The sequence below is a fragment of the Mustela nigripes genome, chromosome 3 (genome assembly GCF_022355385.1).
Source record: "Mustela nigripes isolate SB6536 chromosome 3, MUSNIG.SB6536, whole genome shotgun sequence".
Taxonomy (NCBI): domain Eukaryota; kingdom Metazoa; phylum Chordata; class Mammalia; order Carnivora; family Mustelidae; genus Mustela; species Mustela nigripes.
This window is the reverse complement of record NC_081559.1, coordinates 7,422,834-7,567,012: the sequence shown is the minus strand read 5'-3', so window position 1 is coordinate 7,567,012 and position 144,179 is coordinate 7,422,834.

Genomic DNA, 144,179 nt, shown 5'->3' with positions numbered 1-144,179 from the left:
CTGCTTAGGATGAAATGTTCTCACTTTATCTGTGAAGTCCATCTGGTCCAGTGTGTCATTTAAAGCCATTGTTTCCTTGCTGATCTTCTACCTAGATGATCTGTTCATTGCTGTGGGTGGGGTGATAAAGCCCCCAACTATTACTGTAGTATTATCAATGAATTTCCTTATGCTTGTTATTAACTTATTTGTATATTCGACTTCTCCCAATTTGGGGGCATAAATATTTACATTTTTTCAATCTTCTTGTTGGATATACTCCTTTATTATAATATAGTGCCCTTCTTCATCTTTTATTACAGTCTTTACTTAAAAATCTAGTTTATTTGACATAAGTATGGCTACTCTAGCTTTCTTTTGACTTCCATTAGCATGGTAAATGTTCTCCATTTCCTCACTTTCAGTCAATAGGTGTCTTTAGGTCTACAGTGAGTCTCTTGTAGGCAGCATATAGATGGGTCTTGCTTATTTATCCATTCTGACACCCTGTGTATTTTGATTGAAGTATTTAATCATTTATATTTAGAATGATTATTGAGAGATATCAGTTTAATGCCATTTTATCACCTATAAAGTCATTGTTTCTGGAGATTTTCTCTGTTCCTTTCTAGTCTTTGTTGCTTTTGGTCTTTCTTTTCCACTCAAAGAGTTCCCTTTAATATTTCTTGCAGGGCTGGTTTAGTGGGCATGGAGTCCCTTAGTTTTTTTGGGAAAATCATCTCTCTTATTCTGAATGATAGCCTTACTGGATAAAGTATTCTTGGATGCATATTTTTTTCTCATTCAGCACATTTTGTATATCATGCCACTCCCTCTGGCCTGCCAAGTTTCTGTGGTATATCCCATTTCCTTAAAGAGATTCTGGCTTCTTGTGTATGTATTCTAATAAAAAGTTTACTATCTACTAGTTTTTATTCTGTATTGCAGCCAGGTGTCCTAGAGGTGTGACTAAACATCTGCTCCATTGTCTGTCCATTTTGGCTACCATTTGTGAAAGGCAAAAAGTTACCATTACTAAGGGTCATGGGGTCAGCTCTCAGCTCCACCACTGACTAGGGTTGACCTTGAGCCTACTGTCTAACTTCTCCATGTCTCAGCGTTCTACCCTGTAAACCATCAAAAAATTCCTAAGAAATTAAATGAGTTAATACTTAGAAAAATGCCTAGCAGATAACAAACACTCAATAATTGCTGATTTTAATATTCTTCTTATTATTGAGTATGTACAGCAACTGGCTTTTAATCCATATAATAACTCTTTTGGAAGTAGGTTTATAATAATTAAATAGAATTGGAAATTCTAGTTTAGCAACATTGAAACACAGATGCAGTGACATAGCTAGTAAATAAATGGTGGAGCCAGAACTCAAATGCTAGTCTGTTTCTGAAATCTGCTCTTTTCAACCACTCTGTTCTAGTCTAGCATCTGTTTAAAAAAATTTCTTCACTATGTACTATATGCTAGTCCTTTTTAAACATTAGTTAGTGCCATTTATGACAGTCTCCCCAACGAAGATGTAAGTCTGTATCTCCTGTCTTTCACTAAATGCCTGCAGTAGTGCTGAGCTTAAGATCAGTGTTTACTAATTCCCGTTGATGTACCAAATCTATTAATTCTAGAGGAGTCACTTCACAATGTCATAACATCCTTTATGGAATCCATCTCTGTGCTCTCTGGAGATTATGATTAATGAGTCAACGGGGAGAAGAACTGGCTTAGCAGTAAGGCTGGGCTTCCCTTGACCCTGCTCTCATTGTGTTCCTCTGCCAGATGTTAACAGGAGCAACTTGGAGGAGCTTCATTTATTTCTCTGTCCAGCTTATAATAACAGGTAGAAAAAGTAGACCAGAGTATGAAACTGTTTATACTTAGGATTTAGTTGAATAATTAAATATATAATCTGCTTAGAGATTAGTATTTCCAAATTTTGAACTTCAGAATGAACGTACAAGGACTGGGGGTAAAACTACTGCTGTGCTTAGTGCCAAAGACCTAGTATTCATGCAAGCATCTTTGCATACCTTTCAAGCTGTGGCAGAGGTTTCAGTGTGTGCCCGTGAACTCCTGAGTGGTTCAGTGGTCTTGATTGCTGATGTAGCTTTGGAACTATTACCATATTTAACCTAGTGTTGGCCCACAGCACAGTGAAACAGTTTGGAAGGACAGTGAGGCAGTCACTTTAATGATTTAGTTTTTGTTTTCCCTCACTGTGAAAATTTGTGTTTTTAACATATGGATGGTTTCCTTGGTATCTTTTGAATGATTCCCTGTTAGGACCCCAAATTTTAAACTCTAGTGAGTTAAAAATTATCTAAAGATATATTCTAAATACCAAAGAAAGGAAAAAAATTAGAAAAATTATTTCATAAAAATTGTGATAAATGTTTTGGTCAGAGAAAATATTTGGACTTTAAATACATGGTAAAAATTTAAAAACCTTATATTTCCTTTACCCAAATTGTAAGAAAATTTTATATTAAATATTCATTTTTAAATGCATAGCAAATAGGAGTCTGAATTAAAACAAAAAAATAAAAAGGTAGGAAAAGATAGATTTCAGTTAAAAGATAAATTCCTGGGACATCACCCTTTTGATTCAGCAATTCTTGTGTGATGAATACCCAAGATGATTCTGATACAGGTTATCTGGTTCTTAATCTTTGAGAAAATTAGATTAAGTGCATATTGTATACTTTAAAGTTACTTAGTGAATATTTACCTCATTTTATATGAATTACAGTGTTAACAGAGTGCGATTTCAATTTAACAATGATGATGGTAGATGATAGTAATGAGTCCTTCAACAAATATTTATTCACCACCGACTCTTTTCTAGGCACTGTGGTAGATGATGGGGATACAGCAGTGAAGAAAATGACAAGTCCTTGACCTGAAAGGGTTTACATTCTGGATGGGAATGATGAAAAATAAAGAAACAAATCAATAAATGTCAGAGGCTGACAAGTGTTATGAAGCAAAATAAAGCAAAGTAAAGTGAATAGAAGTGGGGCATTGCTCTATGATGATGATGGGGAGTCAGAAGGGAAATGATTTTTGTTGAGTACACTTTATCAAGTGTTTTGTTTATTTTTTCTTGTTAATCCTCAGAACACAGGGAATTAGCATGCATTATTTTTATTTTGTAGTTGTCAATTCTAAGACCTGTGAAGAGTAAATGATTTACCCAAGGTCTAAGAAGCAAATGTTCAAGTCAGAGTCAAACCCAGGTCTTTTTTTTTTTTTTTTTTAAAGATTTTATTTATTTATTCGACAGAGAGGGAGAGAGCACAAGTAGGCAGAGAGGCAGACAGAGAGAGAGAGGGAAGCAGGCTCCCCGCTGAGCAGAGAGCCTGATGCAGGGCTTGATCGTAGGACCCTGAAATCATGACCTGAGCTGAAGGCAGTTGCTTAACCAACTGAGCACCCAGGTACCCCCAAACCCAGGTCTTGTTGACTCTGCTCTACTACCCTGTTCTCCTTGTCCTCTCTCTTACCCAAGTACCAAGTATCTAATGAGTGAATGAGTTCATTAGCACTTTTCAGTATACAAAGTATATTTCCATACACACTATATACTATATACATATTCATACTATTCATAATAATCCCAATGATATAGTGGTATTACCTGAATGATTTTTAAAACATTTTTAATTTTTTAAAAATTAAAAGAAGGATTTTGAGAGAGAAAGAGAGAGAGAGAGAGAGAAACAGTGTGGAGGGGCAGAGGAGAGGAAGAAATAGGATCCCCCTTGAGCAGGGAGCCCTATAAGGCGCTCAATCCCAGAACTTCAGGGTTACAACCTGAGCCAAAACAGAGGCTTAACCAACTGAGCCATGTAGGAGCCCTATCACACTGATTTTAAAGAGGAAAAAAACTGAGACTCACAGAGATGAAATGATTTCCCTAAATTAGAAAGTGGCATGTCCACAGGTTCTTGACTCTAAAGCCTTTGCCCATTCTATAAGCCAAAGGCCAAATTAGAAGTGATATTTTTGGTGTTTTGGAGTGTGATCTCTTGAGCTGAAAGATTGGCCTTTGAACCCTAGTTTCAGCTTGTGGTAGTATTTGACCTTGGGATTTAAGCCTCAGTTTTCTTCTGTGTAAAATGGGGGTAATAACAGTATTTAGCTTGTTATAAGGATTAAATAACCCAACACTTCTAAAGCACTCAAAACAATGCCTGTCTCACGGTGCTATATAAAAGTTAGCTGTTAATATAATGTTGGGGAGACAAAATTAACCTATAATTAAAAGTCATATATGCTATCCTGTTATTGTTAAATGATGTGGTTCTGACAATAATTACAGCAGAAGTTCAAAAATAGGTTTAGCCTACACCTGTACTTGACCTCCTAGATCTCTAGGAGTATGTCGGAGTTTTCAAAGGCCCTCCTTACCCTGCCTTTCAAGTTTTTGGTTAATCTTTCATTCACCCGAACTCTCATCCACCACCTCTCGTAATTGTGGTATTAATCAATTTCCTCTGATTATTTTTGACTAATTATCTTTGGGGAAAATGTTGTTTGTACAGGGCAACCTCTGAGTTAGTTCAGTGAAGCCAGTGAGTGAGGTGATCCGGGGAACTACTGGGTACATCAAATAATGTCCATTCTCTGGGAATGGGGCTTTGAAGAGCTCCAGCACATTCTGCCCCATCCATTGGTTTCTAGGCTACCGTGATTTTTTTTTTAACTGTGATTGTGTGCTTTTTTTTTTTTTTAAAGATGTGTTTGCTTATTTGACAGAGCGAGAGAAAGAGAGGGCACAATCAGGGGGAGCACCAGAGGGAGAGGCAGGCTCCCAGCTGAGCAGGGAACCCAATGCAGGACTCAATCTGAGGACCCTGGGCTCATGACCTGAGCTAAAGGCAGACACTTAACTGACTGAGCCACCCATATGATGCTGTTTTTTTTTTTTTAATTTTTTTTTCAGTGTTCCAAAATTCATTGCTTATGTACCACACCCAGTACTCTATGCAATACATGCCCTCCATAATACCCACCACCATGCGCACCACCCCAAAACCCTAGTTTGTTTCTCAGAGTCCACGGTCTTTCATGGTTTGTCTCCCCCTCCCATTTCCCCCAACTCACTTCTCTTCTCCATCTCCCAGTGTCTACTGTGTTACTCTTTATGCTCCACAAGTAAGTGAAACCATATGGTGATTGACTCTCTCTGCTTGACTTATTTCACTCAGCATAATCTCTTCCAGTCCTGTCCATATTGATACAAAAGTTGGGTATTCATCCTTTCTGATAGAGGCATAATACTCCATTGTATATATGGACCACATCTTCTTTATCCATTCTACCGTTGAAGGGCATCTTGGTTTTCTCCACAGTTTGGCGACTGTGGCCATTGCTGCTATGAACATTGAGGTACAGTTGGCTGTTCTTTTCACTACATCTGTATTTTTGGGGTTAATTCCCAGTAGTGCAATTGCAGGGTCATAGGGTAGCTCTATTTTTAACTTCTTAAGGAATCTCCACACTGTTTTCCAAAGTGGCTGCATCAACTTGCCTTCCTACCAACAGTGTAAGAGGTTTCCTCTTTCTCTACATCCTCTCCAACACTTGTTGTTTAATGTCTTGTTGATTTTGGCCATTCTAACTGGTGTAAGGTGGCATCTCAACATGGTTTTGATTTGAATCTCCCTGATGGCTAATGATGATGAACATTTTTTCATGTGTCTGTTAGCCATTTGTATGTCTTCTTTGAAGAAGTGTCTGTTCATGTCTTCTGTCCATTTTTTGATGTGATTACTTGTTTTGTATGTGTTGAGTTTGAGGAGTTCTTTATAGATCTTGGATATCAGCCCTTTGTCTGTAGTGTCATTTGCGAATATACTCTCCCATTCCATGGGTTGCCTCTTTGTTTTGTTGACTGTTTCCTTTGCTGTGCAGAAGCTTTTGATCTTGATGCAGTCCCAAAAGTTCATTTTTGCTTTTATTTCCTTTGCCTTTTGAGACATATCTTGAAAGAATTTGCTGTGGCTGATGTTGTAGAGGTTACTTCCTATGTTCTCCTTTGGAATTTTGATAGATTCCACATTGACCTCATGTTGAGGTCTTTCATCCATTTCGAGTTTATCTTTGTGTATAGTTTAAGAGAATGGTCGGGTTTCATTCTTTTGCACATAGCTGTCCAATTTTCCCAGCACCATTTATTGAAGAGACTGTCTTTTTTCCACTGGATATTTTTTCCTGGTTTGTCAAAGATTAGTTGACCATAGAGTTGAGGGTCCCTATCTGGGCTCTCTACTCTGTTCCACTGGTCTATGTGTCTGTTTTTGTGCCACTACCACACTGTCTTGGTGACCACACTTTATAGTAAAGCTTGAAATCAGGCAACATGATGCCCCCAGTTTTGTTTTTCTTTTTCAACATTTCCTTAGCAATTCAGGGTCTCTTCTCTTTCCACACAAATTTTAGGACTAATGTTCCAGCTATTTGAAAAATGCCGGTGGAATTTTGACTGGGATGATGTTGAAAGTATAGATTACTCTAGGCAGTATAGACATTTTAACAATGTTTATTCTTCCAATCCATGAGCATGGAATGCTCTTCCATCTTTTTGTGCATTCTTCAATTTCTTTCATGACTGTTCTGTAGTTCTTTGAGTACAGATCCTTTACCTCTTTGGTTAGGTTTATTCCAAGATATCTATGGTTCTTGGTGCTATAGTAAATGGAATGATTCTCTAATTTCCCATTCTCTATTTTCATTGTTAGTGTATAAGAAAGCAACTGATTTCTGTACATTGATTTTGTATCCTGCCACATTACTAAATTGCTCTATGAGTTCTAATAGTTTGGGGGTGGAGTCTTTTGCATTTTCCATATAAAGTATCATGTCTTTTGCAAAGAGAGTTTGACTTCTATTTTGCTAATTTGAATACCTTTTATTTCTTTTTGTTGTCTGATTGCTGTTGTTAGGACTTCTAATACTCTGTTGAACAACAGTGGCAAGAGTGGACATTCTTGTCGCATTCCTGGTCTCAAAGGGAAGGCTCTCAGTCTTCTCCATTGAGTATGATATTCACTGTGGGTTTTTCATAGATAGATTTTTATGAAGTTGAGGAATGTTCCCTCTATCCCTATACTTTGAAGCATTTTAATCAGGAACGGATGCTGTATCTTGTCAAATGCTTTTTCTGCATCAATTGGGAGAACCATGTGGTTCTTCTTCTTATTGATTTGTTCCATCGTATTGATTGATTTGTGAAATTTGAACCACCCTTGCATCCCATGGATAAATCACATCTTATCATGGTGGATAATTTTTTTTAATGTACTGTTGGATCCTATTAGCTAGGATCTTGTTGAGAATCTTGGCATCCATATTCGTCAGGGATATTGGTCTGAAATTATCCTTTTTGGTGGGGTCTTTTCCTTGTTTGGGGATCAGGGTAATGCTGGCTACATAAAAAGAGTCTGGAAGTTTTCCTTCCGTTTCTATCTTTTGAAACAGCTTCAGGAGAATAGGTATTATTTCTTCTTTGAATGTTTGGTAGAATTCTCCAAGGATTCCATCAGGTCATGGGTTCTTTTTTTTTGGGAGATTTTTGATCACTGCTTCAGTCTCATTAGTAGATATTGGTCTATTCAGGTTGTCAATTTCTTCTTGATTCAGTTTTGTAAGTTTACAGGTTTCCAGGAATGCATCCATTTCTTCTAGATTGCTTAACTTATTGGCATATAACTGTTGATAGTAATTTCTGATGATTGTTTCTATTTTCTTGGTGTTAGTTGTGATCTCTACCTTTTCACTCATAATTTTATTAATTTGGGTCCTCTCTCTTTTCTTTCTTTCTTTTTTTATTTTTTTTTAAAAGATTTTTATTTATTTGACAGAGATCACAAGTAGGCAGAAAGGCAGGCAGAGAGAGAGAGGAAGGGAAGCAGTCTCCCTGCCAAACAGAGATCCCGATGTGGGGCTTGATCCTAGAACCCTGGGATCATGAACTGAGCCAAAGGCAGAGAATTTGACCCACAGAGACACCCAGGCACCCCTAACCCCTAGTCCTCTCTCTTTTTCTTTTGATTAGTTTGGCCAGTGGTTTATTGATCTTATTGATTCTTTAAAAAAAATACAGCTTCTAGTTTTGTTGATGTGTTCTACTGTATCCCTAGTTTCTATCTCCTTGATCTCTGCTCTCATCTTGATTACTTCCCTTCTTGTGTGTGGGGTTGGCTTAATTTGTGTTGATTCTCCAGTTCTTTAAAGTGTAAAGAGAGTATTTTGGATTTTTAAATTTATTTGTTTATTTTTTCGAGGGAGGCTTTGGTGGCTATATATTTCCCCCTTAAGACATTTGCTGTATTCTATAGGTTTGGACTGAAGTGTCTTCATTCTCATTGGTTTTCATGAATTATTTAAGTTCTTTGATTTCATGGTTAATCCAAACATTCTTAAGCAGGGTGGTTTTTAGTGTCTAAGTGTTTGAATTCCTTCCAAACTTTTTCTTGTGGTTGAGTTCCAGTTTCAAAGCATTGTGATCTGAGAATATGCAGGGAATAATTTCAGTCCTTTGGTATTGGTGGAGCCCTGATTTGTGACCCAGTGTGTGGTCTGTTCTGGTGAAAGTACCATGTGTGCTCGAGAAGAATGAGTATTCTGTTGTTTTAGGGTAGAATGTTCTGTATATATCTATGAGGTCCATCTGGTCCAAGGTGTCTTTGAGTATTCTTGTTTCTCTATTGATTTTCTGCTTGCATGATCTATTACTGAGAGTGGCATGTTAAGATCCCCTACTATTAATGTATTTATATCAATATGACTCTTTATCTTGATTAACAGTTGTCTTATGTAGTTGGCTGCTCCTATATTGGGAGCATAAATATTTGTTAGATCTTCTTGGTGGATAGACCCTTTAAGAATGATGTAGTGTCCTTCTTTATCTCTGACTACAGTCTTTAGTTTAAAATCTAATTTATCTGATATGAGAATCGCTACCCCAGCTTTCCTTTGAGGCTCATTGACAAGAAAGATTTTTCTCCATCCCTTCACTTTCAGTCTGGATGTATCCTTAGGTTCCAAATGGGTCTCTTGTAGATAACACATGGATGGGTCCTGTCATTTTATCCAGTCTGCAACCCTGTGCCATTTTTTTTTAAATTTACTTTTTTTATTTTCAGCATAACAATATTCATTATTTTTGTATATGTTTATAAAAAATAAAATATTAATAAAAAATAAATAAAAAAATAAAAAATAAAATAAAAAAAAAAAAGCACAGCCCAAGGAAATCTCTTAGCTGCCTCAAGTAGCATTGTTGTGTGACACTTGGACAGCTACTGTTTGTCCCACTGCATTGTGAGGGCTCCTGGTACCCTGGTTCTTCTCTTTCATCTAGCTTTCCACTTTTCCCTTTCACCACTGGCTCCCACTTTCCACCTAGACAGTCCTCAGGGACCATAATTCAGTAAAACCCTGTGCCATTTTATGTGAGCATTTAGGCCGTCCATGTTTAGAGTGATTATTGAAAGACATGTTTTTATTGACATCATGTTGCCTGTGAAGTCTTTGTTTCTATAGATTGTCTCTGTAAATTTCTTTTCTATGACACTCTTGGGTTCTTTCTTCTTTTATAGAATCCCCCTTAATATTTCTTGTAGTGCTGTGTTGGTGGTCACATACTCTTATAAACCTTGCTGGTCTTGGAAGCTCTTTATCTCTCCATCCATTTTGAATGTCAACCTTGCTGGATAAAGTAGTTTTGGCTGTATGTTCTTCTCAGTTAGTGCCCTGAATATGCCTTGCCAGCCTTTTCTGGATTTCCAGGTTTCTGTGGACAGGTCTGACATTATTCTGATGGATTTTCCTCTGTACTTAAGGAATCTCTTCTTCCTAGCTGCTCTCAAAAGCTCTTGTCTGAAATTTTGATTCATCAGTCTTGCGATCAAGTGCCTTAAGGTCTTTCTAGATTCATTCATCTTGGGGGGTGATCTTTCTACCTCTAGGACACGAACGCTGGTTCTACTCCCCAGATTGGGAAAGTTTTCATGGAGAATTTGTTCAACTGTATCTTCTAGTTTTCTTTCTTTCTCCTCCCCCTCAGGGATCCCAATAATTCTGACATTGGAACGTTTCATGGTGTCATTTATTTCCCTAATTCTGTTTTCATGGCTTCTAAGCTGTTTGTTCCAGGCCTCCTCCTGATCCTTTTTCTCTATCAGTTTGTCCTTTAGATCACTAATTCTATCTTCTGCCTCCATTACCCTAGCTGTTAGAGTATTTAGATTAGATTGGATCTCATTGGTAGCATTTTTAACTCTTTCCCTGGCAGCTTTTGCTTCTGCCTTTAGAGATTCCATGTTGTCACTAATGGTTTTCTCCAACCTAGCCATTACCTATTCAATTGTTACCGTGAATTCCCTTTCTGACATACTGTTTATGTCCATATCCAATAGCTCTGATGGAGAAGGCACAGTCTCTGAATTTTTCCTCTGTTGGGTGTTCCTCCTCCTAGTCATTTTGGTGAGAGATGGTTGAGGGGATGTGTAGCTGAATACATCAACTTTGATCCAGGCAAGGTGCACCCTGGAACACTTCTGAGCAACTAGAAGTCACCACCAAAAAGAAAGAAAAAAGAAAAAAAGGGATAAAGAGAGAAACAGAAAAAAACAGAAGACCTGGCTGGAATGGGCCCCAAAGGTAAGATTTATAAGGTATACAAACAAATATGGACAAACAAAAAGACCGTCAAAAGTAAATGACATAAAAAAAAAAAAGTACCCAGCCAAAATGAACCCTAAGGATGAGATTCATATAATTCCAGAACAAAAACAAATACACAGAAACTCTGACAGAAGAAAAAGATGGGAACTTGGTATAAATCCTCGATGTGGGCGAGAAATATTGTTGTGATTCTTCCTGAGTGTGTCTTGATATCTTTGTTAAAGGACTCAACTTTCCAGAGATAAATGGAGATTAAAACTGGTTTATATAGAGGGGTAGTATTGATTAGGGAAAGAGGATTACCTTGAAGCTTATATCTATATGTATATTAAAAAAATAGAAAAGGAAAAGAAAAATACAGGTATATGTATGAAAAATGTTCAAGTTAAACGGTTATGAAATATGTTGTATTAAACCTTGAGTTGTAATGGTAAATAGGTTAAAAAAATTAAAAAGCTCAAGAATAGTGAGAATGAATTGAAACTAAATGTATCTATGAAATGTACAGGTTTTAGGGCAATACCAGGCGCTTAATATGTTGTTTTCCCCTGATATTGGGGTTTGACAGTTTTATAGGGACCCTGAGGTGGTTGTCCTCTCCTTCTTTTGGCTGGCTTTCTGGGGGAGGGGCTGCCACATTGTTTTTCAGTCAGTCTTGCTTGGGGTGAGTCCTCTTGCTCCCTATCAAGGGGCTGGACTCTGTGGAAACTGGTTTTTCAGGCTTTTGTTTTCTGGAGGTTTTGTTCTTTGGTGGCTTTTTCGGCTTTTTGGAGGTTTACTGGAAAACAAACTGTACCCAGACCTTTGTCTCAGAGAGAAGCCTCAGTCTGCTCCCCTCTGCGTGGTCCAGGACACACAGACTCCCCCTTTGCAAACTCTCAACCTCCCACAGGCTGTGCATGTCTCCAGCCGCTGCCTCAGGGGTCGCACAAGGTGCTTGCTTGTCTCTGCACCCCCGTGCCACTAAAACCTTGAGTGATACTAGTCCAGGAAGCCTGCTTCTGATGGCTGCCTTTGCAGGGACTGCTGTCTGGGGTAGTTCCTTCAAGCCAGGGCTGGGAGTGTCCAGACTCTTGGTGAGTCCTAGAGACCACTGGCTAGTGGCTGCACAGAGCTCTCAGGTGCTGGTGGGGAGCGCGGTTTAGACACCTGCCCTCGTAGAGAGCGCAGAATACTAGCGCCCACCAGACTCCCTTATGCGGGGCAGGGTGGGGGGTGCGAGTGCGCCCTGGCTGAGCCCTAGCGATGGTGCAAACCACACCCGTGGGGGATCCGGGACCAGAAACTGCAGGTTCTGCCACTGCACTCTCTCTGGCAGGGGTGTTCGCTGGCCATGGCTGACCTGGTTCCCCGGGCTTAGGGCTGTGCCCATGACCGCCCGATTCTGCCAGTTGCCCTTTAAGATATTTTTGAGTGCTATTAGCTAGACTCCAAGTCAATACTTGTCCCCAATCACAGGGCACTTTTGTATTGGGTTATTACCTTCCAATGGGTTGCTTCTGGTGGCTCCCTCCCCTTCGTGTTTATCCTCCAATATCAGTCCAATTGTTCCCAGTAGCTTTACCTCTCCACTGGTGTCTTCTGTCCCATAGAGATCCGAAAGTGCATAATCCTACATCTCAGGGTGGTTTCATGGGTGTTCAGAGTGTTCTGGTAGATAATTGGCTCACTTTAGGGGACCAGTTGAAACAGGGTCTCCTAATTCTCTGCCATCTTGCCCCTCTCCTCATATTGTTGGTTTTTAAGCCTATTGCAGAGCTGGCCATGGGGAGAGGAGTATATGGCATCTTAAAAACGTGCCACAAAACTTGCCCTTATCAGGAAAAGAAACCCCAAAAGCTTGGATTCCTGTTAACAGTTAATTTTCAGAGTTCTGAAAAAGTTGATTTTGACAAAAATTTTCAGTGTTCTTATTGCCTTGACAGAGAAAAGGGTCTTAAATGTTCTCGTTCCACTAGTTTCATTGACATCACTGATAACATTTAATTAAATAACATGATTACAATAATTATTTGGGCTCAAGAAGAAGTATTTGGATAAATCTGGGATACAGTTGATGGGATTTGATGTGCCCACGTTTATGGACTTGAGAGAGCGAGAGAGAGAACTGTGGTGTGGACTGGAGCACTCAGCACACTGGCGGACCAGTGTGTTTTTGAGAGGGACTGAATTGTTTTTTGTTTTGTTTTGTTTCTTGTGTGTGTGTGTGTGTGTGTGTGTGTGTGAAAATGTCAAGAAATCTTCTATTATATACACTTAGAAAAACGAAAATGTCTTACTGTGGATCCACTTTCTAGGCAGAAATATCTTCTGACTTTCTTGAATTATTCTTAAATTTGAGATCAGTCCAGCATACTCTGATAGCTTTTCAAGGAGTCATAATATTTTGGAACCTGTGTGTTTCAAGCAAAGATGCTATTGAATGCCAGGCCTGCATTCAATCTGTCGCAGAGACTGAGTCTGGAAAGGTCACGAGCACTTTGAAAACACCTGGGGATGCTTTTGTTCTCAAGTCAGTCTTGTGTAACATTCATTGTTGAGTCTCCTTCTCTCTTACTGCACAGCCTTGAATTTTTCTGGGTGAGCCGCAGAGTAAATTCAGTTTTCTATGTGTTACTCAGTGCTTCCATTGTTACTATTACTTTAATGGAGTAGAAATCACATATTGCATCTCTTATGTAGTTATAATAGTGATCAGGTCATGGCCAGATGCTTTACTCAGTTCTAAGGAGATTGTCTGCATTTCTGCAATATATCATGGAGCACATTGGAAAATACATTATTGCATGTTATCAGCTGAGATCTCACCTGCCTGCTTGTCATTTAAATATAGATATCCCAGGCCTCAACTTGACCGATGTCTGTTTTCCATGTCATAGAATTTACCTACTTCAAGAAGTGTGTAATTCAGTGATATTGAGTAATTTTACTGCGTGGTCCAACTATCACCATAATGGACTTCTATTTTTTACTTATTTTTAAAATTTTATTGATTTGAGAGTGAGAGAGTGAGAGAGAGAACACAAGCAGGGAGGGGCAGAGGGAGAAGCAGACTCCCTGCTGAGTGGGGCTTCCCTATGTGCGGCTCAATCCTGGGATCTGGGATCATGACCTGAGCCAAAGGCAGATGCTTACCCGGCCAAGGCACTCCGGCGCCCCCATAAATGAATTTTAGAATTTTATCTCCCCTATAAGAACCTTCATGGCCATGTACATGTCCCCTTGCCCCAACACCTGCCTCAAGTAATCACTGATCTGCTTCCTGTTTTTATAAATTTACCCTTTCTGGGAACTTCATATCAACGTAATAATACCATCTATGTCCTTTTACGTTTGACTTCTTTTACTTTGTGTGTGTTTCACTTTGTGTAGTGTTTCCGAAGTTTTTCTGTGATGTAGTCAGTTACCTTGATGGAATCTTTATCTATATGAGTCATGTGAGTTAAAAACTTACCATAGGCTTTTATAAAATTAGGAGTTAAGGATTTTGTCATTGGTGTCATTGGTGAGAACTGCAGTTTTACAAGATTAACATTATACATTAGCATTGGTGGCTTTGTGACAGATGTCTTTGTTTTAAAGCATAAACATTATTGTTTGTTTTAACTTGATAGATGGTAATTGTTCAAGCCAGAGTATAAACCTCTTCTAGGTTATAAACTTAGAAGTAATATCGAGGATAACAGGCAGGATCCTTGTTGGTAAAACAGATTACACCAGAACATGAAATGGGGACAGCTCATTCTTCTGGTTTCAGCAGGGAGGCAGCCTCTGGAGGTTCCAGCCAACTGTGCTGTGGTCCATGCCATGGACTATGAAATTCATGAAGTCATCACCAGTCGCTAGGGCCAGAGGGAAATGGGGATTTTAGGTTAGGTGGCTATGAAAAAAATGCATGGAAGCTAGAGACGAAGTGCCTTGCTCTTGAGGGCATCTGGAGAGATCTGTCTGCCCTCCTTCCAGTGGTGTTGCCATTTATGGTAAGTTATGAAGTGAAATCTGTTTATCCGTTTTGGAATTTGGTAACACTTTAACATTTTTAATAGCTCTCAAAAATGCATTAAAATGACAACTACATAGTAAATTTCTGATTCTCAAAGATAACTCACATAGAATGTTCATGAACTTTTACCAACTAAAAAGGTGTGAGGGTGGGGGTGGGGAACCCACATGCAGAATATCCCAAGACCCTGGGATCGTGACCTGAGCCAAAGGCAGATGCTTAAAGACTGAGTCACCCAGGCACCCCAGAATGTGCCTTTCATTTAAGTAGGGCAGGAATTGAGGGAGAGGTGAGAGAATTTTAAGCAGGCTTCGCTTGAAGCATGAAGCCTGACATGGGACTCGATCTCACACCCCTGAGATCATGACCTCAACCCAAATCAAGAGGCCGATGCTTCATCCACTGAGCCATCCAGGCACCTCCAGAATATGCCTTTTATATCACGCTGGGAAGTATGACATTTTATTTGTGTCAAATGACTAGTCTTTTAAATTAATTTTGCTCCTTTTCGATTCAGTTTTATTGTATTCCCATGAAACAATACTGTTTAATGTGTCAGCTTCTCTAGCAGAACTTTTAATCAGTTAAATAATACCAGTTTTATATCCTGCCATCAGATACTTGAAAAAAATTATTTATTCCTCTAATGGTTTGCTATTTTCATCTAATTCATAGAAGTCACTAACTTCCATCAAAACTGAAACAAATGACATTATTGTGAATACTATCATATATTCAGTAAAAAAAATTAAGTTTGTTAAAATTAAAAATTTGTAAAATTGCTTGTTTTCATAGTATATGCATATGTACTTTGGTGGAACACAAGGTCATGGTAAAAATAATGTTCTCATTAAATTAAAACTTAACTCTAAGTTTGCTTCTGGTGCAATATTATGTACAATAGAAGCTGCAATTCTACAAATTGGTATGATTTGTAACTATACAAATTTACAAATATTTTAATATATGAACAAGGAACTATACACTTGTGACATTGTTAAATTTGAATTTTAAAAATGTACTGTAACATGATGATACGTATATTTTTATTCTTGTCCATATCAAATGGAGTTTAAGAATATTTAAACCTTTGGAGAATTTCTTTGTAAATCAACTTAAGTTTAACTTACTGTAATGATATAGAAATTTAATCTAAGCAAGTTCTAAATTTAATCTAAGCAAGTTCTAAATTTTGACTGCATTTTTGTCAAAATAAATTGAAAATTTTAATCAATGTGGTTAATGAACATAGTTCCCAAAATGTTAGCATTTGAAACTTTTAGGAGATTACAATTACTGCAAAACCTTAAGACATAGAACTTTTTCCAGTGACAGAACTGAACAAATTAACTTATGATCTCAGATGGAGTATAAGATTTAAATTTGAAATTTTATAATTGCATATTGAAATATCTTGACTTATGAAGAGAATCTTTTGATAGAGCTTCTATTTTTAATTAGATAAACTTATATTTTATGCAAGAATGGAATGAAACAGAACTATGATATTGTAGCATCCAATTCTAGCAGAGCATTAAAAAATATAAAAAGATGACTTATTCAGTGAGATTTATTTGGCAAAAATATTTGTTAAAGAAAAGCAATTTGAATGGAGGCAAAAAAAGCATTACCTATGAAAGTATTGGGGTTGAAATGTTGATATATTTTAGTGTAAAATTATTAATAATATCTCCTATTTAGCAGGAATTACTCTGAGTTTTTCAAGCATACCAGCACTTATATAGAGCTTTTATTTTAAAATATTATAGTCTCCAAGAAGTATCAGTTGAGGATATCAATAATTCAAAAGTGTTGAAGAAAAGTCTAGGCAGTTTTATAAAAAAAATGAAAAAAGAATAAGACTATATAGGAAAATATATTTTTCAGAAAAATTCCAGGACATAGTATTAGAGAAAAATGTTATTTAAAATACTGATTAAAATAAGAATAATTTAAGCCTGAAAGTTTTGTTATTTGTTAATATTCAGATACTCAATATGAGTTTCTAAAATTTTGTTTAATATATATGGATGTGTTATTTTTATTTTCAAAAACAGTATTTGGACTATTTACTATATGTTGGATAACTGAATGTAATAAAAATGTGTTAAGTAGTCTAGTAATACACTGCAAGTAATTTATTAGTCAATAACATTTTTAAAAAATCATGCAATTTTATTTATTTTTAGTGTCCTATTTCTCTGAAAGGAGTTCCAGCAGGGATAATTCGTTCTGTGGCCACTCTGTATAGGGATATGATAGCAAAAGAACTACATCTTTTTTTTTTTTTTTTAAAGATTTTATTTATTTATTTGAAGAGAGACAACGAGAGAGGGAACACAAGCAGGGGGGTGGGAGATGGATAAGCAGGTTCCCCACTGAGCAGGGAGCCTGATGTGGGGCTCGATCCCAGGATTCTGGGATCATGACCTGAGCTGAAGGTAGCTGCCCAACCAACTGAGCCACCCAGGTGCCCCAAAAGAACTGCATCTTGAAATTCACTCTGAACAATGAGCACCCAGCATCCAGGTGACTTCTACCAGTTCCATGCCCAACTTGGTGCATGTTGCTTGCTTCCCATTCTTTCCTTTCCTACCTCCATCCTTAACTTTTGAGTCTTAGTAGTTCTGATTTTTGCTGTCTCTCTTGACTCAATGGCTAGGTAGGAATAGTTATATGATTTCTTTGTTTGATCTTAGAAAATGTTCTCGACAGTTTCTTTCTTGGAAGTCCCATTGGCTTGGCGTGGTGTATTAGAATTCTTTCTACTGGGGTGATTGGGTGGCTCAGTCAGTTAGCATCTGACTCTTGATTTCCGCCTAGGTCGTGATCTCAGGATCATGAGGAGCAGCCCCAAATCCAGCTTCCCACTCAGTAGGGAGTCTGCTTGATATTTTCTCTCTCCTTCTGCTCCTTCCCCCACTTGCATGTGCTCTCTTTCTCTCTAAAGTAAACAAATCTTTAAAGATTTTTCTTTTTCTTTTTAAATTTGGGAGAGAAAATGTGCAAGAGAACATGAGTCAGGGGGGAGGGGCAGAGGGAGAGGGAGAAGCAGACTCCCTGATAGCAGGGAGCCCAATGTGGGACTGGATATCAGGACCCTGGGATTGTGACCTGAGCTGAAGGTAGACACCTAATGGATTGAGCCACCCAGGCACCCCATAAAATAAATAAATACATCTTAAAAAAAAAAAAAAAAGAATTCTTTCTGCTTCTGTTAAGTTCTGTGTTGGGCAGTGATATTGATCACCAATCTTTTATTTTCATCATTATCATTCCCATTTATTATCTTTGTATGTAATTATATTTTGTTTTATTTAAGTATAGTTGACACAAAATGTTACATTAGTTTCAGGTGTACAACATAGTGACTCCACAAGTCTATATTTTACATCATTATCAGTTTTTAAATTTGTTTTATTTTTCCCTCCAAGAGAATGTATTCAGTATTTCAAAGACTCCTCACTAACTGGCAGAGTTTAATTCACTTATATTTTATGCTCCCAACTATCTAAAACAGATAACATAATATTCAGATCAATACCTACTAGGACTACTACTTAATAATAATATTAACTGTTTTTCATCATGAAACTTCTCTTATTTTTTTGACCATCCTAATTCTAGGACAAACTCTTTATATAGGCAACTATTTGTTAGATTCAGCAAAGCTGTAATTGTGTCAGGAAATTTAATTAACTTGAGTTTGTCATCCTCCTGGAATACAAGGGAGGTTTATATTAGAGTATTCTACTAAAAATGTTGCTACCTGCAATTATGATAAGATTCACCCATGGAAATTAACTTATGATTATCCCACAATTAATAACCTTATCAGTAAAAAAATATGCCTTCCAGGTTGATAATATTCAGCCACTAGTTTTGTAAAAAAAGCAAAATTGTTTATAATAGTTAAAAAAAATTAAGGTATGTTCTTAGTGTTTTTTTTAATCCTTACGATTAGGACATGAATAGCTCGTAAAAGGAGAACAGATTTTCTATAATCCATATAATGTGAAGTATTGCTGACAGCACCACATCACCAGAAATAACTTATAACAGTTTTTCACTCAACACATTGATTAAGGAAAACATTTTTTGCACTGCTTGGGTTATGTGTACTTTTATATACTTTCATATTCAAGTTATACTTGGGTTAATACCCTTAGCATACTCTAGGTTATAAAGTTCTAACCAAAGATAGCTAATAATTATACTGACATAACTTATTGAAATTTCAGGTTCTGTCAATATGACTTCAGGTTCTGATACTATGGCAGTATCAACTGTGGGCTTTGCCCTCAGGGAAGCAGTTATATGCCAATTTGGGCTCTGGTATTTTTTTTTTTTAAGATTTTATTTATTTATTTGACAGAGAGAGAGCAGGAGAGAGCGAGCACACAAGTAGGCAGAAAGGCAGGCAGAGAGAGAGAGAGAGGGAAGCAGGCTCCCCGCTGAGCGGAGAGCCCAATTCGGGGCTTGATCCCCAGGACCCTGGGATCATGACCTGAGCCGAAGGCAGGGGCTTAACCCACTGAGCTACTCAGGGACCCCGGGTTGTGGAATTTTTATTTTATTTTATTTTATTTTATTTTTTTTACCAGCAGTGTCTATGGTGAATTATTCATCTCTCTTCCTAGCTGTCTATTGACATCAAATCGGCCAGGACAGGTTGAAATTAATTGTTTTCATTGCTTTTCTTTTTTTAAGATTTATTTATTTGAGAGAGAGAGAGACAGAGAGACAGAGGGTCAGAAGGGGAGGGAGACAAGCAGATTCCCTGCTGAGCAGGAGCTGATGTGGGGCTCCATCCCAGGACCCTGAGATCATGACCTGAACCAAAATCAAGATTGGACACTTGAGTAACGGAGCCAGCCAGATGCCCCTGATTTTCATTGCTTTGAGCACAGGTTTTTCCTTTGGCTTGAGGTCTTTAAATGCTACATTTGAAACTATCCTTACAATTACAGTTTTACCGAATAGCATAATGTACTTATGTGCTATACCAACTGAACAAATAAGTTTTAAATTTGTTTGTCTAAAAGTGCTAGCCAATAAAATAATTTTAGGTATTTTACTCACTAAATAAATCAATATTTTTGTGCTAATAACTCTTTATTGCATTTGGATCCTTAGTGATGTCCAGTTGGATGTCCAAGAAGGGGAAAACCAATTCATTAGATATTGCACTTGTTTTGGGCTTTTCCAAAAAGAAACGTCTTTTTTTAAATTAATTTTTAAATTTTTAAATAAACATATAATGTATTTTTATCCCCAGGGGTACAGGTCTGTGAATCACCAGGTTTATACATTTCACAGTACTCACCATAGCACATACCCTCACCAATGTCCATAACCTCACCCCCTCTCACGACCCCCCTCCCCCCAGCAACCCTTAGCCTGTTTTGTGAGATTGAGTCTTTTATGGTTTGTCTCCTTCCTGATCCCATCTTGTTTCACTTATTCCTTTCCTACCCCTCAAACCCCCCATGTTGCATCTCCACTTCCTTATATCAGGGAGATTATATGAGAGTTGTCTTTCTCCCATTGACTTATTTTGCTAAGCAGAATACCCTCTAGTTCCATCCATGTCATTGCAAATGGCAAGATCACATTTCTTTTGATGGCTGCATAGTATTCCATTGTATATATATATATATATATACCACATCTTCTTTATCCATTCATCTGTTGATGGACATCTAGGTTCTTTCCGTGGTTTGGCTATTGTGGACATTGCTGCTATGAATATTCGGGTGCACGTGCCCATTCGGAGCACCATGTTTGTATCTTTAGGGTATATGCCCAGTAGTGCGATTGCTGGGTCATAGGGTAGCTCTATTTACAACTTTTTGAGGAAACTCTATACTGTTTTCCAGAGTGGCTGCACCAGCTTGCCTTCCCACCAAAAGTGTAGGAGGGTTCCCCTTTCTATGCATCCTCACCAACATCTGTTTTTTCCTGACTTACTAATTTTAGCCATTCTGACTGGTCTGAGGTGGTATCTCACTGTGGTTTTGATTGTTATTTCCCTGATGCCGAGTGATGTGGAACACTTTTTCATGTGTCTGTTGGCCATCTGATGTCTTCTTTGCAGAAATGTGTGCTCATGTCCTCTGCCCATTTCTTGATTGGATTATTTGTTCTTTGGGTGTTGAGTTTGATAAGTTCTTTATAAATTTTGGATACTAGCCCTTTATCTGATGTGTCATTTGCGAATATCTTCTCCCATTCTGTCAGTTGTCTTTTGGTTTTGTTGACTGTTTCCTTTGCTGAGAAAAAGCTTTTGATCTTGATGCAGTCCCAGTAGTTCATTTTTGCCCTTGCTTCCCTTGCCTTTGGTGATGTTTGTAGAAAGAAGTTGCTGTGGCTGAGATCGAAGAAGCCTCTGTCTGTGTTCTTCTCAAGGATTTGGATGGAGGTCCTTCATCCATTTGGAGTCAATTTTTGTTTATGTTGAAAGGAAGTGGTCCAGTTTCATTTTTCTGCATGTGGCTGTCCAATTTTACCAACACCATTTGTTGAAGAGGCTGTCTTTTTTCCATTGGACATTCTTTCCTGCTTTGTCAAAGATTATTTAACCATAGAGTTGAGGGTCTATTTCTGGGCTCTCTATTCTGTTCCATTGATCTATGTGTCTGTTTTTGTGCCAGTACCATGCTGTCTTGATTACGACAGCTTTGTAATAGAGCTTGAAGTCCGGAATTGTGATGCCACCAACGTTGGCTTTCTTTTTCAATATCCCTTTGGCTATTCGAGGTCTTTTCTGGTTCCATATAAATTTTAGAATTATTTGTTCCATTTCTTTGAAAAAGATGGATGGTACTTTGATAGGAATTGCATTAAATGTGTAGATTGCTTTAGGTAGCATAGACATTTTCATAATATTTATTCTTCCAATCCAGGAGCATGGAACATTTTTCCATTTCTTTGTGTCGTCCTCAATTTCTTTCGTGAGTACTTTATAATTTTTTGAGTATAGATTCTTTGCCTCTTTGGTTAGGTTTATTCCTAGGTATCTTATGGCTTTGGGTGCAATTGTACATGTGATTGACTCCTTAATTTCTCTTTCTTCTGTCTTGTTGTTGGTGTAGAGAAATGCAACTGATTTCTGTGCATTGATTTTATATCCTGAGACTTTACTGAATTCCTGTACAAGTTCTAGCAGTTTTGGAGTGGAGTCCTTTGGGTTTTCCACATATAGTATCATATCATCTGCAAAGAGTGATAGTTTGACTTCTTCTTTGCCAATTTGGATGCCTTTAATTTCCTTTTGTTGTCTGATTGCTGAGGCTAGGACTTCTAGTACTATGTTGAATAGCAGTGGTGATAATGGACATTCCTGCCATGTTCCTGACCTTAGTGGAAAAGCTTTCAGTTTTTCTCCATTGAGAATGATATTTGTGGTGGGGTTTTCATAAATGGCTTTGATAATATTGAGGTATGTGCCCTCTATCCCTACACTTTGAAGAGTTTTGATGAGGAAGGGATGCTGTACTTTGTCAAATGCTTTTTCAGCATATATTGAGAGTATTATATGGTTCTTGCTCTTTCTTTTATTGATGTATTGTATCACATTGATTGATTTGCGGATGTTGAAGCACCTTGCAGCCCTGGAATAAATCCCACTTGGTCATGGTGAATAATCCTTTTAATGTACTGTTGAATCCTATTGGCTAGTAGTTTGGTGAGAATTTTTGCTTCTGTTTTCATCAAGGATATTGGTCTATAGCTCTCTTTTTTGATGGGATCCTTGTCTGGTTTTGGGATCAAGGTGATGCTGGCCTCATAAAATGAGTTTGGAGGTTTTCCTTCCATTTCTATTTTTTGGAACAGTTTCAGGGGAATAGGAATTAGTTCTTCTTTAAATGTTTGGTAGAATTTCCCCAGGAAGCCATCTGGCCCTGGGCTTTTGTTTGTTTGGAGATTTTTGATGACTGTTTCAATCTCCTTACTTGTTATGGGTCTGTTCAGGCTTTCTATTTCTTCCTGGTTCAGTTTTGGTAGTTTATATGTCTCTAGGAATGCATCCATTTCTTCCAGATTGTCAAATTTGTTGGCCTAGAGTTGCTCATAGTATGTTCTTATACTTGTTTGTATTTCTTTGGTGTTAGTTGTGATCTCTCCTCTTTAATTCATGATTTTATTTATTTCGGTCCTTTCTCTTTTCTTTTTGATAAGTCTGGCCAGGGGTTTATCAATCTTATTAATTCTTTCAAAGAATCAGCTCCTAGTTTTGTTGATTTGTTCTATTGTTTTTTTTCGTTTCTATTTCTGCTCTGATCTTTATGATTTCTCTTCTCCTGCTGGGTTTAGGGTTTCTTTCTTGTTCTCTCTCCAGCTCCTTTAGGTGTAGGGTTAGGTTGTGTACTTGAGACCTTTCTTGTTTCTTGAGAAAGGCTTGTACCACTATATATTTTCCTTTCAGTACTGCCTTTGTTGTGTCCCACAGATTTTGAACCGTTGTGTTTTCTTTATCATTTGTTTCCATGAATTTTTAAAATTCTTCTTTAATTTCCCAGTTGACCCATTCATTCTTTAGAAGGATGCTGTTTAGTCTCCATGTATTTGGGTTCTTTCCAAACTTCTTGTGGTTGAGTTCTAGCTTCAGAGCATTGTGTTCTGAAAATATTCAGGGAATGATCCCAATCTTTTGATACCAGTTGAGACCTGATTTAGGACCAAGGATGTGATCTATTCTGGAGAACGTTCCATGTGCACTAGAGAAGAATGTATATTCTGTTGCTTTGGGATGAAATGTTCTGAATATATCTGTGATGTCCATATGGTCCAGTGTGTCATTTAAGGCCTTTATTTCCTTGTTGATCTTTTGCCTGGATGATCTGTCCATTTCAGTGAGAGGAGTGTTATAGTCCCCTACTATTATTGTATTATTGTTGATGTGTTTCTTTGATTTTGTTATTAATTGGTTTATATAGTTGGCTGCTCCCACTTTGGGGGCATAGATATTTAAAATTGTTAGATCTTCTTGTTGGACAGACGCTTTGAGTATGATATAGTGTCCTTCCTCATCTCTTATTATAGTCTTTGCCTTAAAATCGAATTAATCTGATATAAGGATTGCCACTTCTGCTTTCTTCTGATGTCCATTAGCATGGTAAATTCTTTTCCACCCCCTCACTTTAAAATTGGAGATGTCTTCGGTTTTAAAATGAGTTTCTTGTAGGCAACATATAGTTGGGTTTTGTTTTTTTATCCATTCTGATACCCTGTGTCTTTTGATTGGGGCTTTTAGCCCATTAACATTCAAGGTAACTATTGAGAGATATGAATGTAGTGCCATTATATTGCATGTAAGGTGACTATTACTGTATATTGTCTCTGTTCCTTTCTGATATACCACTTGTAGGCTCTCTCTTTGCTTAGAGGACCCCTTTCAATATTTCCTGTAGAGTTGGTTTGGGGTTTGCAAATTCTTTCAGTTTTTGTTTGTCCTGGAAGCTTTTAATCTCTCCTTCTATTTTCAATGATAGCCTAGCTGGATATAGTATTCTTGGCTGCATGTTTTTCTTGTTTAGTGCTCTGAATATATCATGCCAGCTCTTTCTGGCCTGCCAGGTCTCTGTGGATAAGTCTGCTGCCAATCTAATATTTTTACCATTGTATGTTACAGACTTATTTTCCTGGGCTGCTTTCAGGATTTTCTCTTTCTCACTAAGACTTGTAAATTTTACTATTAGGTGGACCTATTCTTACTGATTTTGAGGGGGCTTCTCTGTACCTCCTGGATTTTAATGCTTGTTCCCTTTGCCATATTGGGGAAATTCTCTCCAATAATTCTCTCCAGTATACCTTCTGCTCCCCTCTCTCTTTCTTCTTCTTCTGGACTCCCAATTATTCTAATGTTGTTTTGTCTTATGGTGTCACTTATCTCTCGAATTCTCCCCTCGTGGTCCAGTAGCTGTTTGTCCCTCTTTTGCTCAGTTCTTTATTCTCTGTCATTTGGTCTTCTATATCACTAATTCTTTCTTCTGCCTCATTTATCCTAGCAGTGAAAGCCTCTATTTTTGATTGCACGTCATTAATAGCTTTTTTTGATTTCAACTTGGTTAGATTTTAGTTCTTTTATTTCTCCAGAAAGGGCTTTTATATCTCCTGAGAGGGTTTCTTTAATATCTTCTATGCCTTTTTAGAGCCCGGCTAGAACCTTAAGACTCATCATTCTGAACTCTAGATCTGACATATTACCAATGTCTGTATTGATTAGGTCCCTAGCTTTCGGTACTGCCTCTTGTTCTTTTTTTTGTGGTGAGTTTTTCTGTCTTGTCATTTTGTCAAGATAAGAGTATATGAAGGAGCAAGTAAAATACTAAAAGGGTGGCAACAACCCCAGGAAAATATGCTTTAACCAAATCAGAAGAGATTCCAAATCGTGAGGGGCGAGAAAGGGGATAAAGAGAGGTTCAAAAAGAAAGAAAGAAAAGAAAGAAAGAAAGAAAGAAATTAAAAAAAAGAAAACGAATAAAGAAAAGTATAAAAAAGAAAAAATATATATATTTTAGATAAACTAGTTAAAAAACATTAAAAAAGAAAAGGGTAAAAGTTAAAAAAAATTTTAGCAGAAGAAGAGGAAATAAAAATGAAAAAGAAAAAATTAAATTAACTACAAGACTAAAAAATCACAGGGAGAAAGCCATGAGTTCCGTGCTTTGTTTTCTCCTCCTCTGGAATTCTGCTGCTCTCTTTGGTATTGAAACCACACTCCTTGGTAGGTGAACTTGGTCTTGGCTGGATTTCTTGTTGATCTTCTGGGGGAGGGGCCTGGTGTAGTGATTCTCAAGTGTCTTTGCCCCAGGCGGAATTGCACCGCCCTTACCAGGGGCCGGGGTGAGTAATCCGCTCGGGTTTGCTTTCAGGAGCTTTTGTTCCCTGAGCGCTTTCCGTAGAGTTCCGGAGGACGGGAATACAAATGGCGGCCTCCTGGTCTCCGGCCCGGAGGAGCCGATAGCCCGGGGCCCCACTCCTCAGTGCGCCCTCAGAGAACAGCGCCCAGTCACTCCCGTCTGCCTGACCTCCGGCCCCGCTCCGAGCTCACCGAGTCTGCGACCGGTTCAAGGTAACCCCGAGCTGCGAGCTTACTGTCGGCTCTGTCTCTGTAGCCGGCTTTCCCGTTCCAATACCCGCAAGCTCTGCGACACTGAGACACCCCCGATCCTTCTGTGACCCTGCGGGACCTGAGGCCACACTGACCCTACGTGGGCTTCATCCCGGGTTTAGCCTCCGGAGAGATGTCCCTCAGTGGAACAGACTTTTAAAAGTCCTGATTTTGTGCGCCGTTGCTCCGCCGCTTGCCGGGATCCGGCCCCTCCCCCCGCGGTCTATCTTCCCGTCGCTTTAGATTCATTTCTCCGCCAGTCCTACCTTTCAGAAAGTGGTTGATTTTCTGTTTCTAGAATTGCTGTTCTTCTCTTCCATCTGCCGATGGATTTCCAGGTGTTTGCAGTCTCTAGATAAGCTATTTAGCTGATCTCCTGCCAGCTGAAATAGTCTCAGCCAGCTACTTCTCCGCCATCTTGATTCCTCCTGTCATTTAAGGCCTTTATTTCCATTTTGATCCTTTGCTTGGATGATCTGTCCATTTCAGTTAGTAGGGTGTTAAAGTCCCCTATTATTATTGTATTATTGTCCATGTGTTTCTTTGATTTTGTTATTAATTGTTTTATATAGTTGGCTGTTCCCATGTTAGGGGCATAGATATTTAAAATTGTTAGATCTTGTTGGATAGACCCTTTAAATATGGTTTAGTGTCCTTCCTCATCTCTTATTATAGTCTTTGGCTGAATATATAATTTATCTGTTATAAGGATTGTCACCCCAGCTTTCTTTTGATGTCCATTAGCATTGTAAATGGTTTTCCACCCCCTCACTTTCAATCTCTAGGTATCTTTGGGTCTCAAATGAGTTTCTTGTAGACAGCATATGTGATGGGTTTTGGTTTTTTATCCATTCTGATACCCTGTGTCTTGATTGGCGTGTTTAGCCACTATTGAATGATATGAATTTAGTGCCATTGTATTGCCTATAAGGTGACTGTTACTGTATATTGCCTCTGTTCCTTTCTGGTCTGTTACTTTTAGGATCTCTCTTTGCTTGGAAGACCCTTTCAATATTTCCTGTAGGACTGGTTTGGTGGTTACAAATTCTTTTAGTTTTTGTTTGTCCTGGAAGTTTTTATCTCTATTTTCAATCATATACTAGCTGGATATAGTATTCTTGGCTGCATGTTTTTCTTGTTTAGTGCTCTGAATATATCACACCAGTCCTTTCTGGCCTGTCAGGTCTCTGTGGATAAGTCTGCTGCCAATCTAATATATTTACCATTGTATGTTACAGACTTCTTGTCCTGGGCTGCTTTCCGGATTTTCTCTTTGTCACTAAGAGTTGTAAGTTTCACTATTAGATGATGGGATGTGGGCCTGTTTTTATTGATTTTGAGGGGGGATTCTCTGGGTCTCCTGGATTTTGATGCTTGTTCCCTTTGCCATATTAGGGAAATTCTCTATAATAATCCCCTCCAATATACTTTCTGCCCCCTCTCTCTTTCTTCTTCTTCTGGCATCCCAATTATTCTAACAATGTTTCATCTTATGGTATCCTTTATCTCTTGAATTCTTCCCTCATGGTCCAGTAGTTGTTAGTCTCTCTTTTGCTCAGCTTCTTTATTCTCCATCACTTGGTCTTCTTTGTCACTAATTCTTTCTTCTGCCTCATTTATCCTAGCAGTGAGAGCCTCCATTTTTTATTGCACCTCATTAATAGCTATTTTGATTTAAGCTTGATTAGATTTTAGTTCTTCTCTTTCTCCAGAAAGGGCTTTTATTTCCCCAGACAGGGCTTCTCTAATATCTTTCATGCCTTTTTTGAGCCCAGCTAGCACCTTGAGAATCGTCATTGTGAACTCTAGATCTGACGTATTACCAATGTCCATATTGATTATTTCCCTAGCCTCCAGTATTGCCTCTTGTTCTTTTTTTTCCCAGTGAGTTTTTCTGCCTTGTCATTTTATCCAGATAAGAATATATGAACGAGAGAATAAAATACTAAAAGGCTGGCAAAGACCCCAGAAAAATGTACGCTAATGAAGTCAGAAGAGTTCCCAAATCTTGGGGAGAAGAAATGGGGTAAAAAGAAGTTTAAAAAATTTAAAAAATATTAAAACAATGTATATATATATATTAGACTGGTGAATAGAACAGAGCCACCCTTTTGATTTGGGGTGTATTTTGGTCTCTTAGAAAAGCTATCTTCCAAAATTTTAAAGAAAGAAATACTCATTTATATACACAAAAATATGGGTCAACACGATCAAGAGATGGAATATGATCTTAAGTTGATAATTTAAAAAATTTCTAAAAATGGAATTGATAAAATGGAATTGGTTAGAAATAGAATGAAAAAGAAAGTGGAGATAATTTGCTCAGCCTGGGTACTAGTACAAAGCCCTGTGCTAGATTTAGTGCATATTTTGATCTTTTAGATGAAATTGTATCCCAAAAATTTTTGAGAAGAAAAACCCTATATGTATACAAAAAAGAATGTTAAATACAGTGAAGGATAAAATATGACTATAATTATTAAGGTTTAAAAAGATTTTTTTGAAAGGTATTATTTTAAGATAATCTAGTTAAAAAAATTAAAAGAGAGAGGAAAAGTTAAAATAATTAGAGTAAGAAAAAAATAAAAAAGATTAACTTTGCAAGACTAAAGAATCATGGGGAAAATGCTATGAATTTTATGCATTGCTTTCCCCTCCTCTGGAGTTCTCCTGTTCTCCTTGATCAGTGAGCTTAGTCTTAGCTGGAGGTTCTTGCTGACCTTCTGCGGGAGGGGCCTGTTGTAGTGATTCTCAAATGTCTTTGCCTGAGTTGGAATTGCTCCTCCCTTGACAGGGGACAGTCTAAGTAATCTGGTCATGTTCGCTCTTGGGAGGCTTTGTTCCCTGAATGCTTTCCTTAGAGCTTTAGAGGACCAGAATGAAAATGGCAGCCTCCCAATATCTGGCCTAGAGGATCTGAGAGCTCAGGGCCCCACTCCTCAGTGCACCCTCAGAAAAAAGTGCTCAATCACTCTCATCTCCCTGGTCTTTGACTGCACTCTGAGCTCACCTGGCCTGTGACCATTTCTGTCTTTGGCCCACATCCCCAGTTGGGAGTCTCCAAACCCAGCAGATTCCTGCCTCCAGAGAAGGAAGGTCGGTTTCCTTGGATCTGCCACTTGTGGGGTCCCTGATCAAAGAGCTGTGGCTTTACTGTGCCACGGATCACAGCTTAAGGTAACCCTGAGCAGAGAGCTCACCCCTCTGCTCTGTCTCTGCAGCCAGCTTCCCCGCTCTGCCATTCGTGAGCTCTGCTACACTCAAGACAGTCCCGATCCTTCTTTGACCCCATGGGACCTGAGACCACATGGTCCCTATGAGAGCTCCAGCACTGCTTGGCCTCTGGAGCGATGCCCCTCAGTGGAGCAGACTTTTTTAAAAGTTCGAATTTTGTGATCCATTGCTCTTCTGCTTGCCGGAAGCTGGCCCCTCCCCCCCACCGTGGTCTGTCTTCCTGTCACTTTCGATTCACTTCTCCACACTTCCTACCTTTCAGAAAGTGGTTGATTTTCTGTTTCTAGAATTGCTGCTCTTCTTCTCTTCTATCTCCTGTTGGGTTTGTAGGTGTTCAGAATGGTTTGATAACTATCTAGCTGAACTCCTGTGACCTGATGTCATCTCAGTCTGTTACTTCTCTGCCATCTTGGCCAGCAAATTTAGATTTAATAATAATAAAAATCTAGTGGTCTTTATTTATTTTTTTTTTTTTAAAGATTTTATTTATTTATTTGACAGAGAGAAATCACAAGTAGGCAGAGAGCCAGGCAGAGAGAGAGAGAGAGGAGGAAGCAGGCTCCCTGCCGAGCAGAGAGCCCGATGCGGGACTCGATCCCAGGACCCTGAGATCATGACCTGAGCCGAAGGCAGCGGCTTAACCACTGAGCCACCCAGGTGCCCCTTTTTTTTTTTTTTTTTTTTTAAAGATTTTATTTATTTATTTGACAGAGAGAAATCACAAGTAGGTAGAGAGGCAGGCAGAGAGAGAGAGGAGGAAGCAGAAAAAATCTAGTGGTCTTTAAAAATTTTTTGATTGTAGCGGCAACTGGGTGGCTCAATGGGTTAAAGCCTCGCCTTTGGCTCAGGTTATGATCCCAGGGTCCTGGAATCGAGCCCCGCATCGGGCTCTCTGCTCAGCAGGGAGCCTGCTTCTTCCTCTCTCTCTCCCTGCCTCTCTGCCTACTTGTGATCTCTGTCTGTCAGATAAATAAATAAAATCTTAAAAAAAAAATTTTTTTTTGATTGTATAAATCCTATCTGATCTCTTGCAACCAGGATGCCCTAGGGATGTTAATTGACCTTATAGGGAATCTCACTTTACCTTACTATGAAATAAGGACGTATCTTAGAATCTTTTTGAAAATTAAATAAGGTAATGGGTATAAAGTGCTTAGTTAGAGCCTGCTACATATTGGAAGTTCAATAGATAACTCTTTCTGCTCTAGCAATATTAGTTTTGACTGCTTTAATGTACTTTAATTGTATAATTTGTTATTGCAAGTTAATGAATGCATAGGGATCAAATTTTAGAAAAATAATCTGACAGAAAAATAAGATTTTCAATATTGGAAAATTTTCTCATTTCTTATATTCTCTGCTAGATATTGTGGTCTGTGACTAGCTGTTTAGGAAGTAGGAAAATTGGATGGTCAATCTTATTATGGACAATTGCATAATTTACTTCCTTAGTAAACTCAATTAGAGCTATAGCCATGGATGGGAAGAGGCCAAAAAAAGAGATTAGAGTTTGTGAATACATTAGTAGTCCAATAATTGTATAATGAAGAGCAAGTGAGTGCTTCCGCAATCATGGAAGAAATGTGAGGGGCTTAAGTTAGTTATTTGTGTATTAATCAAACGCTCTTTTTCTGATGGCCAACTTTTAGTTGTGATTTTATTTATCCAGAAGATCTGGATTCTCTTAGGTGTTTCTAATATAAATGTAAAGACATTAGGGAACGTATTATTTGTCTTTGAAAATTATTATTTTTTGATGTATCCAAGCATATCACTTAACTTTGAAAGGTAATGAAAAGAGGGGTAAACTTTAGAAAAATAGGTAGTCCATGCAAAAGAAAAAGCCCCTAGTAGACCAGCTTCAGGAGTCCCGATTCAAAGGGCCATTTGAGAGAAAAAGAGGGAGACAGAGATGGAAATTTGTGTATGGATACGTGTGTGGGAAGAGTATGAAGGAAGGAAGAGGGAGAGGGAGGAAGGGAGAGGGAAGGGGGCAGAGAGGGAGAGAGAGAGCCTTAATCATTGTTTGGCTACATCAGTGGTTTGCTGACATTGGGCTCACCTGGGGAAGGATATGTCAGTGGCTTGCTGACATTGGGCTCACCTAGGGAAGGATATGTCAGTGGCTTGCTGATGTTGGGCTCACCTAGCGAAGGATCTTTACGTGATACTGGATATTGATACTTGGATTCCACTCCTACTCATTTTGACTTAATTGGTAAGGTGTTTGATCTGGACATTGGGAATTTAAAATCTACCTCAGGTGATACTGAGGTGTGATACAACTTGAGAACAACTGGATTAGATAAAAAGGGCAAAAAAAAAAAAATGTCTTCTTAAAGGTCACTTTTGACTGACAGCTAAGTGGTAAGGAAACAGTGTCCCCTAACAAGATTTTAAATTAAAACTTATCCGAAATTTGCTTAAGTACTCTGCCAGAAGTGTTAATTTCTTCCCCAAAGGAAGAAAACTTTGGCTTTCATATCTTATTGGAGATATCAGGAATCAAGAAACTTGAGTTTTTTAAAAAGATTTTATTTATTTATTTGATAGGGAGAGAGGTGGGTAGCACAAGAGGGAGAGCAGCAGGCAGAGGGAGAAGGAGAAGCAGGCTCTCTGCCAAGCAAGGAACCAGATAGGGCTCTATCCCAGGGCCCTGGGATCATGGTCTGAGCCAAAGGCTGACACTTAACAGATGGAGCCACCCAGGCACCCCAAAGAACTTGATTTCTTGACCTGTTTCTGGCTCTTACTGCCTCATTGACTAGCTGTGTTTTGGGGAGTTTTTCATTAGCCTTTGATTTACTTATCAGTAAGTGATGGTATGAAGGTCGTTAAATTTTATAATATTTCCTAGCTCTAAATTTCTGTAATTTTATAAAGTAACAGAAATAATGAGCACTATTAAATGAATAAGATAAAAAGTAGAAAAGGTGTAAACTAGTAAATGTTATTAAACGTAAACCTCTAGTATATGTAACCTGAAAAAGCTGAGCCACCATGGTGTTGGCAGCAACACAGACTTATGTTTAAGCACACACATACATACACTCACAAATATACACACCCACTCACATACACACACAAGCACATGAGAGAACTCAATTGCTCTCACATGAGAGAGAACTCCCAAGTCCAAAACTCTTTCTTTTGATTGTAATTGACACATAACATTACTTTAGTTTCAGGTGTACAACTTAGTGATTTGACAAGTTTGTACATTATGCTTTGTTACTGCAAGTGTAGCTACCATTTGTCCTGCTACATCACAATTCAAGGTCATTGACTGTATTCCTAGTGCTGTGCCTTTTGTTCCTATGACTTATTCACTCCATAGTGGAAGCCTGTATCTCCTATTCCCTTTTGCCCATTTTACCCACCTCCTAGGCAACCATAATTTGTCTGTATTTATGGGTCTGCTTATTTTGTTCATTTATTCATTTTTTTAGATTTCACTTATGAGTGGAATCATATGGTATTTGTCTTTTTTAGCCTGATTTATTTCACTTAGCACAATACCCTTTAGGTCCATCCATGCTGTCTCAAATGGCATGATCTCACTCTTTTTTATGACGATGTAATATTCCAGCGTGTGTGTGTGTGTGTGTGTGTGTGTGTGTGTTTGTGTGTGTGTGTACATGCAAACTACCTTTTCCTTATTCATTCATCTATTTATGGACATTTAGGTTGCTTCCATATCTTGGCTAATGTAATAAACATAGAGGTACATTCATCATTTTGAATCAGTGTTTTTATTTTCTTTGGGTAAATACCCAACAATGGAATTCTTTGATCACATAGTATTTCTATTTTTTAAAAAACTATTTATTCTTTATTTTATTTTTAAAGATTTTTTTTATTTATTTGAGAAAGGAAGTATGTGTGTCAGTGTGGGGAAGAGCATGGGGGGAGGGAGAGAGAGGAGAGAATCTCCAGCAGACTCCACGCTGGGTGTAATCTCCAGCAGGCTCCACGCTGAGTGTGGAGACCAGTGTGGGTCTTGATCTCATGACCCTAAGATCATGACCTGAGCCAAAATGAAGAGTTGTCACTTAACCGACTAAGCCACCCAGGTACCCATCCAGGTACTACTTTTAATTTTTTTTCTTTTTTTAAAGATTTTATTTATTTATTTGACAGACAGAGATCACAAATAGGCAGAGAGGCAGGCAGAGAGGGACGGAGGAAGCAGGCTCCCTGCTGAGCAGAGAGCCCGATGTGGGGCTCGATCCTAGGACCCTGGGATCATGACCTGAGCTGAAAGCAGAGGCTTTAACCCACTGAGCCACCCAGGCGCCCCCTATTTTTAATTTTTTTAAGTAAACTGTATCCCAACACGGGGCCTGAACTCAGGACCCTGAGTTTAAGAGTCACATGCTCTACCAATTTTGCCACTCTATTTTTATTTCTTATTTTTTCAGGAACCTCCATACTATTTTCCACAGTTGCTGCACAGATTTGCATTCCCACCAAGAGTACACAAAGTTTCCTTTTTCTTTACATCCTCGCCAACACTTTATTTCTTGTCATTTTGATTTTAACTATTCTGACTGGTGTAAGATGCCAACTCCAGAACTCTTGAAGACTGAGAGAAGGCTAATGGTATAATTGTCTTCCTCAGTATACATGTAAATGTTCTGAAAATAATCATTTCTTAAATTTCTTAGGTCAATGAATAATTTCTTCTATATCATAAAATAGATGTTTCCACTAATGGAAACTAACTATTCCCATTTTCTTTTCTAGGTCTTTACCCCAAACACCCATGTGCTCTTTAGAATTCTTCTTCAACCATCATCTTTCTTCTGTAATTAGCTCAGTAGGGCTTTACCTGTCAAATATTTTTGTATTAAATCTGTGTTCTAGGTAATTGGAACTGTTTATAGAGGATCCCAGAAGTCAACAAGAATTTCATTCCCTCCTCATCCAGGAGGGGTGTTTATTACAGAAAAAGAATCTGTGAGTGTTCATTGAATGGTGGTGGCAGTGGGACATGAGTTGGGTCTCCTTGCCACAGTCAAAACTAATGCACCTACTTCTACCCTTCCAAAATTCTGGACCATCCTGTGCTGTATTCCCCAGTGTGAAACATCCCAAAGAAGTTGGGAAATTACTGCCTAGTTGGTAGGTTAACCCTAAAGTACATTTTGCCACACTAGAAGCAGATTAAGAGAAACACTCAGGTTCTACTAGGACCTAAGTCCTGGGCTGGCTTTAAGAGGGTCCCATAAATGCTTCCAAAGGAGGCACTTCTTTCCTGTCATCAGAATTTTGATTGTTGAGAATCTACTCTCAAGAGACTGAATAACAGCTGCATTACTTTGGTTCCCTCAGTTCACCCTGGCACCTTTTATGATATCACAATTTGATTGGGCTTCCTGAAGGCTGCCATGGGGTTGTGTGTCTTTCTCCTCTTTCAGGTCTATGGCAAAGCATGCCTGTATATTCCTTTGGTTAATTCAGCTGCTTCTGGTTCTCCAAGCTGTGCTTCCCCACAACTGTGCTTGTTGCTTCATTCTCTGATCTCCTTACTACGAAGTAGCCCCATTTGTTTGTCTCTGAGATTAGGATTGATACAGCATATAAGCAAAAGAACATTAATTTTTATCATCTCTAATTGGATTTTTAAATTCACATTAAAACTGTAGTTCCACAGAGTTATGCTTTGTAGAAAGAGAATGAGTTTTATAAATTCTTTAAGCATCTATTAATATGTTAAGAGGTAGGTCTGGTGGGTTTGAACATCAGGGTTTCTATAAGCCAGGAATAAAGGCAATTTTCTGTTTTGCAGGAACGGAGGATAGTCTCCTTATAAACTTGATAGAATGAAAAATGGGAAGATGAGTGAGACTAAGTTAGACTTGTGAGGTGGTGGAGTGTGGCTATCAAGCAGGTAGAAGAAGCTCCCTGTGCACTTGGAGGTATGTGCAACAGTGTGGGAGAACTAGCGAAGCATTAGTGGATGGAGCTAAGTAGGTAGCGGAACCTAAGTCAGGGCTCCTGTCTCCCATGGCCCACGGTGGTGGGCTGGGGTCCGGCATCTCTGGATTCTGGTGGACGATGAAGGAGGGAGAGCAATGTGAATGTGCGGAAAGAGGCCGTGGGGCTGGGGAGGTGAAGGAGAGGGAGATGGCTGGGTCCATGAATCTCAGTCTGGAACAGACAGGCCAGCCACACCTCAGAATAGAGCAGACCTTGGCCAGAAACTCTGCAGTAGAAGTTGATGGCGGACCAGAGAATGGATTAGACCTGCTTAGAGCATAGCGAAGATCTCTCCTGCGCCGCCATGAAGTCAAGTAAGCTATACCACAGAGCTAAATGCCGTGTTGGCAGAAGCAGGGAAAGCGAGAGACTCTCTGAAAGTACTTACCTAAAAGGTAAATTATCCCAAAGAATTTAAAATACATGATCATGAAATCTTGTATATTGACATGACGTTCTCCCCAACCCGTACCCTGCCAGCTTCTCCAGTATTCAGTGGGAGCTTGTCAAAATGTGAAATCAGTTCTGGGAAGCCACAGAGTTATATTTTCTTTGCATGTTTAAGTTACATGTACATTTTAATCCCTCTTACATATGAATTCTAATAATTCTCCACCTTAGCATATGCTCTTTCAAGGCAGCTAGACAGTTTTGCAAAAACTTATGTCTGTGGGTCCACATATATCTCCTAATTTTAGATCTTAAGACTTGCAGTTAGACTTGGAATTTTTCAGTGATAAGAGTCTGTCATCTTTGTAGTGTTTTGGTGGCGCGGGTCAATTGTTCATCCACATTGACTTGCTAAGTACATATTTATTTACTAAGCTTCCTCCACTCAGATGAGAGAGAAAAGTAAAGATACTTCCAGGGCCCAAGAGTGGGATGTATGTCAGACCCGTGTCTCAAACCCTGACATAGTGGTGACTGGAAGCAAGCAGGTTTTCCCCAGAGTTATAGATATTCTCTGGCCACAGCTTAGCTTCCAGGGACCCATTCTTTGCCAGAGAAACAGAGCAAGGGCTCTGAGCAATTCCACTCTTCTCTGTCACTACCTTCCTCTTTTCTCTCAGGAAGGATTAAATAAGAAATTGGATGTCTGTGCAGACTGACTTCCCAGCCTGGCATTTCACATGGAGATTTCTTTGACTTCCTGAAATTTAGTGAACTCACATGGTGCCTTGTAACCACATAAATCAGCAGTTCTGAAGCCCTGCTCACCAGCATGGCAAAGGCCCCGGCCCGGGGATCTGCTCAAACAGCAAATAATTCTTCCTGCTCAGAAGGCAAGAAGGGCAAAGGCAGGCCCGTGACGAGTTATTTTAATATTTTACACCTGCCACATATTAATGCGTTTACTCTTAAAATTTCAGAATGGATCTTTTTCAGTTTCAGTTTAGTGCACCACTTTCTTCTGTCAAGAAAAACAGCATCATACTCCTCGTATATGTATATATCTGTGTGTTTAATATGCATGTGTGTGAGACCCATATACATACGTGTGAGGATATAGTCAGTTAATTTCCTCGAGAGATTTGGGATGAGGTCGGGTTATGAATCAGTAAGAAAGCAAAATTAAAAGCTCAATAATTTTAAGTAGGCAAGAGATGTCCTCATTCTGATGAAAGTAAATCTACCCAATGCAAAGACTGGCTATAGTTTTGCCTGTAATGGTATCGTTTTTCTTTAAAGCCTCTTTTTTCCCCACGTGGACACTTCACCATGTGTGCTCCCACAATGCTCTAATGCTATACATAGTGAGATCGCTTTAAAGGGGAACGTGTATAATTTTGGCTGTAAATTAGACCCTGTACTTTAAAATATTTATTAGAAAACTTTACCTAAATAATATATATAGAGATATTTTGTCAGAGTTGAAGTCACTATAATTTGACATGACCTTAGGCATCATTTTTGAAGACTGATCATCTAAATTAGTAACTAGAAAACTTGGATTTTAGTTATAAAATACTTCGAGAATAAAGAATAGCAGGGAAAATAATGAGGATTAGCCACTTATCTATTACTCAGCCTGTGAAACATTAACCACCGTATTTACAATGGAATTACAAAGAAAAAAACACTGCAGATACACATGAATATTTGTGTTCCTCCTCGACTTCATTCCCCTTCTTTTGAGTTCTCAAAGTTATGTACCATCTCAAAGTTATATTTATTATTTCTGTGCATGTTTTCTCACTTTTATTATATATGCATGTAGATATAAACAACACAAATATTGTCTTACAAACTAAAAATTTATATAAATGTTATAGGAATCTTTTGCAAGCTGCTCTTTTAAAGAAATATATCCATATTGATAAATGTAGTGCTTTTTCATTTATTATAAGTGCTATATAATATTCCAATGAATAGATAGATAGCACAATTGATTAATTTATTGTCCTGTTGATGAATTTAAAATGTATCCTTTTTTGCATTTAAGAGCAATGATACAAAGAACATTCTTGTACATGTCTCTGTTATGTATATTTCTTCATCTGTTCTCAAGCGGAGGTCATTGTTTCACTCAAGATGACTTTATGTAATTCTCTCCTAGATCCCTGCATCTCCTCTCTTCCCTCACCTTCTCTTGATATGCGTTATAATAGCTCCATTGTTACTAGCCTCAGGCAACTCTTTATCCCTTTGGGTTCACATGGTTATTACATCCATAACTCTCTAAATAGTCCCTTTGCACAAAGGATAGCGACAGATCCAAGGTATTCATTCCTGGAAGGCTTGATTTTGTTCGTGCCAGGCATCCAGTTTATACCATTTCAGTGTTAATCTCTCTCTCTCCCTATTTTTAAAAGATTTCATTTGAGAGAGCAAGAGAGAAAGAGAGCATGAGCTGGGGGAAGGGCAGAGGGAGAGGGATAAACAGACTCCCTGCTGAGTGGGGAGGCTGTGGGGCTCCTTGGACCCTGAGATGGTGACCTGAGCCAAAGTCACTTAACTGACTGAGCCACCCAGGCACACTTCAGTGTTATTTATTTATTTTCTTTCTTCCTTCCTTCCTTTCTTTCTTTCTTTCAAGATTTTATTTATTTATTTGACAGAGATCACAAGTAGGCAGAGAGGCAGGCAGAAAGAGAGGGAGAATGAAGCAGGCTCCCCGCAGAGCAGAGAGCCTGATGCGGGGCTCTATCCCAGGATCATGACCTGAGCCGAAGGCAGAGGCTTTAACCCGCAGAGCCACCCAGGTGCCTCCAGTGTTATTTTCTTAAAACAAGGATTCTTGGTTTACTTAGGGTATGTTTGAATTCTAATCTATACAGCACAGATCTGGTGTCACAAATTCTCAGGGGAGATAATTTTCTACCCGGAGCCCATATAAAACAAACTATGCATATTTCCTAGTGTCAGTAGATAGACCTATTTTTTTCAACCCTTTTACTAAAGGTGTAAGCTTCTAGAGTACAAGCACCGTATGTGTCTGTGTGCGGAAATATATGTGTGTGTATATGTATTCTGTGTATGTGCCTAAGTGTATGTGTGTGCTTGTGGGTGTTTGTGGTGTCTAACTGGGTGAGGTTTTGGAGCATCTCAGTTCTGACTCCAGCTTCCCTCAAGCTGAAGACCTCTTGTTCTGTTCCTTTGTGGTCTTGAAGATCTACGTCCCTGCATTTGTAGGCCTTGAAAGAACTCCCCAGATGCCACACTGACGACTCACACGACATGATTCTAGTTTTCAGTTCCCTTGTCTTTTGGCCTCTAGAGATTTACCTTACTGTCTTGTGGCTGTATCTATGCTTCTCAAAGTATATTTGCTATTGCCTTGCTATTTCTAGTTGTTTTGAGGGCCATATTTCTGGTTGTCGTGTTTGTATCTCAATTGCCAAAATTATTCTAATCTATACAGCACAGATCTGGTGTCACAAATTCTCAGGGGAGATAATTTTCTACCCGGAGCCCATATAAAACAAACTATGCATATTTCCTAGTGTCAGTAGATAGACCTATTTCATTTGCCAAAATTATTCTCCAAATAGTAGTACCAGTTAGCACCGCCACTAGCTGTACCTGTTGCTTCATGTCCTCACCAACACCTGGTAATAAAAGAGTGCATTAAAAAAGACTCAGTATGTCCCACATCGGGCTCCCTGCTCAGCAGGGAGCCTGCTTCCCCCCCCCCCCCGCCTGCCTCTGTGCCTACTTGTGATCTTTGTCAAATAAATAATAAAATCTTAAAAAAAAAAGACTCAGTATTAAAGTATTGTTAAATATAAATCTTCTAGTAAATTAGTTAGTATAAAGTGGTATCTCACTGTTTTTTAATGTCCCTATCCCGGATTATACGTATTTGGCCATCTTTTATAAATACATGTTAGATATTTTTAAAAAATTATTTTTATTAACATATAATGTATTATTTGCCCCAGGGGTACAGGTCTGTGAATCATCAGGCTTACAGACTTCACAGCACTCACCATAGCACATACCCTGCATAACCCCACCACCTTCTCCCGACCCCCGTCCCCCCAGCAACCCTCAGTTTGTTTTGTGAGATTAAGAGTCTCTTATGGTTTGTCTCCTTCCTGATCCCATCTTGCTTCATTTTTTCCTTCCCCACCCCTCATAACCCCCCACCCTGCTTTTCAGATTCATCATATCAGAGAGATCATACAATAATTATCTTTCTCTGATTGGCTTATTTTGCTCAGCATAATACCCTTTAGTTCCGTCCACGCCGTTGCAAATGGCAAGATTTCATTTCTTTGGATGGCTGAGTAGTGTTCCAGTTTTTATATATATATACCACATCTTCTTTATCCATTCATCTGTTGATGGACATCTAGGTTCTTTCCATAGTTTGGCTATTGTGGACATTGCTGCTATAAACATTCGAGTACACGTGCCCCTTTGGATCACTACGTTTGTATCTTTAGGGTAATTACCAGTAGTGCTGTTGCTGGGTTGTAGGGTAGCTCTGTTTTCCATGTTAGACATTTTTGTTTCCTCATTAGTGGGTTGTTTTTTCGTATTATCTGTTTATTTCTGCTTTCTCCTTATTGAATTTTTGTCTATTTTTAACTTATTTGTAGATTTATATGTATTCTCATGCTATTCCTTTGTGGTTTCTTTTTCTCATAAGTATTTTTTTCCCAACATTTGACTTATCTTTCCACTTTGCTTAGTGTTAAGTAGGCTTCATTTTAATACTTTATTTGTGGAGTTTATTTCATTTTTTTCCCCTTAAGATCTTCATGTTTAAATACTCAGGAAGTACTTCTGAACTTTGTTTAAAAATGTTTACTCTCATCTTAATCATTAAAATGTGCTGTATTAAGGGGCATCTGGCTGGCTCAGTTAGTTAAGCCTCTGCCTTTGGCACAGGTCATGATCCTGGGGTCCTGGGATCCAGCCCCACATCAGGCTCCCTGCCTGCTTTCCCCGTTTGTGCTCTTCTGCTCTCTCTGTGTCAAACAAATAAATAAAGTCTTAAACAATGTGCTATTCACTTCAGACTGTACAACTTGTACTCTTGCCCCCCACAAAGTGATATTCTTTCTGTTCATCTTTTAAAATTGTAAGTTTCTATGAATTAAACCATTTGTTGAACATCTAAAGTCCATAGCTCAGTGACTTTAAGTGTTCAACAAATGTTTTAATATTGACCCTCACACGTAGTGACTATGATGAATTTTAATCTAAAATTTAGTCTTTGTACTTTCAATAATGGCTATGCTATACACATGCATCCCTTAACAGAAAAATAACCAAGTTAAGCAAGATGATCATGTTGCACTGAGGTTTATTATGATTATTGCTAATAGGTAAGAATAATTAAAATTATTTGTGATATTTAATTTTCCTATTAATAATTAGGACAGTCCCATTTTACTTCTGCTGTCCTGTTGTCCCAGTAATTTTTAACAAATAATCACCCATATATTCTCAAAAGTCCTCAGTTTAGAAGATAAAGGACATGGTTACCCAGTTATATCACTAGATGTAATAAATTTCTGAATTGAATTTAGGTAGAAAATATTATGTATATTAATGCCTGCCCCTTGTTTTCTGTATGAGTAAGAATGCTTTCTTTTGCTGTAAAATGAGCAAACAATACCCACAAATTTCCCATTTTACCTCAGGTAGGAGAAATGTTAAATTCATAGTGCAAGTGCTATCAGGCAGGTGCCAGAGAGAATCTGCTTCTACTAGATGGGCTCTTCCTTTGTATCTTTAAATGTTTTATCTTGAAATTATTTTTTAAACGACCTCAGATCCCTTCTAAAATAAGTGTATTACATCATAATATGAATAGATAATTTACAACATACGATTGAGTAAAAGGATCAGAATATAAAATTGTATATATAGTCTCATCCCATCTATGTGGGTGGGAATGTGGTGTATAGACAAGAAAGCTAAGAGGCAAAACACCAAAACTTTAATAATAACTGTGATCAGGGGATGAGGTGATGGGTAATGTATTTCTGTTTATCTCTATATTCTAAATTTGCTTTCATTTCCACTAATTATTCTTTATTCACCTGATAGCGGATGGAAGAGCCCACTCTCATTTCTAGAAAGCGGTTCGAGAGAAGATTCTTATTTGTCAGATGCAGATAAGCTCAAGACTGTAGAAACATGTTGTCCTGAAGCTTTACAGCCACGACTTTTCCTTAGAGAGATTTAACTCCACCTTAACAGATTCAGGATGAGCTGAAACAGCAGAAACATAACACTCAAATCCTGTAATAAAAATAGAGTTGTAGTGGGTGTTGACCAGAATAGCTCAGATCAGTAAGAAAGACGTGAGATCATCTCTGTATTTGTTTTCTCTGATAACTTGCCTTTTGGACTCTCAGTGTTATTATTATATTGAGCTGTATTAACCCAGTATCTGCTTTGAATGATGAAAGAATCATGGTATAGGGAAAAGACTCTATGTTCTCAGTTTCCTGGAGAAGTGGGCCATGTTATAAATAATTCAGTCATCGTTGCTTTTTTGGAGATAACATATGTTAACCGCAGGTAAAATATTTGAGCAAATACGCAATTCTTTAAGGACTGCATTTAAAACTCAGTTCTTTAAAATGGAAGAAGTGGGCCAGCGAGAGTACCCGGGACTCAGTGCATGTCTGGACAGTTTCCAATTGCTTATTCTTCACCTTTGTCGCTGTCCTGACAGGTATGCTGAGACAAGCAGACAGGTCATTTGTTTAGGATACAGAGCGATGGGTTGTATTCAAAACCCTGAAGGCCTAAAGAGGACCTTTACCCTGGCAAGATTTGAAATTCATCACACAGCAATCCGCAGTTTATGCATTTCCTCAGACTTCTGGCTTGTAGAAGGAATTCATACAACTATGTATTGGAATTACTTGGAGACCTTTTTAAAAATAAGCAATACCTGGGCCTTATCCAGACCTATTCTAAGTGAATTTTTCTAAGATGAGGACTCAAAGTGGGTATTTTTTAAAAGTTGCTCAAATTCTAATCTGCAGCTGGGATGGGTAATTAACCTGTGATTGCTTCTCACATCTCTACCACGTACGATCAGCAGAAAAAGAAGGCTATTGAATGAATAAGCCAGGACTTGAAGCTGCACTGCTAGAGCTCTTGGCCTGATGGCTTGCTATGCTAACTTGCCTTGGTAAAGTTATCCTGACCAGAGCTCCCTCTGTTTCCTCAGATGACTTTTTCCGTAACAGTTGTGGATGATGCTACCTGTGCCTCATGTCTGTGACCCAGCAAAGCTGCTCTGCAGAAAGCTCCCGAGGACACATCGCCTCCATAATGTAAAGGTAAAGGGGTCTTTATAGCAGGAAAGATCACGTTACTACTGTGCATACAAACTCTTCAGTAATTCCTTGTTGCCTTCGTGTGCTCTAAGTCTGTGTGTCGCCCTGCGCTTCCCACCCAGCCAGATTTAATATCCCGCCCTGCCTCCTCTGCCCACTCCTTCCTTCCCTCATACAAGGTCGAATTGGGAAAAACCGTTGCTCACCATCTAGGCTTATGAGAATCAAATGAAAATCTTGAAATACATTTAGTATGGTGACGAAAGTGCAGTAAGAACTTGCCACAAGACTAAATACATACGCTGCCCCCCCGAAATAAACTACATCACAACAATAGTCACTCTACTGTTGTTATCATGACACACTTGTCTGCTTCTCCCTTCATTTTCCGGTAGCGTGAAGTGCATATCCCTATGAAAAGGTTTATCACATTGTCTTGCAGTTGACTATTTGCCAGTGTATGTAATAGCATAGGACCCGATGAACAATAGGTACGTAATTTACGTTTTATGAAATCAAGGCCCATTGATTTAAGATTTTCAAGGAGTGATAGTTTTGTTTCATTTGTTGGTTTGGGTTTTTTGTCCAGCCATCTATTTTCATTAACACGTTCAGACCCTCAGATATTCATTCAATGAGTGACTGAATGGTCCCTTTAGAACCAAGAACTAATAAGAACTATGACTGCAGTTCACAAAGTTCTGCTAACTGGCTCGTAAATGGCTCAGAACTTTGAACCTTAGCTTTCTAAGGTTCTCCATAAAATTAATCTCTAACTGTATCCAAAATTACCACAGAAGAGTTTAAACTAGATTGGAAAATCACTGTAATGAGTCTCCCTTAGCACTGCAGTTGAAATTCAGTTGCTAAATCTATTTCATTGAAAAGAAATAGATTATCAAGGCACATCTGTTTTAATTTTTCTCTTTTAAGAGGGCCAATTGTGTAAGTAGGTCAGTACTGAATGTGGTTGCCAGAGTTTGATATTGTAGGTTTTTATCCTGTAGCTGTTAGTTTTTCTTCTATGAAAATAGACATGTTAGAGGTTGGTTAGTCATTCACATTGAATTTTCACAGTCCATCTTAGGAAATCAGGATAAATTAGTGTCTTCAGCTGAGGCGGCAGTGAGCAAATTGTGAGCATGCATCTATCCCTCTCCTCTCAGAACCTGGTGCTTGGCTAGTGTTCTAGAACAAATTCCCAAATCCCTCAGGTTATGTCCTTGGGACCCAGTCTGGTGAAAGGCTGGAGCTAAAGAGTTCTTGTTATAACTTTTATTCAGTAAGTATTTATTGAATTTCTGTCACATGCTGGATAATTTGATTGGTTGAGCAAAAGGATTAATTTGGGAATTCCTGGCACCATGGCTAGGGGGAGGTGAGCTCAATGGGACTGAGAGCTTTATGCGGCACTTCTTACATTTCAGACACGGTCACAGCCCACATGACTCACTGATAGCACCTCAAGCCCTGTTGCTTCTTAACATTTTTACACTGTTTACTTGTCTTAACTTCCTTCCTTCCTTCCTTTGTCGTTACTCTGTCTGTCTTCCATGTTAGATGGTCAGCTGTATGAGGGCAGAAACCATGTGTGTATTGCTTTCTGTTTTACCCACGCTAGGCAGATGGTGCATGCTAGTGTTACTCAGAATAGGGATGCGCTCTGGTTCTAGATTTGCAGGTTCAGTTCCCTCCACGGGTGGCTTCTTTACCTTCAGATGTACACTTACAGTATGAAAATAAAATAGAAGAAGGGGGATAAGCCCAGGTCAAAAAGGGAGTTGGTTGATGGTTACAGCTGACACTCCAGTCAATGTTTGGTACATGCTGAAGAAGGACTGGCCAAATGAGAATGTTCTGAGAACCTGTGTGGATCCTTAGAAATACTGGTCTGAACTTGTTTGGTTAGGGGGAAAATAACCAGGTGAGTATGTGTTTTTTCGGAGATGTGGCTGGATGTAATCTTGACTCGCTAGGAGTGACTGGGCATTTAGGTGCCAGGCTCTCTGGGTGACCACAGTGAAGGATGTGGTCTGTATCTTAACCTTCAAATTGCTTTAGAGTCCAGGATGCTTTAGTAAAAGGAAACCATCATTTTTTAAAAAATATCAGGTTTAAAACTAAGCATACACTTGGATTTCAAATACAGCATTGACATCTGAATGTATCCTGCTGTACATAATCAAGTTGCAGCAGCCTCTTTTACATCTCTGTAGATACAAGATACATCTAGAGCTAGCAGCCACTCGATGAGAGAGCCTGTGACTGAAGAATTTCCTATTTTAAGAGATTATTTGGTTTGATTATTATTTAAGAGATTATTTTAAGAGATTACCTGGTTCCTAGAGTCCCAGAAGGTGGGTATTCCAAGGACCCTCTTATCAAGAAAAAATTTAAGTGATTGTTGAAGTTCCAAAAGGCGACTGGAATGCTACAAGGGGATTATTAGTAACTTTCATATCAAGACTGGCTGTAGAGAGGCTCAACTGATTGTTCCCACTGTGAAGTGGGCGGGGGCCTCCAGAACTGTGGACCAGCTCAGGCTGGAGCCGTTTGCTGATAGAAGGCCTCCAGTCTGCCTCCTGAGACAGCCAGGAGAAGAATGACAAGAAAAGGTGCTTGACTTCACATTCTCAGGCCCGAGGGCAGAGTTCACACTCGGATACTTCTTCATGAGCGATTTAGTATGATGGCCGCAGGGGCCAGAGTAGATCAGTGCTGATGGGCAGCAGTCAGATCAACGGAACGCTGTTTGTGTAGGCCGCCATTTAGGGGCCCAGGAATGACTTCGTTATTCAGAATTCTTTCCTGTGGTAATTTTGATTTATTAAAATTTATCTACATTTTCAATATCCCAATATCTTATGTTGTGTTATATAAGACAACGAAATAAAATTATACTTTGATTACAAAATAGTCCACATGTTATGAAGAAATTACACACCCCACTAAACTCCCACTGAACACTCACAGTTTTATGTAGTGCTTACTCATTTCTCAAGCATTAGTCATCCACATTCAGAGGGTTAGCTTCTGTAAAGAGCAGTTCATTTTGCTTGCCTTTCTTTCTTTCTTTCTTTTCCTTCCTTATCTCCTTCTTTCTTTCCTTCCTTCCTTTCTTAGAATGCTCAAGGTTTTCTCCAGCAATTAAAAATAAAGCATAAAAATGATCTTGGCTTGGGACACCTGGGTGGCTCAGTGGGTTAAAGCCTCTGCCTTTGGCTCAGGTCATGATTCCAGGGTCCTGGGATCGAGCCCCACATCGGGCTCTCTGCTCCGCAGGGAGTCTGCTTCTTCCTATCTCTCTGCCTGCCTCTCTGCCTACTTGTGATCTCTGTCTGTCAAATAAATAAATAAAAATATTTAAAAAAATGATCTTGGCCTAAAGTTGTGCTAAGGTTCAAGTATATATCCAAAGGATATTAGCAGCAAATAGTCTTCTGAAGTATGCATAAAAACACATACAGCACCATTCATTAAGTCACATGGCATTGACAATAACTTTTAACTTATGTTTACTCCAAAGTTTAAAAGAGAATCAGAAAAATATTTAATCTATCCAGTTCCTTTTGTCTTGTGCCAAAATATATCTTGGAATTTCAGTGAGTCAGACTAGTCGAATAAAGAGAAAAGATCAAAGACAACATTTAGAATGTGGGTAAGAAACACATAGAGGAAATTTAAATAATATCCAAAATAAACAAGTGGGAATTTTTATATAGGACACGACAGCATAGGCAGTAACTGCCAAACACTGCCAGAACTGTGTGTCATCAAGTATTTAAGTATAAATGAGATCAGAAGGATTCTCATGGGTATGTGGTACATCTCCAAGCACCAACACCACTTGGTTCTTCTGTTCCAATAGCGCTGTCAGTGATGAACTTTTGTGGTAACATATTGGGATCTTTCTGGCACCATACCGCCGCCAGCAGAGAGATCTAGCATGGGTATTGTGGGGGCTGTCGTTCATTGTTAAGACAGGTCCAGTCCAGGGACACTGTTCTTTTATGGTGCCCACCAACAGGTGCTTCTGTCTTCTTTTGGGATAGCCGACTAACCAAAGTAAACTAGTAACTGTGTTATTATATGTAATTATTTGTCAGCATCAAATGATTTCCTAGGAAAATAAAGCAGTTGTTTATTTATCTGAATTCCCAAATAATATTGTTAAAGAGTTTGTATTTTTCTTATAGCATTCATTTTATTGTGTTCTGTTTTGTATTATATTTACTTGCTTACACATATGTTTCTTCAGCTAGATGCTAACTGAATTGGAAGTGAACATCTGAGTAATTCCCACTTGTGTTCTGCATGGTTGGGGCACCGTTCTTCCAGCTTTATCAGTCGCCAGAAATGGTGGCTTCACAGGCTCGTGCTCAGGTAGGGCTGCAGAGTTTGGGCTGTATGGTACCAGCAGTGACAGCAGACTGTTGTCTGGAGAAGTGGAAGGAGATACAGCCTGAGGAAAAATGGGAATCATATGCAAGGAAATGACCCGTAAACCTGTCCTATGCATCATCAGATTTAAAGGCATTAAGTGTGAGTCTCTAGTCAAGAAGCTGAAGCAGGAAGTCTGGGCTAAGGATAAGGTCATGAAACAGGATGTGAAATGGGTCAACACTGGTGATTGAGACTGGGAACAGAGCAAAGATGTCAAGGTTCAGAATTATTACGTGTTGAAACAAAGGAGCTGACTGACTGGCTTGAAGGTAAAGGGTTAGGCCAGCCAGGGATATTTGCTTCTTATTGTAGGTACATAAGGAATTTCTCTGGATGAATCAAAGTAGTTAATTGTGTATTCCACAAAGAGTGATAATAAGGTGGCCTAACTCCAACCCTAATAACCTCTTGAAGGAGTGAAGCAAGATAGTTTGATGAGTGTGCTTCTCATCAGAAGGAGTTTTTTTGGGGGGGGGGGGGGGGGGGGAGTAATATTCAGCCTGGAAGCTTCTCATACTGTACCCAAAATCAAATTCATAAAAAGCCCCCCTGCTGCAGAAAAAGTATTTGGCAAGGGAAGCTTTTGCAGGAGTATTTTATGAAACATATATTGTAGGAGAGCCACATCTTCTGAAATTACCCATATTTGAACAGTTTTACAGTAGATAGTATTTTCCAGAGATGGTCTTCGCAGTATATCCCCTCTCACATGCAGTTTCTACACGGTGAGGCTGATGAGTCTTCCGGCAGTTAGTAGGATTCGTATTTCCTCCCTTGGAACTGGGAAAACCTTTGTAACTGCCTTAACCGATACAGTGCAATTGAGTGACGGTGTGTGACTTCAGGGGTGGGGGTGTGTGTGTCATAAAAATGTCACATGTGTTCCCATTGTCCTCTTAAGACATTCACTCTCAGGGGCGCCTGGGTGGTTCAGTCATTAGGCATCTGCCTTCAGTTCAGGTCATGATCCCGGGGTCCTGAGATCAAGCCCCACGTCCGGCTCCCTGCTCAGCGGGAAGCCTGCTTCTTCTCTCCCACTCCTCCTGCATGTGCTCCCTCTCTCTCTGTCAAATAAATACATACAATCTTAAAAAAAAAAAAAAAAAGACAAAAAGAAAAGACATTCCCTCTCAGATGGCAGCCATTATGCTGTGAGGAGGCCCAAGGACCGCATGCAGGACTGGGCGCGGGCGTCCAGCGCTCGGCCACGGCTACGGCCCGGTCCTCCGCGCAGCTGTCCTTGCGCTGGACGAGCGAGCCGCGAGCGCTCCGATGCTTCTCCGCCCCGGCGCGTCCTCGGCTTCCTGTCCTTCCCCAGCCCATGGCCCGTTGTCAGTGACTCTGCTCACATTTCATACTTACGAGCAGAACAAATGATGTTTATTTTTTTAAATCCTAAATTTAGAGTGGTTTGTTATTTAGCAATAAATAACTGGAACAACTTACAAATAGAAACAATTGTAGATTGTGTTGTAGAAATACCACTTTGATGAGGACAATTCAAGGCTATTCTCATGAACTTGGTTTCATTTTTTCCTATGCTCTTACCAAGGGAGCATATATGTATTTTATATATATATATATATATATATATATATATATATATATAATACATGCTATATAATATAATAATATATTAGTATATGATAATATATTCATATTATTATATGAATATAATAATTTTTCATACTTGATTAATGGTTATTTTAAATTTAGAAAAAATATAGCAACAAATTATGCTTACAATGTAAAATTTATTTCTAAAAATGAGTACTGCATGTTAAAAAATACTGTTTTTGCTCTCTGAAAATCATTGAACAAATTGGGTTGATGATAATACAAACACAATCTTGGGCAGAATTTTTTCTTAATATTTTACATGGATAGTGACAAAATGATGTCCCTAGACACTAGTTTTTTTTTTTTTTTCCCCCAGAAATACAGTTTGCTAATGTAGAGATGTCAGAACAAATGACTATTGGAAATGACAGCTTATAATTGAATGCAGCACTAATTTGAATATTTTAAAAACTTAATCATTCATATCTCCAGGTTCCTGTGAATGTCTTCGATATTAAGAACAGTGAACATGGGGCGCCTGGGTGGCTCAGTGGGTTGGGCCGCTGCCTTCGGCTCAGGTCGTGATCTCAGGGTCCTGGGATCGAGCCCCGCATCGGGCTCTCTGCTCGGCAGGGAGCCTGCTTTCTCCTCTCTCTCTCTCTCTGCCTGCCTCTCTGCCTATTTGTGATCTGTGTCTGTCAAATAAATAAATTAAAAAAAAAAAAAAAAAAAAAAGAAAAGTGAAAATTTCCATTACAGCATCTTGGGTTAAAAAAAAAAAAAAAGGAAGCACCTAACGTTTATGTTTTAATTGAGTTAAATGCCTAAGCCTTCAGTGATGTTGCATATAATATGCCAGGGAAAATAAAAATATCCTCAGATGAAAGAAGTGCTAATAAGGCCTGTCTAAAATCTTCCTGAAATAACTAGGTATTGTACATTTGAGCAATTATTCTTCAAAAATCTAAAAGATTACCCATTTCAATTTGACTAACATGACAACTGAAAATGACTGCAAGCTTCCAAAAAGAGGCACAATATAATCAACATGGCACTTGAGAAAGATGATGAATAGTGTTGTATGTGTAAAACAGAGCTGTGGTTCTCAAGAAAGTGAGGTTGGAGGGAATGCAGGGCAGGACATGGACAAACTTGTTTCCTGGAGAATCAGAAACATTTCTCTCCTCTCCTCCCTTAACTTCCCAACCTCCACTAAAACGGTCGAGTAGTGGGAAATGCTGGCAACTTGAAAAGGTTTGGGTCAGGTTGTAGGAAGAGAAATGGAAGGACAGAACAAAGGAATACGGATTACAAAAAAAGACTTGGCAGGGTGGAATTTTTATTTGGATATAGTAACTACACTGAGGGAGATTGAAATACAGAGAAAGTGGGATATAGGAATGAGAGAGGAAGAAAAATTATATTGGGCTACTTATTTAAAAAAAAAACCTTTTATATCTGAGCAATGAATTGTTTAGACTTCAAGAATTGGTTTTGTGGGGAAGTTGATATTTTTATATTTCAATGTAACCTGGTTCATCTTCATATACTGGGAAGCTCAATATAATTTCCATACAGATTTTTTACTTTGACTTATGCTATTTAATGTGACAAAATGAGTCATTTTCCATTGAAGTATGAACATGTTGGTTTAGAGCATAAGAAATAATATTTTAAGGGTTGCTAATTTATTCTTGGTAATGTTCTTTTTACATTAGTAAGTACATCGGTTTTTTTTTTTTAATAGAAATGCTGTATTAACTTCCAAAAAAATCCCATGAACTACTTTTTTTTTTTTTTTTAAAGATTTTATTTATTTATTTGTCAGAGAGAGAGCGAGCGAGAGCGAGCACAGGCAGACAGAGTGGAAGGAAGAGTCAGAGGGAGAAGCAGGCTCCCTGCGGAGCAAGGAGCCCGATGCGGGACTCAATCCCAGGACGCTGGGATCATGACCTGAGCCGAAGGCAGCTGCTTAACCAACTGAGCCACCCAGATGTCCCCATGAACTACTTTTGATAGACATATGTTTCTTAAGAATGTAGCTGTGGCGTCCATTATGATTTGCTATCAGACCTTGTTTGTTGCCCTTGCTGCTTTGACCTTCTCAGTTTTTCTAGGTTTATGTCCTCCCCACCTACCTGTGGTCTGGCTCATCCCTTCATCTTCTGTTCACCTCCTTAATGAGTCCCTATGTACCCCAGAATCCCTGACAGCTGACCTGTACCCCCACTGTGGTTACTACGGGAAAATACTGTAGGTAGTGTTGCAAAGACCTGTTTCCTGTGTATTTTTGTCTCGTGTGAAGAGCATAGTCTCAACCATTGCTCCATTAACTGCAATTTTTGGCAATGTATCTAATTCAGATCAAGATGACGTTCATATATATCCTTTGCAGACTGGATGGGGAGGCATGATTGATGGCTCTGCAATTACTAATATAGAAAGCTTTACATAGCCTAGATCTCTGTTCTACAGCCAGGGGTATTTTAAAAGCCAACATTCAGAGAGGGTGCTGTGTGGTTGGGCTCTGTTTAACTTTGCTACCAATCAGTGTCTCAGAGTTAAGGAAGTCTATCCCCCAAAGAAGTGCTTAGTCTCTAAATGTCAAAACATTCCCCTTTTTGAAAGAACCGTTTCTTTTATGTGCAAAAGGTCTTCCTCTGACTCACTCAGTGTGTTCTCCTTAGCATTAAAAAATAAACAGAAGCGACATATCCTTAAAATAGCTATCTGAACTTGAGTCACCTGTGCATCCCTGAAGCTCTCTAAATGAATGAACTGTCAAACATCACACAGCGGTGGGAATTAAAACTGCTGAACTTAAGGTATTAGAGACAATACAGGGCTTCTTCAGGGCAGCGTGTCTGCCAGAGTTCACACAGCTGCTGTGTCTCCACATTTCTCCCAGTGTATTAAAACATTCCCTTTGAATAACACAGGCTCTGTGCTACATTACTTAACCTCCGGGTGATGTGAAGCCTTCAAACCATCATCCAATTAGAGCTGACACTCTTCTAGTTAGCTACTGTATCTGGAAGAAGAACAAAGGGGGAATGTAAGAAAAAGACGTGTTGCTTCGATTGGAGAAATGTACAAAGATTAATCATGCCTTTGTAGAACTGTGAGCGTCTATTAACGGAGCATTTCAGTTCGGTGCAGTGCTTATTTATTTTTGCTAAAAAGCTGTAATGTTGGTTTTGAAACTGCCTGTCTGACTTCCTGTAACAGAGATGCTTTTGCTCCTCTGCCCCGGTTCCCTAACCTCAAACCTTGGTAGCAATTAAAAGTTTGCTCTTCCTGCCTCCTCCTTGCAAATTGCCCTTTCACTGACTCTGTGGTTCGAGCCAGTAGTGACCAGACATGCCAAAGAGCCTCTTCTCTGCTGGAGCCCCAAATAAAGGCGGTGGAATGACCATCTCCCACCTTACCTTGGCCATCCAGCTTCTTCTGCAGATTAATATTGTAGGCGAAGCTTTTATATGCAGAGTTAGGAAATTCTCACAAGGAAATGACGATACATTTGGATACATTACTTTCACACTAGTTCTTCAAGTGACTCTGCACGGATCTTTCTCTTGGGACCCCTCCTGCCTTTCCACAAGAGTAGATGTGATTCTGGATTTCTTTCCAAGCTCAATTTTAAGCTGGCCCTGGTCTTGCTCATTCTGCATATCCTTGCTCAGCACAAATTGTCTTTGCTACCCTTTTGGCATTCGTTTTGTATTATTCTACTTGGTCTGCCACAAAAAATACCACAGACTGCATGGCTTAAAAAACAGAAATTTATTTTCTCATGGTTCTGGAGTCTTGAAATCCCAGATGAAGGTTTGGCGGGATTTGGTTCCCAGTGAGAACCCTCTTCCTGTCTTGCAGATGTCTGCCTTCTCTCTGCGTCCTCATGCTGGCTTTCCTCTGTGCACACACAGAGCGACAGAGAGTTCTCTGCTATCTCATAAAAACACTAGTGCTGTCTAATCCAGGCCCCACCCTTGGGACCTCATTTAAACTTAATTACTTTCTCAAAGGTCCCATCTCCAAATATAGGCACCCAGGGGGTGAGGGCCTTAACATAGGAATTTTGGGGAGGCACAAATATTCACTCTATAACACATTCATTTTGCCTTATTTTTATAGTTAGCATATAAATATGTGTGTGTATATCTATGTGTTTTGTCAATGCATTGTAAGCTCTTGTAAATGTGTCTTACACATTTTTATACTTTGCCTTTTGTTGGTACTGAATTCATGTTTTCTGATTGACAAAATATATTTAGATATGAGCCATTCACATGCTAATTTTCACTCACTTTCTAGTATACAATATTTAGTTTTAAAAAATCCCCACTTCCAAGGCTGCTTTAAAATTCTAGATGATTCTTTAGGAAAAAAAGAAAAAAAACAACAAGCTTGAAAAATCCCTGCCTTCTCTCAACTTGAAGGTTTGGAAATGTCAAGAATTTTCTTTTTCAAAGATCTATTTTTATTCACATCCATTATATGAGATAAAGAATTTCTTACATCAGTTCTCTTAACTTTCTCATTTTTTCCTTATAATTTTGAGTTTCAGTGACTTTGGCTGAAAAATACTTCTCTGTATAATATTTTTGTTGTTATATGCTAGATCACATGCTTATCTTTGATTTTCCAGTATGGCTTCTAATCTTTGAATACAGTAATACTATATGTGTATTCTAAATTGGAAGACTGAAAAGTATTGAATGAAATACATCACAGAGTTTTTCTGTTGGCACTAAGACACATAGCACATTAATTCATGCTTTTTGTCATTGTGAAAAGAAGACTCTTCAGAACTATTTTGTAAATGCTGCCTCTTTCTTTTCCAGTAAACACACATTTTAATATTCATGTAGCATCTAACTTGTCGGGAAGCAGTTTATCTTAACGTCACATGAGTTTTTCTTTATTTAATTAAGTATATTTCATATAAAGATTTTATTTTGAAAAAAACTAATCGTTAAAGTCACACTGGGTGTTTCATATAAAGGCAGTGTCTGCGAATACTGAGTATAATGTTGTAAGCAAAAGAAAAAAAAATAAAAACAATGTGAATAATGGCCAGTTAAATTCTTAATTTCAGAATTTTTAAATCTCAGAAAGGGAAATATTTTGGGTAATATTTTAGGTCAAACATAAATTGATGGAATTACTCAGCTGACTGAATTGTTAGCTGGAGCAAACCTCCCCTGACTTCATTTTCTTTACTTCTTTTAAGAATTTGTGTTGTATTTTTGTGGGAGAATGTTCATGGATTGTTTAAAACAATTCCAGAATTTTATTTAAGACCGTATTTGTTATTGTCATTAAATTTTGGTCTCTAACTTTTAAAAGGAACAGAATCTTGGGAAGAACCTGCTGGCAGGTTTAACATTCACACTATTTAGTGAATTCATACATATTTCAAGAGAGATGACATTGTTTAGTCATTGTTTCTACCTGTCCAGAATCACTAACTTTTAATTTATAACTCACTACATGAAAAAGTTGGTAGTCAGAAGTATATATGGTATAAATGTCCAGAAAGAAGAATCAAAATTTTCCATTAATGGATATATCTGTAATATATTTCATACTGCAGTTTTATGCAAAATATTGCTATTGATTTCTTTCAAATAGAGAGGTAAGATCACAAACTATTCAGTATTTAAAGATTGGTAGTAAAAAAGACAGATATGTATGTCACTATGATGATGAGATATTAAGTGTGGAATTCTAATTACTGGACCTGATGGGGAAAGAAATCTGATAGAGTAAAAAAGCAATTATTATAAAACTGTTGATAGTGTAAGTAAATGACTTGTTCCTAAAATTAAAAAGTCAAACTTAGTTAATTATATCTTAGCTAATAAAAATTGCAGTGATAAGGTTTATAGATTGGTGAAAAACTAATGAATGCTTTAATGAATTTTCTAGTAAATTATATAAGTCAGAAGTAACTTAATAAGGAGTCTGAAAATGTTTAGAAGAGATTAGATTTATTGAGATATAAAATAATGCTAGAAATAGGGAAACTCCATTTCTATATAGGAAGAATTTAAATTTAATCTGCCTTGTTAAGTTGTATTTCATTGTCTGCAGCAATCTAGCACAAAGTAGTATTTAATCAATTAATTATTGCATTAATTATGCAACTAATTATTACATGCATTAATATTAGAATTAGGCACTATATGAAAATAAAGGGAGGGGGTATGTGCATGTAACTGAAGGCTATAGGCAACAATTTAAAAATTGTGAATTAAAAAATTATGAGAACATGGGGCACCTGGGTGGCTCAGTGGGTTAAGCCGCTGCCTTCGGCTCAGGTCATGATCTCAGGGTCCTGGGATCGAGTCCCGCATCTGCCTCTCTGCTCAGCAGGGAGCCTGCTTCTCTCTCTCTCTCTCTGCCTGCCTCTCCATCTACTTGTGATCTCTGTCTGTCAAATAAATAAAATCTTTAAAAAAAATTATGAGAACATTTAACATGAGATCTACCCTTTTAACAGATGTTTAAGTGTACAGTACAGTGTTATTGACTACGGTCATAATGTTGTATAGCAGGTCTCTCAAACTTACTTATCTCATGTACCTGTTACTGTATACCCGTTGAATAACAACTCCCAATTTCCTCTTCCCCTCAGCTCCTAGAAGTTAACCATTCTAATCTCTGCTTCTATGAAATTGGCTATTTTAGGTACTTCAAGTAAGTGGAATCATACAATTACTTGTCCATTTATGACTGTCTTATTTTACTTAGCATAATGTCTTCTAGCTTCATCCATGTTGTCACATGTTGCAGGATTTCATTTTTTATAAAGGCTAAATAATAGTCCATTGTATGTATATGTCACATTAAAATAAACATTCATCCATGGGGTGCCTGTGTGGCTCAGTGGGTTAATAAGCCTCTGCCTTTGGCTTAGGTCATGGTCTCAGGGTCCTGGGATGGAGCCCCACATCGGGCTCTCTGCTCAGCAGGAAGACTGCTTCGCTCTCTCTCTCTGCCTGCCTTTCTGTCTACCTGTGATCTCTGTCTGTCAAATAAATAAATAAAATCTTTTAAAAAACCCCAAATATTCTTCCATTAATGACCTCTAGATTGTTCCTGCATCTTGACTATTGTGAATAATGGAGCCGTGAACATGAGAGTGCATGTATCTCTGAGATTCTGATTTTAATTTATTTTGAATAAATACCTAGAAGTGGGGTTTCTGGGTCCTATGGTAATTCTAATTTTAATTTTTTGAGGAACCTCCGTATTATTTTCCATAGCAGCTGCACCGTTTTACATTCCCGCCAACAATGTACAAGGGTTTCAGTATTTCAGCATCCTTGATAGCACTTGTTATCTTTTGTTTTCTGAAAATGGTCATCCTAACAGGTGAGAGTGAATATCTCACCCTGGTGATTACCATCTTTTTATGTACCTGTTGGCTATTTGTATGTCTTCTTTGGAAAAATGTCTTTTAAGTCATTTAAGTCTTTTTAAATCAGGTTATTGTCATCATTATTCTTTATAATTCAGTTGTAAGAGTTCTTTGTACATTTTGGATATAACCCCCTTATCAGATACATGATGGACAAATGTTTTCACCCATTCTTTAAGTTTCACTCTGTTAGCTGTTTGCTGTGCAGAAGCTTTTTAGTTTTGTGTAGTCACATTTGTTTACTTTTGGCTTTTGTTGCCTGTGCTTTTGGTGTTATATCCAAAAAGTCATTGCCAAGAGCAGTGTCATTAAGCATTTCTGCTATGTTTGTTTTTTTCCCTAGGAGTTCTACAGTTTTAGGTCTTACATTTAAATCTTTAATCCATTTGAATTGATTTTTGTGTATGATGTAAGGTCAGTCTCCAATAATGGCTTCTTTTGCATGTGGATATCCAGTTTTCCCAACATGATTTGTTGAATACATATCCTTTACCCATTGGGTGTTTTGGGACTCTTACCAAGGATCAGATGACTGTATGTATGAGTTTACTTGTGGGCTTTCTATTCTGTTCTGTTGGTTTCGATGTCTGTCATTATCCCAGTACCATACGGTTTTGATTACTATAGTTTTATAGTTAAGTTTTAAGATCAAGAAGTGTGAGCCCTTCAGCTTTGTTCTTTTTCAAGGTAATTTTGACTACGTAGAGCTCTTTATGGTTCTGAATTTAGGATTCCCTTTCCTATTTGTGTAAAAAATGCCATTGGAATTTTGATAGAGACTGCAGTGAATCTGTAGATCACTTTGGGTAGTATGGACATTCTAACAGTATTAAGTCTTTCAGTCATGAACATGATTTGTCTTTCTGTTTGTCTTCTTTGTTTCAGTTTTCAATGTACAACCATTTAGCCTTATTCAGTAAATTTATTCTTAGGTATTTTATCCTTTTTGGTGCAGACATAAATGGTATTGTTTTCTTTATTTCCTTTTTAGATAATCTGCTGTTCGTGTGTAGAAATGCAACTAATTTTTGTATTCAATTTTATTCTTTGCATCTTTACTGAATTTATTGAATAGTTCTGTGTATGTGAACTCTTTAGGATTTTCTTCATGTAAGATTATGTTGTCTGCAAACAGAGATAATTTTACTTCCTTGCTTCTGACTTATATGCCTTTTATTTCTTGCCTAACTGCTCTAGCTGGGACTTCCAGTACTGTGTTATATAGGAGTGGTTAGAGTGGGTACCCTTGTCTTGTTCCTTATCTTAGAAGCTTTCAGTTTTTCTTTTTTCTTTAAAATTTTTTTTTATATTTTATTTATTTATTTGATAGAGAGAAAGAGAGAGATCACAAGTAGGCAGAGAGGCAGGCAGAGAGAGAGGGGGGAAGCAGGCTCCCTGCTGAGCAGAGAGCCCCATGTGGCGCTCGATCCTAGGACCCTGAGATCATGACCCGAGCCGAAGGCAGAGGCTTAACCCACTGACCCACCCAGGCACCCCGAAGCTTTCAGTTTTTTATCGTTAAGTATAATTCTAGCTGTAAGCTTTTCATATTTAATATGTTGTTTTCATCTTATTATTTTGAAGTTATTTTCTTCTTTCCTAGTATATTGAGTTTTTATCATGAAAGGGTATTGTATTTTGTCAAATTTGTTTTCTGCATCTATTGAGCAATTCTTATTATCTTTATCCTTCATTCTGTCAATGTGGTATCACATTAGTTGATTTTTTCTGTGCTGAACCATCCTTGTATCCCAAGGATAAATCCCACTTTGTCATGTTATATGAATGTATTGTTTATTTGAATGTATTGTTGAATTTGGTTTGCTAGTATTTTGTTGATGATTTTTACATACATGTTCATCATGGATATTGGTCTATAATTTTCTTTTCTTGTAGTGTCCTTATCTGACTTTGGCATGATAATAATACTAACCTCCAAAAGTGAGTTTGAAAGGTTTTCTCCTTTTCAATTTTTTGGAAGAGTTTGAGAAGGATTGGCATTAATGCTTCTTTATGTTTAGTAGAACTCATCCATACAGCCCTCTGATTCTGGGCTTTTCTTTTTTGGGAGGTTGTTTTCATTACTGATTAATCTCTTTATTAGTTATTGATTTGTTCAGACTTTCTCTTTCTTCATGTTTTAATCTCGTTTGGTTGTATGGTTAGGAATTTACCCACTTATTCTAGGTTATCCAGTTTGGTGATAGATAGATTTTCATAGTAGTCTCTACTGTCTTTTTGTTAACATTCCCACTCTAATCTTTGTTATTTCCTTCCTTCTGCTGATTTTGGGCTTCATTCTTTTTTTCTAGTTGTAAGGTTGGATTGCTTATTGAGGTATTTCTTCTTAACGTAGGTATTTATTGTCATCAGCTTCCTTTTTGGTACTTCTTTTCCTGTATCTCATAGGTTTGGATATGCTGTGTTTACATTTTTGTTTGTCTGAAGGTATTTTCTACTTTTTCGTTTGATTTCTTCTTTGACATGTTGTTCAGAGTGTGCTTTTTCATTTCTGCGTATTGTGAAATTTCAAGTTTTCCTTCTGATGTTAATTTCTAGCTTCTTTCAGTTGCGCTTAGAAAAGATATTTCATGATTTCAGTCTTTTAAAATTTGTTAAGACTTGTTTTGTGACCTAATGTGTGACCTATACTGAAGAAATTTCTGTGTTCACTTTAGAAAAGTATAAATTCTCTTGCTGTTGGGTGAAATGTTCTATACATGTCTGTTAGGTCCATTTTGTCTTTAAGGTGATCAAATTTTATTTTCTGTGCTTTGGACATCTCTTACTATTTCTTTCTCCCTTTCTCTAATCAGAATATTTATGATGACTTTTAGCTGTTCAAAACATAAATCCTCCACACACACATACTTAAGGATCTCTAAAAGTTTGTTTTTGTTTTTCCCCTTCTAAAATGTCTCATATTTCCAGCTTAAATTTCTGTTCCCTTTTTCTACTCTAGTTAAAATACTCATCAGTATAGCTGAATTCCAGGGCTAGAAAATGTTATGACTATTATATATAATAAGAACTGGTTTAAGTCTCCCAGTCTGTTTGCATATTTTGGGACTGAAAATGGGGGAAGATGCTTACCTAGTTTTACTCAGATTTGGAACCAAAAGTTTTCTCAGAAATAGGTAAGGTTCTCAGGGCTCAGGGATTTTTTTTTTTTTTTTAATCCTTTTCAGTGTAACAGTATTCATTGTTTTTGCACCACACCCAGTGCTCCATGCAATCCGTGCTCTCTATAATACCCACCACCTGGTTTCCCCAACCTCCCACCCTCCGCCCCTTCAAAACATTCAGAGAGTTTTTCAGAGTCCATAGTCTCTCATGGTTCACCTCCAATTTCCCCCAACTCCCTTTTCCTCTCCATCTCCCCTTGTCCTCCATGCTATTTGTTATGCTCCACAAATAAGTGAAACCATATGATAATTGACTTTCTCTGCTTGACTTATTTCACTCAGCATAATCTCTTCCAGTCCCGTCCATGTTGCTACAAAAGTTGGGTATTCATCCTTTCTGATGGAGGCATAATACTCCATAGCGTATATGGACCATATCTTCCTTATCCATTCGTCCGTAAGGGCATCTTGGTTCTTTCCACAGTTTGGCGACCGTGGCCATTGCTGCTATAAACATCGGGGTACAGATGGCCCTTCTTTTCATACATCTGTATCTTTGGGGTAAATTCCCAGTAGTGCAATTGCAGGTTCATAGGGAAGCTCTATTTTTAATTTCTTGAGGAATCTCCACATTGTTTTCCAAAGTGGCTGCACCAACTTGCATTCCCACCAACAGTGTCAGAGGGTTCCCCTTTCTCCACATCCTCTCCAACACACGTTGTTTCCTGTCTTGTTAATTTTGGCCATTCTAACTGGTGTAAGGTAGTATCTCAATGTAGTTTTAATTTGAATCTCCCTGATGGCTAGTGATAATGAACATTTTTTCATGTGTCTGATAGCCATTTGTATGTCTTCATTGGAGAAGTATCTGTTCATATCTTCTGCCCATTTTTTTATATGATTGTCTGTTTTGTGTGTGTTGAGTTTGTGCATACTCACATACACATGTATGGGGCTGTTCACTGTCCTGGTCTTCACTGTCCAATCTCCTTTACTGATGTTATCAGAGAAATATAACTGTTCATAACATGAATATATTTACCCTTTTCTACCAAATGTACTGAGTTTTGTTATTGTGTATATAGATGATTATAGAAAGTATAGACATCTAATTTTTATAAATAAAATTGTAATGAATTTTAAGGTATAATTGTAAATTTTGTAAGCAGCTTCACTCTGTGGAAAGTGATGTTGGAGAACTGCTATAATCACATGCAAAGCCACTGATATTGAGGGTGTGGTGGAGTTATGTTAAAAATTGAAATATAAAATAACAAACACAATGACTGAATAAGTTCTTCAAAATAGAATGATTTAAATTTCAAAGGATTGAGAAAAATCCTTTTGGAAAATGGATAATGGATGGATCTTTGAATAATACTGCAAAAAAAACCCCTCTTGTATGACCTCACTGATGAAAACATAGGCAATTTTGTGTGAATAATGAAACATTTTTTAAAAACCCAGTTATGATGCATTAATTTCTTGGTAAATTTTGGGAATTGGTGTATGGTTGTAACCATATCCTCTATTTCATTAAATAGAGATAAAATTTTTTTAAAAATTTGTAAAAATTTCATATTTCAATATAAAGTCTTACTCATATATATTTTATATTCCCTATATAAAATTTTGTTCTGGTTTTAAGGTGGCTTACTTAAGTGTCTTTTCACTTGACACTATGAAAATTTAATAACTCTGTGTGAGCCAGTGTGTATGTGTAGTTATGTAGGTTAAAACGTTTTCTCAAAAAAGAGTGATTTCTTGATCTGTCTGTACAGTGAGTAATCTGTCACTGCTTGGACACTTTCTGTATATCTATAATTAAATAATCTATTTTATAACAGAAGGTGGGTATGTCTGTTCGATCACTTTCATATGATAAGAAACTTACATAACTCAATAGCAAAAAAACCCTAATAATCTGATTTTAAAATGGGTAAAGGACCTGAATAGACATTTTTCCAAAGAAGACTTGCAAATGACCAACAGGTTCATGAAAAGGTGCTTAACAGCACAAATCATGGGTAAGTGCAAACTGAAAGCACTAAGAGATATTACTTCACATCTTTTAGGATAATTATCAGAAAGACAACAGATAATGATTATTGGTGAGTATGTGGGGAGAAGGGAAACTTTGTGTACTATTACTGGGAATGTAAATTAGTACAGCCACTCTGCAAAACAGTAGGAAGGTTTCTCAAAAAATTAAAAATAGAACTACCCTATAGCCCAGGAATTCCACTTCTGGGCATTTATCTAAAATAATTGAAATTTATATCTCAAAGAGATATCTACACTCTGATGTTTATTGCACATTATTCACAATAGCCCAGGTATGGAAAAAGCTAAGTGTCTGTCCACAGATGAATGGATAAAGAAAATGTGATGTGCAAAATCCTAGAGGAGAACACAGGCAGCAACCTCTGTGATCTTGGCTGCAGCAGCTTCTTGCTAGACATGTCTCTAAAGACAAGGGAAACAAAAGCAAAAATGAACTATTGGGACTTCATCAGGATAAAACGATTTTGTGCAGCAAAGGTAACAGTCAACAGAATGAAAAGGCAACCTACAGAATGGAAGAAGATATTTACAGATGACTTACCAGAAAGCTAGTATTCAAAATCTATAAGAACTTACCAAACTCAACACCGAAAAAACAATAATTCACTTAAGAAAGGGGCAGAAGTCATTTCTCCGGAGAAGATGTAGAAATGGCCAATAGACACATGAAAAGATGCTCAACATCATTCAGCATCAGGGAAATACAAATCAAAACCACAAGATACCACCTCACACTGGTCAGAATGGTTAAAATGAACAATTCAGGATACAACGGATATTGACAAGGATGCAGACAAAGGGAACCCTTCTTTTTCTATTGGTGGGAATACGCTATAGTGACTGTGGAAAAGAGTATGTAATTTCCTCAAAAAGTTAAAAATAGGACTATCCTATGACCCAGTAATTGCACTACTAGGTATTTGTCCAAAGGATACAAGTATAGTGATTCGAAGGTAACATGCTCTTCAATATTTATAACAGCAATGTCCACAACAGCCAAACTGTAGAAGGAGCCCATATGTCCATCGACAGATGAATGGACAAAGAAGATGTGGTGTGTCCACACACACACACAGATATTACTCAGCCATCAAAAAGAATAAAATCTTGCCATTTGCAATGAAATGGGTAGAACTAGAGGGTATTATATTAAGTGGAATAAGTCAGTCAGAGAAAGACAAATATCATTTCATTTTACTTCTATGTGGGATTTAAGAAACAAAACAGATGAACATAGGGGAAGGGAAGGAAAAATAAAAGAAGATGAAAGCAGAGTTGGAGGCAAACCGTAAGAGACTCTTAACTCTAGGAAACAAACTGAGGGTTGCTTTAGGGAGAGGTGAGTGGGGGATGGCATAATTGGGTGATGGTCACTAAGGAGGACTTGATGTAGACACTGGGTGTTACCTGCAACTGTTGGCCTCAGAAGAAAAGTACCATATGTAGCCATGTTCCAGTAGACCACCTTGTAAAAGTTGTAGAGTCAGTGTGACCACGAAAATGGAGATAGGTGTCTTATTCCCCAGTTGGGTGCTTATGCATGGACTGAATGGCTTGCTGTGTGCCTTTTTGGAGTTGAGGTAATGAAGATAATTCAAGGATAGTTGCGCGAGAGAGATAGAGAAGTAAAGCTGTCTTTCACGCTCAGTTTTTTTTCTCTTTTTTCTTTTTTCTTTCTTTCTTTCTTTTTTTTTTTTAATTGGACTGAAGATGTGCTCTATTTTAGTGGGTCAGGGAGCATCAAGGAAAGCATGTGAGCTTCAGCAGTCTGGTCCCTGTCCCACCTGGAGAACTGGACCTTGGAAAGGGAACACCATTGGAAGGGTTGCAGGTGAATGCTAGAGCTGGAAGTGGAAGGGAGTGGAATGACAAGCAGGGAAACTGGAGTGAATCGCCCATGTCGGCAGGCTGTTCGGTGAGGGGGCCTGCTGAGAACTTGTAGCAGAACCCTTGGGAGCACTCATAACTGAGGGGCTGCAGCAGCGCAGTAAATAGTATGCCTTTGGTCTATTTCGGTCGTCTCTCTTCCCATCCGTTTCTGGAAGTGCTAAAAGAAAAGGAGAGGGCAGGAGGGAAGGACAGCTGATTGGTCTCTATTCCCAGCTCCCTCCTGCTGGGGGAAAGGCCAGGATGAGCATGGAACTGAATGCAAGATGGAGAGTTTAAAATCAATTAGACTGAACTGAAATACTTAATATTTGAAAGCAACTGGGAAACTGTAAGATCTGTTCAAGATGTTATTAAAGGATTGGGAACGGAAATTCAACAGAACATGTTTGAAGACGGTGAATAGAGAAAAGTAAAACCACACCATCTTTGTATCCCGCTGAGTTCAAGGGCAGCTCAGGAGGCCAGTTTTATGTGCAGATGGGAAGCTGAGGTTCCACTGTTGATTTCATGGTTGGCTTTGCCTTTCAAAATTGAACTGTGGTGTCAAAAATATTTTCCTATATTACTAAAACATCTCTCTCTGTGTCTTTCTATTATTTATGTGTGTTTATGTTTTGTGGTGGTTAGGAAATAAAACCTAAACTTCCAGAAGAGAAGGGGAATCTTGCTTATCTTGCTGCTAGTACTCAACAGGAAATGATCCTTGTTCCAATCCTAAATTTAGCTTTTTAGGAAGAAGGTGGGAGAGAGAAAGAAGGAGAGAGAGACAGACACCTCTCCTCCTTGTCCTAGTACCTTTCATGTTAGCACACTAAGAATTTTTGCATAGCATAAAGGGAATTAAACATACTAATACCATACAGCGTGGTCTAGCTTAGAGACCATATTCTCTTTTATTCTCTATTCCCCCAATTTTACTGTTTAAGGTAAAGCTGTGCACGAACATCTTCGTGTAGAAACTTTTTCTTTATTTGGGGTTATTTTCTCAGGATGTATTTCTAGAAATGAAACCAGAATACATGGAATACATTTTTAAAATGTTGATTATATGGAACAAATATCCTCTTAGAAAATTTGGCTGCGAAACAAAATTGAGGCAACAAAAATCATGTTAAATACCATCAGCCAGAGAAAAGCGTTACTACTATTTTTTCCCAATATTTTGCCTATGCTTAAATATTTTTAAAAGTGAGGTCATGATGTATGATGAGATCTGTGAACTATTTATCCTAACTAATATTGTACCGTGAGAATTCTTCCATATTTAAATATTTTTGGGAATTTGATTATAAAGATGAAATGGTATTTTAGCAAATTGATTTACAAAAATTTAGTTTTCTTTTTCTTTATCATGGATGCTAAGACTGTTTCAGTTGTTTTGGAATTATAATACTGCATTGAACATTCATGAATAAAACCTTATCACATGTGTCTATAATTTTTTAGAAATTGAATTCCTGGAAATGTAACTCCTACATTAAAAATTCAGAGTATTAGAACAATTAGGGGGTGTTTTGCTTAATTGCTTTTAAGAAAGTACCAGTCTTTCAGTCCTACCAGCAGTTTATGAGAGGCATATATTTATCTTCTTGTTTGTACCCTGATTGGTATTGAGAATTACCATGAAAATTTTTGCAACTTTCATGAGGAAAAACTGATATTTTAATTTTTATTTTGATTATTAATGAGGTTGAACTTTTCAGTTAATGTTTATTAGGCACATGTGTCTTCTCTTGTGTGTTCTCTGTTCACATTTTTTGTTCATTCAGCTCTTTGATGCATTTGCATCTTAAAAGGAACTCATTTGCACAAATAAATTTCTAAGTAGAAAACCTATGTAGGAAATATTTTCTAAGCAGACGGGGATCTTCTTGGCTTTGGTCTACTGTTTTTAAAACTGTACTCAGTAAAAATAAATACTGGGTATCTACTTGGTATAAGAAAGTATGCACTGTAGGAAGTAAATTGAAAACAAAATTCTGTCCATCAAAGGGAAGGCTATTATATGGCTTGAGTTTAAAATGCCTACATTTGAAAAAAACATAAAATGACTAAGTCTGTTGCTTCTAAAAGCTCACTGATTTCTCATTAAGAAATTATAAAAATGAATCAAAGTATGCTAGAGAAAATACGAACAATAGCAAAAACAAGAATACTCAAAAGTCTATTGCCTTAACACATCACTTTTATGCTTTTTGGATAGTTTTTATTGCCTTTGCTTTTTGACATAATTGTAATCAAACTCCACAGTACTTCGTATTTTGCTCTTTTTACTTCACATTATAGCTTAACATAGTCTTTTGTTACTAGAAGTTTTTATTCTAATGACTGACTGGATCTCTCTACAATTTATGTAATTAAACTCATTTGGGGGCATTTAGATTTTTCCCTTTTATAAGTATAATTTCTTTAGGTCTATTTTGTGTTTCTATTTCTTGGAAAGTTAATTTTTTTTCACTTAAAAGTGTATGGTGGGCATAATCCTCAACTATTTTCACTTAGCATATAAACTTAGGAAAAGCTAATTAAAAAGACTTAAGGAGTGATATGATTTTTAGAAATCACATCACTTTTTTTTTTTTTTTTAAGAGAGGGGGAAAGGCAGAGAGAAAGGGAAAGAGAATCCTAAGCAGGCTCTGCCCAGTGAGAAGCCCGATGCTGGGTTCTATCTCAGAATCCTGAGATCATGACCTGAGCTGAAAGCAAGAGACCCACACTATGGGGCTCCAGGGTGGCTCAGTTAAGTGACTGTTTTTGACTCATGTCATGATTCCAGGGTCCTGGGATTGAGCCCCACATGGGGCTCCCTGCTCAATGGGGGGGCCTGCTTCTCTCTCTCCCTCTGCGGTTCCCCCTGCTTGTGCTTTTTCTCATGTGCCCTTTCCTGCTCTCTCAAATAAAAAGAATCTTAAAAAAGAAAAAAAAAAGTCACACGCCTAACTACCCGAACGACCCAGGCACCCCTGCCACTTTTTGTAGGTGATGATTTTGGACGTGGTTTCCTTGTGTCCCCCAGATCATTCCCGGTGAACGGCTGTCTGTTGGACTGGGAGAGAGCAGTAGAAGAAGACCTGGCTCGGGGTGCCTGGGTGGCTCAGTCGGGTAAGCGTCTGCCTTTGGCTCAGGTCAGGATCCCAGGGTCCTGAGATGGAATCCTCTCAGGCTCCTTGCTATGCAGGGAGCCAGCTTCTCCCTCTGTCTACTGATCGCCCTGCTGTGTGTGCTCTCTCTGACAAATAAATAAAACCTTAAAAGGAAAAAAAAAAAAAAAAGACCTGGCTCAAATTTTGCTGTGTGGTCTTAGCTAAATTATGCTTTTAGAGTCTCCATTTTTTCATCTATAATTTATGGCTTCTAAAACCTGCACCATATGATATTGTTATGAGGATTAAGTAAAATAGCATTCAGTGCCTACTACAGTAGGTGCTCCAAATTGGTTCAAGTTAAAGGTTAGCTCCCTCCCCCCACCCCGCCCCAGGCTCATTTAATCTGTCTTCTTTCTGGCTGTTTGAGAGGAAACCTGGAGCTTGGGTTGGCTTGAGGGGTTAAATTTTTAATGTTTCTTTTTCAAATTCCTGTAAGAATAAGCTCTTAATCGTGGCCTTCAGTTTTCAAGAAAACCCCTAAACTATAGTAATTATTGATTTCCCATCAGTCTACTCTAAGGCAATGTGTGAATATAGTTTCAGTTTAGAGAAATCTTTATTTCTCTATTTGACATTTGCCTGAGGATCTCGGGAAGAACCAGGACCCTGAGTCACAAGTCTGCTGCTTTTTTCATGAAGCAGGGGCCCTGCCCCTCCTTTGTACAGCTTACAGACTTTATTCTCCATGGTCATTTCCTTGAAACTTGTCTTTCACACATTTTGCTTATCAAGTAATTAAGATTTTTGACACGTGTCAAACAGGATTACTCAAGATATTCTATCCTAATTCCATAGTAATATATTTAAAGTTAGATTTTAGGAGGGTAAAATGAGATTCTACAAGTGTACCTGTACGCAATGCTTTTTATCCTCAGGAGACAAGTGATACCTGTGTATATGTGCCTTCCTTATGAAAAGGCATCACTGAAATAAGATGGGAAATTCCTGTTCTGGAAAAGCTGCTCTCTCTTTGGAACCCAAAGTTAAAGGGAAAACAGAACTTTACGTTTATCTGTACTAAGTGTTTCTTTAACTGTCTGCTGTATACTTTACTGGACGTGAGTGAGCCGTATCATCATGTCGTCCGTGAGCAGAATGAAAGAGCATTATGCATACATATTCAAAAAAATCCATTTCTCGCAGGCTATTTTTAAAAAGTAGAGATGCCATTTTCTTTTTATTAAAAAAGTCTGTTTCAGTATAACTACTATGTACCATGTGCAATTCGTATTTTTATGTGTTAGTGTGTTGGTATTGATCTAATGGATGCAGAGGAAAAGGAAAGAATTCTGTTGAGTTACCCAGAGGTCACTTGTGTAGGGAGGGTGAGAGGCAGAGGAAGGGCGGAGTGACAGCCAGAGAGCAAAGCCTGGATTGTGCTGCAGAGTCAAACCACTTCAAATACATTCTCTGTTCTAAACTATTTGCTTGACCCTGAGGAAGCTGTTTAAGTTCTCTAAGCCTCTGTTTCTTTACCGATAAAATGGGATAATGATTGTACTCAATACACACTATTGCTGTGAAAATGAAATTACTTTGGTGGTAAAGGTTCTTGCAGTAGAAAGCTACTGTGATTCTCAATGCCTTTTAACCACTTAGATTTTACCAGAAAGTAACTGGTCTGAGACTGGGGGTGGTCAGTAGTTGATGGCTTAGTGATTCAAAGGAATAACTAAAGATTTATGTATTAAAACTTTTTCTCCCATGCTATCCATTCTATCCAAATTACAGTGAAGGATAAAATACAGTTTAGAACTTAGCTATTATATATGAAAACAGTTATAGAGGAAAATTCTAGGAAAAAATTTATCCATATATTTAGAGAATTATGCTGCCAGGAGTTTCCATTTTCCTCAGCACCTGCTTCTTTTGAACTAGCACTTTGGTGCAAATTATTTTTATCAGTCCTATTTCTTTCTTCCACTGGAAAGCACTCTATGAAACCACTTGGAGAAAGAAATGAATCCAATACAGGTAAGGAGAAAATGGGAAAAGAAGGTAGAAATGAGAGAAGCAAGACTGTCATTCAAACTTCCTAGCTCGTAATTTTAATGTCAGCCATGTGCAGAAGAAACATTCTGCTTGATATCTATGATTTCTTAAAAAAGTTTTCAAGAAGAATGTCAAATAAGTTTTTTGGGAACATTTTTCTTTAGAAATTAAACCTTTTGAAATGAGCATCGAATGATATATGATATTTCCGTCTAGTACCTGCCTCAGTTGATGGCCCTAAATCTCTCGTTTCATTCTCAGCTGTTTATTTTTCTAACAAACTATTTAGAATAAATTTAGATTTAGAAAAAAGTTGTCAAGACAGTATTGAGAGTTCCAAATACTCTTTGTTCAGCTTCCCCCAATGTTTAACATCTTACATAACTGTGGTACATTTGTCAAAAACAGGAGATTAACATCATGATGTTATTAGCTAGACTCTGACTTTATTTGAATTTCAACAGATTTTCTAATAATGTCTTTTTTCATTTCCAGGATTCAATCCAATACATCAGCCTGCATTTTAATCTCCTTTGGTTCTTTAGTCTTTTTTATATATTTATTTCCTATGGCAGCCATAATAAATAACCACAAACTTAGTCGCTTAGAACAAGGTAACTGTACTTATTAGCTTATGGTTCTGGAGGTTAGAAGTCAGAAAGTTGGGTTTATTGGGTTAAAGTCAGACTGTCTATATGGCCATGTTGCTTTCTGGAGGTTCTAGGGGAGAATCCATTTTTGTGCCCTTTCCAGCTTCCGAAGGCTGCTCACATTGCTTGGTTTGTGCCCTTTCTTTTACTTAAAATTTTGAAAAAATTTTAATTGTTGTATAGTTGGCATATAATATTAGTTTCAGTTGTATGACAGTGATTTGACAATTACATACATCATGAAATGCTTACTACAATTAAATGTAGTTACCACTTGTCACCTAAGTATTACAGTATTATTGACTACATGCAGCCGCCTTTTATCTCCAAAGCCAGCAAGGTCCAGTCCGTTCTCACAGTGCCTCTTTCTGGTTCTGACCCTTCTACTTCTTTATTTTCCACTTAAAGATCCATGTGATTACATATGGGATCACCATGATAATCTCGGATAATCCCCTTATTTTAGTCAGCTGACTGGCAACCTTAATTCCATCTACAAACTTAATTGCCCATTACTTGGTCATATAACATATTTTTAGGTTCTGGAGATTAGGATGTGGATATATTTGGTGGGCCATTATTCTGCCTACTATAGCCTACCCTCCTGCTCCCAAAGACTCATGTCTGTTTCACATACAAAATATTTGCACCCCATCCCAAGGTTCTCAAGCATCAAGTCCAAAATCTCATTTCAATCTCATCAGCTCAAAAATCCCAAATCTCATCACCTCCATCATCTCAGTCAGGCATGAGTAATGCTCTGTGTGTATTCCATCATGGGTACAGTTTCTTTCAATCTGTGAATGTGAAATTTAGAAACAATTTACTTACTCCCAAAGCACCATGGTAGGACAGGCATAGGGATATCAGTTATAGATGTATGGTTCAAAAGAAGACAAAATAGGAGAAAAAAAGAAGTCATAGTGTATTATAACCTTTAAAAATTTGTTTTTCCCTCTGCCTTAATATGTCCACAAACAGGTTGTGAGCACCCTTCCCAGGCGATCAGGTGTAACAGTGTGGTGAGGCTGCCCCTGCCACAGGTTCCCCTTCTTGTCCTCCCCTGACCGTGACGTAGTGACATTCAAATGTACCAGTGAAATTGCCTCATGAGCCCCAGGGCCTTGCCCTCTCTTGGCTTCCCACCTGCTTTGGTGGCCCTGGTTCCTAGATGTTCCTTCCCGTGGTGGCCCTCTCTGAGAGTGCAGTGACTCTGTCTGGTACCTAAATAAAATAAACTTTTTTCCTCAGCCTTCCCCTGTCTCTCGTTGCCACACCTGACTGACCATCTTATAAAAGAACAGGAAGCACACAGGTCCCCAGCAATTTCACGATGCCTTGAAGCTCTCCATGCTGCCCTCTGGGTTTGACACTCCATCTTGGAGCCATCCTTCCTTTTTCATAAAAGGTACCACATATTTGCAGCCTGCAGAATTTGGGGGACCTGACAGTCTTCTTGTCTTTTGTTTTCTCTTTCTTAGTCCTAACTTCAGCATTTCTGCTGGTACGAAATTCTCAAGAACCTAACAACATCATGAGACCCATGTCAGACTTCTAATGCATAGGGCTATAAGATAATACGATTGTGTTGTTTGAAACCACAAAGTTTGTGGTAATTTATTACGATAGCAATAGAAAACTATTACCATTAGATTTAGCAGTATGGAAGTCACCAGTGATATTGCCAACAGTTGTTTCAGGGAAATGGGAAATGGAAGCATGTTTCGAAGAGATTTGAAAGGGAAAGGGAGAAAAACAATTGAAGAGATTGCATATAGACCACATTTGAGTTCTTCCATATATTGTCCAGTTTCTTACCTCCCCATCTTAGCTCATTGTCTTTCTTCACTGACTTCTTTCCTAATTCTACACCATTTTTATGGTTGATTCCTATCATTAAGCTTCCCTTACTTTCTTAGTCTGACTAACTCTTTCTACTTTGGGTTCCTATCACCGGGACACCCGGACACTTACTACATTATGTAATAGAAGCTCTCCCTCCACTAAACTCCTTTGGATGCTCAGCACAGAGCAGAGGGCTTCATTGCCATAGATGTAAATAAATGCTTATTGAATTAGTAAGTATTTGCGGGGGCTCTTGTACATTGATCAATTAAACAGGTTTAAAATATACCCTATTAGTCTATGAACTTTATTATTTCTGTCCTTTAGGTACAGTTCAGTAGTTAGGCTTCTATCTAAATATTTGGTAAGGTAAGCAGAAAGGTTAACCCACAGGACAAATACCCATTAAATTTCAATCAAATTCTAGCTTCAGCACATAAAATCTATTTATTTAGGTGAAAGCTCTTTCCCAGGGAAATATTTGTAGATCATTATCCTAAGTTTCAAAAGTAAATTCTGAAGTAAGTCCTAAGTTACAGCTTTCCTTGGAAACAATAAAAAAAATGCATATTTACAAAACTGAATATGAAGCTATTTAAATTTCAGGAAAGAAAGTGCGAGGAAATGCTATAAACATTTGAAAGCTTCAGCACACCTGCATCGAAAACTTAAACACACACAGCCATAGGAACTAGAAACTTCAACCAATTACAATAATCAGGAAACAAAATTTACCCAAATAAACAGAAAGCACGATTTAAGTTTAAAGGTGTTATAGAATTTTACTTCCTTGAACTTAATTTACTTGTAAACTTTTTCACTTATTTCTATAAATTCTCTATACTTCCTCTCAGCAATCCACCCCTTCAGTAGACAAAATATCCTGTGGCTTCAGAAACCACATTGTTCAGGTAATTTTTCCTGCTCACTCACCATGCACCAATTCCCACACTTTGTCTTTTTATTATCTGATAGGCACTGAAATTTGCTTTGAGAAAGCAGCTTCATTTTACATAATTAGAAGTCTTTCATCTTGCAGCTACGCCCATTTGAAACAACCTAGAACAAGGAAGAAAACAAGTGGTGTTTCTGAACCGCCAGGAATACTGTCACAAAGACCAGACTCACAATCCATTCCTAGAGATGACTCTTTGGAGGGGGCCTTAGGCCCTCACCAAAGTCTGCTTACTTGGACCTATCTATTTATTAATATATCCTGGAACATTAATAATGCCATAAGACAATAGCTAATATTCATGATGCGATGGTCTTGAGTCCTAAGTGCAAGCTAACTTGTGTTTTGCAAATTAGAATAAATCAGAACAGCAAGTGGGCAGTTCATTCCAAAATAGATGGAATAGAAGTTTGAGCCCTTAAGAAATTGCCTTCCTCAGCTTCCAAAATACATTTTTGTGAAGTATGTTGTTCCAAATGATACACAACAAAATTTCAGTGGATCCACCAGCAGTACCTGGTGGTTTCTAATTCACTTTACTTTTATAATTGAATGTGTTTATACAACAGTTTGAAGATAGCTGAGGAAATCCTAGGGCATCACAAAACATACTGAGGTCCACATGATGTAAAAGGCTATAGAAAGTAAGTCTGGCTAATGAGTCAAATTAGCTTAATTGACTGAATTCAGATCATTTAGGCTCATATCATTGCCACAGACGAGCTGTGTGAACTTTGTCAAAGTGTGTAACCACTCTGCTTCAGAAGCTGTCTAATCCAGCTGTTACCCAATGCAGGAATCTTCGCAATTCTCTGATACTCCTTCAACGACAGTATCGAAAATTCATGGACAGGAACCACTTCTTTTAGTTAAGAGTTTTTCTTTTGCAGCGTGGTTCTGCTGACTTCATCCATTCACCTTAGAATACTTTTTAGAGCAGCAGAGACAAAAATCTGCACCCCCTAGGGCATACAGACAGTGTTCCGGGTAATTCACAGCACACCTTGCATGTATCATTGGTAACCCTTAGAGCCCACGGAAGAGATACTTTTCACTCTTTTAGTGATTAAAAACAATTAAGTCATAGAAGGCCAAAGACCTTTTCTGAGGTCATACAATGAATATGTTTTAAAATGGTGACATATTCTTATCAGTAATAGCCCTTTAAGATACTTAAAAATACACAAGTAGCTTCTGTAAACGCTCTCCCACAGCAAACAATTCCTCAGCTCCTCATTATGTTCTGAGTGCATTTCCTGCTGCCCTTCCATGAATGTCTAGAAAATTTTTAATATTGCTATGAAGTGTGACATACAGGTATAGATAGTTCTCTAGATAGATACTGCTTATCCCGATTTAGTTATTACTCTATTACATAGCCTAAGTCTTCTTTTCTTTTTTTTTGCTGCTGTATCAAAATGTTGAGTAACAGTCAACTAGAGATCAACTAAGGCTTCCAGCTGTTTCTTTCCGTCTTAATAAAAATGCTACCAAGCTTGATCTCGCCCATCTTGTGTGCGTGCAGAGTGTTTGTTCATTAGTTGGTTTTTTTTTTTCTAAATTCATAGCACGTCTGTTAATTTTGTTTTATGGGTTCCATCTCAGGGTTCTGCCTTGTCAAGACCATTTTGAATCTCAATTCTGTCATCCAGCACATTAGCGCTGCCTATCAACTTGGTGTTATTTGCAAATTTGATAACCACCCTTTCCATGCCTCCGGCCAGGTGGTTGATAAAAACATTGAATAGGAAAGTGGCAAAGGTATAGTTCTGTAAAATGGTACCAGAGACGTTTTACTATTTTTTTTTCCAGAGACATTTTAATTAATGATGGTCCATTTAAATGGATAGTGGTCAAGCAATAGACAGTAATACCGCTTTGTTTGTACAGTATTTAATAGTTTCCAAACCCTGTGTGTATCCTATAATGCATTATCATGATCTACTCCAGTCATAACCACCTAGCCGGGTAGCCAGAGAAATTCAAGTGAAGTGGGAGCCGTAAGTGCCTGCTGTGTGCTGGGGTTTTAGGGGCTTTGGAAAGACAGTTTCTTCTCCCTGAGTTCCTCCTCGTTTGATTCATTGCCATGATAAATTCAAAGGGAATTTTATTCTTGTAACTTAAGTATAATAAGAGTTTGTCAGCTCTTAAAAAGTCAATCTTTTTTTTTTTCCATAGCACTTCTCACCATACTATATATTTTAATTACTCTTTATTTTCTATGCTACTAAAAAGTAGGCTGCATAGGACAGATTTTATTTTTTGGGGGGGGAGGGGGTCTGTTTTGTTCACCACTGTTTCCTAGCACCCAGAACACATAGCACATGCTTATATTAGAGTCTCAAAACCTTATAAATAAATGAATGAGAAATCTTTAAGGCTTATAAGTCTGTCAAGTTTTCATAATTCTGTTTTAGGTCCTGCACCACAAGTTTCAATAAGTTCAGCCCCATCAGGTCAGTGAATGTCTATAGGCCCGACAAATGTGAGCTCTCTGCTACTGAGCTCTGGTCCTCATCACCCTACCTGCTGTTCTGACTCAAGATGTTGGAGCAGGTGCTTCCCCCGTGTTCTCCAAATTTCCTGGCACATTCTTCACGTGGCCCAGGTCTAATTCTGGCTCTGCACCAGAGTCCCAGTTCATGCTTTTCTTCAAGTGATCAGTCTAGTCTTCTAGATTTTGTGAAATGATAAATACCTCCCTGAGGCAGAAGTCCCAGATACTGAAAGCCTGTCTTCAGATCTCATTATTGCTTATGTGGATTCTTTGTAGATTAGATTCCTTAGCAGGGGCACACATCTTATTTACTTGGTATCTCAATGCATTGCTTGCCTGCAGCTTCACTGCGGAGGCCATAAACTCCCAGGCCAAAATGAAGATGCCTTAAGGTCTGGGCTCTGTTAGGTCTGACCAAGCCCCTGTCCCTCTCAGAATCTGCCCTGTCTTGAATTTTTATGCAGTGATCCCAAGGTGTTGTAGACAGGGACACAGAGGCAGGAAACGTGAGGTCAGTGATAGCCAGACAATAAGACACTTAAAAGCCAGCTGTGCCTACCACTTGGTTTTGCACAGAAGGCCCCCACTTACAGTATTACTGAAATAGTTTGTATATGTACCCCTTCAGATATGATAAGGAAAGAAAATACATGCAACACACAGACACACACACAATTTCTTTTTTTCTCTTTTTTTGAGGCTGAAGAGAGAAGTGACCTAATTATTGTTTTTAACTACTTGACGGATTGTGTCCATCTGTTTTTCTCCTCCACCAGGAATAGAACTAGAGGAAACAGGCTTAATCTGTAGCCTGAGCCTTGTAGTTTAAACATAAAGGAGAATTTCCTGACAGTGAGTAGTGGATTATGGAATTTGTTTCTTACGAGATTTAGATTTCCATCTGGTTGGGGTCTGTTTGATGCAGTTGTCTCTGAAAGTGGCAGAAGTGGGTGTATATGTAGGTTAAATGACCTCTCAAAGATTCTTTATTACAAAGAATTTGTGATTACTTTTAAAAAACTAAAATAGCTTCATGCTTTCCTAATATTTTCAGCTTAGATAATATGAATTTTTAATTTGTTGGGGGAGTGCTTTTAAAAATAACTTCAAACATAAGTGTTCAGCCACTTCTAGAGTGTAGGAGGGCAGATCTTTGAATTATGAAAAGATTGAACATGGTTTACTAAAATGTATTTCTGGACTTGCCCTAAATGAAATAGTTATTTATTCAATTATGTTTTATAGTTCTAAAATTGAGTTTGAATTTGGAATGGATTTTTTTTCCTGTGAAAATATTTGAGTTAGATAATCAAGTAAGCAAGCTAATGCCCATCATATTTGCCCATATGTATAAAAAAAGCTTTATAGACCTTATAATGAATCATAGTTACTCAACTAGTCCAATGAAAGATAATGTCATAGAAATAAAACAACTGACTGAATTATGCATTGCGGTTTTCTGAAACACATAATTTAGCTAGTTAATAACAGAAGTAGAAATAAATGATAACAGATAAGGAAGAAAGAATCTCAGTAGAAAATGTAAAATATTAAAAACTGATAACTAAAGTAGAAACTTTATCATAGGGGAAATACTGATAATCACTTAAAAAAATTCACTCCAGTATGGTTAACATACAGTATTATATTAGTTTCAGGTATGCAAGGTAGGGATTCAGTAAGTCGGTATATTTCTCAGTGCTCAGTGACACAGATGCACTCTCAGCCCTCCTCACTCGTTTCACCCACCCCCGCACCCACCTCACCTCTGCTAATCATGTTATTTGTTCTCCATAGTTAAGAGTCTGGTGGTTTTTTTGTTGTTGTTGTTTGTTTGTCTTTTTTTCTTTTCATTGTTTTGCTTCTTATATTTACATACATGAGTGAAATCATAGAGTATTTATCTTCCTTAGACTGATTTATCTGCTTAGCATTATGCTCTAGATTTAGCCATGTTGTTGCAAGTGGCAAGATTTCATTCTTTTTTTTTTTTAATGGCTGAAGAGTATTTCATTTTGTGTGTGTGTGTGTGTGTGTGTTTCTGTGTTTACAGCGCATCTTCTTTAGCCATTCCTCTGTTGATGGATACTTGGCTGTCTCCATAATTTGGCTATTGTAAATAATGCTACAGTAAACAAAAGGTTGCATATATCCTTTTGAATTAGTGTTTTCATATTCTTTGAGTAAATACCCAGTAGTGCAATTCCTGGATTGTAGGGTAGTTGTGTTTCTAAATTTTTGAGGAACCTCCGTACTGTTTTCCACAGTGGCTGCACCAGTTTGCATTCCCACGAACAGTGCACATGGATTTCCTTTTCTCCACATCCTCACCAACACTTACTGTTTTCTTGTGCTTTTGACTTTAGCCATTCTCACAGGTGTGACATCTCGTGGTTCTGATTTGCATTTCCCTGATGATGAGTCATGTTGAGCATCTTTTTATGTGTCTGTTGGTGGATTGATAACCGCTTTTACTACATCAAGAAATCTGTGCCTTTCAAGTTAGAAAGTGACTTCTGTATTTACTTTCTTGATTCTATTTGAAAATCAACTTGTATAAATGGAAAAAGAATAATTTAATCCAGCAACATTTTAATGCTTTCATTAACAAATTTTAATAACAAATTTTGGAAGAACACCAAAATTATGCTAAAGAGACTATGTCAAATGTGGGTATTTTTATAATTAGATAATACGAATTAATCTTTAGGTTGGGTTTTTCTTTCTTAAATATGCAAAAGAATGCAAAACACTCTTTAGACATATCTAGTCACATAGTTAGGGATTTCACTGGGGTGATGTTTTCCCTTCTTCCTAGCTTTGTTTTAAAAAGGAAATGAGTCAGAAATCTGTCAGTCAGGCCATAGAACAAACCAATACCTTCCTAAAGAATAGAAATTAAAGTTTGAGAAATGTCTTAGGTGCTATATAAATGTGAAAAAGAGCTCCAAGAGTTTCACAATTTCAGGCAGCACTGGTGAGTAGCATATAGAAGTCATAACTCCTAAGTGACGGAAGCTCTTGTCACTGTGGGAATTATATTACTTTTGTCTTCCTTTTCTGACAGGCTTCTTCCTATTTACTGAATCTTCTTTTTGTCGTTTCCCAGGTCCCAATACGATTATATGTAGCCTATGTTTTACTTTTCTTAATATGAATAGGATTTTATTCAGTATCTTGGGTAGATCTATGTATTTTCCACCATAACTGTTGTCTATTTTTTTTTTTTCCCCAATACAAGTAGCACATTGAGAGGATGTTGCAGGTGCTTTGGATTTATGTGAGATTAGAAAATTTTAGAGGTAATGTTGCAGGGGGTCTTGCCTCATGCTTTGGAAAAATGAGTGATTTGGTTGAGGGGCTCACACTGAGAAGTCATCCTGTCTCCCATCCAAGTACTAACCAGGCCCGACCCTGCTTAGCTTCTGAGATCAGATGAGATCAGGCGCGTTCAGGGTGGTATGGCCGTAGACGAGAAGTCATCCTGTATCATTGAAAAGTTAGGTCATATTTAAATATGTTGACAAAGTAGATTTTAGCTTTAAAAAGATGAGATAAGGGGCGCCTGGGTGGCTCAGTGTGTTGAGCCGCTGCCTTCGGCTCAGGTCCTGATCTCAGGGTCCTGGGATCAAGTCCTGCATCGGGCTCTCTGCTCAGCAGGGAGCCTGCTTCCTCCTCTCTCTCTTCCTGCCTCTCTGCCTGCTTGTGATCTCTCTCTGTCAAATAAATAAATAAAATATTAAAAAAAAAAGAGGAGATAAGAAAGACTTTTGAGACTGAATCTATTAGTTACAAGGTTCATTATTACATAAACTCAAAACTAGGAAAAGCTATGAAGTTTTAATACCTTTCAGTATACTATTAGTTGTTCATCTTATAAACATTTATTTTTCTCTTTTTCCTGGGCACATGGGTTACACAACTAGAAGCCACATTATCCAGCCTTCCTTTGCAACAAATGCCACATGACAAAGTTCCCTGACAGGTAATATGAGGGGAACTGATGTACTGATGTGTCCACCTTTGCTCTCATTTACTTGCTCCGGGCTTACCCCCTTGTAATGTCCTGTGAGATGAACACAGATAGACTGAAGACCCAGCTTGACCATGGGATGAGGACTATGCCTTAGGATATGATAGAGCAAAGGTAAGAGGAACATAATTGCTTGATAAGTGAGTGGAATGGAATCCTGCTACCAAGATGGCCACTAACTTTGGAAGGTGTGGAAGACAGAAATAAGGCTTAATTTTTTTTAAAAATATTTTTATTTATTTATTTGACAGAGAGAGATAGAGTGAGGGAACACAAGTAGGGGTAGTGGAAGAGGGAAAAGCAGGCTTCCTGCTGAGTGGGAAGCCCAATGTGGGGCTTGATCCCAGAACGCTGGGATCATGACCTGAGCCCAAGGCAGATGCTTAATATCTGAGCCACCTAGGAGCCCCTAAAGCTTACTTTTTAATTTTTAATTTAAAAATTTAAAAAATTGTTTTAATTTATTTTTAAGGGGGAATTGGCTTTACAATTTTTTCTTTTTATTGATATAGATTCAGCTTTGATGTGGCCTCTTCTTACATTTAGCTGTGGAAAGTCTGTTCTGCCACTCTTTGGGTCATTTTCTGGGTTATTTACACCAATGTGAGTATCATCTACATGTACTTATGGGACAAGGTGAGCTTTGGATTTTCCTATTCTCCTGTCTTCCAAGGCTTTGGAAGTTCCAAGGCTCAGTTTTTTTAATCTGTTGTTTTTAGTACAGAGCTTATTTATTATCTAACTTATAATACCTTATAGATAAATATTTCAAACCAAGAAAAATCACTATGGTGAGATTTTAAATTGTTTCGATGATGAGAATTAATAAGAAATGTTTTAAATTATACTCATGTTTATGTTTTTATCACTTTACCACGTTCCTTCTTATTGACTGCTCCCAGCAGACTGGCCTGTATAGGTTATAGAAACAAACTTTTTCAGATTCATTGCTCCGCCACTTGCCGGGAGCCGGCCCCTCATGGGGGCTTAAGTGGGTAGGAGAAGAATCAATGAAACAAGATGGGATTGGGAGAGAGACAAATCATAAGTGACTCTTAATCTCACAAAACAAACTGAGGGTTGCTGGGGGGAGGGGGGTTGCGAGAAGGGGGGTAGGGTTATGGACATTGGGGAGGGTATGTGCTTTGGTGAGTGCTGTGAAGTGTGTAAACCTGGCAATTCACAGACCTGTACCCCTGGGGATAAAAATATATGTTTATAAAAAATAAAAAATTAAAAAAAATAAAGAAACTTTTTTGACCTCTGGTTTCTGGGAGGATTTGACCAATAGAGAGTTTTGGCTAATGACCAGAGAGAGGTAGGTGAATGAGGTATTTCCTTTTCTGGTTTCTTCATGCAAGGAAGGGTGCTTTGGGCTGTTTTCATTACTCTAGCTGAAGGTATCTCTTCTTTCAAGGCACCCTCCCCTCTAGGAGTCTCTCCCCTTTTTTCTGTAACTATTTCTGCTCTTGTCCCTTTGAAGTTAATGAACCTGGGTTACAGAACCATCCTTTGTGGTTCTCCTCACCCTGTCAACACCTTTATGAATAGTCACTTTGTAATTAAATTCTCTGTGAATTATCTTGAGTGTTCCATCTGTTTCCTGTTGGGAACCTAACTAAAACACTATTTGGTGTCATTCTTTTAAGTATAATGTTATCTGAATGTTAGGAAACTATTCTATGATCAGCTTGAAATTGCTTTATTGTCATGAAGACATTATCATAATTAAATAGAAATTGGATGGAAAGCATGCAATTTATGTTCTTGGTAGCTAAACCTGTATAACCACAATTGTTTTATAGTGAAAAGGTGACTTAAGGTCTTGTTTTCTTATTTCCACAAGTTTACTGAAATTACAGATTAGTTGTGAGAAAGCAACCAAACAAAAACAAAGACTACTAGAGAGTAGCATTGAAATGAGTCTATTCTAGGAAGTGATAGCTCATGTCCCTTAATGGCTCATGGAAGCTGGCGGTAGAGATAATATCCTCAGGAAAATGGTGGTATACCACGGTCCTCAAATGCTGTGGAACAAAAAACAGTTGTGCAGTGGATTTTAACAGCCAATAACACTGGATTCGTCGAAATGCTTTCATTCTGAAATGAGAGAAACCCAGTTAGACAGTTAGCTTGCTAACTAGGTTTGATGAAAGGTAATTTCTTTGCTTATGCAAATGGGCAGTCTAAGGACCAATGTCAAGGCATTGCTTCTTTCTGATTTCTTTTCTTAGTTTGTTCTGTATATTGACCTCATTCAGAGGCAGACTTTTTCTGTATGTGGCTGCTGATAGTCTTAACAAAATATACATATTTATATCCTGTGATCCCATGGTATTAGAACTCCTTCCCTTTCAGAGTTGAGGTTTCAGATCTTATGGGCACTGTGATTGGTTCCACCTGGCTCAAGTTCCCCGTTCTCAACTGTTGTTTATGGGGGATGTCATAGTTTGAACGACTAACGTGGTTGGCCATGGGGCTGGTCTATTTCAAGTTGCCAGTCCTGTGGCCAAGAAAGATCATGTGCCATTATTGATGCCCTCTAGAATTATGAAATTGAGGAAGAATCAACATCGTAATGTCAACTGTTAAAAAACAAACAAAAAACAGTTTGTCCAGAAATGAGATTGAATTTCACATTTGGAAGGGAAGTTAATGTTTTGTATACCTACTTTCTGTAATGGCAGACTTGGTAATTTCAACCAATTATATCTCTCAAGAAAATGAAAATATGAAATAAAATATTTAAAATTACCCACTAAAGCATCACATAACTAATAAGTTAGGGAAAGATTTATGAAACAAAATCCCAGAAAAGGTGAGGATTCAGAGAAGTAAGAGTAGCACTTGAAACTGGTTTTGCCCAAAGGGCATTTGCTTCTCCTAGAATCTAGAACTGTGATTGCTGGATCATATCATAATTCTAGTTTTAAGTTTTTGAGGAACTGCTGTACTGTTTTCGTGTTTGAAACATTTTATATTCTCACTGACAATGCACAAAAGTTCCAAATTCTTAACATCCTTGCCAATATTTATTATTTTCTGTCTTTTGAGACTAGCCATCCTCGTGGATGTGAGGTTATAGTTTGATTTATCATCTACAGATTGAGATTGAGAAGGAGGCATGTGCCATTGATTGGTTGGTTTGAGAGCTTATAAAAATATTTTCAATTAGGTAACTTTCCAAGATAGTTTCATAGACTTTACTCTGGACTTCTCTTTCTAATGCATTTTTGTTATTCTCCAAACAACTGTAAGAGTATAGAATTATTGAAAAGTCCCAGCTTCTAAGGACTTTCCCTCTTTTCCCCAGCCACGAAGCTACCAGGAACATCATCTCAAACTTACTAAAGCAAAATTATAATCACAAGGTACACACATACTGACATACTGCATGGATTAATAGTGGGTATGAGGGGAGACCCTGGGTGGCTCAGTCGTTCAGCGTTTGCCTTCGGCTCAGGTCATGATCCCAGGGTCCTAGGATCGAGCCCTGCCTCAGGCTTCCTGTGGAGCAGGAAGCCTGCTTCTCCCTCTCCTTATTTCCCAGCTTGTGCTCCCTCTCTCGTTGTGTCTCTCTCTGTTAAATAAATAAACTCTTAAAAAAAAAAAATAGTGGGTATAGGGAGGGTTCCCTCAAAGCAAAAAGAAGTTACTGTTCTATGGAAGGGCAGATGATTGACGGGCCACAAAGTCAACCAAAGTCTCTATGATACTGTTCAGGCAGGTTTTCTTCCTTCTCCACTGCCTTGAGCCCTTACCCTTTCCAAAATTTGAAGTTGAAAATGGATAAAGTTTTCCATTGGATAAAAGATTTTAAAAAATGGCTATTGTATTAGAGGCTTTCTAGAAATCGACTCCTGAGAACAGTCATGTAGAATGGCCTTGTGGAAAATTTGCCTTCTCAATTCCTTTATGATTTGACAATGGAAAGAATATAAGCTGACTCTTTCACCAAATTCTGCTTAACAGAGAATGATGCCGCAGTAACAGCAAGATACAGTGTATCCAGACTTGAAAATTTTTTAACTGGACCAGCCTAACTCTGAAGGGTGTTAAAAATTGTTCTCTTTCATCTCTTCCAAGAAAATACTGAAAGTAGTTCCACTTTCATATGCTTAAGGTAAGGAGAGAGTGGAGCAAGTTATAGTCCCAAAGCTTCCGAGTTCTCCTCCTCTATAATAACTACTGAAGAAGGAAACAGCTGGAATTTTTAAGGGCTATCTTTTTCCCCCAGTGTTGAATTCTGTGAAATGAGGCAATTAAGAGAGTTGGTTAATTGTTTCCTTAAAAAAATGTCCCATTAGTTTTCCCCCATTTTCTAATATGCAAGGAATCCCAGAAATAAGTAGCTGCAGATTCTGCTCTTCACTTAAGGGAAGAGCTGTTTTCCAACAACAAACTTTTTTTTTTTTTTTCTATTTTTCTCTTTGGGGAGTTTTCAAATATCAGTAATTTTTGTTGTTGGTATCCGTCATCACAAAAATGTTGATGGTTTAACATTCTTAAGAATGGGTTTAGGAATTTTGACCATCCTAGTCATTTCAAAGTAGATACAAAAGGTAAATTATCATAAAATTGTATTTTCTACTTGAAGTGTCTAAAAAGCAGTATTAAAAGCTTTTTTCTGCAGTTTGAAATAAGTGAGGTGGCTTAATGTTTCAGCTAAGTGAAATATGGTCACATTTGTGGCGTATTTACAGCACATTTGTTGAGGACAAGCTGTAGAGCTTACAAGAGTGTGGCAGATAACCCAGAAGTGAACCCTAAAATGAAAGCTGGGGATGCTGTACAAACTTCTCTTTTTACCCCACATGAAAACTGCACAGTAGTGAGTCAGTCTTCTAGAGATTAATCGAATAGAGCTGTTAACCTTGAGCTGTCCAAGCAGGGAGAGGATGGGGTTATTATTGAGCAAATGGAAGAAAACGAAGTTGTAAGCACTCATTAGGAATAAGGTGAAATGTTCAGCTTTTTTTTTCTGGAAGGGTTTTCTCAGGAAAGATCTGACAAAGTCTGAAGAGGCCATAACTTTTTTCAGGCTGAAGAGGATGAGGGACAGGGGTGAGATTACTTGGGATGGAGAGGGGAGGAAAAATGGGCCCAACTGCCCTGTGCACCCAAGGTTTAGGTAACTACAGTGACTTAATTTTTATGAGGTTTCCTTTGGGTGGATTAGTACATGAAGGACCAGTGAACATTCTTTCATAATCTGCCTTTGCCTCTCTTAGAAAAAAGTAGAAAGCAGATCGGGAGTTTTGATATAGTGTTTTTTTAAAAATAAAAAGGTATGAGAATGTTACAACTTTTCATAACTTTACATGTTTCTTAACTTCATAGATCTCTCACTTTTGTAAAGGGTTCTATTTATTTGAGAGAGCACGAGAGAGAGCACAAGCGTGGGGGAGAAGGAGAAGCCGGCTCCCCTCTGAGTAGGGGCCCCCAGGCGGAGTTCCATCCCAGGACCCTGGCCTCATGACCAGAGCAGGAGGCGGATACTTAACTGACGCGCGTCCCTAGATCTCTCATTTTATTTCTGGGATTCAAAGAAGATAAAAAGGATCAACATAAAAATAGATTGCCATTTTTTCATTTTGAAGTTATTTATTCACAGAAAGAGAAAATGTTTTAAAAAATCTCTAATGAAGAATTCAGATGATGTTTTTCAAGAGAAGGTTGTATCTTACTATGTTACCCACGTATCGTAAGGATACCCTTCCTCATAGGATGATCCCAGTATCTAACACAATTACACCGCCTTTCTTCAACCCTTAAATTTATCTTGTGGACTTCATGAGGGAGTGAGAATTGTGTGGAAGGTCGGTTTATGAGCCCCATCTTGTGCTGTCAGTTGAGTTATTTTTATTTCGTTCCCTAAAATTTCAGAATGTGGGTGAAGAGTGGTGAAGTTTTTTTAAATTCACCAAGGAGTAAGTTGGAGTTGATAAATTATTAATACAACTCAAATGAAGTCTTGAGCTTTATACTAAAACACTATTCAGTATGGGTAGAACTTGAAAGTCCTAGTAAATCTATTTTACCACAGTAATCTCTTCTGAAAACCAGACTCTTGCTAAAAGACTACCTAGCTGTGTGGAACTTAAGCCCCGCCTTGTCACTGAACCCAGCACTTCTCTGAAACTGAGGACGGTGCTTCATGCTAGAAGGAAGTTCGGTTTTGGTCTTAAGAACTTGAATTTCAGTAAGCAAATTAAAATTAAAATTACTTATGATCAATCATTTCATAGTCTAGCATAACACATGATAGCTTCAGGTTTTTTTTTTTTTTTTTTTTTCATTTCCGATGTAATGTGTGGTTTAGCACATACAACATAAAACACAAAACAAAACCATATATCTTCTGCTTTTTCTGCTTTCTTGGTAGTTATGCCTTCCGATGGTTAAAAGACAATTAGGGATTAAAGAAGGTGATTGAATTAATATAGGCAGGTTTTATTCTCCACCTGGCTTTAGCAGAGATTAAAGAAGATGAAGGCCCATCCATTAGCAAACAATTAGAAACCCTTGTCCCACACAGGAATTTCTGCCCTTGTGTCTTCATGTACATTATTTAGAACTCACTCTTTCTTTCTTTCTTTCTCTCTCTCTCTCTCTTTCTTTCCTTTTTTTTTTTTTCCCTGTCTTGTCCCCGTCTTAACTTCACCTATTCCCAAATGCTAAGTGTAAAGAGTTTTCTGTGTAGTCCTCCATACTGGTCTGGAAGCCCTTTTTGGTGGACACTTCTGCTGCCTCCTGAGGGAGGCTTGAGAAGAGGAACTGAGGAAATGATCATGGACAACTCATTTTTTGGGAGTCAGTAGATGACTGACAGTCATCCGTGATTGTGTGGTTACTTTTCTCCTTGAACCAGTCAGAGTTCCACTGGTGGTAATTTCTGAATTTCTGACTTGGGAGTCTTATCTTTCCATGCCTTCTGAACGTTCGCCAGCTTTTAATACTAAACAAACAAATTTTAGGGTAAACATTTAGATTTAATTGTATTCTCTCTCTCTCTTTTTTTTCTTTTAAAGATTTTGTTTATTTATTTGACAGAGAGGGAGAGAGCAAGAGCATTAGCAGCGGGGGGGGGGGGGGGGGGGGGGCGGGCGGGCAGGGGGGGGGGGGAAGCAGGCTCCCTGGTCTGCAGAGAGCACAATGTGGGACTCTCTCTGAGGACCCTGAGATCATGACTGGAGCCGAAGGCAGTTGTTCAACCAGCTGAGGCATCCAGGTGCCCTAATTATATTCTCTTGACTAATATTCTAATGCACACTATCTACACCCCTAATATGCAGTGATTTTCGTTTTCAAGAGTTCGAGTCATCGCAATTGATCGGCATGCATTTTGTGAATGGTTAAGGACAATCTGATAGGTATAATTGATCTTCTGTGCCTCTGCGTCCAGTCTGATTTTGACTGGCCCTTTTTCTTCTTAGTATACCTACATCTTGGCCCAGCTCCTACCCTTCCACAGACACTGGCATTTTTCTTCAACAGTATTTCTGAGAGTTCTTCATATCTTTCTAGACTTTCTTTTCCTTTTGTCATCAAAGGCTTTTTTTTTTTTTTTTTTTTTTTTTTACCTCTTTCATGATATCTTCTGGTCCTACAAGTTACTGCCTTATCTGTTAACAAATTTAAAGTAAATGGTAAAGACCGATATAATCAAATAGTTTATATTTATAATTATATGTAAAGGAGTTATATTTTGTGAATTTCAGAACTCTGTCAGTGCCTGTGAGAAAGACTTTTTGTGTAAGATTTTTCCTGTTGGAGCTAATTAGATTATATCCATCCTTAGAGAGGGGAAAAACTGCCCTGAGAACCGTCCAAATAGTACCTGAAGGACTATATACATTTTTTGACCTCCACGGATGTCACAGGTAACACCCTCTCTCATCACTGCTTTTCCCTGTTATCAAATGCAGACTTTGAAGGCTCCAAGATGAAGACGTTATGTGTGACATTCCGTGGGGAGCATTATTTCTCTTCTGTTTTGAATGTCTTTATGATATGTCAACCACAATGGCCAAATCCTCTTCAGGGCTAGAATGTAGTTTTTCATGTACAGGATTTTCTTTTGTAATTTGACCAGACCAGTATGACATAGATAAATGGGTAGTTTTAATAAAAGAGTTTCAGTTCTTCACTTATAATTTTAGATGGAGGTGATCTACTTAAGACTATGAATAGGTCAAGAACTTAATCTGCTCAACTTTTCCATATAGTGTTCCTCATTATGGCTAAGTATAAGAGGCCATTTAAAACACACTACTTGAGGAAGAGACTAAGATTCAATTATTTCTGTACTTGATTTTGTATTCTATAGTTTAAAGGACTATGATTTAAGTATTGCTAGCACTAGAAACTTGAAAATTGTTTTATTATCATTTTTGACCTTATTACCAAATCTAAGTTCACATTAGAGTAACGATTAAGTGAGTTTCACCTTTGTGAACACAGTTTTTGTTAACATAAAATTCATACTGTATTAATTTGCCACATAAGCATTCATAATACACAAAAGCTGACTAGTTCTTGACATCAAAGGAATTGTAGTTACAATGCTTCCCATATACACGAAGAGGAAACTGGACAGTGTTATGCACATGTTTATGATTTAAAATTTTTGTTTTTTCCTAATGCAGTGAATAAAATTCAGTTACAGTTTGCTGAATTCTATTGCCCAGGGGCTTAGAACATTCTTAATATTCAGCAAGCAGAAAAACTAAACTAAAATCTTGACTTATAAATAATGAAACAGACAAATCTACACCCTCTGGTGAAATGGAAATAAATACTGCACACCTTCCCAAATATTTGTTTATTTGTCCATTTTACTCCCTTTTGCCCATAGGATTCAGTTTTCTTCCTTCTTCTCCTTTTAAATGGAAATAACTACAAAGTGGTTCCAGTTGAGAAATAAATTTTGAGAAATACGAAGCTTTTTATTCCATTAGTAAACATTATTGGCTGTTTACAATTATATATTTGCTCAGCAATAAATGAATAATGCATAGTAAGGACTAGTGATGGTGGCCAGGCATCTGAAGTGGAGGAATATTCTCAAATTAGGCTTCCTTTCCTCTTAGAAAGTGACCTAGAAACTAGGATATTTGGACTTATCAGCCTCAGGGAGGGTCAAGAGATACAGGTTGTCTCTGAAGTTTGTCTTTATGTTCTATGAACAAGTCCCAGCCTGGAGGCTATGTCTGATTTATGGGCTTGACTTTATTCCACCTGTCACAGAGGAATCCTGGGAAAGCCAGGGCGGCAGCTAATCCATCAGTCATCCAAAGCCTCCCTGGTCTGGAATCCCTTAGTTGTATTTCCCAAGATATGCTCATTATTACAAAAAGTCATGATTCTGGTGGCCACGTTGTTCAAAAAGGCAGATTTTCAGGTCTTTTTTTTTTTAAGTTTGTACCTCTCCTGAATGAATAGTTAATGTGATAGTATTTAAACTCTGGTTATTTTGAAATACTGTGATTATGACTGTGTGAATACTTTATGAATAAAGTAGTTTGGGTAGTTTTCTTTACATTTGAATATTTGAAGATAAGAATTGAGTTTAGAAACTAAATTTTTCTTTCAGGTTTTTTTTTTTTTTTTTTTTTTTTTTCTGCGTGACCAATTTAGCAACTCTAGAATGGCTTTAAGACAGAGCACTGAATTCTGTTTCCTTGGTCAAGGTGGGATCTGGGGTCTTCAAAAGGGTCAGCTAAAAAGATAATGCTGCCTGTACCATCAATGGAGAGGGGAGAAAACAAGGTTTTTAGCTATTTCTGGGCTTTGTAGTATAGTATCATTATTTTATTTAGAAGAATTTCCAGAGCTTAGCCACAATTAAATACATTAGTACCTTTGGCTGTGTGCTAAGTGTGTTAAATAAGTTATTTCATTTAATACCGATGCATTAATTATTATTGCTACCATTTTTTTTTTGAATGGGGATTTGGAAACACAAGAAGGGCTCACTAACCTCGCCAAAAGTCACATAGCTTGTAGGAAGTAGAGCCAATGCTTGATCTTGGTCTTGTGACTGGGCAGCACATTCTCTCAATCACTGTGGTGATTACTGGTAGCACCCAAAGACCAAAGGTAGTGAGTCAAACCACTGTTACCACTTTTCCCTCATGATTTGTTCTAGCTCCATCAGAGACTGAGCAAAAGTAAGCACTTGAGTAATTTCAGTGATTCTAAAATGACACATTTTAACATCTCTTAAATTGGGGTGCAGATGATAATTGCTGAGCTTTTACAATTACTGACTACCTGGTAGTAGTTGTGACACAGTTGTCATTGCCTTAACCAATTTATTATGCTTATATTTTCCTTTTTATGTATGCAGTAGAATGATACAGTAAGGGAAATCAATGTCAAAATAAGACTAAAAGAACTCTTTGTCTAAATGCAAAAAAAAAAAAGTAACAATGGGAAAGCAACTTGTCAGACTTTAATTGTCAGTGTTTTTCTTTCTTACTATGACATAAAATAGTGTTTAACAGCATCTTGGATTCAATGAACTACAGTAGGTGTTATGTCTGCGTAATGTCCGCCCAACCTATTAGTACAGAAAAAATAGCACCAGTACTGCATTTTTCATTGTGCCTGCTGAATTGTAAATTTCTTGCCAATCGTACTGTCTTTCTACATCTGTATCATCTGGTATAGTGTCATGCAAGTGATAGATACTGAATAAATCTATGTTGAATTGGATGTGTAATGAGACTGATTTTCTTGTTTTCCCCATAAGGGAAATTTGAAACAAGAGTTCCAGAAATACTTTAAGCAGTGTCAGCATCACTGTAATTATTGTAGAACCTGCTATGATGATGACCTCCTTGAAATATCATGCTAATTTTAATGTATTCATCATAAAGAGTGGTGGCCTCCTAGAAAGGGCGCAGTTTAGAAGTCAGGAGATTTTAATTTTAACCCTGCCACAACCTTCCTATGACATCTTAGGTAAATCACTTAACCATGTCCTGAGTCATATATAAGAATAGTAATTAACAGTTCCCACAGCTGTTGTACGTGGTCAAAGTCATTGTGACTGTATGAATGCAAAATCATTCTAAAAGCTTTAGAAAATTCTCACAAATATAAACGCATAATTGTAAAAAAATTGTCTCAGTTCAGGAAGCTTGAAGTTTCCAACAGAGCCAATCAGAACCAGAAGTCCCAGCTTTCTATGGGCATCACGAAGACAGAGACTATCTTACTCATTTTTAGTTGGCACTGTTCTTGGTACGGTAGATGTTCAGGTCATATTTGTTTTATGAGGGGCTAGATGAACATAGAGGCAGAATGAATGACTAAAACAGATTTAGGGGAATATGTGTAGATTATGTTCTCATAAGATTGTTTAATCCTTCGATAGGAAATGTGGAGCAAGAGTTAGAGGTCAACATTTTGGGGATTATGTGTGACTGAAAAAACCTTGCCCTTTTGTCCTTGGTCTGATATATTCTAAATTTCTGAACAGAAATGATAATATTTTGTATAGCAAGATAACCTTCTTCTGGAAACTATCCAGATTCCCATGGGAAGAGTCATTATATAATCAATAAGTTTTGGAAACTGCATGCTCATCAATACTTGTTTTACAAACAACAATAACTATAGATAGAATTTTTATGTTTAAAAAATTTACCATGGTAGATTTGCCTATCAACCCAGAAAAATAGCTCTTCTCCTGAAATATTACTTGGACACTTGAAACGCATGTTTTCAAATATACAGATAAGCCTGTCTCTCTTAAGGGTGTGAGCACAATTAACAAAAGTAAAGTATATATATATATTTTTTTAAGAAAAACAATTGATTTAGGAATATGATATGCTGCCGCTTGGTGGCACTCTTTACTCACTAAATGCAGCTTTGATGATGAGAAAAATGTGTTTATAATAAAGAAAACTGACATCCAGGGAGAATTTCAATAGTCTAATTTTAGACATAGCATTCAGGTGTTTTGGTATTCTAATAGCCTGGATCCGTTAGTTTCCAGAACTTGCCAATGTACAGTTAGGTCTAAAGAACGCTGCTCAGGTTACAAAATGCATCAGGTTTGCATTTAATGATGTTTCTGCTCTGCAAAATTTGGCACATTAAATTTACCTCTTTGATTTTCTTTTGTCTCCATTCTGAGGGACATGGTTTGAAAAGCCTGACCAGTACGCCCAATGAATGATTTTTCAAAAGAATATTCTTCTTTTAAGAAGAAATAATTTGGTTCCGTAAAAATTCAACAAAGTCATGTATCTTTTGGTTACTGGATAGCTGGGCCTTATTTACAAATAAGATTTAGAGAAAGGTAATCAAGCAACAGCTGTCATGGCCAGTTTATTCATTAAAGAGCATTTTTTAGGTATGCAGATTGGGGTAAATGTACACACATAATGCTGAGTGGAGTGGGCTTGTTGTTAAGCCAGTCAGAAGGCAAACTGTTAATAATGGCATTCGGGCCAGCCAGCTGTCACTCTTTCACATGATCAGCGACCATTCCAAAGGTTTAATTTGACATCAATCATTTTCATAGAACATTAGAAATTATATTAGAATATTGTCCCTGGGATCCATGGGAATAGAAATATCTGACTCAGTCTGTCTTCTTGCTATGTATAAAAACTACTCAATACTAACCATTTTTCAGCATTTGGGGTAGGGGGTGGAAAACATTAAAGATCCATGCCTATCTTCATTACAATCACAGTGTCTGGGCAACAGTCCCGGCCTCCAGCATAAAGAACCTCCCAGAGCGTAGCACATTAGTGAGTACAGTTCAGCTTGATCAGCTGTGGCATCAATCACATTCAGAATAGTTCTATCAGGTCCCCACCCTAGCCACTCAATTATGAAAATCTCTCCAATGCAGAAATAGCATGCCACTGCATTCAAAATCCATTTAGACAAGCTCATTGACAGTAAGATACCATGTCTCCCATTTTAATAGATAAAGATCATTGAGAAACAGCCACATATTTTTAGGACATTGTTTCTACAAGTTTATAGTCCCCCTCCCCCTTATCTGTGGGGATATGTTCGAAGATTTACAATGGATGCCTAAAACCGCAGGTAGCACTGAATCCTATATATCCTACTTTTTTTCTATACATGTATACCTATGATAAAGTCCAATTTATAAATTAGTCACAATAAGAAATTAATAAGGTAGCTAATAATAAAATAGGACAATTATAGCAATATAGTAAGAGTTGTGTGAATGTGGTCTTTTTCTTTTCTCAAAATACTGTACTATACCCATCTTTCTTGTGTTGATGTAAGATGATAAAATGTTTAGTGATGAGATAAACTGAAGTGAATGACATAGGCATTGTGACCCAGAATTAGGCCACTATTGATTTCCTGTCCATACATCGAAAGGACAATCATCTGCTTTGGGACCATGGTTGACCCCAGGTAAGTGAGACCACAGAAAGTGGAACCATGGATAAGGAGGGACACCTGTCTAGCCTGAGAATGAATGTGCTTCCAGATACTGAGATGATGGCTAAAATGCACATCTCCAGGCCCTGCCCAAGGGGTGGGGGTTAGTGTGGGCAATCACTATTTTAAACAGTCTTTCTGAGCGATTCTTAAACTTCCTAAAATTTGAGAAATACTGTTTGGTGAGGGACAACTTTTGTGACTATCTAAAAGCAAACATAATTTCTATTCTCTATGGTATATTTGCCACTGTTCATCTTAACAGTGAGAGAGTTTTTATTTTCAGTCTCTTTCTAGGGTTCTTTGGAAGCTGAGATTGAGATTAAGAAATTCAGGGTACACCAAATATTGCAGAACCAGATTAAATTTAGAACTTAAACTACAGAGGAGTATTCGGCTTGAATTTTTGCTTCATCAGAAATGTACTGTTTTCACAAATATTACTTGTCCGCTAGATACATATCCCAGGATAATGCTAAGGGTTGGTACCTTTTAGGGAAACTGACATTTGTCAATCATTGACTCTGCAACAGCCTTTTTTTTTTAACTAGCAAAAGTGGATTTATTCAGTAATAATGTACAGTTGTATTTTGGGACAAGCAAGCCATAGCAGAAACCATAGGCAAGTTTCTGCAATGATTCTTTTCATCACGATGTCCTACTTAATCCAAAGTTGTCCTCTTTGATCTCCTATTTACTTATTGCTTAAAATAGATGTGAGTACATCATCATTCGCGCCTGGTGGATGTAGTGATGGGGATGTTTTGCTCATTTGTGGATCAGGTTGTCTCAGGTATGTTTGAGTTATTATTAAGAGGCGTTATGAAGATCATTGAGAATCTTTGCATCATCTTTTACTGTGTCACTTTCTATTTTGAAAATCTTGTATAATATGGTGTATTTTTCTGTATTTTCACAGGCTATGTTCTTATCTTTCATTCTGTGAGCTCACAACAATAAAACATGGCCTTGAGCCAGAAAGTTCAATCAAGTATTTGACCTTTAGGATTTTCAACATAATATATTTCTTTGGCTAGTATGGAAAGTTTATGTAACTAAATTGGCATGCTTCTTACGTTAAGTATGTTGAAATAGTCAAAAGGGAGACATAATTGTGAATACCAGAATCCAATTTTGTCTTATTTTTTAATCGTGTATTTCTAGGAGGATATTATATTGCACTATGAAACTTACCAAGAATAATTATCACTTCAACTTCTTAATTGCCATGAAGGTCCATGATAACACTTCTGGTTATCCAGAAAGGCAGCTAGGAAATCACACAGATCAGACTTAAAAGCTCCTTTTTGATTCCTACAAGAAATGAATTCCATGAGGACCATTGTGTGATGTTAGCGGATGAGAGAGCTTTCTAGGTTCATCAACATTCTATTCTGTACCCACAACTTATTGATATGAAAACCATGCTTCTAATAATTGAGACTGTTTGCTTCTATCATTTTTCTTTAAGGCTTGCATACTGATGGTAGTTGGAAAATAGCTTCTGTATTTCAACTCTTGCTTGCTAATGAGTATCTAAAAGTGGTTTGAGAGTAATGTGAACAAGATCTCTCAAAACTATACCCACTTCTGTGGCAATATAGTAAATATCATCTATTAATTGTTGAATATTAGCACTGAAATGGGCTATAGAGATTGTGTTGCTCAAACCCCTTATTTTATTGAAAAGGAAACAAGTTTAAAGAAACCAATTTTATTTTCAGTGTAAAATCAAATTTACAGCTTTGCATAATAAAATGCTAATATGAACTGCACAAGAATGAATAAAACTTGATCATTCAGGCTCACACTTCATGGTTGAAAAGTCTCAAGCTGCTTTTCATTTTGTTTTATTGTCTTTTGACTTCTTCCTATAATCATTTATACTTAATACACGTTTCTCTAAATGAGATATCAATAAAAACCCTAGTTTTCTCTAGTTGTTTCTATATTAGAACATATTTTTTTTCTGGACAATATACATTTATTCTTACAATCATAAAGGGAATTGCTTAATAATATGCACCATAATTCACAATAATACTTCTCACAGATTTTCCTCTGGTATATTCTGCTCTTCCGTATCTTGGACTCAGAGAATTCGGCCCTGAAGACTTGATTGCTTATGAGATTCATCTGTGGATGGTGCTTAGGCCATGTGCTTGGTGCTTCTGACTATCCTTGAAAGAAAGGAGTGGGGAGAGGTGAAGGGCGGAGGTGCGAACACAGTAGGGAGCCCATCTTGTGTCTTGGTGTGACTGCAACAGACTTCGCCTTGCAAAGGGCCAGGAGGGGAGGATTGCAAAGAACAAGGAGAGACAATGATGTGTGGAGGGAAAATCACAAGCTGGAATTTTTTTTTTTTTATTTTACCCTGTGGTGTGTGGCATGCAGCATACATGCTGTGACTCTTGCCTCTCTCCTTCGTCTTCCTGCCCCTAGTCACTCACACACTCTTGCCAGTTTCTTCTACACTGGATCTTAAGCATTTGCCTCTCTTCAATAAAAGACTTTGAGAAATCATCCTGTTCCATCAGAGATCCACGACAAGACTCACTTCTGTAGACAGTCTTCCAGTGTGTTCTTGAATATTTCTGGTACCAGTGATTCACTACTTTTAAAGGAATTTTATTTCATTATTAGACAACTCTGATTGTTAAGCTTTACTCATTATTTCACTCATATTATCACAGTAAAAGAGTTTCCTTTGGAATTTAACCTGTTGTCTCAATTGTTTTCATAAATTATTCAAAATAAGTAATTTTAGACAGTAATGTTCCCCAGCCCCCAACACACACATAGATACACACATTCCCCTTCTTCAGGCCAAACATCCCCAAATTCTTCATGTGACGCTATGGTTTACAGACCATTTGTCAACCTCTTGTATCTTTACCACAATATATCAGCTTCTCTCCAAAATAACACAGGTGAATTGCACATAGTGATTTTCCTTTCTCTGGCGATTATATTCAACCAAAGTCTAAGTCAGAGATTGCACTTGTTTGTTTGTTTGTTTTAGTAGCAATGGCACACTCATTTTGGTCTTAGAGTCATCCACTCATCTTTCTTTCCTTTAGATAAATCCACATTTCTCCATTGTGTACTTCTGCGATTAATTTGTTGAATGCTACTTTCATCATTGTGTAATTTCAGTTTTCTTCCTTTTACTTTTTGAAAAAAAATTGAAACAATTCTGTCAATCACCATAATAATTTGTCTCAGTTGTGTGCAGTGTGAAAATTTGAGAAGCGTTCTCTTCACCCATGTGGACTAAGGAAGCTTGAAGGACAGCGCCTGTGGCACAACTCCTGAACACTCGCTCTGTAGGTTGATCAGCCATGAATCCCCATAGCTGTAGTGTCATCAGACCCACCTCTGATGTTTCCAAGACTTGTCAGTTCTCTTGTCTATGTCAGGGTATTCTACTTCTTTTACTGTTCTCACCATTTACATCTGTCCTGTCTCTCATCCTTTATTTTATTCCCAGTTAGCTTTAACATATTCACACAGAGTCTTGCTAGGCTTAGGTACTTTCTCATTTCTGTTCTCTAGAGATGCTGGAATTATTTTCTTAAATACTATTCTTTAGCAAGTCATTGAACCAGGGCCTCAATGTGGTATTCCTGGAACTTAGACGTTTTAGCTTTTATGGACAACTTCATCCATACATACAAAAATATTTAATATTTTATTTTATCATTGTGTTGGCATAAAGTTACTTTTTTGACATAGAAATTAGCTTCTTCTTTGGATTTTGAAAGAAATGAAGATATAGTGCACTGCAGCATGGTGCCAACTGTACCTAATAGATAAACCAGTCCTGCGCTGAAGCCTAACATCAGATTTGTGCTTCCAGATCTACCTTGATAATTCCTCCATTACTTTTCCTTCCTTAGTCCATTTATCTCATGTTTTCCCTGACTGTTCCGGAATCTGGCCCCTATGTTTTAGATGGCCGGTGTATACTGATCACTACTTTTCTGGTCACTAATTCTATATTGTTCACATCATACAGCATCTATATACCTCGTAGTAGCTCAGTATGTACTCACCAGAAGTTTATTTCTTTTTGTTAAGTAGAATAAAAGTTACTTTAATATTTAGTTTAGAATTGATTATTATGAGTTTAGAATTAATTATTAATTAATTATCATTAGTCGTTACCATAGATTATACTGTGACACCATTTTCAATTGATAAATACCTGAGGATGGTTTCTTCATTTAAAATTTTTAACACTTTTTTCCTGATTCAAACATGTACTATAAGTTCAATGGAAAGTTATATAGAAGAAAATGGAAGTCATCCAGAATCTGATCATTGAGGAAAAAATTGTAATTATTTTATTCTATTTCTTTCTAGGCAATTTATACATAAACTTATTTATACTTTAAATAAAATTAAAATCATTCTGTTACCATACCATACCCTATTTTTTAGCAATGCACTGAAAACATTAGTCCATGTCATTAATTATTCTATTGGGCTATGATTTGAATTACTGAATTGTGTTTCTTTTCTAAATATACCATAGTTTACTTAACTTCTCTATTTTGGGGACATTTAGGTTGTTTCTAATTTTTATGAGGTCATGGTTGAGTCTGTTGTGTTTATATTTTTATTTTTTGTTATTATTTAATTGCTGTTGAAACATTCAGGATCTTGATACATGGTAGTAAATGGGAAGTTTGGTTAATGCAGTAACTAGTCTCATCAAAATTTCTGGGTGTTTGTATTTCTAAATATAGACTTTAAAAATTAGGTTATTTTGGCTTGACTTAAAGAAATATGATGTGAAGGCAAATGAAAATTAGGAGCGTTTGTTTTAAAAATGAAAATTTTCATAAGTTTAAACCTTCAAAAAATATTACAGTAGTAATATTTTATCAGTGAAAGTCTAATCTATTTATAATGAATGAACTGGTTTATCAAAATGATTCTAGTTTTTCATACAGCTTCCACATTGAAGAAACCGTTTATTGCTTTATGCACTTTATCTAATAAATGTTACTTGAGAAACTAAAAAACAACAACAAAAAAGCCCCAGCAAAATTACAAGATCTATCATGGTTTGGAAATAGAGTGTGAAAAAATCTCTTTTATTAGGCATTGTCTCCCATTTGAAGAAGAAAGATGGATTGATAAAAGCTATTAAAAACTAGAATTAATGCATATTTTATGAACTCTACAACATTAAGGGGAAGATTAAACTTAAAGGTGGCCATTTCAGACTTTACACAGCAGTTTATAATTTTATTTTCATCCTTTCAAGTAATGTGGGTGTAGTGCCAGCAGACCAATTATGTTCCAGAAACAAAATAACCATCTTCAGCAGCTTGGCGATCAAGGATCTATTGTCTAAAAATCTTCCTGGTGTTTATAATGTAAAATTGCCCAAGCATCTACTTTTTTATTCTGGCCAAATTCAAATGGTTTCCAGTGTCCACAGGCCCACATACCATCACCGACCTTCCCCCATTGTGCTCAAAAGACGTTGTATAGTGACTTGCAAAGTGCTTTTTCCCATAAAGGAAGTTACAGCCATGAATAAAGGTAAAAGAGCTACGAATATAATTACGTGAATGAATTAATCCAACACGGATTCATACTACAGGAAAAGTAAAAATGGCAATGTTTTCCCCCATAATATGAACATAATTTTCTTTCTTTTTAATGCATTCAGACTCCAGTCATATCCTTCAACATTTACAAAATGGTTCCACTCATAAATCACTCCTGTGAACCTCCCCTCAAGGACATAATCTATGAAGAATTGTTGGGTGGGATGTGGAATGGGAGATATAAAAACAAAGGTAAAATAAGATCATTTGACTCTGAAGAATAATGAACTTGTAGGTTTTGGATTTTACTTCTAGTCCCAATTCAAGAAGTTGTTTCAACAAAGCAATATAACTGCATGCCAGAAACAGGCACAGTAGAGTGAACTGGATAGACACTGGAGGTTTTGGGGTGAGATTTAGGGAGTAGTAATTTGAATATAAAATGAAGATACTGTGTTGATAGGAAAGCATTTCATTCAGCACATAACCAGGTGCTAGTCAATTTAAAATGATTATAGTAACAGCAGTTGTTGCTTACCAGAAGTTTATACTTCTAAGTAGACCATTTACATACATGATGGCAAATCTTTAAAAAAAAACATAACAAAGTACTACTATTAAAAAATTAAAATAAGTTAAAAACTAAGGCTGACAGGAGGTTGGGAGAGGCCGAGAGTGCCGGCAGAGCCGATACCTGGGCTGGCAGAGGTCTAACTGCACAGACCATGGTCTTTCCATGCACTGTGCTATACCCGGCAGCTGTCTTTCTGCTATGGTTGGTGCGGAAGAGACTCTGCAGGCTGTAGTCTACACCCGATGACCTCTGTGACTTTCTGGATTTGCTTCCCAACTGTAAACACTTAGCCACTCACCCTCACAACACTTTCTGTTCTCCCGTGTTTGATTATAACACGTTCTTGCTTGTGAGCAATTCGGACAGGCCTTAGTGGGCTCGTGCTATACCGATGGCCATGGAGAAGTATGCTCAGACGGAAGTTTTGAATTTGGGGAACACCCTGTTATCAAAATTCAGCAGCCCATATCACTGAAAAACTAATTGTTTGAGTGGGTTCTTTTTATATTTTATATCCTGGGCTGCCCGTTGGGGAGTTATTAAGCACCATTAAATATGTAACTTCCTACCAACAGATACATTTTATGGAGTTGCCCCTATAAGAAGCAGGTTCATCATTAGTCAGTGTTTGTGAATCTGTGTATCCTCTGTGTGTGTGTGTGTGTGTGTGTGTGTGTGTCTGTGTGTGTGTGTGACTTCAGATTTGCAGGTCAGATTTTCAAGCACTGTTTGTCTGTCCCTTCTGAATGGCAGTTACTCCAGCCATTTAAGCCCTTGTAGAATTTCTCAGGAGATTTTAGTTTACTGTATGAAGGGCCTCCTCCAGCTCCTCCAAAGTGATTTTTATGTAAAATCCAGCATCTGCATTTTAAATCTGGCCATGCAAAGCATTTTCTCAAAATTTGGTGAAATTTTCTCTGAGCTCTTTTTTCGTGGTGGACAAAAATACTGAAATTGGATTTTTATTTATTTGAAATTTGACATTTATTTAAATTGTGACTTTTGGCAAGTTGCTTACTACTGATCCTTGGTTTTCTAATCGAAAAAAAGTAAGGAAATAGGAGAATTCATCTTTGTAGATTATTTTTAGGCTTCAAGTAAGTCATGTAAATAATGCAAGGTGCCTTGCTAAGCCTTAGTCATATTAAATACTCAATAAATGTTAGTTATTATTTGTCTCTCTAGAAGCCTGAATTCCCTCCACATTATGTTGTTTCATCAGTTAATTGGAACATTTATGCAGAGAGAAAGTGGAAACCCCAGAGTAAAAGAGAGGAGAGGCCGGAAGGGAGGGAGAGAGAGAGGAGAGAGCAGGAGAGCAGGCGCCCGTGGGTGCAGAGGAGGGGTGCCAGCTGCCGGCAGACAGGAGACGAGGGGCAGAAGAAATAAGTTTTCATCGGGTCCCGTTTTCAAAATTTTAGTTTATAGTAAACTGTTTTAAAATGGTCTACTCTATCCACATGTTTTTCTCGAGGTGGAGTTTTCTTGTGCTCTGCCTATGGCAGAAATGGAAAAGTTTTTGCTTTTGTTCTTGTGTTTTGGTTTGGTGGGGAGGGCATATGATATTTGGTTTCCAGAAAAATTGGGAGACTTATACTGGGCCAAAAAACAGAGACCTCATTGACTTGCAACTTAGCAAACAGGAAAACATTTGATTGCTTTTTATTTATTTTTTTTAACTAAAGATAATGATTGTTTAATGGATAATGCTTGAAGAACATATTTATTATACTGACTTCTTAATAGAAAAATTGGTCGCAACCAAACCATAAAAGGCCTGTAAATTATAGACTATTCTGCCAGGACCCAGGGTTTGTCAACAATCCAAGCTTTATGCTTTGATCTCTTTCTTGGAGGATTTGTTATTTTTACAACCTGTACTGATCTATCTTATCACAACTGATTGCACTGGACTTTAAGTCCCAGTGGATCACATCCTCATGAAATGGTATCTAATCAGTTTGATGAAGCATAGCTAGCACACTGCTCTATAATACGTTACATCTTACGTACTGGGAGCCGGGCCACTAAAAATAAATTTCACTCTTGCAGGCTTATATAATCATTTCCTTTCTTGAATCAACACACTGCACAAATTCCTGTGTACTTGGTTAAAACCTTATGTAACCTCTGCATAGCTACAGCTAGATTTTTATTATTTTTGTAAATATTTAACCTGTGTTTTTAAAATAAAATAGCTTGTTTAGAAGATGAATCAGTCTAAAAGAATTGTGTGCGTTTTCTTTTAGTTTTTATTCAAGAATATAAAGTTATATTTGTAATTTCTTTAGATCAAATACAGGATGTCTCAGAGTTCATCCAGTCTCCTGATCCGAGACTGATGCCTGGTGTCCTTGTTAATATGAGATTTCTTTTCGAATCCTGTTTTTTGTCCTTTGTTTCTGGATCTTTGGAAAATGACATTTCTGGGCAATTAAGTCTCATCATCTGCGAAATGTTGTCACAGTAGCTGCAGTGGAGGTTGACTAGAACAAACTGTTTTACAATATTACATGTGATAGTGTGCCAGCCAGCCAGCTTAGAACATGATGCATAACGCTGCTCTCAGCAAAATTTTATTGCCAGTTCCAATAATAATCAGTACACATGAAGATACAAAATTAGATAGTTACTGTTCAATTTGAACTTTTATGAGCTCCTAAAAAAAGTAGCTCATAAATGTCCCAAAATGGAGAATTTTACCCCTTAGCTTGTGAGACAAAAAGAACAGCAAGAGGCTGTTCTTCCAACTCTATCTGCAGCAAGCAAGACCAGATTATGTTAAAACTCAGAGTCCTAAGAGCCTTCCTTTCCTGTCAACAGCTCATGTGGTGACTTTATTGTCCTCTATATTTATGTATGTAATTTCCCCCAAGGTTTTAGAATAAGCCCATCCATGTCAGAAGGCATACACAATGCAACTAGCAAATTCTCCCTGAATATCGAGCATATGTCGATATTGTGATTTTATTAATTTCATCTTCATAAAGTGGTTTCCTGCACAGTATGATCTTACTGAATTTTTATTGTCACCTTAGAAGTCCCATAAAGTCAATGAGAGCTGTCTCTCACGCCAGTGTTTTAAATGTGCTGTTGTGCTGGGATTGAGTAGACCGGGGAAAACAGTAGAATGACGGGAGCAAAACGTATGGTATCATATATCTTCTAAGTCAACTTATTCCAGTGCCTTAGGAGTGTATATTTTATGTTTGGTTTTCCCTCTTTTTGGTACATAAAAAAATTTTTTTAATGGATTTGAATCTTGAATTTGGTTCATTATTTTGTTTATTTAAATCTGGATTGACTTGGTTATGTGCCAGTATGTCAGTTTTTTTTTTTTCTCCACTGCATTATTGAATTTCCCAAAATAGTGGCTGTGCAGATGGTATTTTCCCATTTCCTTTCTGTATAATAATAATGCCTTAAAAATCCATAAGCCCAAATGTAGATTTGGTAAACTAGAGACTATTCCTGTTTAAGTTCCATTTCATAGAATTTACTCCCCTGATCTGTGATTTTAACCAGCTGGTTAGTGTTTCAAAGTTCTTGCAACCAACAGGTAACATAACAATAGCTGTGACCCCTGCTGATAGGGATCTCTTGAGATCCTTTCAGGCAGCTTTCTGAAATAAAGTGGCATTGGAGGTTAAAAACATGCTGCTTCTATTCTGACTGTAAATGGAGACTTCAGAAGCTGAAGCCCACGGAAACCAGATGTCTTTCTCCCTCCCCTCCCCTCCCCTCCCCTCCCCTCCACTCCTCTCCTATCCTCTCCCTTCCCCCCTTCCTTCCCTCCTTCCTTTCATCTTTGAGAGAAAGAGAGAAACAAAGGGCAAGAGAAGACAAGAGAGAGGACTGCGTCATCCAGACAGACCGGGGTCCCCACACAGGTCTTATGTGCTTTAGGGGTGTCGATAAGCGACTTCACACTGACACACTGTAGAGGGGAAAAGGAAATAGGTTTTAAATCCATGAGTAGTGGTAGACCTGTAACATTAGCATTTTGGTTTCTGAGTTGTTTCTTGATGGATCTGAGCTACTTGAACCATTGTAAAAACCGTCGCAAAAACACTCTGTATGTAGAATTGGTGTGGGTTTAAAGAATTAATAGTAATACTGTTCACAGTAGGTAACACTGTTTAGGGGTGTATTATTTTCCAGGGATTAAAGAAGGTTTCCTGGGTGTCTGTGTTGCTCAGCCAGTTACGCGTCAGAGTCTTGGTCTGGCTCAAGGAGTGATCTCAGGGTTGTGAGATCGTGCCCTGTTTCTGGCTCTGCACTGAGCGTGGAGCCTGCTTGAGATTGTGTCTCTCCCTCCCTCTCAGCCCTCTCCCCCACAAAACAACAACACAATGTTTCCTAGTTTAATCTGCATAATAGTTCCAAGTGGCAGGAATAATTCCCGGTGACACCGCTACACCACTTTACAGAGCGGAAAACTAAAGCACAGGGACGGAACATAACCAACCTCAAGCATGTTCCTTACATTGGAGCTCGGTTCTGATCCGAGCAAGTCTCACTACAAAGCCAGAGTGATCAAGTTTGCTCTGGCCTGCTTCTGTCCCCACAGGACTGGGAGCAGAGCAAAACGCACGGTCATTTCATGTATTTTAAAGGTTAATTCGCACCCAGGCGCCAAGCCCAGGAGCTTGCCACATGACAGTATCGTAGAACTTCTCTGTGTTGGTGTTCCTCTCGTGGGTCCTGTCATGCCGGTCTGTATCATCTCCACATTTCCATCTTTTTCTACTTTAATTTCTGATACTCTCCCAACTAAAACAATTACTTACTGATTGTATTTGGTATTCTGATTGCTTAGGCAAAGTAAAATTTGGGGTATCAAAGAAACAAAACCCCCAATGAAACATTTTCTGGCATGACAGCATCTCATATACTACTTAATGTTCTTCCTTAGATGTTGATTTATGTGACTGTTGCCAAGGAGAGGTAGAGAAATGCGGTAAAGTGCTCATGTTTTTTAAGGGGAAAATTTCGAGGAGGATTAGATCTATTATTAAAAGAATTGTTAAAGTTTTGTTTTACTTATTTCTGCTTGAACTGCATTGGTTTTTGACTTTTACTAAATACATGCAATCGTTAAGTCTCTGGACAAGAAAAAAATGAAAGAATTAGTGACTTCTAGATAACTAGACATACAGCACAGCCTGTTTGCTTTCCCCATTCTGCTTTTCATGTGTCCAGAAGGCACTTGCCTCACCCGTCATTACTGTTTTCTCATTTCTTTCATACTTGTTTTACTGCATAGAATTCTTCCACTGAATAAATAAAAATATTTCTGAATAAATGTATATAACGTAATTATTTATATATTTACTCTTATTGAAAATCATATACATGTCCTGTTTTACTTAAAAGAGGGCTCATTGGTCATTATAGCCACATTGGTAGTAGTTTTTCTTTATTTATTTAATGAAATTGGAAAACCACGAGAAAAGTTATTGATTTATCAAATACTTGGGGTAGTGTGCACTTAGAGTTGGGATTTTTAAAGGTAGAGTTTTAGGGTATTCCACTTCAAAAATTTATCTTTTATCTTTATAATCTTTAAAGATATTTTTATTATATAACACTTTTCTTTAGAGATTCAGACCTTTTGAAATGCTAAGATAAAGAACATTTACAAACTTTAGAAGAGTACAAAGGAAAAGGCAAACCTTACTTATATACCCTCAATTTCAACACTGAAAGAAAACCACGGATGTATTTTTTATGTAGAGTCTTCTAGCTTTTTTCTTATGGATATATGTGTGTGTGTGTATTCATATATATACAAAAATATATGTATAATTAAAGCATGAATATAAGATAATTCCAGTTTTCTACTGTTATTTTTTCTTATTTGAATATGTTAAAATATTTTCTTATGTTGACTGTTCTTCCATAATAACATTTTAATCTCTCTTATAACTGGGGCTGCTCTGACAGTTTGTGGAAGCCTATTATTAAGGACTGATTTGTGTCTCCCCCTGCAAAAGATATGTAGGAGTCCCAAACTCCAGGACCTCAGAATGTGACCTTGTTTAGAATAGGATTTTTTTAGATATAATCAAGTTGAAATGATGTCATTAGGGTAGGCCATACTCCAATATGACTGGTCTCCTTAGCAAAAGATGTAATTTGGTGACATAGGGGAATGCTGTGTGAAGGTGATGGCAGAGATTGGAATGATGCTTTTACAAGCCAAGGAACACCAGAGATTGCCAGCAAACCACAAAAGGCTAGGGGAGAGGCATGGAACAAAGTTTTCTGCACCCCTTAGTTGAAATCAGTCGGCTGGCACCTTGATCTTGGACCCAGAGCGGTGAGGCAGTGCATGTCTGTTGTTTGAACCACCCCGTGTGCAGGACTTGCTTTGGCAGTCCAAGCTACTGTGTCACATAGGGGCCCCTGCTTAGAATACTGTTCTCCGTTTATTAAAAAATACCTAGGATTTTTCTTTTTCTTTTTTTTTTTTTTTTTAATGTTCAGTTAGCTAGGATATAGTACATCATGAGGTTTTGATGTAGTGTTCAATGATGCATTAGTTGCGTACAACACCCAGTGCTCATCACCAGATGTGCCCTCCTCAATGCCCATCACCCTGTTACCCTATCTTCCCGGGCCCCTCCCCTCTGTAGCCCTGAGTCTGTTTCTCAGAGTCCAGATCTCTCATGGTTTGTCTCCCTCACTGAATCCCCACCGGCTTCAGTTTTCTCTTCCGTCCCCTACGGTCCTCTGTGCTATTCCTTATGTTCCAAAAATGAGTGAAACCATATGTTAATGGTCTTTCTCTGCTTGACTTACTTCACTTAGTATAGTCTCCTCCAGTTCCATCCATGTCGATGGGATGGTGGGGATTCATCCTTTCTGATGGCTGAGTGATACTCCGTTGTATGTATGGACCACATCTTCTTTATCCATTTATCTGTTGAAGGGCATCTTAGCTCCTTCTACAGTTTGGCTGTTGTGGACACTGTTGCTATGGACACTGGGATGTATGTGCCCCTTCTTTTCACTACATCTGAGAAAATACTAGGATTTAAAAGGAAACTCACTGGGGAGCCTGGGTGTCTCAGCCGGTTGAGCACGCCACTCTTCATTTCAGCTCAGGTCATGATCTCAGGGTCATGGCGGTGAGTCCCACCACAGGCTCTGCGCTCAGCACGGAGCCTGTGTGTTCCTGTCCCTCTGCTCTTCTCACTCTCTCTCTCACATAAAAATCTTAAAAAAAGAAGCAAATTATATTGAAAGATATGAGAAACTCTTGGTGATATTATAACAGCATATTAACTGTGATCTCCCAGTAGGTCTAATAACTGCCATAATTTAAAGATAATGATTGTTGTATATGAGTTATCTGTGACAGCTGTTATGTGACATGAAATGAAAATATTTGTGATTTCTGTTGCTGACTGTATAACATTTACTGCTAAGACTGCTGTGGTTTATTCTCTTCATTCATAATTGAAACATCATTTAGGGGTTAGTGAAAATAAGGATGTCAGTTTTTATTTTTTTCATCTAAGCTCATGGACCCCGGTTGAAAAACTTCTATACAGTATGATTTTTTTCCCCCGGTGACTCTGTGCTGTGACATTACTTGCAGCATCCATGACACATGGCTAACAAATAGTAGACGCTAGAAGAGATAATATGTTAGTTTATAATTTAAAAGAGTGGGTCAAAGAGATCAAGTCATGTGTACTACCATACTTCCAACTGTAGGGTGCCCTCTCATCAATCTGGATATCCCTTTAGATTCCCGTTATCTATTTACTTACTGGACATTTTCACAGGGATGTCCTACAGGAGCCTCAAACTCCACGTGGACTAATCTCATTATTTTGCTTTCCAGTATTAACTCATGTTTCCTAGAAAAGAAAGCCTGAGGCAGGAGTTACATGCTAGTGTTCTGTTGCAGGGTGCAAGCCCAGGGGAGCCAGAGCGAGGAGACTAGGAAAGCAAGTCAGGGATAGTGGAGAGCATATCCCAGTGGATGTGTTGTCAAGCTACCCTTGGGTTCAAAACACGTTTCAGTTGATGCTCAATGTCACAAGACATTTTCCAGGAGGCAGTATGAAACTACAGCATCTTGTAATAGTCTAGGGGAGGGAAGATAAAAGAAAAATTTATCTTTTCATCCTCTAGATCTTCCCATTTCCTATCTTTCTGTGATCAGTTTACACAATGGGCTCTTAACTCACCGGCTCTTCTAGGTTGTGCTAACCACCCCCTCCAGGCAGCCACCGGAGAAGGCAGATTTCACAACCAGCAGCGGCGCCATTCATAACACAGACCACAGCATTCAGGGCAAGCCCAGGGCACTCTGTCTTCCTGCAGCTCGTAGCCTCACAGGCTGATGTGAGTGAACCTTTGCCCATGTGTGGGCACCAGGCGGGATCCCGCTTGAGCCTCAGGTTTAGAAAGGAATCGCCACAGCAAGTGGCAGGGGGCATGTGCTGTGAGGCACGAGGTGGGCTGTCCCAAGTTGTGCCACAGGGAATTCGGGAGATGAGGAGGCAGTTGCTATAGTGAACATAAGTGGCCAGGCTGGTGGAACATGCAGTGGTCTATCTGGCCACAGTCATAAGGGCAGTGAGAGAAACCAATGAGCCTTTAGTGAAAACTGAAAGTTCCTTTCTGAGCTTAACTAAATGTGAGGCCAGGGGGTCCTCCTAGAGTCATAGTGACATCAGGCAGGAACCAGGGCTGAGGAAATCTGGGCGGGTGCGTCAACTGATCTAGTGAATTCTCCACTTCATCCTTCAGAAACTCCTCTTCCTTCATTTCATGTCATACATGAGTTTTGAGATAGCTGAACGATTTGACACAGTTTTAAATATACCCCCTAACTGTGCTAGATGATTTGAGCAAATCAAGCACTCTCATCTCTACATACTTTAAAAAAAAAAAAAAAAAAAAGGGAAGAAGTGCAGTGGATGACAGAGGGGATGGCACCAGCTCTCTCTTACCGTATTCCTCGCATCTGTGGTCCAGGGAAAGCTAACCCCATGGACCAGGTATCCTTCCCTTAGAATGGCTGAAGTGGTGCTTTCTAGAACACGCTTTGGTTGCATTACTGTTCTGACCCCTTTTGGTAGAGGGAGAGTGTCAGAAAAGTTGAGACAGATCATCCTATCTGGGTAACAGGAGTTTAGTAAGTGGTAATCCAAATTCACAGCCCCTGAACCTCCTCATAGAAGCCTTTGGCATGACTCCCTTTGTTAAGAATCAGGCTCAAATAAAATGCCTGGGGGCAGACGCAACCACTGTCCCATGAATCACAGGACAGAATTCATGAGATTATTGGCTTTAAGTCAATGAATAAGATTCAAGAGACAGTCGAGAGTTGGCTTTCTGTTACTTGGAACTGGTAGGCAAGTTGGCATTTGGAAGCCGTATTTGACATGCAAGCATCTCAAACTCAGATTATTTAGGCCATATTTTGTTTTGGGGACAGCATCCCTCTCTTTTCTACAAACCCCTTCCAGTCTCCCACGGGATATATAAAGGCCGGGGATTAGAGTTTAGAGCTTAACTTTGGCTGGCTTATGTCACGCATGTCTTGAATACATTTATCTTTTTCTCTCCCCTGTGAATTACTGAAATGATGCCTGCCCTTGCTTTCCTCACCTTTGCCAGGTGTTTCCAAACAGAAGGGCTAGTGCTTTCTCAACAGCTTTTCTGGGCAGTGCTGTCGGGGTTCAGCCGACGTGAAGATTTGGGCTTCCCCTAATGCTGACATGACTGTTAGTACCTTCTCACACAAGAGTTTTATCTGTCAGGTTATTTTCTAGCCTGGCTGTACACGTTCTTTTGCTGTTTCCCTTGGCTGGTGCCAGATCTCCCAGGGACGTCGTCGTCACAGAAAGTAGATCAGGGCCTCCTCCCACCCTTGTTTTTGGGAGGTGGTAGATCTTGCAGAAAAGCATCCTAAGCTTTTTGTGTATGTTTTCCACACACAGAGCTCTGTTTTATAACCCTTCTCCAATCTGAGTGAATAAATCGTTACTGGTCACAACGCTGTAGCACAAGTTTGCCTGTGTACCTCGCGCACTGCCACCGGCTGCTCTCATTTTCTTCTTGCTTGTTTGTGGATAGGATAGAAATGGAGGAGGAAGCCCCAGTTCACAATGAGGCACCATCTTGGGTAGTCCCCAGGGAGTTATGGGTAAGCGCTTACATGATGCTATCTAGGGATCGTTCTAGGTAAAATCTGCAGTAATATTCATAGTGTATTGTTCACAGATTGTTGCATATAGGACCCTCACACTGACCAGAGACAGGTGCGTTATTCATATTCCGGGCAGAGCTGTTGTGGCATCAAGACAAGCAAGCAAGGAGTTCGATTGGCAGAAGTTTGATTCTAAGTTCACACATCTTTAAATCTGGAATAGTTTTGCTTCAGCTTTTACTTTTACTTTTCTGCCTGCCCCGTACCATTCACACTTTTTTCCCCATTATATTTAGCAAACATTTCATAGCAGGATAGGAGGTTTGGTGAGTATGTTTCCACTGGGCTTTGCACTGTACAAACTATCTAGAAAACAAATAATAAAAGGCACTGTGCTGCATCTTATCTAATGTGGTTTTGAATTTTTCAGAAATATCTCATTCCCAACAATATATGAATGATTATTTGATAAAATGGATTAAATATAAATAGTTTGAAACAGGTTCTTAAAATTAAGCCTGTCTTCTTGACATCTTGTAGATTCTTGGAATACTTCTAGCAAGGCTTCATGAGAAGCAGCTTTCAAAGTCAATGGGCCGTCCTGAAAACAGAGAATTCTGCCCAGAACTGAAATAAAATTAGGGCAAAAGGAAAGGCATATTTAGCAAAACTTCGGAAGCCATTTTTCTCAAATAGCCTTACCTGTAGTCTGTTGTTGTAGGCTACAGACATTAAAATATTACAGGAACCAAGTGTGATGTTCTGTAGTTTTTGTAATTTAATTTGATTTCCAGAACACTTATTTCTCAGTAGACACATTGATGTGTGCACATCATGTTGACACATGGATGTCTACACACTCAGTAGACACACGGATGTCTACACACTCAGTAGACACATGGATGTCTACCAAAGAGCCATCAGTGGAGCAAATTTGGGTGATTCAGATCTTTCCTGAGCAAATGTGGAGATTAGTTTTTAAAAAGGTGAAGATTTATATATATTTTATTTTTAACAAATTCTGTCATGTTGGAATCATTAAATCTTCCTGCATAGAATTTATGGATTGAGGAGTGAATTTGTTAATATGAAACATATTTCCTGACTTTATTACTGGGCTATATATTTTCTTGTCTTCACATTGTAGGCAATCTTAGTCATTTTTATGTTCTTTGTTGAGAAAAATCTTCAGTACACATAAATGAGTGACTCAGTTTTACATTTTTGTTTCAAGATGATCCATAGTCTCTTATCCGGCCTCATGTCTGTATGGTTAATGTCTACAAGGTACTAAAACATAAATTTTATAATCTTTTGGACTGTTGAGTGCTTTATCTTCTGGTACACCAGGATTAAACTCCAGGCATTATCTTCTCCAATCAGAAGCCTTCTTGTTATTCTGTGATGCAAACATGAAGCAGGTATTGATCTTACCTGACAAGCCTAGATGTTGGTTCAGATACTAATGGATGTGAATTCAGTCTTTTTCTAGAAGTGTTTATTCTTGCTCTGTATGAAGTGATGCGTCTACCAGAGTGTTATGGACGTGCAAGTTATTTCTTAAAACAGTGCTCTGACTGCATCGTAATTATCTGCTGCGGTCTATGTAGGTTTGCCAACCAGAAATAAAAGTTTGTGCTTGACTATCTTTATGGAAGTCTGAGTCATCAATTCGCTCTATTTTAGTTGGGATAAAATCATTGTTTTGCAGAAGGGATCATAAAATGGTATCCAGAGTTGATTAAAATAATCCTACACGCTCACACTGCCTAATCTGCTGCACTTTGGCCTGAGTAAGAGTGATGGTAGGGAGCACAGGAACAATTTTAATAGCATGAGGAGTTGTTTACGGAGAACACGATGTTTGCTGTCTGAGCTGAGGGGAGTCCTACAGCAGCCGTGGCCAGATGGGATAACATCTTTGGTTAAACGTTTTGGAACATCGAAACTTCATAGAGGGTTTTGAAGAGATGTCCAGGCAGGCCTCACTGTAGGGCTTCCTGTGGACATGGAGGATATGTACACACATGAGTGGTGAAACTCTCATATTAAGAAGACATTTCATCTGCAGCCAAAATGCTATCACCTCGGGAGCAGGGTGATGTGGAGAGTGATTTCCCAGCTCCAGCAACACTGCGCAGCGGTCTGCAGCAGGAACCAAGGGGTATAATAAGCAAATAATGCAAATTACTGCAAACCAAATAAATTCTACCATTGCCCATAATTAGTAAAGGATTCAGCTCATTTTGCAGAAGGCTCTGTAGATTAAATTCCAACTCAGAAATGTACAGCTTGATCAGTAAAGTTTGTAAATGGCTTTACAGATGAGGGATGCCATTCAATATGAAGATGCACTTCAATTGCTAAAGCATTTAAAAAACTCCACAGCTGAGATGTGCTGCAGCCCAGAAGCAGGTGCCCGGATCTGTTACAAGTTAAATGGAATCAGCGGAGTATTCATCTTCACTCAGAATACAATCTAAAAGGACAGTAAATAATATATAGTGTTATAGTTATTAAATTCTGCAAGTCTGTTAGCAAAGTGTAGGTAATCATCGACAGGTACGGACCGAAGGTAAGAACTGAATGAAGAAATTGAACTTTCTCAGAAATAAGGATGACACTGGGGCAGCCAGAGTGTCGAAAATTCACCCTAGACCATGACCCTTCCCCAGGGGCACACATTCACAAGCAATGATGGCATAGAGGAGAAAATACTACCTTACTGTTGCCTGGACTTGGGTCCCCAAACCCAGGTCAGAGAACTAGGGTTACTACTTGCTCTGTGGCCATACTTATTTTTCAACGAGTTCAATGGCATAGCTTCGTATCCCAAAAGGCTCTAGATGGGTAAAGCCTGTTCACTTACAAATTCCCCAAAGCCAGTTTTCAGATTTTACTACTGAAAGGTATATAGAAAACAGTCAGATGGATGGAGGTGGGGGACCAGGTAACTGGGAAGAGAGAGAGAAAGGAGGGAGAGAGGAGAAAACGGAGAGAGAGAAGAGAGAACGAGGGGTTGGGATGGTTTCAGGTCTTTGCCAGTCCAGGTGGGCCTTGCCTTTTTTTTTTTTTTTTAAGATTTTATTTATTTATTTATTTTTTGACAGAGAGAGAGATCACAAGTAGGCAGAGAGGCAGGCAGAGAGAGAGAGAAGGGGAAGCAGACTCCCTGCTGAGCAGAGAGCCCAATGGGGGGCTTGATCCCAGGACCCTGAGATCATGACCCGAGCCAAAGGCAGCGGCTTAACCCACCGGCTTTACCCAGGCGCCCCAGGCCTTGCCTTTATTGCCTGCATCTGCTGACCGGACAGAAAGAAGGATGGGGCTGAAAGAGCCAGCAAGTCACTTCATTTTCAGAACGTGTGAGCCACAAGTGCTACCCTTTTAATATGTAGCCTTCCGGCCCTCTCACAAATCTGTCCAACGTGCCTCTGGAGATAGACTCACACCGATTTTCACGCCGAGCTCTAGCCTCGCCTCTGAAGTACGGATGGCCATGTTGAGCACCCTCCAGCAGCCACACCCGGAGGTTTCAGCGGAGGTCAACACAGCAGTCTTGAAGATGCCTGGTTCTTCTCCCGCCAACTGTGTGCTCATCTCGTTCACACCCCAGCGTCTCTCTGCTTAGTAACGTCTCCCGTCACCCTCTCCGTTGCCCCGGCCTGGAAACCAAGTGTCCCCTTTGCTGTCTCCCCTGCCGAATGCCATAGTGAGGCAGGTTTCTCACCCCCATTTCGAGTAACATCCCAAAGTCTACAGAAGTAATGTAGAAAGTTAGAAAATGCAGAACATTCCTAATCAAAACCAGAGAAAACCCACCTTCTTTGCTTGAAGTAGGTATTTTCTCAGGGGTGAGCTTTTTTTTTTTTTTTTTTTTTTTTTGAGAACTCTTATATTTTGTATTGTTATTTCATTTTAATCTTATAAAGTATTAAAATACAAGTGTGTGCTGGGCCATCTCAATCATCATCTTAAAAGTGTAGGATTTCAGTGCCTGGGTTTGCATTTCTTGACTAAGGTTTCCTTCATATCAGATAAGAAAGATGCCATTTTCAGGAATTATGAAAGATAGAACAGAGCAGATTTAGCATGTGAAAAATGAATTTTATGTTAGCTTACAACCAGGTAATGTCAAGACACATTCCTAAATGGAAAGTTTTAATACTCATTCAAAGAAAGAAGAGAGAATTTAGTTAGCTGTAAAACCTCGAGGTAAATACAGGTCTGGGCACTCAATACTTTATTCACTTTCCTAATACCATTGAGTGTCCTATGAAATAGTATCATCATCCCATCAAATTAAGAGAATTTATTTGGATTTCACTGGGTGTGAAGTTTGTTAGCATTTACTTAACAAAAATTATTTTTGTAATTTGTAAAAATAATAAGCATTTAAAATTGGTATTAATTTTGCATGTATATATTTTAAGTTAACATTATTATAAAAATAATTTAAGTCAGTTTATATGGGGCTGTCTGTGAGATGACTTTCTTTGCCATCCAATCCAATAATGAGAAGAAAAGTTTGAAAAGGAATTTTGAGTAGAGGAGGATTTTCATTTTATGGGTTATATATGAATACTATATAAAGAGATGCTGCACACCGCATATTTACAAAGGTATGTCACAGGGAAGGAGCTGCATGATATTTTAAAGGAATTCTGTATAGTTTTATTTTGTTGAGAATTGCTTTATTATTTGAATATTTCTATTATCAGGGTAAGGCAAAGAGAACAAATTTTCTGAAAGACAAAGACTTTATAAACTAGAATTTATAGAATAGTTTGGGATAACTAAGAGATTTAGCATTTGGCACTTGAGATGATTTTGGTGAAATTCATTTATTTGTGCAGTTCATAGTTTAATAAAAAGTACCTTAGCCTCCAATTATTTTTAATTAATTTAATTAGCTTATTTTAAAATATTTCTTTTTTTTTAAAGGTTTTATTTATTTATTTGACAGAGATCACAAGTAGGCAGAGAGGCAGGCAGAGAGAGGGGGAAGCAGGCTCCGTGCTGAGCAGAGAGCCCAATGTGGGGCTTGATCACAGGACCCTGAGATCATGACCTGAGCTGAAGGCAGAGGCTTTAACCCACTGAGCCACCCAGGTGCCCCGGAAGGCTCAATTTTATGACCCCAAGATCACAGTCTTGCAACCCTTAGATCACTACCTGAGGTGAAACCAAGAGTCAGCTGCTCAACTGACTGCACCACCCATGTGTCCCAGGGAAATAGAATGTTAGCTCTGGTGACAAAGGCACTTTCTAAAGCCACAAATAATGTGAGGCTTACTTTGGCATATCCTGTGGAAATATTGTCATGACAGCTTATCTTTGTGCAAAACATTTGTTGACATAATTCTAACTCATGCTTAAATAATAACCTGCTTCTGTCATTATATTCTATGTACATAGCATCATATTTTCTTTTTTCATTTTGTGTAATATCTGTAGCTAATGGCTATTGTTAGGATTTTTCTAATTTTATTTTATTATGATGATCATTTTACAGTATCAAAGCATATAATAGCTTTTCATATGAGCTATAGCTCAGATTGTATTTGGGAGGCAATGGTATTACTCAGGTGGATCTTCTTATATGTTACACACAGACATTTGCTAAGTGAAGCATTGTCTTTTCCTTGCAAATATAATGCTGTTTACCCCTTTTGGTTTGTTTTGAACTATTTTTTCCAGGAGCAGGGGCAATAACAGGTTGCTGCATTTAAAGAATTTCATTAGATTCTAATTGTGATTAAGAGGTGCATTTGCAGTTCACCTTATGGGTATAGTTTAAAGATGTGAAGTGGCCCACAAGGGACCTCATTTGCATGGTGATTACAAGTTAATCAGTAATACCTAGAACAGAGAAATAATGAAACAAGAAAACAAATTTTTGATGCATTCATTATTAGATTTTCTTGTTTTTTATAGGTTTAAAAACTATCAGGCTAATGCTCGATGCTTCCATCCTTCTAAATTATGCTATCCTGAGGGAATAGTTTTGTGCTTTCCACTGAAACCACTGAGGGACAAGTGTCACTGGGTCATTTATTTTATGTAGTTTCTTCAACTCAAATAAACATTTGGAAAATGAGCAGAAAGCGCAAGGCACTCTACTAGGCACTGTGATGAATACAAATGCGAACACGAATGGAGTGTGTGTAGAAGAAAACACACGAAACAAGGCAACATGTAAGTTCCAAGTGGGCAGGGAGAAGAAGTTGTGATACAGATATCAGAGGAGGATGAAAGTATTAGAATTCGATCTAAATGTTGAAGAAAAGGATACTAAAAGGCAGACACAGTAACTTACCATTCAGGGAAGAAGAAATAGTATAAGCAAAAGTGCAGAGGTAAAAATTGTTTGGCTGTGTTTGAAAAACATAGGGTAGAACCAAACGTTTTAGGGAGTACATTATATATGCAAGTACAATTGAGAAAGAATTGGGCTCATATGGTAGAAGACCAGACTGAATACAATGTTGAGTTTGAACTTTTATCTAGAGGTAGAAGTGCTGTGTCAGGACTGTTGATTTTAAATACACAAGTTTGGTAGTCCTTCCATTTTTAGAAGAGGAGCAAGTGATCGCTTTTGAAAATTTGGAAAATAAAAAGGGAATAGAGCACAACTTTGTATCACTTCGAGTCTTTTCACTTCTTTTTGTTCATGGAAACAATGGATGATCAGAGATATGACTCACACGAGAGTGAGAATAATGTATGAGCCAGCCAGAGTAAAGAATCCATGCATGCTGCAGCTTACTTTTTAAAGTTTTGAATGTGGAAAGGGGGCTTATGAATTTTCTGGCATTTCATCATACATTTTACATATTTCCCAAGACATGTTCACATCCATTATTTCGTCTTATTCTTGTGAAACAGGTAGCAAGGCTATGATTAGCATCATATCTTAGCAAAAAAAAAAAAAAAAAAAAAAAAAAAATTAAGTAGCTTTGCCAAGGTCAAATGACCAACAAAAAAGACAGAGTTAGAATTTAGGTTCCCCAGCACATGTTTCAGTGTTCTTACCACACTATTAGTTCAAACCACCAGAATAACGGCATGGAATAATAACAGTGTTTTGCATTTCCTCCTCATAGTAATCAACCCTTTCAGAGCATCTATTAGTGCCAGGTGCGAAGGCCCCATGAGAGTAAGCGGTAATTAGTCATGACCTTGATCTCCAGGTCCTTAGCCTTTCATGGAACATTCATAGTAAAAATCAGAGTGAACAGTCACTGGACACTTTCTCTGTTGTACGTAATACTGGGGCCTGTTTCACGAAAAAGTCGTCTCTCCTGGGGGGGCTTCAGTCAGAGCAGAGCTTCTTCCCTTATTGCTTCCCTCATTGCTCTAGCATCACTCACTCATACCAAAGAGGAGGAATGACTTCTCCAGTTGGTGGGTTTTGAAGCAACGTGACTGAATTCCATTTGGCTTTGTTTTGGAGTCAGTCTGCCCAGCAGATGGGTGCAGTCTGGTCTGGCCCATGCTGTGAAGTGCCCCTTGCAGGGGAAGACTATGGTTATTCAGTTGTGCCAGTGACTGGGTTGGAAAGTTCATCTCAGGGGTGAAAAATCAGGAAACACTCCTAGCTATGGATCTAATGTCACGTTCTCCTATTAACAGTCTTAGTAATACAGTGGACATCTTTATTTCTTTATGCGCGATTATGTCTGTCTCCATTGGGATCTACACTGACTGTGGGAAGAGAACCATTATTTAATGATCAGCTGAGCATTGTGTCTATTATCTCATTATTAACAGCAATAGGGAATGATGTTATTTTCCCAATAAGGGAATTGAGGTTTAAAAGAAAAAAAAAAAAAGTTTAAGTAGTTTACTCATGGCCACATAGCTAGCTGGTGACAGAGCTGAGCCACGAGCTTAATCTCTGTTTGAATCTCTGCTAAAATCTCTACTTTAGCAGACCATAATGACAGGTAAACAGATGCCTTATGAAAGACATACCGTGTTATTATGTGTTCGATTCCAAAACCAAAGAGAATAGTTTGTTTTCCAGTAATGGAGAGGCTCAAGCAAGTGCAAAACACATTTTGAAAATAATGGCATTCATTGTGACCTAGCTAAGCTACTTTTAAAAACATGGGAGAAAGTCCTCTGATCTTTCTTATGAATCAGATGCCATAATTTACCCCATTTTGTTCTAAATAATGTGACTCTTAGCTCCTAGTCCATTTTCTACTAGATAGCACTAAGTATAAATTTCAATTAGGGAAATAAAGGTCCGTAGTTTCCCATCGGGTGCCACCAATACCTAAATTGCACCCCAATAAGAAGAACCTGGACTCAGTGGAATCTGTATTTGACTTGTCTGATTATACTTGGAGACTCTCTCTGTGAGAGTCAGTTAAATACGATAGGACCATGCAGACCATCCATGCTACGGATTCATTCTACCATGTTGTTTAAGAGGTAACCTCTATGTTAATCATAGTATAGCCAATGCAAATGAACGACAGAAGGGCTAGAGATCCCACTCTGTAAGTTAGCTTCTGTGCCAGGGACTTCCTAAGACCACCTCTGTGTTCAATAATTTTCCAGTAGAACTCACAGGACTTGGCATATAGTCATACTTAGGATTATGATTTGTTACAACAAAAGGAGATGAAACAAAATCAAAGGAAAAAGGCACATGGGGTAAAATATAGGGGGCAACCAGGCAAAAGCTTCCAAGGGGTCTTGCCCAGTGGAGTCACTGGGGGACCCTTGATTCCTTAGCAACATGTTATGACAACATCTATGAAATGTTTCCAAACAGAGAAGCTCATCAGAGACTCAGTGCCCAGGGTTTTTATTAAGAGTTGGTCAAGCAGGCAGCCTTTGGCTGGGACATACCAAATTCTAGACACTGAGAAAGAAAGCAGGTGCTCGTCCTAAACCGTATTGTGTACACAGAGTTTAGGCAGAGTAAGTCCCTCTTATCAGTTAACGGTGAGAAAACTTAGTTCCTAGATGTCAGCCAAAGGCCAGCCTTGGAATCAGGGCTTTCTAAGGATAAGTAGTCTCAGATCTGCTCCATTGGCACTTTTTTGCATAGCTTCCAATGAAAAAAATGCATAAAAAAAATAGAGCTCAGTGACACTTTATTAAGGAGTGATAAAGAGAATACCACTAGGCCTTTTTTTGTTTTTAAAGAAAGTTAATTTAAAAATTTCACTTACTTTGGGACTCTATTTACCCTCTAAGATACTGGGTCATAATGAGTTACACATATTAGTGACATATCCTTAGGAGTTCAGAATAGCGCTCTTGACCTACAAATTGGCTAGTGCTCAAAAACAGGATTGACCTCAGAAGCCCATTTTCTACTTCTTACACCCAACTACTTTTGTATTCGTAAACTGCTCTGAACATCTTAGTAGATTTTTAGTTACAATGAGAATTCAGTTAAACTGAAAAAGAGGAAAAGAATTAGCAGCATTTCCATCATGCTAAGTCACCACTTTGACCCCTTGGTGTGTGTATTTTGGTTTTATGAATGCACATGCATACTCATTCCTTTCCTTTGCAGCTAGAAATCATACTTTCTTAACAATGTGCCTAGTCTTATTGCTAAACATTTTTCTATATTACTGTACATTCCTTCATACAGACATACTGCAGTGTCTAGCCAAGATCTAGCCAAGCACCAATTTCTACTTGGTAGATACTGTTGTAGTAACATAGGCAGAGAGTCATCTAGTCTCAGAGAGTAAACATCCTGCTGGGGAGAGGGAAGAGGGAAGGAAGGAAGGTTAATAGGAAAGAAGGGAGGAAAGAAAAAGAAAAGAAAGACTGGAAACGAAGAAGGAAAGGAAAAAGGCCAGGCAAGGCCATGGGCCCCTGGGTGGCTTAGTCAGTTCAGTGGCTGCCTTCTGCTCAGGTCTTGATCTTAGGGTCCTGGCTTCGAGCCCACTCCTGCATCGGTCTCCCTGATCAGCAGGAGCCTGCTTCTCCCTCTCCCTCTGCTGCTCCTGGGGCTTGTGCTCTCTTGCTCTCTCTGTCAAAGAAATAAATAAATAAAATCTTTTAAAAAATGGAAAAGAAATTTTGTAATTATAAAATTAGCAAATACTGTGAATAATCACACAATTTGATCAAAGAAGAGAAGCTGCTTTGGGTCAGATGGCAACCCAGATCTCTTGAGGAAGGAGCAGGTGGTTTGAGACCCGAATGGTGAACATTAATTAAGGGAAGATCTGGAATGAAAGTGTTCTAAAAAGAGTAGCAGTCATTGCAAAAGCTTTGTGTCATTGTAAAAGCTTTGAGCCAAGACTAATAATAGTTTAGGCCATGGAAAGGGGTTTAGTTGTTTTTTGTTTGTTTTGTTTTGTTTTTCTCCTACATGCAGGGGAATCCTTTGGAGGTTTCTAAACCAGGAAATGATGAGTTAAATTTTAAACATCACTCTGGGTGCCATGGGACATCCACTTTAGGAAGGAAACAGTGGGTTCAGGGTGCTGTTACTGTTACAAATTCAAGTAGGAGGGAGTGAAGACTTGGCCCAGAGGTGCAACAGAAGAGGCAAAACAAACTAGTCAGAGTTGGGAAATACTTGAGAGCTAACATGGGTGATATACTTGTTGATGCATTTGGTGTGAAATGTTAGGATAAGTTATGAAGTTTGACCCCTAGGTGTTTAGCTTGATCATTTATTTGAAAGAACATTTTTATAAATATGGAATCAGAGCTCTTTATCATATGTAATGAAAGTTACTTTTCCCTCTTAGCCGTTTGTCCTATAATGTTATTTATGCTCTATTTTTCAGTTTTTTGATTAAGATTTTTATTTTAATTCCAGTAGAGTTAACATACAGTGTTCTATTAGTTTCCGGTGTCCAATATCCACAGATTCAACAATTCTGTGCATTACTCCCTGCTCTTCATGATAAGTAGACCTATGTCATTCCCTTTATCTAGTTCACCTAACCCTCCACCCACCTCTCCTCTGGTAACCATCATTTTGTTACCTAGAGTTAAGAATCTATTTCTTGGTTTGTCTCTCTCTCCTTTTTTCCCCCTTCCCACTCGTTCATTTGCTTTGTTTCTTAAATCCCATGTATGAGTGAAATCTTATTTGTCTTTCTTTGACTGACTTATTTCACTTAGCAGTATACTCTCTAGCTCCATCCATGTTGTTGCAAATGGCAAGATTTCATTTTTTATGGCTGAATATTATTCAGTTGTATATATTTACTGTATCTTTTTTATCCATTCATCTATCAGTGGACTCTTGGGTTACTTTCATAGTTTGGATATTATAAATAATGCTGCTATAAACATCGGGATGCATGTATCCCTTCAAATTACTGTTTTTTTATCTTTTGGGTAAACCCAAAGGTGTGATTACTGGATCATGGGGCCATTTTATTTTTAAGTTTTTGAGGACCCTCCAAACTGCTTTTCACAGTGGCTGCACCAGTTTGCATTCCTATCAGCAGTGCATGAGGGTTCCTTTTGTCCACATCCTTGCCAGCATTTGCTGTTTCTTGTGTTTTTAATTTTAGCCATTCTTACAGGCATGAGGTGATATCTCATTGTGGTTTTTGATTTGCATTTCCCTGATGGTGAGTGATACTGAACATCTTTTCATGTGCCTGTTCACCATCTGTATGTCTTCTTTGGAGAAATATCTGTTCATGTCTTCTGCCCATTTTTAATTGGATTATTTGGTCTTTGGGTGTTGAGTTTGATAAGTTCTTTATGTATTTTGGATACTGATCCTTTATCAGATATGTCATTTATAGATATCTTTTCTCATTCAGTAGGTTGCCTTTTAATTTTGTTGATTACTTCTTCACTGTGCGAAAGCTTTTTATTTTGATATTGTACCAGTAGTTTATTCTTGCTTTTATTTCCTTTGCCTCAGGAGACATCTAGAAAAATGTTGCTGTGGCTTATGTCAGAGAAATTACTGCCTGTGCTCTCTTCCAGTTATTTTTATGGTTTCAGTATCACATTTAGATCTGTAATCCATTTTGAGTTTATTTTTGTTTATGGTGTAAGAAAGTGGTCCAGGTTCATTCTTTTGCATGTAGCCATTCAGTTTTCCCTGCACCATTTGTTGAAGAGACTTTTTTCCTGTTGCATATTCCTTCTTTCTTTGTCAAAGATTAACTGACTATATAACTGTGTGTTTATTTCTGGGTTTCCTGTTTCTTTCATTGATTTATGTTTCTTTTTTGGTGCCAGTTATTTATGCTATTTTTTTTTTTTTTTTTTTAAGAGTCTGGGAGCTTAAAGTATAGTAAATGAAGTTCAAATGCAATGTCAAAGGATGCATGTAAACTCAGGGTTGGTTCAGACTTAACAGTGTCCTAGGAGTTGAGATGTACTGGTTATACTTACAATCAGATATTATCTTCATGAAGCTTGTCCACTTTTATGTGACGTTTTTATAACAGTCTGCCAGTCTAACACATATACATGTCTCATGCTTATCCGTTTAAGTGAGCTGAAAATATGAAATAGTGTTTAGAATAATTGTCCAAGATTCTTCCTTCTCTCCCTGCTTTAGTCCATGATTATCTTCTGCCAGACTCTTGACTTCATCTCAATTGTTCATTTAAAAATCCAGCTCCTTTTTGGGATCAGCTTCAACATTGAATTCCTCCAGCTTCTAATATTTCTTGCCATCCTCAACTTTAATAATTGTCTTCCAATTTCTCACTCACTTTGGTTAATCTCAGATAGGGTTCTCCATCTTGACTAGCTGCTCAGAACCCCCGTAGTAATTACTGGCCTCCAACCATTCATCTGATGTTATTAAATGACATAATGATTAAAGGATACAATAGTTATAAATATGAAGCATTTACCACCATATAAAGCACATCATAAATACTCAATTAGTGGTGACTATAATTTGCTGTAGTGTTCTGCAACAACCAACTGTAAAGTAAAAGTGAACTGATTTAAATGATTACTTTGCCTACCAATGGCTAAAAAAATACTTGATTAATTTTTATTTTTATAAATTAATTTTATTTAATTGGTTAAATATTTAATGTCACAAATAGGAAAAGTGTAAAGGTGTGTCAGCTGATAGTTGTGGTAATGTTCATTTTGTTTTAATGAAGGAAAAATTTTGTTATCTGCAGGCGGAAAAAAAGGAGGGAAGAAAAAGAGAAATTGAAGATAAGTAGGGTAACCATATGTCTTGGTTTGCTGGTGACAGTTAATATATATCTGCTATCCTGGAATCATTATTCATAGTTCTCAATTTTATTCCCTACCATGGAACTGTTATACTTTGTCCTGTTGAAATTTCTGTGGTGATGGAAATAGTCAATATCCACACTGTCCAGTATGGTAGATACTAGTCAAGGTAGCTATCAAGTACCTAAAGGTGACAAGTATAACTGAATTAATTTTATTCAACTTAAATTTAACTAATTGGCTAGTGGCTATCATATTGAATAGTGCAGCTCTAAAATATGGTTTGAATGAAATATTATATGGTCACCTTAACCATAAGGTATATTTGGTGGACTGGTTTTTAGGTCATCAAAGGAGAAATAATCCAGGTAAGAAGGATTTGTTTCAGAAAATCAAAGTGAGGGACACTGTTGTTAAGTTTCTGATTCTTGATTTCAGCTCAGGTCATGATCTCAGGGTTGTGAGTCTGAGCCCTGTCTCCAGCTCCACATTCAGTGAGGAGTCTGCCACATTCAGTGAGGAGTCTGCTTGAGATTCTCTCTCTGTCCCTCCTCCCACTTCCTCTCTCTCTCTCTCAAACCAGTCACTCAATCAGTCTTAAAAAAAAAAATCAAAGTGACTCTTCCTCTTCACTAGCAGGAGGAATTTGGTGATCATACATGGAAATTTTTCAGGTGGGTGAGTGGATACTTTATTATTAATTATTATTAATAAAAGATTTTATTCATTTACTTGAGAGAGTATAAGAGAGAGAGTACACAAGAGAGCATAGGCGGAGGGAGGGGCAGAGGGAGAGGGAGAAGAAAGCTCCCCGCTGAGCAGGGAGCCCGATGCAGGGCTCCTGGGATTATCACCCGAGTTGGAGGTAGATGCTTAACCGACTGAGCAACCCAAGTACCCAGAATGAACAGTTTAGAACGTTCATGTCCAATGAGCTTAATAAAAGCAATAAAGCAGGAGATAATTTTCTGAAAGTGAAGAAGAGGTGATTGGGAACCACACATTACCAGGCATCCTGGGAGGGAGCCAAGGCTTCAAGTGGGAGCTAAACCTTCCCAGCTGTGAGAATGATACCTCATGTTCTTCCCAAGTTTCTTGTTCCATGTGTGGGTTTTTTTTTCTTTTTTTTTTTTTTAAGTCAGTTCTTGTCTACCACAGTTCAAATATTCTATCACTTCACAAGTTGCTCCTTGTATGCCTAATTAGCATACAACCAGTAAGGAAAGAAGATGACCTTTTCTTGACTAATTTTTCCTCTTCAATTCAACAAGAGCCTATGAAGTACTGTGCAATTAATAAGAATGTAGAGAGCAGTAAAGGTCTTATTTTATGGTTTAAAAAGGATTAATTTTACAAAGACCAAACTAGTTATGATTCTAATAGTAGTTAGTATTCGTTCTTGAGCACAGTACCTAATTGAGATGTTTTCTACGTTTTTAGAGAATAAAGAATGTGATTATTTTTTTGTGTTACATTTGAATATAGTTACTCATTAAGCCATAATTAAGAGTGACATAGAGACCCAATTCATCACCATAGCACTTCCTGGCATTCAAAGTTTGACTTGTTTCTATCTATTCTTGTTTAAGAGCAAATGGAATTATTCCATTTCAGATACGAAAAATTATTTTTAAAAAGCTTCAACAAGCTAAGATTCTCTACTTTGACTTAAATTTATTTTTCTTCAGCTAAACATTCATGGAACTTTAATCTAGTGTGACTCACAGATTATATAGTATTAACTTAACCTTTTCTGCTTATATGAAGTTCTCATGAGAATTAGTGATGTATATTTTATCATCATCTCTAGAAAAGATTATTTTGCAGGAGAGGGGAAAAAGATGTCTTTTTTTTTTTTTTTTCTTCCCCCACCTTTGCAGATCCCTGGAAGGGCTAGCAAAAATGACATTGCTTTCTGTGTCTCTTTAGAAAAAAAAATACTGGACCTAAAAATCACACAGCTGGTCTTTTCAATTTTCTTAACTGCTGAATTGGATTAACTGCATGATCCGAGTCAATTGATTGTGCAGAAATCAATGGCTGAGGAGGCCAGATCTTCTCTCCTGGTTGGCTTCATTCCTAAGCCTCTGAGCATGTGATGTTCACTCAGTGCACCCTCAACTTTTAAAATAAATTACCTTTTAAGTGCTCAAGTTATAAACTTCAGTGTGTGATATTTGTTTTGAAAATATCCAGTAAATGAGCAAAATATAATTTAGAGGCTCATACGAAGAAATAGCATTTATTAGACTTTTTTCCAGTTGTATTTATTATAGAAAAATCTCGATGAGAGAGATAAAGGAAAACTAAAACACTATAATTCAGTCACCTAATATTAATGTTATGATATGTATCTTTAGAATCTTTCTCCTTACGTATATGTGTATATATATGTGTGTATGTATATACACATGCATATATGGGTATGTTGTATATATTTACTTGTATATGTTGGTATGCAGAATAACGGACACCCAAAGCATCCCACATTTTAATGCCTGGAGCCTGGAATGGTATGGGTTGCAAGACAGAGGAGCATTAGACTGCAGATAGAATTAAGGTTGCTAGTCAGCTGATCTAGTCGGGAGGTTATCCTGGATTAGCCAGGTGGGCATGATGGAATGGCAAGAGTCCTTAAAAGTGGAATACAGAGGTGGAAAAAGAGGGAAGAGCAATATGACGTGTGAGAGACTCAACGTGTCATTATTAGCTTTGAAGGCAGAGGAAGGGGGATCATGAGCCAAGCTGTGTAGACCTCTAAAAGTTATAAAAGGCAAGAAAACTGAGTCTTCTACAAGGCTTCCAGAGGGGAACTGATTTTAATTCCAGTGAGATTGTACTGAACTTTTAACCAACAGAACTGTAAGATAAATTTGTGTTATTTTAAGCAACTATGATTGTGGTAATTTATTAGAGCACAAATTAGAAAAATAATAGAGTGCATACATGTATGTATGTATATATGTGTATATATGTATATGCGTGTATATAGACTGTGTGTGCCGAAGTAGGAACATCCTCTACATGTTATTTAATTTGTATTTTCTTTTAAAAGTATCATGAACATTTTTCATGTTATTAAATATACGAAAGCACAGTTAGAATTGGAGCATAATATTCCATTATATTGATATGACTTAGTTTTCACTGTTTTCTAATTTTGGAGAAAAGTTTTTTTTTGTTTCATAATTATAAATTGCATGCACTAAATAATGTAAATCGATGTCTGATAATTTTCTTAGGATACATTTGAGAAACTTTTAAACTATACTATTAAGTCTTTATATTTAACAGTATCACTGTTTTAAAACAAAAGTGGGAAAATGTCATCTAATTAAAATTAGTTTTTTGAACTAGAAGATCTTGAGTGTGATATAAATGTTCAGTTCTACTTTTTGAGTCATTTTGAGTTGAGACCCAATGCAGTAATGAAGTAAGGACACACTATTCCCTTGTCTTCTTGCTTCTATGAAGGAATTCCATGGTCAATGCCGAGAGAGAGCAGCATTCAAATAATGTACCAGGTCCTTTCCACTCCAGCCATTTTCTTGACTGCTTGGGAGAAGTGACTGACCTAACTGAGACGGTTGGTAAGAAACATCATCCATTAGACCACATTAATCAGACTTCTTCAGAAATATTCTCTTGGGTCATCTGGTCTCTCTCTGACTCCTCTGAGCTTCTTTGTGCTATTCAGAAAGCATAATGAGTGAGGTTCTTCCCTGTGTGGTTGGAAAACAAAACATGCTAGGTCTGTTGTGCTTAGAACTACAATCTGTCTAGATAGATTAGCTTCTGGAGGAAAGGGGATTTGAAGTAGCAGAGTCCAGTTCATTCAATAAATACCCATCTGTGGAGCCCAATGCAGGGCTCAAACTCATGATCCTGAGATCAAGACCTAAGCTGAAATCAAGAGTCAGTTGCTTAACTGATTGCGCCACCCAGATGCCCTCCCGCCTTCCTTTCATTTTTAAGTAATTATATTACTTCTCCAGGGGGATTTGGAAGGAGTTTTTTTTTTTTTTTTTCTTAATTCATTTTGGTAGTATTTTATTGATGATTTTGCATCTATACTCATTAGGGAAATTGGCCTATAGTTTTCTTGTGGAATTTTTTTTTATTTAAACTTTATTTTTTCAGTGTTCCAAGATTCATTGTTTATGCATCACACCCAAGTGCTCCATGCAACATGCGTCCTCCTCAGTACCCACTACCAGGCTCACCCAACACCCCACTCCCTCCCCCCACAAGACTCCCAGTTTATTTCTCAGAGTGTACAGCCTCTCATGGTTTGTCTCCCCCTCCAATTCCCTCCAACTCTTTTCTCCTCTCCTTCTCCCAATGTCCTCAGGTTATTCCTTATGTTCCACATGTTAGTGAAACCATATGATAGTTGACTTTCTCTGCTTGACTTATTTCACTCAGCATAATCTCTTCCAGTCCCGTCCATGTTGCTACAAAAGTTGGGTATTCATCCTTTCTGATGGAGGCACAGTACTCCATAGTGTATATGGACCTCATCTTCTTTATCCATTCATCTATTGAAGGGCATCTTGGCTCTTTCCACAGTTTGGCGACTGTGGCCATTGCTACTATGAACATTGGGGTACAGATGGCCCTTCTTTTCACTACATCTGTATCTTTGGGAGAAATACCCAGTAGTGCAATTGCAGGGTCATAGGGTAGCTCTATTTTTAATTTCTTAAGGAATTTCCACACTGTTGGAGGAGGTTTAACATGAGACTATTCCTCCCTCTTATTCTTATAGCCACAAAATAGAATGATTTATAGAACATTTTTAAAAAATAGTGATTTCACTATGGGGATTCTGATTTCCCTGGTCTGAAGTAGGCCTTAATTACATTTCATTTTTTAAGCACCCCAAAAGATTCTAAGATGGGCTCCATATGACACCATAAGAGCTGGCTAGCTGATGTATCTTTATGTTAAAAGCACAGAGAGAGGAAATAATATGATTTGCTGTGACTAGTAGGTCTTGGTAGTATTTGAAAATCTTCACAAAGCAGCATTCATCTTCCACTGTGGGAGAAGTTAATAGCATCCTTTCTAACATGTGGATTTCCTAGTCTGGCATTATTGCAATGTAATCCTGAAGATTCAAGTGGTTATGTTAGAGCCCATTGAATTAGGAGCATTCACTTTCTCTTTCGAGTCATCCTTCCTTAAAGCCGGTAGTAGTCAGTGGCTGTTTCTACTCTTGTTCTGAAATTGACTTTCCTTCTATTTCCTTGTCTCTGAGTTTTTCTTTTGCCTCAAAAAATCTCAACAAAAGGAAACTGAATGAGTAAAGTGAAGAGAAGCAAGGAGTTGAAGAAAAAGTCTTTAATGGAAAAAAAGCAAATAAGTGGTAGAGAGAAAAGACATCGGTGAAGGAGGTGCTGTGCTAGAATCTAGCTTTCCTGTGCTTCACATGTGTTGAAATATCAAAAGTAATTTACTTTCTCTACGTGTATTCTTCTAATAAGAATAAGATATGATTGGATGGGTTAAACAAGATAGAATTTCATGGAACAAAGACTAATATATCATTTCTTATCTGCTCATCTAAATCATACCTAGTAGTCAAGATGAGATATGATAAAAATCTAGCTTCCTGTAAAAAAGTGTTACCTTCATCCATATGTAATTCCCATTTCCTATACACATGCATAGGCAGAGGGAAATGGGAATTACATATGGATAGAAGTAATGCTTTTTAAAATGCATTTTTCTATACCTATGTAGAGATACAGCTATCTCTCTAGATAGAAGATGAAGATAAAGAAGATAGATAGATAGATAATAAACTATAGAAATGATCCCTGACAGTATAGTCTTGATAGATAGATAGATAGATGGATAGATGGATGGATGGATGGGGAGGAGGGTGTCCACATTACTGGTCTCCACTCCATAGACTTCAGATTGGATTTTTAAATGTTTCATTCTCTACTGGAAACCCTAATATAATCAAAGAATCTTTACATGATGCAAATTTTATCTATGGCTAGTCTGATCTTATTTTACAAATAATGAAAATCAGAAACTCAAAGTTATCCAGGGTAAATTAATATTTGTTGGTGATCTTATGACAGATTTTGCTGTATAACAAATCTCTTTCTTCATAATATGCAATGATGAAAAATGAAATGGATCAAAAAAGCAATGTGAGAAAATTACTATGAAACATTATATGAGGGAATCCTAATTTTAGCAGTCCTGATAAACAGCTAAAGAATAGAATGTGGTTATTTTATCCCATCTGTAAATGGAGTAAGTGGTTATTTGCCTAGGAGTTGTGATCTGGAAAGTCCAGTAATCACCTCCTACCCCCACCCTCAACCAGGCCCTGCAACCAGGCAAGGTTTGAAGCACTGCCAGAAATCCATATCTTGCAGAAGCAATTATTCAATTATAGTCAATTATTTATGTGTCCTTATATTTATATAACTAAATCTATTTTTATAATGAGTATTTTGTCTTCATTTGGTTATTGGAAGGGAGAGATGTATTTGTAAACTTTGGATGGTCTTAAAATTCATGGCAATAAATTTCACACTCTGAGTGAGATTCAGTCAACACATTCTTATGTACACATAAAGCTTAGGCACTTAAAACTTAGGAGTGGAAAAACAAATAGTATCACTGGCAATTGTAAAAATTGAGTAATTACTGCTGTAATACAGTATGTGGGTGCATGCCTGTGTTTAAACATAATAAAAAAATGCTCAAAATATTTTCGGAAGGTTTTTTTCTGTTGGAAAGCTAGTAAGACAAACTACACAAACTGTTAAGATTATCTTGAATATATATATATATATATATATATATATATATACACACACACACACACATATATATGGAGAGAGAGAGCATGCTGCAGGAATAGTATTTTTCCATGTAGAATATTTATATAGAATATATATTATATAAGCTCTTAAGTATATAATAATATATAAATACATGTATATGCTTCATGTCAAACAAGACAGTGGCTATATAAAAAATAGCTTTATGAGAATGTGATGATTAAAACTATAATCACACATTCCCATTTAATAAAACCCAAATGAGATTTATTTTATTGTAACTAATATGCCATTCCTGCCAACTACTTGAGACTTCTATATCTCAAAAGCTTAATGGCTGAACCTTTAGAGATTTAATATGCCACCATGTCTTGAGAAATGAGCGAGACATACTTGATTAGTTTAAAAGTGAAGTGTGCATTTCTCTGAGACTATTTAGCAGGCTATGGCTTATGTGTGTAAAATGTCAGGATTCTTAAGTTTGATGTGAAATCAGTGTCTCGAGATAAATTAACTTAAAATTTATTAAGAAGAAAAGAAATCTATCATTCAGCATATTTTGAAACACAAAGAGAATTCAGGGAGGCTGACAACATGTTCACTTCAATATGTAGTGTCAGAGGGACTGTCGACTGACTCTCAGATGTTTGACGCCCCATAGTTCCTATAGGCATCTTTGCCAGCTTTGGAGATCGCTACTTTTACCACATTCTGACAATCTAGTGTTCTGATTGCCTTGAAGTTTAATGTACTTCTATTTTGAGGCATTTACTGAATTGTATTAAGAACCATGGTGCTTGGGTTATAGAAGCGGTATCATTTTTCTTTATTCCATTAAAAAGGTCTCTCATCTTCTACCTATATATTTTCCCTAGCTAGCTAGAAAAGAAAATATTGCTGTCACTTTCAGTGGGGTTTGCCTTTCATCTCACAGTGGCATTTCAGGTCTCTAAGTGGTATCCAATTTATTTGTATTCCAATGCTACTTCAGTGAAGTGTGCCTCTCTGTCAGCTGAATGCAAGCTTCAGGTGTTCGGTACTTGGAAGCCATGCCACGAACAAATTGACAATATCAACTGTAGCCAGTCACCTTGCAGGTAATTTCCACATACCTGCTGGAGAAGAGTTCTCAGAATTATTCAGCAGCACTATGTATAATATTTTTGAGGGTTATCTGAGATTTTTTTCCTTGACTTTCTCAAACTATGATATTTTATTGTCAGTTTCCTCCTCATATTGAAGAATAATTTTATTTCCAAGAAAATAGGATTAATTTAATATTAGATTTTAATCTTTCTAAATGTTTCCAATTTACTATTAAGATCAAACTTTAGTCTCTGTAATTTCTAATTTCTGAAATCTGAGGGATAACCCAGAATTACATCGTACATAACATAGCACAGAATAAATATAACAACATATTTTTTCTGTCCTTTTTTAATGTTCCCCCTTTTACTCATTCACTTCTAAAAGGTTCACATAGAATATTATGTGATTTGAATATCATATTCTAAAATGTCCCCTCAGTTTATGGCAGATTTACTGAATAAAAAAAAAATGGCCCCAATTTTCTCAATGAAATGCAATGGAATCAATAGATTGTCAGTTCCAAATGCATGCTATAAGAACTCTTGTGCACATCTACTCTTTCTTGGGACCTCTGCTTCTACCATGAGATCAGGTTCAGGCTAGCCTTCTGGAATATGAAATACAACTTGATGTAGAACCAATTTATTCAATAGAACCACCTACGTCAACGTGTCCACTTCCAACCCAAGATGACCACAGATGAGTAAGCCCAGCTAAAATTACTTCAGCCCAGTTCAGGTGACTCATAGACTCATGATAAATCATAACTTATGGAACTTTATGTGTAGATAGATTGCAAAATGAAACAACTCTTTAAATTTGGTTAAGACACAACAGTGTCAGGTCAAAGAGAGAGCATGACTTTTAAAAATCCTTGTGAAACATAAAGTTATTTCTAGCCATACTCATTTTCTCCAAAAAGACTTATTGAATTTCCTAAATCAATCTCTTATGTTCATTCATCACTGAAGAGTTTCCAAATGCAACACAGAGAAACCAGTATTTGAGCTGGGCTTTGAAGAGGGAAAAATAATTTGTAATACAGAGAAGGAACAGAATAGTCTTACTGCCAGAGTGAACAATAGGAGCAAAGATGAAGTGAACTGAGCTGGCATAAAGTTACTTATGGAGGCCAGGGAATGATGAGACTGGAAGCTGGTTGCGCCTAAGTCCTAAAAAACTTTCTCAGGCAAGTTAAAGGATGTGAATCTAATCCTGTGGGCATTAAGGGGACCAATGATAATTTTTGATGGAAAAATAACAATAACTCAGGATATAGAGTGGAGAATGGCTTCAATGAGGGTAATATTAGATGCAGGGAAACCAGGTAGGTGGCTTATTCAAAAGAAATATGATGAGGACTTCCAAGGCAGTATCTAGAAAGGATGGAAAAAAGAACTAAATTCTGTAAGTTTTCAAAGTTAGAACTGAATACTTTTTCAGAGTTGACTGGTTAAAGTAGCTTAGAAGAGGGGAGAAAAAGGAAAAGCACAAAATCCTAGCATTTCCCTCAGATTTCCAGATTAAGAGATGGGGTGGGTTGTGATACTTTCATTCAAATGGAAAATCTTAGAATAGAAACATGTGGTAAGAGGAGAAATAATTAATTTGGTTTTAACATACTACATGTCCTGAAGTAGCTTCTATATGTCCATATGTCCTGAAGTAGCTTCAGGACATACAGGTTAACATGGGAATTGAAAATACAAGATAAAGCTAAGAATAATAAAACTGTAGTTTCTTATTTCAGCATTTTGATGGTAATTAAAGGCATGGGAACCTGTGGATACCCAGGGATAAAGTTCTAACTTTATCTTACTCTAGTAAGAAAAGAAGAGAGTCAAAGAATTGAACTCTGGGGAATACAAAATTTTAAAGGATGAGTAAAGGAAGAGATGCTGTTAAAAACACTTAAAAGCAACTTTCAGATGTGGATGAAATTTTTAAGAAAAAATATCTTGGAAAATAATGATGCACATTCTTCAAGGACAGAGTGTCAGTAGTGTCCAGGAATACACAAGAGATGAGTAAGATGCGGTTTCAAAGAGCAGTTCTATTGGCATTTAAGAGGTGATTGCAGGAAGAATAGCTTCATCAGGCACTGAAAGTCCCTGCTTGCTAAGAGTAGTAGATAGATGGGAATTAAAGAAGTTGAAAAATGAGCCTATGCTACATTGTCATAAATGTTTGTGGTGAACTAAAGGAGGAAATTAAAACTTGAAGGAAAGGTAGGTTAAGGATGAGGATATTTCAGCTTCTTTGTAGGCTAGCAGAAGCGATCTTTGGAGAAAAAGACTAGCTGGGTTTCAAAGGGCTAACAGGAAATTGATTCTTGGGTGTAGCTGAAACACCTTTGAAGATGAGAGAGGACACCTCCGCCTGGTTAGAAGGGAAGAATGGACACCAAAATAAGCATATTTAAAACAGGAAATGCAAAGTCATTGGATATTCCACCTAATAATCTTGGCTTTTTCTGTTAAGCAAGAGTCTGTTGCATGTGATGGTATTGAACGTATAATAGAATACAGATCAAGGTTTTGGTATAGACATTCTGGGAATTCAAAAAGAAGTTGAAAGGGAAAAGAAATGTGATTCCAAACAGTTCTAAAGGCTCAGTAGAGATTGAAAACTCTAAGCTTATGGTCATAAAGATGTGCATTGATTGTGTGAAGTCCAAGGATAGCAGTGGAAGAAGTAGGAGGTTGAATTCATTTGAGTGAGAACAGGGAAGAAAAAAAAAAAAAGAACAGGAAAAAAAAAAGACTATGTAAAAGCATAGTCATAATGACACTCTTGAAGAGAGATTGTAGTCAAGATAGGAGCCTGGAGAGAAGCCAGAGTACAGCTTATATTAGAAGGAGGATTGAAAATGCAAGGTAAACCCTGTTCAATTCAGTTCTTCTGTGGTGCAAAATAAACCTCTACTGTGGCTTTTTTTGTATATAAAAGTTAGATTTTAACTGACTTATGTCTGTTCTCTTCAAACACTAAGTACAGTTTCTCTAGTTTGAATATTTTATTACTACAGCTCTTTTAGTGAGCATTCACAATTATAAGCTACTCAAAACACGATTTCCTCTATTAATAAGGCACTATTTTATTTACCTTTCCCAAGCTAAGCTAAATGTCATGCATAGTTCAACAAAATAAATCTATAATTCTCAATAGACACAAATGCTTATTTTATTAATGCCAACTCTAACTCCATTAAAATCCAATGGGATTGACATTGTGTACATATTTCAGATAAACTAATTTTGTTTGTTAATATGAAATACATAAGGAGAGTAATTAAAGCATTTGTTGCCCTTTTCTCCTGGTTCCATATGCATGGACTTAGAAGATAAGAATTAAGATGAATTTGTTCAACTCAAACACAGACAACATAAAAATATGAAGGTAGATACACAGATGGGAAATATATGGATAAACAGATGGCTATATCACTTTAGAAAAATAAAAACTTGCTTGTTCTAATTAGCAGTGAAAATCATTCTTTAACTTGCACCTTGGTTCAAAGATAATAGTATAAGCACTAAACCATCATGTTATAACCTGTTGTCCTAAAGCCAAAAACAAATACGGTCTATTTCAAAATTTTTACTATAGATCTTAAACAATTCTAGAGACAGTTGATATGAGTAACTTCTATATGAATAGAAGGAAACTAATAAAATTGTATAATTGATTGATTCATAAAGCAAAGAAATATAGAAATCATTTCACTTTCCTTATTCAAGATTGAGGTTCAGGGTGAATACTCTTTTTTAAAGGGACTCTGAAGTAATCAGGTAGACTGATGAATGGGGTCTGAAGTATAAGGTCAAACACAGGGACTGGCCACATGTGTGAGTAAAGGGAGAAATGTTGAAGGTAACTCCAAGGAAAATATAGTCTCTTTTTGGGTTAGATTAGCTTCAAAGAAGAGTCAGGGAGAAAGAACCATTGGAGTTAGGTAGGGCTATAAGGTCCCATATTTGGTGGGTCATTTTAAACTAGGAAATAGGCCATTGCTATACTTCTTGCTGAAATCCATCAAGATTAGTTCAGAAAGTAGACAGAGCTAGAATGCTGATAGGAAGAGGAAAGGGAGAGGAAAGCCTGAGGCAAAGGAAGTGACTGGTTTACATGTGTACTTTTAAAAATAGAGACATTAATTCTTACTTGACTTTGTACTGTGCCTATGCATAAGTTTCAAAATATAGTTCTACAGAACATAAGAGGTAACATATAGGTAACACTTTTTTTTTTTTTTAAGATTTTCTTTATTTATGTGAGAGAGAGAGAGAGAGAGCGAGCACGAGTGGAGGGAAGGGGTGGAGGATGAGGGAGAAACAGATTCCCTACTGAGCAGGACCTTGACACAGGGCTCAATTCCAGGATGCTGGGGTCACAACCCAAGCCTAAGGCAGATGCTTAACCCACTGAGCCACCCAGGTGCCCTAGGAATCCACTGTTTTTATAGCTGTCAGTAAGCAAGCCTGCTGTTTGTCCAAGGGAGGGGAGAGATAATACCTAATTTCTCAACCTTGAGAAATAAACCTAAAAGATAGTCTAGTGGTCAGGGACTTGGGCTCTGACACATCCAGCGAGATTTGTAAAGAGTGCAAAAGACCCAATGAGTACTATCTCTTCAAACACTGTTATACAAATCATTTCCATTCATTTGCAATTTATATATTCATGGTCTCTCCTTTTTAATCTGTTTCATTTCTTTCATGACACTTTTCATCAACATTTAAAAAGAAAAGATTTATTTATTTATTTTGGCGGGAAGGGGCAGAGGGAGAGAGAGAATCCTGAAGCAGACTCCCTGCTGAGTGTGGAGCTCCATTCCAGGACCCTGAGGTCATGATCTGAGCCGAAATTGAGAGTCAGCTGCTTAGCCAACTGAGCCACCCAGGTGCTCCCTATCGACAATTTTCATGTATATCTCTCCCAGCAGAATAGAAGCTCTAAGAAATCAGATTTTGTTTTATTCTCTACTTTATCTCTAAAAGTATGCCTTGCTATATTTGTTTTATAAAGTAATTGCAATTGAATTTAAATATTATTAGTTTACTAAAAGCTGGGCGCTTTTCTGGGTGCCAGTGATAGAACAATTACCAAGATGGAGAAGGTCTCTAGTTTAACTCTTAAAATCCTTACAAGTAAAAGATAAACTCTAAAAGTGGCTACCTCTTGTAGTTATTGAGAGGGTGTAATAAATAATATAATTAAAATATTTAGTAATATTCCTGTTACATGGTTAGTGCTCATGAATTTTAACAATAATTCATTAAAATATAATGCCCCTCCTCTTGTTATTTCTTGGAGTTTACACTTTATAGTTTGAAAAACTACTGAAATATTTATTTTTTTTATTTTTAAAGTTAAATACTCAAATATATAGACTTCACAGAAAATAAAGCAATGTAAGATCAACTTACATAAATACTCATTACTTTTTAAAAGAATATTGTTAAATAAAGAAAAAGTTGCAAACACAACTAGTGCCCCATCCTACCCCTTTCTCTCCTCTGTCTCTCCAGAATTAATGACATCATTTTCATTCACATTCTTCAAAAATATGGAATTTATTTTATTTCATTTTAAACTTAAATCAAAACTTAAATCAAAAAGCATTTCCTTGGGGTGCCTGGGTCGCTCTGCCTTCAGCTCAGGTCCTAGAGTCCCAGGATGGAGCCCCGTGTGGAGCCCCACATTAGGCTTCCTGCTAGGTGGGAAGTCTGCTTCTCCCTCTTTCTCTGCTCCTCCCCCTGCTTGTGTTCTCTCACTCTCTCACTCTTTCAAACAAATAAATAAAATCTTAAAACAACAACAACAACAACAACAACAACACAACATTTCTAAGTTACCATCAGGTCTTTTTAGTCTTTCCCAAATTACCTCAATGGCACATTTGTAGGGAATGAAAGAGCGTGAAATAGTACCTGAATTTGCTGTAGTAAAATTACTTCACGGAATTCTGTGCTCTATGCTTTTAATATCTTTTGCTTACACATATAAGGAATTTCACCAATACACTCATCTTGCATTCAGAAATAATTATGAATACTATGACTCTAAGACCTTGAACTTTTAAGAATATTTTATTTGGAACATTTTTCTTCTTATCACTAGTTCATGCTTTAGGGACTTATTAAAATGTTCTTGCTAATTTCACTTGCAAACTATATTGCTATTACTGGTATTTACTGCACTTAACCTTCACCTTTACGAAAGTAACATTAAGGTGTTATTTGCATAAGTTAAAATCATTACATTTAAATGTTGCCCTGACTATATTTTTTTAAATGACTTTTCCATAAATTACATTAGAGAAACATTATTGAGGAAAACGCATTTTGAAAGGTGGTTGAAGAAATTTTTTTTTTTTATGAGATAAACTGATTTTGATTTTCACTTTAGAGATGGACCTTTGGCAAATGTAAATTCCTTCCACTCATTGGAGTTCTTTACATCACATCCCCACTACAGTGGCTAGCTGCCTACTGCAATGAGAAGTAGATCTCATCTCAAGAAACTGATACAGAGAATGGTAAAAGAAATGTTAATAAATTTCATTTATCTGTTTTTACAAGTTAGGCAGTCCCGTGATAGCTTATAAAAAATAAAACACAGTGTACTTCCTGTTTTTTTTTTTTTTCAAGAATTGTAAGAAAAAAAAAATCTTAGCTTTACCTATACAATTTGAACTAGAGTTTTCACATACTGCTTTAAATCTTTTAATATAAACTTAGCTTTGCTTGGTTTTGGTACTTTATTCTTAATAATACCAAAAGAATCATTAAACACATTACCAGAGAAACACGTAAACGATAAAAGTGTTCTAATCTAAATATTTTTTGCAGAGAACTACAGCTAGACATTTTCCACTCAGAACTAGACAGTGTTTGGACTGCCTGACTATTCGTCAAGGTTTGAGGAAATACATTTCATCACGACCTGGGAAGTAAGGTAGTGCTGGGAGCCTGATCTCCCTTAAGGCCTGCTGGGAGTTTGTCAAACTCAAGTTCACAGGCGCAGTCCTTCATGGACTGCCTTCACTGCAGATACCAGCCACTAGTTTAAGTATCTCTGGGGGCATGCTTACTTCTGATCAGCTGGCTACAAAGTTGGGTGTTCCCATGACTGTCATCAGGTTCAGTAATTCACTGAAATTGCTCACAGAACTCAGGAAAGCACCATACTTAGGATTACAGTTTATTATAAGCAGAAGGATACAAATAAGAAGAAAGAAAGGGAGAAATGCAGGGAGTGAGGTCTGGTGAAATTCTAAATGCAAATCTTCTGTTGTCTTCAGGGACATAGTAGTCTCCTTGTATCCGTGTATAGTAATACTCAGATTATTGCAAACCAGAGAAGGGTCCAGAGTTTTTACTGGGGTTTCATGGTGTAGGCATAATTGATTAAATCATTGCCTCTAAGACTCAATTTCTAGTTTCCCCTCCTTGGATGTCAGACTGAAATTATGTGTCTCAAAACACCAAAGTTCTAATCACATGGGTGGTATTCCTGGTATTGTCAGCCCTGGTCCTCAGTCATCTTGGTTGCTTAAACTATATAAGGGGTAACCATGGCCCACCTCATTAACATAAACTACCAGGTAGAGTACAGTGACCCACTATGAATACCAAAAACACTTGTCACTAGAAAAATTCCAAGAGTCTAGAGGTTTCTGATCAGGAACCAGAAACAGTAGCCAGCCAAATTCTTTATTACAGAAGGTGTTTCCTTCAGACATCTACTTATAAATTCCAAATCATGATGCCATTTAAAAATATGAACATGATCAAAATCATAGTAGCTAGTTAACTTCTGTGCTAGAAACCTAGAGCTCTCGGTCTACGTATGCTCCTCCTAAGCGGCCACAAGTAAAGACCTTGTACAGTTAAGAGCTACATGACTTCAGGGAGCCTGGGAGGGACGGAAGGAAAGCTAGGAAAACACGGAACATCAAGAAAAAAAATGGACAAGATGATGATAATGTCAAAGTAAATCAAAGCCTGAAAAGTTGACCAATTTGTAAGAGTAGGAAAGAATCTGCCGGTCCACAGATCAGCATAAATTGGACAAATTTTCCTAGTGACCCAATGATCTTTTTCACTGTGTCTTAAATTTGACTTAGGGTTAAATAATAAATCTTGTGTTTTACACAGATATGATCTTGGATAACACATTATCAGACAAGAGTTTTAGAAGTTTACTTTGAGTGCAGACGGTTTAAATTGCAAAACTTTTACTACACAGAGTGGATTGTTTGTTCTGATTCAGGTGCCTCTACACCATTGTCCTTGCTACCTCTGTGAACAGCGCTCCCTTAGACATGGATAGTCAAATGCTGCTACCAAAGAATGAGGATGTATGGATTTGAGATGAGAATTTTCGATCTGCGTTTAGAAAAAGGTTTTCTCTGTTGATCCAGATTCAGTTGGTAGCATATCTGAGTGCTACATAATAAAGTTCTCATAAAAGCCTTTGAGTTACCTGAACCTTACCCGGATGTACCTGAGACTCAAAAGCTGTTACGTGTGCAATATAGAGAATGAAAACTAAGGAATGTAAATGATATGAAAATGAATGGGCTCAGTATCCCTGTCCCCTTCAAAACCCTTTTTGTTCTGAAGTAGACAGAATGTTACCTATGAGGAAAGAAATTAAACATCATCACAATGTCCTGGGCTTTGGAGGGGGTAAAAGAAGGATCTATACTTGGATATCATGTGGATTTTTATCAGTGTTCTTCTCCACTGAGGGAAAATAAGAAGCCATGCATGTTAAGTTGCTGCAAGAGAGATTTAGCTGAGATATAAACAGGAAACTCTTGACAGACGTACCGCTAATTGTGCAAACAGGTTACAGAGGGAGGTTCAGTTCTCTCAATATGAGAGAACATTTTAAATCTGAGATCGTGAACATGTTACCTGCTTGTGCATCAATGCAAACTGGAAAGAGAATTTCACTTCAACAGTCCTCTAACTCAGTAATTCTGTAATTCCGTCTAAGCAAAGGTGCAATGATTTGTTTTCATGAATGTTTAGAAAGATTATGTCTTTAAGAATCATTGATTCAGTCTATTAATAACTAACAGGACAATTTTTTTCTAGTTTGTCTAGTTTTTGTGAATGTTTACATCTGCATTGTGATAGATGATCAATGAAGGCACGAGAAAAGTTTTATTAAGTAAGCCAGATAGTACCCATTCAAAATATCTTCATAATAGTTCTTCTGAGTAAAAGGAGACAGACAAGAAAGAATGTGTACTGTGGAGGGAAGGAAAGCTTTTCCCTTCAAAAATTCTAAGTTCTTTGACTTGGCCAATAATTAGATTGACATACAGATTAACAAGAGAAAAAAATTAATTTCATAAATACAGAAACCCTATTAAAAAATACGAGACTCTAAGACACTCAGACCGTTGAGGCTTGGATACCATTCTGAGCTAACAATCTGGAAGGGTCTGAGGCTTTGAAGGGAAAGAGACAATTTCACAGAAAGGTGAGAGAAGCAAATGTTTTGTAAACAGATGTTTGTCCTCCCATACAGATAAGTCTTTCTGATATAAAAAGTCATCTCTGGTAATAGGTCTCTTCCCGGTATAGGCCCCCTGTCTACATTCCTTTAGGCAGTTAAGGAAGAAGTAAATAAATTTTTTTTCCGAGTCTGCTGGGTCTTAATTGCCTTTAGCTCAAAACAGCCTACATGCCAAAGTAGCACATATTCTGCTCCTTTCCACTGTAGGATTCCATTCATACAACACTCTAGAAAAGCACACAGTAATCTGTGCTGACGGAAAATAAATCAGTGGTTGCTGGAGGATGGGAATGAGAATATTGCAGAACTGATGCCATTCTAAAGGCCTCCCTTCCTCTTCTGCTTTGAATTGTTTAAAAATAAGGTAATCTATAACATAAGAAACCCTGACCCACAACACTAGGCAAACTATGTTAATATTCACATAATTCTCAAGCACAGTCTAAAGCTTAAACTCTAACCAAGATAATAATCAATATCATTTAAAGCTCTTCAGGGAACTTAATGCAATGAATGCCAACCCCAAAGCATGTGACCGTCAAATGATGGAACTGGGGAACTTAAGACAGGTAACGTCTACTAGAGCCTACAAGTTGCTCTGAAGAGTTAAAATTAAACTCAGCTTTATCTACTTAATCGTTAAGACTAATTTCCCCTTTCTTTCCTTTAAAAATCCCCTGCCCGTAGCAAGGTGGTAAGATGGTTATTTGGGACATTAGTCTGCCATCTTCTGTCGTATTCCTTTCTTCAGCAACTTGTTACTCAACTTATTGAACAGTGGCACAGCAAGTACATTGAACTTGGGTTTGGTAACAAGAACTGGAGGGGGTTGGGAAGCAGGGATGACAAGGGGCAGGAGGAATCTCTTGCGAGGGATTGTTATGTTCATGATCTCAGCTGTGATGGTTCGCAGGTGTGCATGTGTCAAAACTTATGAATGTGTACATTTTAAATATGTGTAGCTTATTGTATGTTAATTATACCTCGAAGCTATTTTTAGAAACTCATTGACCGATATATTTAAAATAGTACATTTCATTATACACAAATTATACCTCAATAAATATTTTTTTTCAAAAATCATATACTGCTCTTTTGTCCCCTTAGTCAATACGACACTATTATTTTTTGTAGCCCTTCCTCATTCCTTTCTAATTACCAGTTAGAGCACTCTTCTTAAACTGGGATAAATTTTCACATCCTATTTCTCTTCTTTATAATTTACTGTATTTCTTCTATAATCTTCTACCTCACCTCATTCTTTAATTGAAATTAAGAGCAATGCCTCCACAACCATGACTGGCAGCAAATATTTTCCGAGATTTTATCTATATGTTACACTAGCTATTTTTCTAACTAGAGTTATTTGCTTTTTAACCTTTTTTTAAAAAAAATTCTGCACAATTCATGTTAAAAATCGTTTCTATTAAGCTACCTTTGAAGAACTGTAATTGAATAGCTGGTTACAATTTGGCTCTTTTTTGGGTAATTTTATACATTCACATCTCTGATATGTTCAGGCAGTAAAAGAGATGTTGAAAAGTATTACAGGTAAGAAGTAGTTTAATTATAATTTCCTAAGGGAAAAATTCATCTAGTAACTCCAAAATATTATGTCAAACACACGTCCATGAACACCAAATATTTTAAATTAACATAATGAAATGAAATGGAAAAAAAGAAAAATTAATAACACTAAAAATGGCAAATATAAGGGAATTATAATAAGAACATGTTAGGGCACGTGGGGGGGCTCAGTTGGTTAAGCGTCCGCCTTCAGTTCAGTCATGATCCCGGCTCTTGGGATCGAGCCCTCCATGGGGCTTCTCGCTCAGCAAGGGAGTCTGCTTCTCCCTCTCCTTCTGCCTCTACCCCCTGCTTGTGTTCTCTCTCTCTCTCAAATGGGTGAATAAAATCTTTAAAACAAGAAACATGTCAATAACAAAATCTCATTGAGTTATATCATTTTATGTATGATAAATGTAAGTTTATACCTACTAGGGGCACAAGTGTTTTACATGCATTTTCTTTAAACAGTTGTTCTGAACAATTGTAAGAGATATTATCTCCATTTTATAAATGATGAAAATAAGATTTTATAGGAGTTTAAATATTAAGTTGCCCAAGAACTCAAGACTAATAAACAGCATTCAAGCCCATGTATCTTCAATTCTAAAATGTTAACATGAGTCTTGGTGTGCCTGCCTGTGTGTGTGTGTGTGTTTGTACATGCATGCATGCATCTTCAAGGGGGACATTGATATGCTGAAGATATTTGCTTTGATTTTTAAAATCAATGTTCAAATACTAAGATTTAAATTAAACATGTTAGACTTTTATGCAATTTATAAATCTTACTTTATTTGTAAATCTGTCAAATGTAAATAAGCATGTTTAAGGTAATTGAAAAAGTTTGGTTCTGTTCATAAACTAAATTTCTTCAATCAAGTTTTATAATTTTAGTGTATTTGATTTTTTTGATTCTTTGTCTGAAATAAAACTTTCATGACGTTTTAAATGTCTCCTGTAAATCAAATACATTAAATTTATAAACCTGGTGAAGCTTGAGTTCTCATAAATGTTCTAATATTGTATGTAACTTTGGTAGGGCTTTTTGTTGTTGTTTTTAAAAAATATTTTGTTTATTTGAGAGAGAGAGAGAGGCGGGATGGAAGTGTGCATGGAGGAACGGAGTGAGGGGAGAGAGAGTCCCAAGCAGGCTCCATGCTCTGGGGGGATTTCATCAGGAGGCTTTATCTTAGGATCCTGAGATCATGACCTGAACCAAAATCAAGAGTCAGATGCTTAATCAACGGAGCTACCAGGTGCTCCAAATTTGCTAGGTTTTTAATTCTAGGTTTTCATTTCTAAAGTAGTTGCTTAATTTTAAAAATTTAAATAGAATTTTAAGGTCTCTCCTCTAAATATTTTTTCTTAAATATTATAAATACAGAAAAATCCCAGAAAGCTAGATTCTTTCTTAAAATAAAAATATAAATACAATGGCTTTGATGCTAAACTTTTCTATTCTTGATTCTAAGTCCTCTCAGAGTTGAGTGTTGCTGACTCACTAAGAATTTTACAATTCTTTAAACATTTTTGTCCGTTTCTCAACAAAATGTTGGAGAAACAATGTTATCAGGGAGACAATGCCTTATACTATAGAAAAGCATAGTTGTTTAATGTTATAACATAGTTGTTATAGAAAATCATAGTTGTTTAATCATAGTTGTTTACTCTCTCTTTTGTGTGTTGATTATATTTTTGTTTTGATTTGTTTTTTTGCTAAAATTTCAGAGAATTTTTATTTATCATGGATATTGATATTTATATTTGCTTGTGCTGCAGAGTCACAGAGAGGTATGGGCAGGGTATTTTCAAGGCTTAATGGTTTAGCACAGCATCTAGTACCAAGAAGGCTGTTCAGTAAGGACTTTTACTTCTCAAATATCAACTCTTGATACAATAAACTGTCAATTATTCACTCTCTAAACACAGATGCCTTTTAAAAAAAAATATTGTAGTACTACAATTTGCCAATTAAGGACTAAATCCCATTTGTTGTGTTGCTGTTGGGTTCTTAGTTATTCTAGAGGTTAGGCGGGAGGGCACACTGCCCCTCCCCCAACAACAGTACAGTATTCTTGGCAATTGCACTACTGGGTATTTACCCTAAAGATACAAACGTAGTGATCCAAAGTGCACCCGAATGTTTATAGCAGCAATGTCCACAATAGCCAAACTATGGAAAGAACCTAGATGTCCATCAACAGATGAATGGATCAAGAAGATGTGGTATATATACACAATGGAATACTATGTAGTCATCCAAAGAAATGAAATCTTGCCATTTGCGACAACATGGATGGAACTAGAGCGTATCATGCTTAGCGAAATAAGTCAAGCAGAGAAAGACAACTATCATATGATCTCCCTGATATGAGGAAGTGGTGATGCAACATGGAGGCTTAAGTGGGTAGAAGAAGAATAAATGAAACAAGATGGGATTGGGAGGGAGACAAACCATAAGTGACTCTTAATCTCACAAAACAAACTGAGGGTTGCCGGGGGGAGGGGGTTTGGGAGAAGGGGGTGGGATTATGGTCATTGGGGAGGGTATGTGCTTTGGTGAGTGCTGTGAACCTGGTGATTCACAGACCTGTACCCCTGGGGATAAAAATATATGTTTATAAAAAATAAAAAAATAAAAAATAAATAATAATAAAAAAAGAAGAAGTTCCTAAGACTGGACAATTCCAGCTTGCAAAGCATGGTAGGACATAGGCAGGAAGATGAGAGACTGTAGTTGTCCCCTAGGGTTATAATATTCCATCACTGTTCTCTTTGCAACTGGAGGTCCTTTTTCCAGTCCTCTCTATTAAAACCATTGACATGCAAGACTTCATCTGCTTCATAATGATGCTTTTACCACATTCTTCAGCACTCTCAGGAGCTCCTTGGTTTGGCTCTTGGGCATGCCAGCGGAGAAGTGAAGAGAGAAAAGAGAGAGAATTGTGGGGGTGATTGGAAGGCTTAGGGCTGTTCGCAGCACTGGGCACCCCTGCCCTGTCCCATCTTGGACCCAGTGCTTCTTGACAATCTGTTCTAATAAGTCAAATGCATATGTGGAAATGTAATTATTTTCAAACCTAAAAGGAAATTACCAATAGAATTATATATAGGTAGTTATACATATTCTTAATTTCTATCTTCCAGTCCATCTGTCACATTTTTAAGGCACTTTGACACATCTAGAAATTAAAATTTGGCATGAATATAGAAATCTCTGTTCAAAGCCAATGAAGAAATCCTAACTTTATGGGGTTATTTTTACCCTGGTTATGCCTAATTTTAGCTTAAACTTAAAGGTATATCTAAGTGAAAATGTGACAAGTATGCTTGAAAGTCACTTGATTCATCCTGGAAAACCTTTTATGATAGTCTCAGAATTCAAAAAAGTGTAATATACTAATGACCTGGTGAAATATCACTTTGTAACTCAGGTAATTTCTAAATCTTTGCTTTCAGTAAAATTTTAGGGTGACCTAGTTGAGTTGCTAGTTAGTAGAGTATTAAAATTAAAACTTGATGATAGATTACTAATCTAGTGTTCTTGAATGACTTTGCTGTAACAGAACATCCTTCAGTCCCATGTACATATTCATGTAATAAGATTTCTCAAAGTTTATAACTAATATAAACCCTATGTTATTTTGATAAGTAATAGTCATCTATAAAATATATGTTAATTAAAAAATGAACAGCCTCATTCATCTAATTAACAGACATATTTTTAAAAACTTTTTCTTTATTATAATAATAACAATGAAATTTATAATACATTGTATCTTTTTAATTAGACATTTACTATTAAAATTATAACACTAATTCAATGTAGAAGACAATTTCTAACACTTGGA